Genomic DNA, 129,319 nt, shown 5'->3' on the forward strand with positions numbered 1-129,319 from the left:
CTTGTTGCTCCAGAATCCACTATCCAGTAGTGAGGAGAAGAAAAAACTTCACTCAGGGTCATAGAGAAGCAAGTACCTGTAGTAAAAGAAGCTGTAGTACTTAGTTGAAGATTTGTGTTGGCCTTGTTAGAAGAAGTCAAATGAGTAGAAAGCATGGTCATGAGCCGTTGATATTGAATAGGGCTCAAATTCAGGAAAAATTTGCTTGAAGAACTCTGATTAGGTTGTTGTTCATAACCAAGGATTTGATTGACAGAATTAGGAGCACCATGAGATGAGTTTGTGTCACAAGGTTTTGGTTTATATCCTGGAGAATAACCATAAATCTTAAAGCATCTACTAATAGTATGACCATAAATAAATTTTACTGTGAGTACAATAAGGTCTGTCTTTCTTTTGACTCTTATATCCATTTTCACCATTGGACTTCTTATTTGCATCAGAAAAATTGGCTTTAATAGCAAAAGCCATAGTATTAGAAGCATTTGAACTATTGTTAGCAGCAGAAACACTAACTTTTCTTTGATGCTCCTCTTGAGAGATCAAGGCAAACACACGATTAATGTAAGGTAAAGGATCCATCAACAAAAGTTGACCTCTAACTTGATAAAAAGAGTCATTCAATCCCATAAGAAATGGCAGTATATATTCCATCTAATAATGAGCAACTATGTCTCTAACTCCTCCGCATGTGCATTTACCACAAGTACAAATAGGTTTGTAATTACTTAATTCCTCCCAAATAGTTTTGAGTATAGTGAAATAAGTGCTCATAGAATCTGATTCATCCATTCTCTCCTTAGTTGAAAGATTCTTGGACCATTTTTCTATTGAAACCTATCTCCAAGATCAATCCAAATCTCATGTGCAAATTCAACAAAGATAATGCTAGCAGATATATCTTTTGAAACTGAGTTCAAAATCCAGGAAATAACCATGTTATTGTTCCTAGTCTAAGAATTAAGAAGATCAAGATCAGTACCTTCAGGTTTTGTGATCAATCCATTAATAAATCCTAGCTTGTCCTTTACAGATAATCCAATTAGCATTGCTCAATTCCAAGAGGCATAGTTATCTCCCGTGAGCAATTGCGAAATAAGAACAACTCTAGGATTATCAAAGTGGTGAAGAAAATAGGGACTAGAAGGATCATCAATCAACGAAGTCCTAAAACTAGATTTGGAATTCAACACAGAATCATCCGAAGTCGGCATCGTAGTCAATCTAAAGAAAATATCAAAAAGAAGGAAAGCACACCAAATAGCTTAAGAAAGTTTAATAATAGTGGATCGCAACACAAAGCACAATTTGCTCTCATACCATATTGAGGGGAAGAAGAATAGAGAAAGCTTGGAGAAGGCACAGCTTGAGAGAAAACTTCTCTCTCATGAATCGAAAAATTGAAATCCCCATTTGTTTACAGGACAACTTCCCTCTATATATATATAGAGTTAGTTGTAACTAATTAAGGAATGAACTAATAAGAAAGATACAAGTCAGTAACCGACTAACTAATTATATTCCCTAATAGAGTTTACTATATTCAACGTTGGAAAAATGTTCAAACGAGTTTTTCAAAGAAGTCACTATATCCAACGTGTTTGAATTTTTCAAAGAACTCACTATATCCAACGTGGGAAAGGCATTCGACTGGACTAGTTGAAGACTTCAAACGTTGGAAGACCGTTCGAGCGGAACCTGTGGAATATCATTGGCTGGAACTCAAATCGTTGGATGGTCCAGATGTCGTTCGAACGATTTTGTTAAGATGGCTCTTATTGCTTCTGGTTAAGGGTTTCTAGAGGCTATCTTTTTGAGCATATAAAATGAGATCTTGAAAAAGGTTAGGGCACCACTCTAGGCCAACTAAAGTGATACCAAAGAGAAGAGTGGTGAGCTCTTGGAGGTGATTGAAGTTTTGAAGGCATTAGGGTTATTCCATACCAACTTTATCCAAAATTAAAGAAGATGTTTGAGATAGCCTCAAGGGTCATCAAGGCTGAGTTATGACCTTAAGAGTCAACTAGGTTGTGAGGTAAGCACAAGAGGCGGTGTATTGTGGGGGAGTCAAACAAAATAGTACCGTGACAATTGCGGTAATTGCAATCAATTTGTAAGTGTTTTTATAACCGCTATATTTATAGTGCTTGATTTAAGCTCATAAAAGATGTACGTGATTCTTTTATCCTTGGTTGACAAGAGTTTTTTCTATGTTAAATTTGTTTTGTTTGTGAATGTTTAATTCTTGTCTTTCGCTCAGCAAGGTGTCATTAGTATTGATCCTTGTCTAGTAACGGTCAAGAATTTTCATAGATTATGTTGGCAGATGAATGGTGAGGATGATGTCGATGATGGCGTTGGCAATGGAGTGACATATGAAGAAGATCATGATGGAATGGGTGGATCTAAGGGTTAAAGGGGAAGAGGAGGGAGGAGTGGTCAATCCTAAGGGTCTAGAGAGGTACGTCAGTCGAATAAAGAAGGCAGATGACAAACTTAGATTGAGAGAATGAGAGGGAAGGAAGATCGTGAAAGATGAGATAGATAAGAGAAAATATAGATAGAGGCAAATCAATATTTTCTTCCATGATCTAAAATGGGCCGCCCTCAATATATTTGTTTGGAGGCTAATCCTATGACTCAAAATCAATTAAGCCCTAAACTAAATAAATAATTCAAATAACCCTAGCAGAACTAAAGTAGTGTCCAAGTGTTTGAAAATCATTGGCGAGGCATTTGAACACCTCAATGAAGTCTGCTCTTGAGTCGAGATGTTCGAACATCGTTGACCAGGCATTTAAACACCTTGACAAAGGGTGCTCTTAGGTTCAAGCGTTTGAATACCTTGTCGAAGGCTGCCCTTGGATTTGCGAACGCCATTGGTCAATGTCGAGGTGTTTGAACGCCATTGACATTCAACCACCTCGAGAGATGCTGCTTTCTAATTTAGGCGTTTGAATATTTCGTCGAAAGTTGCTCTCAGGTTTGAGCTCGAACGTCGTTGGCCGAAGTTTGGACATTTTAACACCATCAACCAAGCATTCAATCGCTCGAGCTCAAAACTAGAAATCCTCAAAAAATAGTAATGACTAAATCTGGATAAGAAGGTTCAACCTAGCAAATCCAACATTTCTCGTGAGATGACTTGATCCGGCTCGGATCACATCACAATTTTGTAAAATTATTATTTTCACTTCCTTTTATCTCTTTTATCGTTTTATTATTTTAGGAAGACCAGTAATTTGCAAGGAAAATCTAATACACACTTACTAACAAAATAAAAGTAAAGGATTGTTTTGTATCCATACACAGTCCCATTGAACTGCTGCTTTGTCTCTCAAAGAGAGAAAAGGCTATGAATTACGATAAAAAAAACTGCAAAACCATTTAGGTAACTGTGTATTATATTTAATAACTGCAAACTAAAATACAAAAATATACACAATCTCTCTTTGAATAGATCTAATTATTAATAGGAGCATTTTATGAGCTAATCCTTGACATTTCAATCTCATCACAACAATGAAAAAACTGTGAATTGGATGATAAAATTATAAAAGAGATAAATATAAGTGTGAATCTAAAAAACGAGTAACTACGTATTACAATACATCTAATAAGCTTAAAAAAAACCTATAAGAGTGAAACTAAAAAGAGTAAACAACGAATTACGTATAATAATTATAAACTATAAAAATAATAACAGTGAATTAGGTAGACTAACTAAAAGTACACTGTGACGGCTACTACCAGAATAAAGAAAGAGATTGCCTCGTATCCTACAAGTCCCATCAAACGAGTACAACCATTAATGTGGGCATTTAATGAGCGTCTTCCTGGAATTTCAAAACGAATAAATTTTTTTTAAAAAATATTGCAATGGATCTTGATTGCAAATTGCCTTAGGAAGACAAAGCAAAAATGTACATGTTTAAGCTATTTTTATTCCACTTTAATTGTGTGCTATTATATTTAGATCTTCCACACTATCATATTTTTCATATAAACATTTTGTTTCTAAATATTAATTGTCATATATAAGTCTCTTATTCAGTTACCCCATTTACTTGTAGAATAAAAATAGAATAAACATAAATATTTTAATTTTTAATATTGGAAGAAAAGAGTTAATACTGGTATAAAATATAATAATTATATTTAATGTGATATAAAGTTGACATTAAAATAAAGTAATTGTATTGAGAATTGGTAATATTTTAAACACAACGATGAAATACCCTTGACTATATATTAAAAATAGTAGTAAATAATATTTTTTTAAATAATATTAATTTTTATTAAAATTACAGACTTAAAATATTTCATATACTCACAGTATGAATAACTAACTACGAACTACGGGGTAATATAGAGTTATAAGACTGCACTGTAGAAATAATATTGCACTCTTTATAGAAAATAACTATGCACTGAATAAATAGGCATTGTGAGATTATAAGCCCGCACTAAAATAACAATGCATTAGAGAATATAAAGACGAACTACGAGATAATGCAAAGTTATAAGTTTGTGCTCTATATAAAATAATCATACACTAGAATAAATAAATAGACACTACAAATTAATACAACGTTATAAGTCCGCACTCGCAGTGTAATTCAGGGTTATAAGCTCGCACTGCAGATAAATTGCGCGGGCTTAATATTTTTTATTTTTGCAGAATTTACTAGTTCAAAAAAAATCTATAGCTGAGATGACTAATATTTAATAGAAGAGATAGTGAAGAGAGATAGAATCTCAATGGTAGCCGAGGTGATTTATAATTAAATATTATCTAATTTAGGGGCAAAATAATAATTATGGGTTATTATTATATTATTTTTTAAAAGTTGTATGGAATAAGATGAAAGAGAATAATAAATTACTATACTAAAATAAGATTAAATATTATTTAGTTATTATACTAGAATAAAGATGCTTATTCTAAAATAAATTAATTCTTATTCTACAAGTGATGGGGCTTATATCACACCTTTAGCCTTACATTTTGGAAAAAAAAATAAATATCACTGCAACTCCAAGTAGAGGAATTCAAAAACTAATTGATGATAGAATCTAATTACACTACCAGAGATCAAGTAAAAGAATATTAAGTAATAGAAATTAAAAATAAGACTGGCCACGAGGACTAACATAATTGTTAACAACATAGACATTGTGGAAAAGTCTTTCTCTCTTATTTTATTTTATTTATTTTTATTTTAATTCTAAATACCAACTTTTATCAAACTATCTGGATTTAGTTGGTTTAGTGGCTGTCACGCCATCTTTCTTTGTGGAAATTATATTAACATGTGAATGTGCAAAGCTTGATGCTTGCCCACTTATATAAACAACTATTACATAAACAATATATTCCATAATTAATTTTTACTAAAATATTTTATAAAGAGACTAGTAGACCATCTTAGTTAAAAATAAATTGTGAAAAGTAATTAGACCTTCTACTTTTAGGTGAGACTCTTATTATTTATGGTATCTCACCTAGTATGTGAGTAATTTCTCAATAGAAAACTGGTTATAGGGAACTTAATTAGATCTCGTATTATTTTTATCACTTGTGATGTGCTAATATGACCACAGTGGTTAGTACACAATGCATCAAATGGGCTCATAGTTATTGCCTTTATTTAAGTTTTTTTTTTTTTTGACCTACTACTTCTTTTTTTAAACATAATTATCAATAAAATATTTTAGAATATTATAATTACTATTACATTTTTTAAGTCTAGTTCACTTTAGGAATACATTTTTCTTATCACAATATAACTCTTTATTCTAGGATAATAGTTAAATATCATAATAATTCAATTCTAAAATATAAATACTATTCATCATAATTATATTTTATACCACGTACCAACTCAATTACTATTTTACCTTTAAAATCTATCTCATGAATTTATTTTATATCAAATCAAACACTATTCATAATATTTCATAAAATAAATTATATTTTTCTATCTTTTTATTCACTTTATACGATATTAAAAGTAATAATTACACAATTATTCTAGACTACAAATAAATATAAAAATAGCTATTATTAGAATAAACATTTTATTTTAAAAATAACACAAATAAATACCTATTCTAAAATTGGTCTCTTTAGTTAAAATTTTAGCACTAACATTGAAACATATTCAGAATGACTGACTATGATATTATTTCTTGATATTTAGAGCGTAAAAGATGTTTCATCATATTTTTTACACAGTAATTTAGATAGCCTTCAAAATATTTTAAGCATTTTATACAATGCCATGCCTTTTTCTTTTTATCTAATTAAGTTCAATCTCCATTAGCTTGGTTTTTACTAACAAACAATATCTAAAGGGGCTCAATAATTTTAATGCCAATTATGATATTGAAATAATATTATAGATATTTTGAATTGCAAGGATGAGTGCCCCTAGGGATTCCAAACTTAATCGAGATTTATATACATAAGCAAATTTACCATGAGAAAAAAAAAAAACTTTTATGGGGTCCATGGTGAATTAGACCTCATTTAGTAATAAGTTTGAGACTTTGAGGGATCGTTTGATGCGAACTAGGTTAGATCACATCAAAGAGAGATTGGGCTCAATAGATTGAGTCTAATTATCTTATTTAGTTATTTAGTTTAGTTAGAATCTATTAGGATTTTATTTAATTAGTTAATAATTTTGGAAAAATATTCTTAAAATATTCTAGAGATATCTGAATAATATCAAACCAGTTGGATAAGATCTCCAACCTCCAGATCTACAACAAGGGTATTTACAACTTCTCCAGATTCGAAATCTATCTACTAAGAAATGAAAGATTAATCCGAGAAGATAAACGGTTAAATGAAAGGTTATTCCGAGAAAATAAGGAAGATTAGTTTAGTTGGTTTATTAGGGTTTTAACTTAGTTGTTTGGGTCTCTAGGGTGAGCCTCTATAAATCTGTGGAGGAGACCCTAACTAGAGTTTAAGAATCTGATAATTGAAATTAGTTTGGCTTTTATCTTATTCTCAACTTATCTCTAACCATTGTCGTCCTCTCCTACCTCCTTTCTTCCACTACCCGATCTTTTTCAGCTTCTAACCACCATCTTCTACAACAACTTCTCCCCCTTCACACCAAGGAGTAAATTTAATATCTATCTAGCTATAGGAGGGCTATTAAGCTAGGATCTAATTGACCTTCGACCACTATTTAATCAATATCTTAATATTTAACAGTCCAAATTCTGTGATCTTGGATTCATTAGAAAGCTCTCTCCAAGAGCAGCAACATATCCAAAATTTAGAAAGATCCGTTAGTTAGATTGTTCATAAATCCCTTAAAAAATTATGAGCTTCATCAAGTCTAGAATCATTGTGGATCGAATTAGGCCGGTTGGTAATATAGTTCATTTCAATAAAAAAAAAATTTGGAACAAGAATAGTTTGGTCAAAAACTCCACATGTACTGCCAACAAAATAAGGTATTAGATTAGATGGCTAATCACAGAGAGAATACCCAGACAATCTAGCTTTGTTGGGAAAACTTGAAATTACTCATGATTTGTTAGAGCTGCTTCACTTTGATACTTTTAATTCCAGAGCTTATGCTTCTAATTCTTCAGCTCCTTTTTAAATGAATAAATGGGAAGTTATGATATTTTAAAAACTTTAATTATAATTATGTTAAAAAAAAGTTTCTATAGCTTTTGAGCCAGTGGGCTATTTTTAGACAAAAATAAAATGGAGAGGGTATATAAAGTAAGTCACATGATAACTTATACACCAAATCTTATCACTAGTAAAATGATTTAATAAAATTATGTATATTTTTTAAGAATTTTTTTTTGTTATAATTAATATACTTATTATAGTTTAATAACCAAACATAAAAAATTGTATAAACTTATTTAAAAACATTATTATATTTTACAACCAAAAAATAAATTATGATTAAAGTTATAAATATGCCTAATTTATATTTAAGAGATATGTATACAATTATTATTAAAAAATTTATGCACAAGCCATGCGAGGTCTATGCAAATGTAGCCTACTGTTTGGATAAACAATGAAATAATGTCATATATTATCCTTTCTAACGAAAACTAGTAACATTAATTATTATCTTAAACTGATGTGGATTATCTCAAATTTAAATTTTGTGGTTGAAATGTACTATCTATATTTTCAAAATATAAAGTAAAAAGGTAATATGAAATATTTGTTTTTCGATTATCAAAATCAAACACATTAAGTTCAAACTAATTAGAATCAAAACTAAAACTAATTGCAATAATAAAATAAGTTAATATTAAAATGTAAATGCATAATAACAAAATCTAATTAAATAAATTAATGACCACAAACGAAAATGGTAAGTTGATTGTAGCACCTAAAGATAGTATAATTTATCTCATCAAATCTTTCCCAACCATCCAACTGCATGTAATAAACGAACGACGTGGTGAACGTTGGTTCCGTCTAACAAATATTTTCTTAAAAGAAGTGACTATAATAAGGTTCCCCGGACCCTGATATGTGATCTGATCCCATGAATGCCTAACTGCAGTAATTTGCTACATTCACGAGCTTGCAGCTCCTTTTGTCGGCGCCAGGTACCTGAGTGCAGCAAATCTATACATTTGGATCCAGCGAGGCGCACGATTACCACAGCCACACATCGGATCACGATAGCATTTACCATTTAGTTTTCACTACCTTCCTCCCCTCTCCTATTTTCAATATCTCGTCAATTAGAACTATTTATACGATGTCGTCGGAGCCATGGAGGAGAGTGGGGGAGAATAAATAAAAGAAAGCCGACTCCTTTCTTATAAATAAATACTTCCCTCTCTTCGTCTTCTCATCGATCCTCTCGCTTTTTATAATATCTGGTAAAATCTAGTACGTATTTGCAAAATTTTACTCTCATATTTCTTTTCTATTCCGTCTTCTCCTCTTCCCTTTTCCGTCGGGATCTGAAACCTCCTCTCCTCGCGACGAGGCGCAAATCCGTCCTATCAAAGCGGGCTCGATCGATCTCACGGCGACCGAGGTTTTTTTTTTAAAACCTTTTTTTCTTTTTCTCTATATTAATCTACTTCTCTATTTTTTTTAATCTTTCTTCTCTCTTTTAGCGTAAAAAGAAAAAAGAAATTGAGGAGCGGAAGCGTTCGAGAGATCTTGAGCTGAGATCTTTAGAACGGTTTCCTTTTCTCCGGAAGAATAGCTTACCTTTGTTTGTAATTTTTCGCTATTGAAGGGTCCGATCTGGGAAAAGGCGAGGCGAAGCTGTTGAGATCTGATCCGGATCTCTTCTTCTTTGTGCATAAGAGGAGGTGGAGAGGCTTCTTGCACCATCGCTAGGTACGTGATGAGATCTTGAAGAAGTTTCCAGGAAAAAAGAAACCCTAACCCTAACGTAGAAAGCAACCCTATTGTCTGCGATCAAATTAATTATCGTCGTTTGGGCCCGAATTGGCTCGGAAATGATTTCTTTGCCATTCTAGGAAAGTTCAGTGGGTAGTCGGTCGGGGATGTCGTCGACCTCGCCGTGCGCGGCATGCAAGTTTTTGCGGCGGAAGTGCACGCAAGGGTGCGTCTTCTCTCCCTACTTCCCACCGGACCAGCCGACGAAGTTCGCCAACGTGCACCGGGTGTTCGGCGCGAGCAACGTGGCGAAGCTCCTGAACGAGCTCAACCCGGCGCAGCGCGAGGACGCCGTTAACTCCTTGGCGTACGAAGCGGAGGCCCGCCTCCGCGACCCCGTCTACGGCTGCGTCTCGTACATCTCCTTCCTCCAGAGCAAGGTCAAGCAGATCCAGCATGACTTATGCAATGCTAAGAAGGAGCTCGCCACTTATATCGGCCCTGCCGCCTTCGGCAACATGGTTTCCCATCAGATGTTCGCGTCTCAGGCCCACCAATTTCAAGGCGGGAGCGCCAACTCGTCGGTCTCGCCGTCGTCGTACGGCGTGCCTGGGATCGGAATCGGGATCGGGGTCGGAGTTGGTGTTGCGCCGCAGTCACATGCACAGATGTTGGCGCGAGAACAACAACAGCAACAGCAGGTTATGGAATTTATGGCGAGGGAGCATGAGATTCTCAGGGGCTACGAGCAGCAGCAGCAACAGGAACTGGCTAGGTTGAACAGTGGGTATGATGGGCGAGGGTATAATGCTCAATTAGGAGGTGGGACAACTGTGGCGGTTGTTGCCGGGCAGCCGACCGGCGTGACGTTGGTTTCGCCACAGACTTATGAGAGTGGGTTTCCGGTGACTCACCACCAGCAACCGAAACCGCAACCGCCGTCGCAGCAGCAGAGAGCTGGGAGTGATGAGGGAAGGAGTAGTGGTCTTGGTCCTCCTCCTTCCTAACAAATACAATTCTTTCATCTCTCCTTTTGTGCAAGAGACTTTACACTATTATATCATCTTTGATTTCATTTCTTACCTCCCAGCTCAAAGAATAGAGATCTTCTTCCCAAATGGTAAGCGTTCTATTAATCTCCCTTCATGATTTTGTCTTTTATTTTGTGCTTCCACTTGCATAATTGTGTCCTCATTCCCCCCCACCCCCCAACCCAAAAAACAAGAATTACAAACAAAGAACCATGCGCACATCTTAGAAACACCAATAATTCCACCTTGGCTTTTGTAAACTAGAGGGGGAAAACAAAGCAATAACAGCTATAGTTGTGAACAAGCAAACGCGCTTTAATGGTTAGGTCAAGGTCTACTTGGGATGAAGCATGAGATAATGATCCTTACATTAGGAGTTTGGTGCAGAATGTAATATACTCTCTCTCTCTCTCTCTCTCTCTCTCTCTCTCTCTAAATCTTCTCATGAAGGCATTAGAATGCACTCTTTGACTCTATGGAAGGTCACAGCTGATTTGGTTAATTCCTGTCCATTTTAAATTCTCGTCACAGGTTTTGATCTACTTCCCAGAGGAAAGTCAAGATGGAGATTAAAAAAAAAAGGTATAGGAGGGCAAATGATTAAGATGTTTCAGCAGCAGTAGTTACAGTCATCATACCCATCACCACCAGCAGCTGCAGCAGCAGAAACGTCAGCAGAAATAAATCCCAAAAACTTCATCTTCTCTCTCCCTCCCTCCCTCTCTCTCTCTCTCTCTATCCATTTATCAATATACATATAATCTTGATCCTTTTTTCCTGCTATAGTTTTAAATATCTTTTCTGCATCCATTTTATTCACTTCTGTTCAAAAAAGCCATCATTTTCCTTATTTTTCTTCTCTTTGTCATTGAGATCTCTCCTTTCCTGGGTACAGTACTTTTTCCCTCGGGGATGGATCTCATGGTATGAAGTTGTCTTTCTTTTTTATTTATTTCTTTTTTTTTTTTGTTCTTTGTTTAATGCTGTGGCTGAACTGCCTGCTTAATTTGCAGGAAGCAACTTGTCAATGTGCAAAGAAAGCCTACCTGCAATAAATGCTATAGTATCATTATCCCTTCTATTCCTGATGCAGCTTTCAGTTTGTGATGCAAAAAGAGTGGGAAGTAAGATGGAAGGTAATTTTGTGGAACCATGATGACAAGGCTTGAGTAAATGAGAATGCCTATTGCCTAAGAAGTGGAAGCATTGCTCTCCTAAGCTTCACATGGACTTTCTCACCACAGGCAGCAAAGAAGTCAGTACTGGCATCGTCCTCTCCCTCTCACCAAACACTATTTTGAGCAGTGTACTCGGAAATGTATGTCCTAATGCATTGTCAGGTCACTAGTGAGTAAACAATCAACTTTGGAGAAAAAAAAACTCTACTTGTTTGATAGTTTAGAAATTTATAAAAACACCTCTCCCTTTAGATTTTGTTATTGTTCATACCGAATAGTAATCATTCCACCCATACATTTTATTTTTAATTCTTTAAAAGAATATCCTGAATAATTTCACCCTAACAACAATTAATATAATAGATATAATTCATAATTTTAGAATAAAAAACATAAAATATCCTCCTTTTGACTTTAAAAATATAGTTTTCTATTTAATTTTATCTTAAAAAACTTATTCAAAAGTATCAAGGTCATTTTGTATCTATAGTTATTTTAACTCATTTATATGAGTAATTAACTATAATAAAACTAACAGCAATGTGTTCTTGAGATATTTTAAGTAAAACTTAGTGGGTCGAATAATAAACATCTATCCCGTAAGGGTGTGAATGATAATAAAATCAAAATTTAGGGAGTTTCTTTTTTAATTTCTGAAGTCTCTTAATATTATTTTGGGCTTCTTTGCTGAAATTTATGCATTGCTAACAACTAGACTGAGCTCCTAACTCATCTGGCCATAGTTTCAAAGATGCATATTGCATAGTAATCATATATGTCTATATATATATAGTTTCTCAATGAGTTGTAGAAATCTATGCTAATTAGTATTGACTCTGATAGAGACATTAAACTAGAGAGAGAGAGAGAGAGAGAGAGAGAGAGAGAGAGAGAGAGAGAGAGAGAGAGAGAGTTCAATAGTTCATATGATGATCTGTTGCCAATGAGATAGAGCCCTATTCCAGCAGGATTGCATGAGTTATTGGGACTACTATTACTTTAATCTTTTGGGTACAGCTTCACCTCATGTTAGATATGAGGACCGAGGTTTCGGTGCACGTGCAATGGGATCCGTAACCCGAAGTTGGGTGGGGGGTGGTGGGGAACTGAGAATTAGAAGAATTTGTAGGGGCTTTTCTGGAACGAAGACAAAGTGTTAGGGTTTGGTTTGTCTTGCACGAAGACTAAGTTTATAGACTAATTTTAAAAGGGCCTTTTTTTTTTTTGAAGTCTCTGGCTTTGTGAGCACTTTACTTTACTTTGATTAGTCTTCTTGAAGGGTTCTCAGATTTGACTAGATTAATAAAACAATGGCAATTGGCAAGCTGTGAGAATGCCAGCTTAGGGTTTGGAATAGTTTTATTATCATGTGGGAGATCAGGCACAGAAATATATGCTTGGCAGTCAAGGAACAGGGGGTCAGATGGGAGTTTAGTTTGCTAACTTATAGTTGTTAAAAAAGAAAAAAAATAGGACTTCAATGTCATGTCTTTCTTATGTAATCCAGCATCCAAATAAATATTGTTGGTAAAATAAATTATGTGCAAGGTTCATATATCCCTAATTTTAGGGTTAATTATACTTCTATCTCTCAACTAAATTTTAGGGTCATCTCTTAAAATAGGACAAAGTGTTGAAGAAGAGGAAAAGAGTTAGGATTTAGAGTGGCAGGTACTGTGACTACTGCAGTGGTGGTAGTATTTATTATTATGGCTAGGGTTAGGGTGAAAGAGGAGGACGATGACATGAGGTTAAAGAAGGGTACTAAACTACTAATGTATGTATATATATATATATATATATTGAGCTATAATGAGGCTATCCGCCACTACAAGAAATATGACTTATAGTGGCATTTACTATTCCTGCAGTCGAATAAATGCCACTAATAATAAATTTTACTGTCATTTATTGTCGACTGTTGGCGTAAGTATTGTTAAAGCGGCATTTACAAAATGTCACTAATTAGAAATCAAATGCCGTAGTATCTCAGTTGTACTGGCATTTATAAATGTCAGTAAAAATAAGATATGCCCCATATAATTATCGGCGTTCCATAAATGGCAATAAAAATTTAAAATAACATAAATGAGTTCATATTGAGTGGACAATGGTGACATTTTATTAAATGCCACAAATTTTAGATGATATGCCATTGTATTATAGTTTTACCGGAATTATAAATGTTGGAATATCCTAGAATAATACCGACATTTAAGAAATGCCGGTAAAAAACTAATCCGTCAAAAAACAAAAACGCCCTAGGTGAGCGCGTGCTCACCAGCCTATCTTTTTCCCTCTCCCCTCTTCTTCTTTTCTTGTTCCACCCCTCAGCCGTCACCTTCCCCTTCATCTCTCTCTCAATGTCGACGATAGGTGGTGATCGCATGCTTGAGAGCTTCAACAAAAGAGTAGCGAAACCCTAACCCTATCGAACATACCTCCTCGTGACAAAGTACCCTAATGACAGATTAAATCTATTTGACAATTTTGAATATTTAAAAGGCCAAAGTTGTAGAGGAAAAAGGAAAGAAAGAAAGACAAGGGAGTAGAAGTGAAAATTATCTAGGTTTAATTATGTCTATGTTCGGAATGTCTTAAATCTTTTTTGACAATGTCCTTCCTAAAATTTTAAGAAATTTTAATATCACCCTTTTATTAGTATATCGTCAGAAAAATTAGACGAGTTAGTTTACATGTCAATCATATTAGACGTAATCAATCTCAAAATGATCTAAATACTCTCATTGTGTATTTCAATCAAATTATAGAGATTTAAATATAGCTTTATTTTAACCCTTTAATTAAATTAGGATAAAAAAGATGTAATTTAGTTTTTCTTATCATCTTTGATCCTCATTCCAACATTCTCTTCACTATCATCGGCTTATTCAAAAATTGATGGCATCGAGATTGCTACCATCGACATCTCCTACTTGTCGCCAAATTGCGATAGCTTACACCAGTCGGCTCAGGACCTTGGTCGTCCTCGCGCTTCTTAGCTGCTCTTGCCCTCACCGCCCATGCGTGTGACAGTACTCGGCCTTGTTCAATAGTTAAACTTTGTTGTTTGACTATGAGGGGGAGTTTTCCTTATATTTGGCCAATAGTTATTTAACCCTTATATTTATTTTGATATCTCACATGTTGTCCAATAATTTGGATAGGGGATTGGAGATACTCATCCCGACTTATTCCTTTGATTGATCAAACACCTAGAAATAACTCATTGTAAATAAGGAATAAAAAAGTTTCGACTTCTTTTCACCAAGTAAGTTGTTTAAAACAACTAAACAATGAAATGGATGAAAGTAACTCTCGTCCCTTCTCATTCACCTTTCGCAATTTGATCATTGTTGCACTCGTTAGATGTTTATATTAATCAGCTCATTAATTCAACTCATCCTGATTCAATCTGATTAAAACATCCAACAACCCCAGATTTGCTAGTCAAATTATTGGGCAAAGTGTCCCTTTCAATCTATTCATGTGATTGTTTTTTTTTCTAATAAAAAAATATAAATATGTGATTGTTATGCAAACAGCAAATTTCAACTCTACTTTGACCAATAGTTACTGTTTGACAATGAGGGGAAGACGCCATTCTTATAAATTTATTTATTTAAATGATTTATTCTTCAAATTTAATATTAAAATGGTCTATTTTGGATAAGTCAATCTATCATATCATAGTCCCAATAAAAAAACGTTTAACAAACATAAAACACTAATTTTATCAGTTCTGTGTTACTATAAAATATTAGTATATATAGTGAGAAGAGTATTTCTTAATATTTCTTTGTTAATTAGATTTATTAGGTTATAATCAGATAAATTAGAAAAAAAATATTAGATTCAGATTTAAATAAGATAAATATATATTAAATCTTCTCACCCTTCTTACTTTTATCACACATTCTCATATTAGTGTGCATATTTTGAAGCATTAATGTGATAAGTAAATAAAAGTTAGGATAAGATTACCATTTTACCTCTTATATAAAACACTAAAAAGTTAACATTGTTTTACTCAGCCTAATTGTTTACTACTTACGTGGTAAAAGTAAATTTGTTTGAATAATAAGTTTGGAAGGGAGACTATAAATAAGTTAATGAGAGGCTTAGTTTGGTCAAAAGTCCTCCAAGGGTATAAATAATTTGCCTAGAAAATCTCATCGAAACCAATTATCTATACTCGAGGTAGCTATAGTCATTAGTCTATTATGTTAGACTTCACATTCTAAGTTGAAAAAGTGGTCAGCTTCAAATAATAGCTACTAGCCTACTAACCACGCCTTGGAATTTTTAAAAAAAAAAAAAAAATGAGAATTTAATGATGCCCTAATTAAGTCGGTGCTACTTAGATTCAAACTTGCAATCTCTCGCACAATGAGCCCTTTTAACTATTTAAGCACTACCTCGTTTACAACTAAATAGTGCCATGACAACCAGATATCGTGTTATAAAAATATATCATAGCATAGTTATATAAAAAATATAAGGAAAGTTGATCATGAAAAATACTTTGCATTTTAATTTTATTATTGTTAACGCAGCTCTTGTATTTTAGGTTGAATGCCTTAAAAACATCGTAATCTTAGTTTTTTTTAACTAAAAGTAACCAACCATATATGTTAGTTAACTTAACTATAAGTGTGAAATAATCTAAGCGCCCTTGAATAAATTATCTTGTAGTATGGTCGATAGATTAGCCGAGCAGATAAATAAGAAGTAAGCATTTCAGACATGTTTGTTCTTAAGTGTAGGATAATTTTGCTATCACCAAAACTTAAAAAAAAAAGAGCTTTTTAGTGCAACTGCCGCCTTTTAATGAGATAGAAGATCGATCTGTATACTTTTATACAGGATTCCTGTAACATAAGAAGCTTCAATATGAAATAGCTAGGTATTCCATATTATACATCTCATGGCAGCCTTGCAATTTAGTCCTATTAGTGTATATTATAGGTCTGGATTTTCCAGTAGAGCACTGTATGACTATAATTTAGAAATGGAGTTTCTTGGAATCATTGACTTAATTGTTTAACTTATATATAGACGCTCGTGATCTATTAAAAAATATTTGTTTAACCATGTCTTTGACTTATATGGTTAAAGTTTCTTCGAGGCCCATAAAGATAGAAAAAAGGGGATATTTGAATCTTAAGGCCCAGTAATTAAACCAGCCCAAGGCCACTCACTAAGAAGCAAAAGCCATCTATTAGTCCCACATAAACCCCCTCCACTCCCAAAACCCACCGCGAAAAGCTATGACGTCTCGCGTCGGCGGCGGCGGGATGATAAGAAGGGCGGCGAATACGGCGAAGACTCCATGGATTCGGTCCTCTGCTGCCGGATACCATCGCACTATCCAAGCCGTGCCGCGTGAGCAAGCGGGTTGCCGGATCGCAGCCCGTTTGCGATCCGATGGCCGCATCCCGTCGGTGGTGATCAATCCCGGAGGCCTATCCGGATCAGAATCAATGAAGCAGCTCCTCACCACGGATGCGAAGCAGATCCGTGAGCTCTTGAAGCAGTCGCCCTTCTTCTGCTCCACCCCGATCCATCTCCAAGTCCGTGCCGGCCCTAGATCCGCCGTGGTTCTCCAATCCGGAACGGTTTTACCCATAAAGGTGTCTCCTTTAGGGGTTTTTTTTTTATCGATATTTTTTTTTTTTGGGTGGGTTATTCGGTATCTTAAGGAAAACAGGAGTTATTTGAGTTGGTGGGATTTGGGCAGGTTCATAGGGATAAGGAGTCGGGGCAGATACTTAATTTGGTGATGGCATGGGCGGAGAAGGGAGCGGAGTTGAAGGTGGACGTACCGGTGGTGTTCAAGGGGGAGGATGTTTGCCCTGGACTCAAGAAAGGTTTGTTTTGGTTAATACATTTTGATTGTATTTGTGAATTCGTAGTCTTTGGGTCATTTGGGTATTTTATCGGATAGTATGATTGATGAATATAAGTGAGAAGAGGATAGTGTGATGGTAAAAATGTGATTTTTATGGTCTCTAGATTGGGTAATATGCAATTTTAAAGTATTCGGGACTTATGAATGTGGAGATGGGTTGGGAGTGTTGACCATTGTTCCTGTTTGCTGTTTTAGAGGGCACTTCATTGGCAAACTTGATGTCAGTTTTTTCTGGCCATAGGTTCCTAGTCTCCTCTTTTGAATACTTTATCCTTTCCATGACCCTTTCCTTTTCATGGTCTTTCCTGATCATCCTAGCTTGATTAAAATTTAAAAAATTGACCCAAAAGCTTTAAGGGCCCATTTGGAATGAGTGTAGTACTTGAATTAGTGTACTCATTTCTTATTCTCATATTAGGTATCTTAAATTAATTAAAGGAAATTGGGTGTTTGGTTCTAAAATAGAATAGTGGTGTCCTTATTGCCTTTAATGTGACATAGAAAAGTGAAAAAGTGTTGGTTTTGAGAAAAAAGGAGGATATATCATATGAATGGACCAAAATGCTCTTTATAGTTGAAGGATGTTATCATTGAAAGATTATTAATAAATTTAACATCTAATAAAATTCAAATTACCTCAAAAAATTGCCCTTTGATGAGCTTTCATTTGCGCCCTGATAAGTCCGCAGTAGCTTATTAGTTATTAGCTTTTCACAATTACCTTTCATGTGATATGAAAAGGTGTAAAGCCTTTTTTTTAGAGGAAAATTGAGAATATGTAAGAGATGAGTAAAAATAAGGGTTCATTATTTCCTTTCATGTGACATGAAAAAAAGAAGTCTTTGTTTTAGAAAAAATTGAGAATATGTCATGTAAATGGACCAAAATGTCTTTTGTAGTTAAGGATGTAATACCGAATATTATTATTAATTAAATCTCCAATAAAAATTGTAATATTCTCAAAAAAAATATGTCATTTTATGAGCTATGGTGAGAGAGAGGGTATGGAACAAACAATTACAAGTCATTTCGGGGATAAATTTGTAATGCGAGGGCTCATTCAACTAATTCAAATTTATATCTATTGATCTTTTCTCTCCTTTATCACATTTTAAACTTAGTTAGGAATAAACTATCGTTTAGTTACTAAATCTAGTTAGTGTTTCATAACCAAGTTTGAAAAAATTCTCACTCAAATGTCATCTAAGCTTTTAGGAAATGAGCAACAATGTATCCAAAAGCTTAAGCATTTAAATAATGGACTAATAATGTATATTATGCTTTAACAAGGACCTTCACAGCTTCACGTGCCACCCATATGATAAAATTTACATATACTCATCCTCTATCTATATTCTATAGTTGCCGCCAAGGTTTAGTGTGTATGGATGTTTTTAAACTTGGAGAAGATATGGTACTGACTTCAGTCATGTTGTTCTTTCTTATTGGGCTGTTGATACTATTCTAGTGATTAGGGTTGGAGAACATATATGATGGTAGATTGATAATTCTATTGGTAGTTGATTTTTCAATGCCTTTGTACTTTCTTATTATTCAAAGCTATCAGTTTTATGTCAAGTTATCTCTTGTCAATTTTTTTGTCTATGGTCATCTTTATAAAGTCACATGGTAGTTGACGTTGGTGAGTTCAAAGTAATAGTACAATCAAGGGTTTCTATTCCCTAGTCATCTTTGAATGCATACTTAAGTTTCTTAGGTATTTCCAATGCATGCCCCTTTTCTGACTTGATATGCATATTGAGACATTACAAAATATAGGTCCACGCTTCTTTTTTCTCTCTATCCCATGTACTTTGATGAGTAAGTTCATGAGATTGACCAGGAAATATCAGGAAATATTGTGATACAGTTAAGGTTAGACATCTTATATCTTGATGATTATTTTGAGCCTATTATTACCCCAAACTCGGATGTAATTTGAATTTGCAGTGGCATGTGACCTGCATGAATGTCCCAATTCAGAACTTTTAACTTAAGCATAAAAGATTAGTTCTTTTTTAGTTTTTTGTGGAAGATATATGGTTGGCTTGCCTTTATCTGGGATATTAAGAGGTGGCTAGTGCATACTTCTTATCGAAGATGAATGACCAAGAACCATAAGAGGTGCCCTCTTGTGAGCGGGTGACCTAATTAAAGTAGGTTTTGAAGATTATCTTCTATAAGAATTCTACTTCAAGTAGAATATCTTCTAGGAGATGTTCTGTATAGGGGATAAAGAAATAAGAGGATAATAGGATATAAATAGCTCACTTGTGTCCTTAGACTTTCTTTAACATAGGGATTTCCAAATAAGACAAATTATTCAATACTAACTTCTAATTTCTCTCTCCTCATCCAACGGATGAAATTATGTAAGATTATATAAAATTAACTAGAAGTACCAGTTATTATTATTAGAAGTAGCAATCACCCTTTTACAATAAATTAGTCCTTTTATTTTCTTTAGTTATTATTATTAGAAGTAGCAGTCACCCTTTTACAATAAATTAGTCCTTTTATTTTCTTCTCTCTTACATTGTCTATAAATTAAAATAAACATTCAATTCTATAAGTAACATAGAGATTGAAAAATCTCTATGAGGTTTGAGTAGTTGAAATTTAATTCCAAATTTAAATTAAATTTTGATTGAGAAATTTTAGTTTAATTAGGAGAAGTAGTATGTCCCAAAATTCTGGAACTCGGTATTAGGATCGAGATCGATCGTTAGAAAAACGATACGTAATTGGCTGTATCGGTTGCTTGCATTGGATTGGACTATTTTTAATTACGTAAAATTTTAAATATTATTTAAAAATATAAAAAAATTTATAAAAAATTATAAAAATAAGAGAAAAAATAAAAAATAGAAATATATTTTACCTCATGTACTTTTGTTTAAAATCACTTTACTTTCCTGTATTTTAAAAAATCTCAAACTACTCCTTATACTTATGATTAAAGTGAGACCGTTAGTTTTTCTATTAAACTTAACTGACAGTGCCAAAATAACAATAACAAAAGTATCCCATCGTGTTTGTTAAACAAGACATGCAGATTTTTGAGATAATACAGTTAAATAACCAAAATAGCTATGGGTGCTCAGTTAAATTTGACAGAAAAATTAATGGTTCCATTTTAGTCCTAAGTATAAAATTTGATTCAAGACTTTTTGAAGTATAGGAAGGTAAAATAATTTTTGGCATAAATACAAGGTAGTAAAACGTATTTAACCTAAATAAAAAGTAGTCACATATGAAGCCTAAAAACTAAAAAAAACTCACCTAAAACTATTATGAATTTTAACTTGAACTGTGTAAAAATATAAAAATATGCTGATATCTCTTTTCATTGTTGTTCAGTAGCAATAAGAAAAGAATAGTTAAAAAATGGGCGAGAAAATTAGAGAAGAGAAATGAGAAAAAAAATGCTCACCTGAATTTATTATAGTGCGAAATAGCTGGAAGGGGCTCACCGGATTGGCCGTTAGATTAGCTCGGTGAAGTGTGGGAGTGATAGGAGAGCGTGCGTGTGAAATAGAGGATGAAAACTAAAAACTTGAAAAATGATATCTAATACATCAATTTCTATATCTCCTAGGTTAGATACATTTAAGAAAATTTAGTTTCAGTCAAATTTCAATCCATACGGTCGAGTTTTGACCTATCCAACCAATATTGGCTGATCCCATACCGAAACCAATCATTAGACTGGTTTCAGGTCAGGATTGGGATCGATTATGGCCAATCTAGATTCGAATTGGCTGATTTTAGAAACCATGGTCTATACTAATTAAATTAAGATAGACTATAATCTTGTTCATCAACTGCAAGGAGGAAAAAAATTACTAGAATATATTGTCCTACTTGAACTCAAATTCTTCACTCAAAATAATTTAATTTAAATTCTGAATCAGCTCTCAATTTCTCAATAAATACTAATTGTTGGTTTCCTATCTCTCTACACATCACTAATATCTTTAAGTGATATATAATAAAACCGCCCTTAAGTTTTGTGACTAAATTAATTTGTTAGGCAAGTTATGCATGTAAAATTATAATTTTATTCCTTGATAGATCTAGATAGAATCTCCTTTCAGCAATTCCATGGTTTTTACTGAATCATCACTCTCCTGATAAATCTTGTGTTTTTTTTATTGCTTTGCATCTCTTTTGTTGTTTGGTCCTATCACACAAAGTCTAGTTGAGTTCAACTATTGTCAGAGGCTCCGAGCTTTGGGTTGAGATTGGATCATCTATGTCGCTGGTGATGAGTTGAAGATAATGTTCGAAGAAGAGATGCTGAGCAAGAAGAAGCTCTTCTTATAAGTTCTAGAAGGAGATTGTTGGTTGGGTCATCCTCATGAGGAAGTGACCTAATATGACTTGGTTTCGAAAATTATCTATCCTATATGTTCTACTTAGAGAGGTACCTAGTCCGCATAGGAGTTGGACAAAATTTGAGGTTGTAAATTAATTTATCATGGGTTATTCATTGGCCCTTGGCATGGGGGATTGTGAAGGAGATGGGTGCTTAGAGGCTTGTTGCTCATGTGGAGAGGCTCGTGGAATTGCTAAGGGACATGTACTATAGGGTGATGGAAAATATATTTCTCCCATCTGTTGGAGAACAGTTTCTAGTGTAAAATTCTGCTTGGATTTTATGAGGGGATTTAAGACTGAGTGCATGAGAGATTGTAAAGTGGTATTTGGATTGGAAATGAATCTAAGTGATGATATGTGGTTCTCCCCTTAGAGACCTTGCCACGACCATGCGCTGAGGGTCTCTTTGTTACTTAGATATATTGTCTCTGAATCCTCTAGTTCTGGAAAATATCTAAGCATTTGTTTGGTATTTAAGTTGCTAATATTTTCTTAGTGACCCTTCTGGGCTAGGGTCAGCACCTAGCTTCTGTTCTCATCTATTAGACATGCCATACATCCTCTGCTAACAATGCATCTTCTGCAATACTGCAGATCAATTTTTTTGTTAGATCAGTTGATTAGAGATCAGTTGATAATATTTTGATGATTTTGTGTTGGAAATACTGTCTAAAAGGTGAAACCTCTGTTTTGCACTTCATAATCCAAGTTTTTGGGGGAATAATGTCCCTTGGACTTCTTGTTCCCCTTGATAATTATATATTGTTCAATGGTCATTGCCTTAAATTTTTTTTGGGGGGAATTTCATCTGCTTTTCCATCTTTTATTATAGCAGCTATTACTTCTAAATTTTTAGTTCTTTTTGAATATATACATGATTTGAATTTATCTTGAATTTAAAATCAACAGGTGGTTACCTGCACAAGATAAGGACCTATCTAAAATACCTCTGCCCAGCAGAACATATTCCACCAAAAATTGAGGTGGATCTGACAAATCTAGACATTGGAGATAGAATTTTTATGCATGACATTGAAGTCCACCAGTCACTGAAGCTATTGAGCAAAAACGACACCATGCCCATCTGTAAAATCTTGGTGACAAAGCCCGCGGGATTAGAATCTAAGCAAATCTGTGAAACCACAGAAACACCGAGCTCTACGGAGGCCTAGATGTGCATTGTTACCAGCAATATTTTCTCTAAATTAACAGGTGTTAGAACAATGAAATAGCTTCCAGATGTACTTTCTTCTATTCTATTGGAATGATAGTATCTCTATGCCTCTATCTTAAATACTGCATTGCAGATGAATGGACCAATGGCAAGATTCTCTGTTGTGACTTCTCTAGCTTGTGTTGAAGGTTACCTTAAAACTCTGCTGGCTATTTCCTTCTTTGATGCTTTTAGTAGTTATGACACAATTGTTTCGTTCCATTTAATGAGAGATCTTCCAAATTCCACTTTTTTATTCTTCTGTCGGTCAATGCTCATATTAGTTTATTTGAGAAATTCTTGCCCTATTTCTCTTTGAAAATATACTTGTGTGTGCCAGCACATTAATCAATGCATATTATACTGCCACCGGCTGAATTTTCTCTTACCAAGATTTTCTTTCTATATCTGGAAGTTCAAATCCAGAGAATTGGACTTGTTCTCCGGAGTCTCACACACTCTCGTCGTCCATCACAAGAAACTCAACAGCTGAAGGGTGAGCCGTTCAGCAACGTAGACGATTGCTTCCTTATTTGACTCGGCCCATACCCTTGCCTTACGCTCCGGGATATCTTCCAGTTCTTTTTTATTTGTGTGTTTCCCATCAGAATAATAGTTCTTTTTTTTTTACTTTTGGGAACTTTAAAAGTCAAAAGCGAAGTAGAAAGGAAACAAGTGCTTCCCCCGAACAGCTTCAATCGGCCAGATACTCCCAGTTATAGAGTCAGTCTGTTGTTACATCCCTCTAGTTTTCTAATATCAGCAGAAGAGATCTCTAAAAGATTAGTGTTTTATAAAGGGATTAAACTCGTTATTTTTGCTAAAGGTGGTTCTGCGAAGGAGCTTGTAATTCTATCATTTCTCTTTCCACCATTTTGGATGCATCTTATATTCAGACTTGAAATGAGTACTTTGACTTACTCATTTTGTTAAGTTGTATGTATACCATTCGTCGAAACTTCCACGGTTGACAATTGTGCGTGTCAAGTATGCTCGAGTCAATTGACTTTGGGGAGTTTTAAGTAACAACGTCATCTTATCTATCTACCAAATTCGACAAAGAGAAAGTATATTGTATTTCTTTAATTTGGATTATAAAGTCCTGCCTGCCAAAAGTGTTAGTTAATCCATTAAATTAGACTAAAAATAGATTATGTTAAATCTTTGAAACCTTTTAATACTACTAGCTCTATACTCGGCTTAGCATAAAAAAGTGTTCCTTATTTGCTAAGAATCTTTGGTTTATATTACATGTAACAAGGACATTAGTTCTCGTCGTGGATATTTGCAGGAATATCCTACAACCGTAAGGACGTGTTACTAGTCAATGTATCCGATGAAAGAGATTCATACATTTGGGCTGCATAAAATCCGCTACCTTGCCATGGTTTGGCGCAGAAATCTAGTTAGATTCTCAGGCACGCCAGCGCCGCCACGTCCGAAACCGTGTGGCTGCGGCCCATGTGAGCCATGTGGTAATAAATATCTCGCGATGTGCGAGGTCGGAAATACATGGGATTGTTTTCACTTCGACCCCTCGATATTTATTTCTTATGACAGTTTACACCCTACTCAAAACTCGGGGTGGTTGGTGCAAATATTAATAAACAAGTTTGAGGGGCGTCCTTGGGATTTAATGGAGAATGGAAGCGGGTGTTATCTATAATAAACATGTAATGCAGGGTGCGGAATGAGAACGTCTCCATAAAATAGACAAACGGACAAACCCATTTTCCCTCGTGGCGGTCTACGTTGACCCTTAACAAAGAAACAAGAACATAAAAAGAGAAAAGGGGGAGAAGCGGGGAGGGGGGGCGTCTCCTACCTCGATCCATCCATCCTGAATTCCAATCTTGGGTTTCTTTCCCCTTCCCCTTATTCTATTGTTGAGGTCAGGTCTGGGTAAAAATTCCCCTCTCTCGCTCTCCCTTCCAAAGCTAGGGAGTTTTAATACCATGCTCCTCCTCCACCCGCATCAAGATGCGTTGGTGGAAGAGCACCGATTCCTCCTCGTCCTCGCCCTCTTCCACATCCTCCTCTCCTCGCCATAACCCTAAGAACAAGCTCCTATGGAGCCGCCGCAACTCCGAGCCCCGCCTCACTCGCCAACGCAAGCTCCGCCACGGCGACGGCACCGACCTCGCCGCCTTGGCCATCGGCGCCGGCTCCAGCTCGGCGCCAGTTTCGAGATCCCCTAGCGAATTAGACTGCTGCGAGGCGACCAGGTCGTCGTCCTCGACGCCGTCGCCTGTACTTCTGCCTTGGCCGCTCCCCTTGCCGGACGACGCCGCGTCCTCGTCGCGTCGGGACTTGGGATCCGGTGTGTCGACCTCGAGCTCGGTCGGATTCCCCTTGCCTTCCCCGATAGGGGCTTCGAGTAGAGCGGAGGGCGAGGAGGATTCGTCGGTATCCTTATTTCGGAGGTAAGAGGTTTCCTCCTCCTTTTTTTTTTTTTCTTCCACGAGTTGATTAAATTGGAGATGTCATCTAATATTTGGTATTATTTAGAAATCTCTGTTTAAGGACACTGGGAACTTTGTTATAACATAAGCATGTTAACCTTTGACTGCGCTGTTTATTAAAATGGTGTATCCTGCCTTTCACTCTGACTCTCAGAATTCTTTATTAGAAGTGCAATAAAGAAAGCCTATTTAATTTTGTTTATTGCACTGCTTGGTTTTTTTATGCCACTAACGTGATAGCTCATAAATGTCTTGATGCATACATATGTCACTGCAGAAGGTCGGCCCGTCAGACTGTTCACAGAAGCTCGGAGCACAGAGATATATTTTCAAATGGATCTGCTTATACACATCATAGGAAAGTGTTACAGGATATGGATTCAGTTGAAAGTGCGACCTTTCGGTTGAATGTACCTGCTAAAAGTGCTCCATCCAGTGGGCTTTCAAGTCCTGTTCGTAGCCCTCGGAGATCGAGTAACGTAGACTTTTCCACATCTACCATGACAACTCAACGGCATCAAGTTTGGTCAGCGCCGGAGATCTCTTCGACAGATAGGATAACAGTTCTCTCCCTACAAACTTCACCTGAAAAGTTTATTGGTAGTCCTGACCTTTCACCCCGTTGTCGTCCAGGAGGAAAGAGTCCTTTGTTAGTATCAAACTATTCCAGCGCACCTCCGTCACCTCTGCATTCAAAGATGTTTCCAGAAAGATATTCTGGGCGGCATGATAGTAATGGGAATGTGAATGTTCATCCACTGCCTCTCCCTCCAGGGGCTTCTGCTCCTACAGTATCATGTTTTGTTCCTCAGACTGCAGCAAAACCTGAAGTATGCCCAATGTCAGGTCAATGGCAGAAAGGAAAACCTATTGGGAGTGGCACCTTTGGGAATGTCTTTGAAGCCACCAATAGGTGTGTATGTGTCCTGCTTACTGGATTCAATGTTGGGGCAATTTATGATTTTCTTTTGAACTAGATCACTTGGTCTTCTTGATTAGGCATACTGGAGCTTTATGTGCAATGAAAGAAGTCAATATCATCCCAGATGATCCCAAATCAGCTGAATGTATAAAGCAGTTAGAGCAGGTTAGTTCATGTATGATCTTCCTGACTGAAGTAATTGATAATCATGCCTTCATGCTAGTGAAAGGATATTAATGTTGGCTGAAGACAAGCTGCTGAATTGCTAATTTGGTAGATCCAAAATAGTGGTAACACAAACATTACAATACTTTGAAGAGTAAAGAGGTCTAGAAGTCATGTGAATTTGGAAAGATATTTCTAAAGGATCAAAAGAATATATTGATCTTTTTGACTGTTAATTACTTTGTATATGACATTCCTGATTTACTTTTTAAACCTTTTCTGTATCTGTAGTTTTCTTACCTTCATGCATCTTCCTTCCTGTATGAAGTGCTACAGATAGGACATCTAAGATTACTTTATCCTGGATCCAGTCAATATTTTTTCACAGCTTGCTTATCCCAGTGCCAATGTCAATATCTTTTGGTTCCTGATTTCCTTTCTCTTGCTTATAGATACCAGTTTACTTTTAGCTTGTCGTCTGAAAGTTATTTCTGCCGTCTGATGTTTTACACTCATCAATTGATTCTACTTATCATTTTTGCAGGAAATAAAATTTCTAAGCCAATTTAAGCATCAAAATATCGTGCAGTATTATGGGAGTGAAATTGTGAGCTTCTTTGTTGCATATATTCTCAAAAATCTGATGTTGGACAAATCCAATTTAATATTCATTATTCCATTATTGCAGATTGATGATCGCTTTTTCATATACCTAGAGTATGTTCATCCTGGTTCAATGAATAAATATGTTCGTCAGCATTGTGGAGCTATGACAGAATCAGTGGTTCGTAATTTCACCCGTCATATTCTTAATGGACTGGATTACTTGCACAGCAAGAAGATAATGCATAGGTATGTGCCTTTGTTTGGAATGAAAACCATCTGTATACATCTTTATTATATTTTAGTCTATGGGCTCATGATTGATAAGAAAAACATCTTTCTGATTTTTTCTTTGCTTTGCATGATGCATCCTAAGCTATTTGTGAGTGTCTTGATATTAATTAGGATATCAAACTGATAGGATTGATACCTCTATTTTGTTCATCTCATTTTACAGTTTTTACTGTTCTCCTAAGCTTCAATATCCATTCCTTGCTGTGATTGTTGTCATACTGTGGAGTGCCAATTGTGGTTATGTGTGCTAAAAATTATTTCCTCCAAGGAGCTTTCCTGTTCCAATGCTCAAGGTAGTAGATCAATTTTACGAACTTTTTATCATAGACATGTGCCTAAAAGCTATAATTAAATTAGAAAGCTTAGTGTAATCGTCATTTTGTCTTTGTCCCATATTAACCTGCAAGAGAATCTTATGCGGTGATTGTGATAATTTTGTACTCAGTTTGATAAGCATCTTTACTGGACTTCTGTAAACCTCTGTGTTGAAACTCCTTGTATAACAGGGGATAGTCACTTGGAGTGTCTATGTATATGTACTTACCAATCATAGAGGAGTTTCTATCATGGATATTGAGTTCAAGGTTTGATTTTTGTACCCTAAAAATAGTAAATGATTCTTGCAGGGATATTAAAGGAGCCAATTTGCTTGTTGATGTAAATGGCGTTGTTAAGCTGGCTGATTTTGGGATGGCAAAACATGTGGGTTTTGACTTGTCACTCTTCACTGGCTAACTATTCTTTTACATGAAGTACTTTCTTGTTATCCTTCTTTGGGTGGATGCTCATCTCCATGTATCATGTATATACAAACATACCATATATACAACTAAACATGTGTGCTATAATCTAAATTTAATATTTATACCTAACATAGAATTTATATCTCTTCATGCCCATACATGCATACATTTTTATGTATTATGTGCATATACTATTAATGTTTCAGAATTTATTATCTCAGACTTCTGAGCTTCATATTAAAGATTGATAATATGAATGTTGTCAAATCATTATAGTGTAAGCAAATATAGTTCTACATGCATGTAGACTTTCATATGTTAAAGGATTACTCTTGAATGTCAGTTAGACTGAATAGTTAAGGAGAAAGCTTTTGGGAGCCCAAATAAAATATATGTATTATGTTCCAGAATTTGCAGCTGAAATTCTTAGAAATTAAAAGCTGAGGTCAAGATTTTGTTAGGGTAAAATTTTAGGCTTTAGATGTGATTCAATATAAATAATGTGTAAACACTGTTCAAGCTACAGAAAAGCACCATAGTTCAATGTCCAGGTATCTTTTCTATATAAAGTTCCTGTGCTCACTTTCTGTGCACACTGAGGTCTATGTCTGAGTTAAGAGAATTGGTGAGAATAAACTTTAGATATAATTGACAATAGCAAAATAATTGTGATGACAAATGAACAATGTTTAAGGCACTGTGGAGGGCGACCAAATTTAGATGTCCTGCTACCTTTTTATGCACATTCTATGTTCTTCAAAACTAGAAGATAAGGAAAACCTCCTGCAATAATTAACAATTTAATATCTGTTCATGTTGAAGAATCATCTTTCTACCTTTAGAGGAAACAAGGTCTCAAAGTATGTTGATGCATGAACATAAAGGCCAATGGCATATTCTAGATTATAAAATTGATAAATGGTCTTTAGTTGTCATTATTGAGTCAAGTTTAGTTAGGATTCAATTTATTTTGATTAATTTTCCAATTTTCGTCATTTATTTGACCTATTCTTGTGTTTTTCGTAAATTTTGTATTTGGACCTGTTTTAGGCTCAATTGAGGAATTTTGGGTCAATAAGTTAGTATTTGGTTATGTTTATTAGTACCTGTATGGATAAGGTCTCTTTTGACTTAATCCAATTAGGAATTTGAGTCTGTTTGGGATTTCTCATAGTAATTTTTAAAAAGAGGTATGATACCAATTTTCTCTTCTATTCTTCTCTCTCTTTTCTAGTCAATTTTTTGTTTTTAATTGATCTTCTTTCTTGAATCTTTTGTCCTCCTATATTCATCCTACATCAATTTAGTAGCATAACTATTTTGTCCTATATCAAATGTTTGTTCCTCGCATATTCCTTCTTTCTCTCTTCTTTGTGATGACCTAATGACAGATTTTTAATGAATAACCAGTCCTTTTGATATTGATAATCCATTCAATAAACAAGACGTGAGGGTATCTATTCTGGTTAATGGTATATCCGAGATGATCCCAAAATGGGTTTTCAACATTCTTTATTTATCCCTGATGTCAGGTGTTACATTTTTTTGGTTTTTGTGCTGTCAGATCATCATATTAGAGGAGTAGCTAACTGATTTGTTTCCAAGATTATCTGAGACTGAAAATTATAAACATAAACTCAATCTCAAATTTTTTTCTCCACTGTTCAGACCAGTGATGACTAACATGTATATTATCTTCAGTTGAGTGCCGCAGCACCTGATCATTCACTGAAGGGAACATCATATTGGATGGCTCCCGAGGTACTTCACTACTTCTTACTCCTTATATCATAATATCATGTAATACTTACTATGTTTCCCGCATTCTTATTTTCTATAACTTCAAGGAGGAGGGAGGGTAAAGCTGTTTCTTTGAGCTATTAAAAATAGCCCAGTATTGTATCTTAAGGGAAAAGTAATGGAATCAAGGATGGTTGTGCCAAAGGCTCGTGTGCTGATACCAAGGTTCCCAGTATCGAGATCGGGATCGGTATCGGCCGTCCAGAAAAACGATACGTATCGGCCGTATCGGCCGTTCGTATCGGATCGGACTATTTTTTAATTATATAAAATTCTAAATATTATTTAAAAATGCAGAAAAATTTAGAAAAAATGACAAAAAATAAGAAAACAAAAATTACTCACATATGAAGTCTAAAAACTTAAAAAAATGTATTAACTTACTCAAAATTTAAAACTTTGTTGAATACCGAGCTGGTTCTCGTAAATTTCTATAGTCTTCATCATCATAATCACCATAAGTTTGTAAATATTGATGTCTGGGACCTGATGCTCCAAAAAGTGATTCCATCATACTAGTCATATTGTATGGATCTTGTTGTGTGACTTGCGTTTGAGGAGGATAATAACCAGCATTTGGATCTTGTGCCTGAGAATACTGAGGATACTGAGGATAATAACTAGCATATGGATCTTGTGATGGCTCCAAACAATAAATACTCGATGTACCATAATCATAGGAACCAAAATGCATCTCATGACGACGTCGCTGATATGTATATATATCCTTAGTTTCTCTGTCTTCACTCCTTATGCCTCCTTGACTTTCCTTAACAAATGTAGATGGAACGATCTCACCACCATATGTATCATCAGGACTATGACTAGTACTAGTAGGTATACTATCTCTCGCTGCTGAATTACTCGTACCAGCCTCTGCCCTCGTCGTGGTCTCTCCTAATAGTTCATCTAACCATGGGTTATCTCTGTTATCTAATAACCTGTCCTCTATTTCTCTGATCCATGGAGTCAAGGGGTCTTCTTCATCAAAAACATGGTTTAAATCAATCAGTTGTTCATTTTCTGCCTTTCTTCTTAAATTTCTCTCCCTCAATCTCATATTATAATGACAAAAAACTAACTTCTCCAATCTTTCCATTGTCAATCGGTTACGTGTTTTGTGTGGATTAAGGAAAAAGTAGTCCAATTTCTTTCACACTGTGATGAAGACACAGTTTGACTTAAAATCTTCTTTGCTATTGGCGTCAAATTTGGTGCCTCCTCCCATCCATAAATAGACCACCATTCAGCTGGAGTGTTATGAGATATAGCTGTAACAACTTTAGCAGTACTGAATTGCCCAGCTCTCAATCTATATCTCTCCATCTAAAATCAGAAATATATTATTAGCTTATTGATTATATTAAAAGTTAAAACTTGAAACAAATAATAATAAAATTATTTAATTGAATCATAACTCACTTCTTTATCGCACAGGATTTGTTTATGAATATCGGGCTCAAGCTTGCTGATTACCTTTCTAACCCCCAACAAAACTTCACTATCATTATTGACATTTTTAGAGAATTGAAATCTTGGATTAAGAAAATACCCTATAGAAATTTAAAATTTGTAAATTGTAAGCATTCAAATTTTTAAATATTCATAAATAAAAGTAAATTAAAACTTAAAACTTAAAAGCATGCTTACCAGCAGCGTGTATATCTCTATGTAGTTGTTTGTTCCATCTAGAATCAATCATCTTCCACTACTTCCTATAACTTTGGCCCACATTTTTTTTTATTAATTCTTTAGCTATGTCTATTGCCTCATATAAGAAACCCATCTCAGACTTGTCATCACTGTCTACAAGTCTTAATACTTTGACAAGAGGCTCAAATACTGCGGTAGCAATTGTAATATTATCCCAAAATGTATTTCCAAGAGCCATATTTTTCAAAGTTTCACCTAAAGATTTATCTTTAGGTTTCATATTCTTAATTTTCATAGACCACTCCTGTGATGTAAATATCCGCATAATATCATCCTTGTAGCGCATGATGCTCTCCAAGGCTAAAAAGTGAGTGGCAAATCTAGTGACTTAGGGCCCGATAATCTCCCTACCACCGCCATCATCCGCCCGAGTAAATTAAGAACCCAACCATGGTTATATATAAAATTTGTTAACCTCTCGACCTTCACATATGACCATGTCAATTTCGAGGCTCTTTTGCAATATCCTCTAACATCGATCAATACAATGTGCAGCACATGGCGTCCAATATAAATGAGGTCTTTTAATCATCAGTAAATTTCCAGCAGCTTTATAATTTGCCACATTATCAGTAACTACTTGGACTACTCTTTTTTCACCGATTTCTTGTACCACCTCATCCATCAACTGACAAATATAATCTGCATTTTTGAAATGAGCAGTAGCATCCACAGATTTCAAAAATATTGTCCCCATGCCAGAGTACACTAAGAAATTAATTATATTTCTTCTGTTTTGTGTACTCCACCCATCACACATCAGTGTACAACCAAATTCATTCCAATACCGTTTAAATGTCTCAATATAAGTATGAAGTTTATCTACCTCTGAGTCAAGATATTTAGTAGCAATATCATTTGAACTAGGAGAGGGAACACCAGGCCCTACTGATTGTATAGCATCCACCATAGTGTGATAGTAAGGGCTATCAACTACATTGAAAGGAATATGGTTGTAGAAGAAAAATTTAGATATAGCTTTACCAATGTGTTTCTTTGCATTTTTAATTCCTTTGAGAGCTGTCTTGATTGAAGTCTGTGTACGACCTCTTTTTTTTTGAAGATATGTATCCATTGGTCCAATATTTTCAGACTCTGCTGTAACACCAGAAGTCCTATGGGTAGAACTGCTGCCCCCATATTCTCTCTCTCATCGTATATTAACTGATCTAGATCTCTGAAAGTTACCACCAGTGCTTCTTCTCATCTCTTCCTCTTCCCTATGCATATTTCTGCTCTCTTTCATTGCCCTCCTCATCTGTCTATCCTCCTCATCCTCCTCACTTTGCTCACTACTATCATCATCAATGTGTACAGGATTATGCATCAATTCTTCACGAATCATTGACTCTCTTTGTTGTGCAGATTGTTTATCCTTCTTTTTGCCAATTAAATGAGCCAACATCTGCTTTTTAACTTCCAAAGACACTTGAGTGCAAGCTGCTACATTTCCTTGTCTTCTAGCTAAATGTTCTTTCAAACGGCTGACACCACCACTCATTTTCTTTCCACACCAGTTGCATTTAACACGTCTTTTATCTTGCCCAATAGTGCTGCAATGTTGCCACCTAATGTCGGTATCATATGACTTCCCTTTGGGAGCCATTGATATTTTAGCTCTGCAACTAAAAAACATAAATAAAAATTAAAATAAAATATAGTCTCTACTCTCTACTGCAGCAGCAGCAGCATGCTGCAGCAGCACCTGCACTAGCAGCAGCAGCATACTGCAGCAGCACCTGCTGCAGATGCAGGTGCAGCTGCTGCACAATGGAAAAAAAAAACTGAAAAAAAAACTTACCGAAGGTCGCCAGAGATCGAGGTCGTCGGATAACGTCGCCGAAGGTTGAGATCACCGGAGAGATGGAGATCTACTCACTATTCAGTCACCGGTGAGAAAGAGAGTAAGAGATCCGTGAGAAAGAGAGAAAGAAAGAAAAGAGAGAAAGAGAGGAAAGAGAGGAAAAGAGAGAAAGAGAGAGAGAGAAAAAGGAGAGAGGCAGGTGGGGGGGTGGGGACATCAATTATTGATGTCCCCCGGGTCGGATCCGACCCGTTCCCACCCGTTTCGGTCGGGATCGGCCGAAACGGCCGAAACCGCAGCCGAAACCAATCCCACTCGGGATCGGCCGAAACTGGAAACCTTGGCTGATACCAATTCGGCATGGGACGTGCTTGTTTGGCACATCCCTTCATGCTTGTGACCCACCTTTAATATATCTTTTAGGATTTTTATACATATTTTTAGTTATTTTTAGTTTGAATATACGTATTAAAGTGTACATTAGTCTTTTATCTTTAGATAATATTATAAATGACTTATTTTATTAAAGACATAGCAATGCCAAAGTCTATCTCCTTGCGTTAGTCCTAGCTCTACTAGGGCTCGATGGTGACTTGCCAAAGAAGGAGGCCGACGAAGGAGGCAGTGGCAGCTTGCCAATGCGGAAGAGGAGGTGACGACAACGCTTGTCAACGGAGAAGGAGGAAGACGATCAGTCACCACTAAGAGGAAGAACATTTTTTATTTTGTTCATAAACGGTTGGTTATTTAAAGAGTTAGTGGTGTTTGGGAAATGAGAATTAGTGAATTGACGAGTGAGAGAATGAGTAATGATGGCTAGGAAAAATAAAATGGAGGCTAGGTCAGTCATATCATAAGAAAAAAGAGGTATAAGCATTTAAGAGGATTTTGTACTCTTAGATGTGTCGAATGGAGATTTAAGAGGGTTTTGTCCTTTTAGCCATGTGTAAAATGGAGAGTAAAGGAGTATATTAAGATATTAATATATATTTTTATTTATATAATTTTGAGCCACAATCAAGCCGAGCTAGAGCCGAACATGAGCAGCTCGTTTATTTTGACAGAGAGGCTTCGCTCAGGCAATATCGCCTCGAGTGTGGCCGTCGGGTTCGGCCATGTAGTGGTTGTCGACGGCTGTGATGGCCACCATGGTCTTGCAGTCGGCCAGTGCGAGCCGACCATGGCCGTCGGTGGTCACTGGGACACCGGACTCGGGCCGCAGTTTTGCTGTAGTGAGGAGGGTCGTTGAAGATGCTCTTTCGGCCTTCTGCTGCAGCTTTCGTCAGCCTGGCTCGGGTGCGGGGGTCTTATGGAAGGTACTGAACGTGGCGGCAGGGGTCGAAAGCAGCTGGATAGCCATTGGTGTAAAGCTAGATTTTTGGCCCTAGTTTCCACCGTGGCTGAGGAAGATGTTGTCGGGATCACCGCTAGGGGCTTCTCCGACAAAAATGCTTTTGCCTATGCTGACGGCTCGTTATCTACAGTTGTTGGGGGTGGAGGGGGGCGCCGAAGAAACTCCCACAAGAACGGAGATGAGTTCCTGGACCTTTATGGTCGCTCCTTCCTCATTTATCTTGGATCGCGTGATAACCATTGTCTGAGGAACATTGGCTCTGATACCAATATTATGGACCAGATCTGGATCGATCTGGACATAAGAAAATTGTGAAAATTTATATGGAGGTAGCCTTAGAAATTAGGGTTCTAATGGATCTAGTTCATAAGAATTTGATATTTGGATGAAAAGATATTAATAAAATAGTGGAGCAAGGCTAAATAGAGCAGAACGGTGATTAACCGACATTGCGGCGGTCGTCGAAGGGTGGCGGACGGGACGGCCAAGGGTGGTGGTGGATGGCCGTAAGATAGGGTGGCTACTGGTGGAGGAAGATGGCTAGGGTTTAGAAGATTGGAATGCTTATACTGCTATGATATACTCCTACAAAGATAAAAACGATCTAACGGCTATGGTAAAAGATAAGAACGAGATAATAAAATAATTTAATTTAATCATTATTCCACGACTCTCTTAATCAACACATGACTACTTTTATTTATAAGATTAGAGTCCTAGCGGATCGGACTCACATGCAGATTATCCAATTTATTTGAAATTTAAAACAATAAGATAAAGCTAACTAACTAACTTGACTCGACTCGACATGACTCGATTTAACTCATGTGGTCGAATCGTAACAAATTCAAAGTCCCTCTCTCATGATGTTTGACCAATGATCTAGTCTGGTTTCCGCACCATATGATCACTTGAACACGTGTAGTTGTGTACCCATATTAGAGTATCCTGCAATGGGCGCTAAGGCGGTGAGCAAAAGAAGTGATGGTTGGATCCTGTTGAACTTTGTTCCTTGTGTTCGTCTTACTGTTGATATGCTTAGCTATCTTATCTCCTTTCCCTTCCCTCTACTATTGTACTTCACCTATTTGTTCTGTTCTTAAAATTTGTTATGAACTAGATCTGGACTAATTTGGATGTAAGAAAATTATCGGAGTTTTTGTGATGGTAGATTTAGGAGTTATGAATCTAATGAAAAAGATTTGGTTTTACGTAAATCCGAGATAGAGATGAAAAGTTAAAAATAAGAGAGTGAAGGAAGATAAGAACGGGGCAAATCGGTAAATTTTTGACGTTGCGGCGTTCGTCGGAGGATGGTGACGACCGTAAGATAGGTGGCTTGTGGATGAAGAGAGTGGCTAGGGTTTTGGTGCTTTAAATGAACCTAGGTTAAGATCTACTCCTACAAAAATAAAGACAATCTACAATTATAATCACTCCTATTTACAGGAGTAAGTCCTAGCTGATTGAATCCATATATAGATTATCCATTTAAATTTAATATTAAAATAATAAACAATTAGACCACTAGACTCGACTTGACTCGACTTGACTTGCCTCGTCTAAGTCGATCCTCCGTGGTTGGATCATAACATAATTGGACACTGTCCATGCATTTTGAGGTGCTAGTCCATATCCACAAACTTACATGGCCAATTATCAGTATATCTAAGTATACATCAGTTGTTTCAACTCCATTTGGTATAATTATAACGTTTATAAGCATTTTTTAACTTTCTAAGTGATCCTTGCACTTTCTTTAACTGCAGGTGTTGCAGTCCACAATGAATAAAGAAATCACTTATGATCTAGCTGTAGACATTTGGAGTTTGGGTTGCACCATCATCGAAATGTTTACTGGAAAGCATCCGTGGAATGGTCTTGAAGAGGTAATGAGTCATGATTTCCTTTTGAGTTGTCTGCAAGTACCTTTATATGCATCTGAGCATTGTTGTGCAAGTACGTAATTTTCTGATGAACACTCTATTATGAACCTTCACCAATTTCAAACAATATTAAAATGATTATCTTCTTAGTGGATGTAATCGTACTAATGAAAGACCAGAATGCTATACTGATGATTGCTTACTTATGAATAGGAATGAACCCATAAAGTCTTAAATGGTCCATAAAGAGAAACTATAATTACTCAACATAGTTATTTAAGTAGCATTCGTAATTAGAATCCTCTTTGTCAACATTAATTGCTGCTTTGGAGGGGTGGTGCCAGGGAGACCTTTGTCATTTGCTAATGAATACCTGAGCTATTAATTGTTTGCATCCTTAATAAACCATAAACCATGCTTAAACACCTTTCTGCATCAGTCCATTTTATTATAATTTGTTCATATAAAATATCCCGGACATATTATATTCTTTTGAATGTTGAACCTGCTGGTCAAATGCTAATTGAAATCTTATCCAAACTCTTTGATTTTCTTGATCTTGAAAGTATGAGGATCTCATCTTTTTTTTTTTTCTTTTTCACCTCTTTATTAGATGATAGTGTTTGGGAATTGGGATATATCTCTCTCTTTCTGAAATTGAAGCTTGAACTTTTCCTTTTGCAATTATCACAGTTTGATAGTTTAACTAAGGCTTGTTTGTTGTTGTTGTTGTTGTTGTTGTAATTGTCTCAGCCTGCTGCTCTTTTTAAGGTTTTGAATAAGGATCCACCAATACCTGAGACACTGTCCTCTGATGGTAAGGACTTTCTTCAGCGTTGCTTTCGTAGGAATCCCGCTGACAGACCAACAGCAAACAAGTTACTGGAGCATCAATTTATTCGAAACTCACATCACTACAGTCTTCATGGTTCCATACAGGCATTTGAAGGAATCAAGCTTGTAAGGACCATTTTTCTGTGAATTATTCAACCATCACAGTTCCATGTAAGTAAGAACTTACATTTCCTAATAATATCAACAGAGTGCTGCATACAGCCCAAGTGAGCGAATTAGATCTTCTAGGAGCGACTCTTACGTGAAAGGGAAGCAGTCAATGTACGGGTAAGTGTGGTCCTTCCCTGACTACTAGTGAGTCTGATATTGCATAATAAGATTTCCCAGGGATGAGCAAATGAATGTTATTCTGACAGCGAAACAAGCCGTTCATATCCTGAAACTACAGAATCAGCAACCTTGCGCCCGTCATCTCGCTGCAACCCTGAATTTTCTCCCAGTTTATCCCCTCGACATGCAAACCACATTATATCAAGTACATCAGGCTTTGGAACAGATATACCGAATGATAGGCATTTGGCTGATGGAAATTTCCACCCCTGTGCATTGCCAAAGACTCATGGGAAGGAAGGTTCAAACCTCTTGTGTTGATGGCATGTTGCGGTACCTTCAAGATGGGTTGGGAGATTTCATCTGTACTGCAAATCCAAGTAAGGTAAGATGAATTATTCTTGTTCTTGAGGGGATTGTACAGTTGACAACACTCTAACTTGATTCTGTATGTACTTTTCTCTTTAACCACATTTTCCTTCTTTTTTTTTTTTTTTTTTTTTTTTTTTTTTTTTTGCAGATAAGCTCAGGTAGGCATTAGTTTCTTCTAACTACAGAGAAAATTTAGAAATGAGGCCATCCTCACCTCAGACCAACGTAACCTATGTACATTCATGGCCAGGAGTAGGGTGCTCTATGTTGTATACTACTGTTTGTTGAATTAAAGGACTTCAGAAAGAGTCTGTAATTCTATGACCAGACACGGGTTGATGGCATTCTTTATGTACAATATATTTCTAGAATCAAAAGTCAGCTGTAAATTAGTAAGCTTTCTGATAATCATATTTTTGTTGTAAGCATTGTTGTATTTACTTTTTTCCACTAAATTTAATACAATAGAGACGGGCCCAGTTCAATTTGGCAGTTAGAACACCTTTTATTGTACCTTTCACATTTGCCTCAATAATGTGCAATTACTTTTTCTCACCATATGCTCTTCCTTTTAATATCGGTATATAAATTCAGTTCAGCTATTATGGTGCAAATAAATTGACAGATTAGTATCTTACTACGTTGGGACTTCACAATCTACCACAGTTCTCTGATTTCTTCTTTAACTATTACTACAGCTCAGTTAAAGATTACTGGATGAAAGGAGTTTGTGCTAGTTCTGAGATTACGAGCCCATTAATGTGGGTGTTGGGGATTATTTTCATGAATTTTTCGAGCGAGCATTATATGGGCATGATTTAGGCAAATGAGCATTCTGATTAGTCTAAGCCTCTGTTCGTATGTAGAATATAAGTAATTTTTTTTCTTCTAGAACGAGCCTTTTTATTCTACTAAATATCAATTTAGCTTTTTCTGATATATTAATCTATCATTCTTTCGTCTCTTATTTCATACAACTTTTAAATTTTAATTTAATAATAATATAAAATTATGATTTTTGATTTTAGGTTAGACAATACTTTATTACTACTACTATTTTACATCATCCAATCAATGTATTTGTCTGCCATTAATTTCTAATACAAATTTACTATTCTTCATTACTTTTATATTAACTTTCTGTCACATTAAATATATCATTATATTTTATACTAATATTTAACTAAATAATATAATAACTTATATTGGTATTTTAAAAAGTAAAATATTTTTTCTAAAAGTTATCTTATTCTATAATTGAATGGGGTATGATCTATCAAAATCGGACTTCAAATCTCATACCTAGCTGCAGTATGATTTGGCATCACTAAAATCTGATTATAAAAAATAGATATCCCATAATATATATAATCAATGGTTAGTACTCAGTTTTTAGATTCAAATTTCAAATCCCAGTGATATTGTATTTAGTGAGACATGATTAAGTTCTGGGAAAAAAATTATTGCATAGCGAATGCTAATGGGTTGGATGTGGATCACGAAGTTGAAATCCGAACCCGACATGTGATTAACCATGCCCAATCCTGCTGTGCCCATCTCCGCCGGAAAAGAATTCGCTCCGCTATTTTTCGCGGTCTTTCTCGGTTTCCCCATTTCCTCCTCTCAGATGTCGTCAAGGAGAAGGGAAATGGAAGGCGTTGACCGGCCATGGCAATCCTATCACACTGTCTACACCAACGCTAAAGCAGGTATTATTCTCTTCTGTTCTTTTTGTCTCCATCATTCTCACTAGGATCGCTACCTTTTGGTCATGTTCCTTCCAGATTGGCTTCTATTGGTAAGATTAGGGTTAGACTCTCTGTACTTTGTGACGGCCGTTGTTTAGGGTTTATGAGAGTTCTTGAGTCTCTGATCGTACGAGGCAGATGTTGGTCGGACCTTTTATCATCTGAAGCTTATTGATTCGATAAAAATCCATGTTATGGATTTGGTTTAGTATGTCAAATTTAGATCTTTCTTTTGTTTTCTTGCCAAAGTTGGTGATAAGTTTACTGTTTTGAGGAGAGGAGGAGCATCCAGGCAAAAATATACAGTACTGTTAGTGATATGATGCTTGTCGATCTTCTAGCTTTAAGTGCCATGCTTAATTTTTCTTTTGCGAATTGTACATTTGTAGAAAATTGTATGCTTCTTAAATTAAGTAAACTTTAATCAGTCATATGCTGCATATCTGAATTTGGCATGATAAATTGTGAAGATTTGAATATTGTGAATGATGGTGAAGAATTATTTCTGTATATTTAATGCTATTTGTGTTTCTTTCTGTATTGCTGTCAGTTATTCTAGACTATGGTGATTCCTGATTGATATGCCTCACTAGCACTGTTTATCTGTTAGATTTTAGTCCTTATATATGTGGTGTTTAATGGTTCCTAGGAATGGAAGGAGTTGACAAAGAGAAGGTGCAACGGATTATCTACGAGGCAAGCAAAGGATCAAAGTATTTTGAAAATGAGCAACGGAAGGAAGCATTTATTAAACAGAAAATAGAGAATTTGCAGGCACAGTGTGCAAAACTTACAGATAAAGATATATCTCATTTTCAGTCAGTACGTATGTTAAAGTTATATTGCTGTTAACTTGTTTTGCTTTGCAAAACTAAACATACAGTTGCCATTTTTACTAGATAAAATTGAATATTGAGGTTCCAGTTTGCTCAAAATTATAATATGTAAGTACTTGTTTTGCTTTTATCAAATTTGTTTCCATCTTATCCATGATGACCTCCTACCACGCTAGATGCAATAGTAAATTGATGTGAAATAATTAGATTGTTAGGATTCTAGGAATGATGATGATGAAAGAAAGAGAGAAAGAATAGAGTTTCACACCTCCATTCTCAACTAAGGCTTTACATTCAAAACTCACATTGGAAATTTAAAAAAAAATCATTTCTTTATTTACCTTGATTGAGTAAAAAGCTAGTCTATATATAGACCTTACAAATGACAATAAGCAAATAACACCTTAAACAATTGCAAAAAAGAAACTATAATCCTAAACATCATAAATAGCAAATGTATAATAAAAATAATTAACTTAAGACTAATTTTCTGAATAAGCAACTGCACTAATACAAATGCCTGTGTAATATGCCACTGATGTCCGCATCACAAATTACGCTCTATAGCTTTGGGATGCATGTGAAGTTTATTGTGAAGCCTTTGTTTTCTAAGGCACCCCTCCCTCTCTCTCCACTATTTTCAAATTTATCTAGTATTGCTTATAGGTCTTACATGATCTATGCTAATTTGGCATTCCTATGTGGAAATATGGTCGAATTGATATTGAGTTCTTATATGCATATCCATGTTCCTTTTCTTGCTTGATAGTTATCTTTTGTCTTGAGATAAGTCTCTGTATCTGGTAATCTTCTGGTACAATCACTTGAACAAGGAAGATGTGGAGGTTCTATATCTTTTACTTGTCTTTGAATTTTGTCTTGAAGGCTTGAAACTGTTATCCTGCATTTGATGCCTAGTATCTCTAGTAATTGTTTAAGTGAAAAACAAAACTTGATAACCAATCAATAGAAAAGATGAGCAGATGTTTGTTCTAATCATTCACAATAGAATATAAACCAGACAGTTTTTAGACATCTACATTTAAATATGATCGTACCATGCATGTTTACACTTTACACAGAAGTTGTAGTTTACATGTCTAAGGTTTATTATATTAGTTTATGGTCAATGGTCATTATTTTATCAATTATGTGAGAATATCCTCTTTTATCAACTTTTTATTTGTTGGTCATTCTTTTTGTTTCCCGCTATGTAGAAAAAGCTACTGGATCTCATTTTCCTCAGTTTTTCCTTGAATCGCATGTGAGAAATTAACCCATTTCAATTATACCAGGAAATAAAAAGATCAAATAGCTACTGAATCTCTTCCTTATTGTAGTTTTTCTAGATTTGAATGTATTATATTATGTGGCCATTTTTTTGACAACCTGATAAGCACGCAATCCAGGTTGCTGATCAAAAAATATTAGAGCTGGAAGCTTCACGCGATCTTACAAAACTATGGTTGCACTCTGATATGGATGCTTTTTATGCTGCTGTTGAGACATTGGATGATCCATCATTGAAGGGAAAACCACTGGCAGTTGGTAGCATGTCTATGATATGTACTGCAAATTATGAGGTTATTTTTTCTTGCTCATATTTGTTGAGATAAACTTTCCAATTTCAATAGACCAGTTTCAATGGGGAATCTGTCGATCTCGAGCCATGTCAGACCTGTTTTGGTTGGATTGGCTAAAACCACCTGATATGAGTTAGTGAAATGGAGAGTAGACATCCATATACCTTCTCTCTATGTGATACACACTGACAAAGTCCTTCAATGCAGATTCGTTGAATTAGATGTCTGACGAGCTCCTCCTTTGGCGGACTCTTCTGTAGCAACAGAGAGAGGAGGGGGAGGGGGGAAGAGAGGGAGAGTGCGAGGGGGGAGGATAAAAGACTGAGATTTCTTATTTTTTTGAGATAAGAGTGAGAGATGAAGTTAGAGATGGCGGAGAGATCGAGAGAAGGATAGTGGGGGATAGAGTTAGTGGAGAGAGTCCAAGTTGGAGGGAGAGTGAGGGGAAGGGCGGGAGAGAGGCAAAGAAGAAGATTTTTTATTTGTGTGAGAGAGAAGGAGAGTGAGTGGAAGAAGGGGAGAGAGAAAGATTGAGAAAGTAGTTTTTTTTTGTTTTTATACTTTATGTGAGTAATTTGTATTCTATATCTTTATATCATTATTTTTTAAAATTTTAAAAAAAATCTGTATTTTAAAATTTATGTAATTAAAAATAATCTGATACCAAAATGACTGATATGGATGGCCAATATGTTATCTTTTTCTTTTCGGAAGGCTGATCCCGATACTCAGAACCTTACTTGGGAATGGTTTAAGTCCTGAGACCAGGGATGACATGATCATTCTAATGGCATCCTCATGGTAGATGCCTCTCATTAGCTAAAACTTGGAGTTGATCAAGAGCTCACTCAAGCTAACCATGTGGGGCAAGCTCATATCTTGTCTCCTATAATGAGAAAGGTCTTGAATGGTGTATTGTCTTAGTTGCCTAGGACAATTATATCTTTGAGTGTGTTTTTATGATAAGTTTGACTTCAATTTTGTTTGATACAGGCAAGGAAATTTGGGGTTCGTGCAGCAATGCCTGGTTTTATTGGGCATAAATTATGTCCGAATTTGATTTTCGTGCCAACAAATTTCAAGAAGTATACGTACTTCAGTGAATTGACAAGAAATGGTATGAGACTCTACTTTCTGAATAGCTGGTAGCTAGGTTATCTGCACTACCTGATAATTATGTTATCATTTTCTTCTCTAAGTTTTTCGGAAGTATGATCCTGAGTTCATTGCGACAAGTCTGGATGAGGCATATCTCAATATTACTGAAACTTGCATTAAAAGAAGCATTACCAGTGAGGAAGTGAGTTTCAGCTTGATCAACCAGAAGATTAATCTTTTAAAGAGTTAATTTGCTTGTTTCACTGATTTTACTATTTTTATCAGTATGTTCTTGTTTCTGCGAAGGTTGCTGCGGAACTTAGGAATGCTATTTATCAGGAAACTGGTCTTACCTGTAGTATTGGAGTGGCTCCCAACCGCTTGCTTGCCAAGGTTGTCTTGTGTAACTTGTTGATTATTAGTTATTCCAGTTAGCACTCAAAAGAAGTTGCATGCAATTGTGAAACAACATTGTTGGTGCACATGCCATCATTATCAGATAATATGCTAATAAAGAACCCAGAAGGAAACAAATTTACTAAGAGTTTACAAATGTAGAATTCTGTTAAACTTCATTCCATTGTCTTCATAACCTGTGCTAGAATATCTGCTTGATTACTGAAGTGATATCCTGTTACAACTTAGAGGTCGCTAAGAAGTTGATGTTTCATGGTTGTTTCAGTTTTTTGGTTATGATACCAGGAGAATAATTCTTCTGACAATGTTAATCAAATTGGATAAATGATTTTACAAACATTATTTTTTTATTCTACATTATTTGATGTTACTTTAGCAGGGTCAGATATCAAGAATATTAAATATGCTGATTCATCATTATTCATGATTGTTTTCATGAAATATGTACTTTCTATTGTCTCTTGCTAGGTTTGCTCAGATATAAACAAGCCTAATGGACAGTTTATTTTACCAAATGATCGGGATGCCGTTATGACCTTCATATTGTCATTACCGATAAGAAAGGTACTCTGATGCTCTTTCATGAACTCTCAGCTTCATATAACATTTTCAGTTTCTGTATATATACATAGGCACATACATATATCTACATGTGTGCCTGTATGTGGTTACTCTTGGTTGCCATGTGTTGGTCCAAGCTATGAAAGTTTCTGTCATCTTTCTAGTTACAAGGTTTAATTTTTTTTTCTAATTTTAATTTTTTTGAGTTCCCATATTCCCAATGAGCTTTGAAATGCTTGATTTTCTTTGATCCACTGAAAATTGTAAACTCAACTCAGTTTTCAGTTCTATATATTTGATTAGAAATAATTTAGATGCCCATGAAGGCTGATATGTTGCTTAAAGATATTTGGATGCAGATAGGTGGTATTGGTAAGGTGACAGAACATATTTTAAGGGACGTATTTGGTATCAGTACGTGTGAAGAGATGCTGCAAAAGGGTGCTCTCCTATGTGCGCTATTTTCGGATTGTTCAACTGGTTGGTAGTTACCTGTTAATCTAATATTTTTAGACCTTTTGATTTGCACATTGTTGACTATATAATTAGCATGACATGCGGCAACTTATATTGGCATCCTTTGCCTCGTACAAATTATTGAGATCATCTTCTAAGCTTCTCCTAGGGTTATGTACTTATGGTTATATTGGATATGTTATCGAGGTATGCGGTGTAAATCCTTAATGGTAAATGGACATCCAAGTGCACGACGATCCTGCTGATAATCGGTTTAGTGAGGGCAAGATTTAGGCAGCCTTACCCCGTTATCTGAGAGTCTGTTCCTGTTAGTCACACCTGGACACCACCTGGGTGTGTTTGGCATGAAAAAACCATGTTAGACCTGATTTTTCTAGGTGAAATTTACCTATCAGGCTTCTAGTTACTTGTCTCGAGAGTCTAGATTTTGGGAGAATATAAAGATTAATATCTGTTGAATTCTCAGGATACAATGTTGCAGAAGTTCTACTTGTGGCAGTAATTGTACTTGGGTTAAATGTTTTAATGCTTTTTTCTCTTTTTTTTTTTTTAGGTTTTCTAAACTCTAGTATACACTTTAGAGGGTGTCACTTAGTTCAACAGTAAGGATTGATTCGATTGACACCATGCACCTATTATCGCAGATTCTGGTCAAGGAAATAATTACTCTATTAGTAAGGATAATTCTTTGTATGTCTTGTCCTACCAAGGTCCTGCGCTGGTGAGAGTTATTGAATTGAATTTCATTTTTAAATGGTGTTAACATTCTTGTTCTGAATTTATTGATACTCATGCATATTAACTTACAGTTTTTGTACTCATTGAATTTTCAACAATCGTATATCCCACTTAATTAGTTAATTCTCTTTATTACTTAGCAACTGAAATGCTCAGAAATACAAGTAAAATATTCCTATTCACGATTCTTCCAGCAGAGCAAGTCCTGTTTCCTAAAAAAAATGTTCTCTTATTCCTATTAATTGCATATTTTTAAATTTTCAGCTTTTTTTTCTATTATTTAGGCTTTTTATGAGATAATGTGGAAATTTTTTTTGTTGCAATCTCTGTTGTGAGTTTTCTTCTTGTTCATGACACCTTTTTTATATAACAGTGCCACGTAATAACATTTTCTCTTTTTCCCTTTTCTAGATTTCTTTCTTTCCGTGGGGCTTGGTCTAGGGAGAACAGATACTCCTGAACATAAGTTGCGCAAGAGTATCAGCTGCGAGAGAACTTTCACCCCTTGTGGTGATGCATCGTTGCTTTTCCAGCAGTTAGGTAAAAATGCTTAACATTTACCTGGATACAAGTTGCCCTGTTGCCTATCTTTTTATAAACATGTTTATAAGAGATTAAAAACTATTATTGATGCAAACTGTCTGCCCACAAAATTTGCAGTTGATCAAGTTGGTTGGCACCATTCTATTATTTCTTGAAATTGAAGATCATTTCCTTCTTACTATAGATTGGTATATTTTAATGCCTCAGAGGTTGTCCACATAGTGTTGAAGGACTAAGTGTACTTTTTGCTAGTTGCTACTATCCCATGAGAATCTATATAAAATTTTAAAATATTGCTATTAAGGCTAAAGGATGCATATGTTTTGAACTGTGTTATGTTAAAGAAATACATTTGAAAAAAAGTAGATATATTCTTTTCCCAGTTGAATAATTATGCTATATTTGACGAGGAAACATCATAAGAAGGTGCAAATTAAGGGTTAGTGGGACTTGACATTCATTATGACTAGGAGAGCCAGAGTTTTGATAATTATTGGGTTGAATTTGGTGATTTTTAAATTGTGCGATCAGACAAATAGGTGGTTTAAACAGAGTTAGAGGAAGCAGTCTCTTCTTTTCTTGGTGCATTACTAATATTTTTTTCATCTATTATGGAATGTCCTTTATTCATGTCTGTAAATGTTCATAACTGAATTTTCCCTGCACGTTGCACCTTTTGCCGTATCTGTTGATGTTCCTTTTGTTTCATTATCTTCTTTGAGAAGATATGTATCCTATTCTAATTGAACTGTCAGATTGAAACATCTCATAAATTATCTTCCACATTTGTTGATTTTAGAGCATGGTTTGTAGATATCTTGCACTACCTGCCAGCTAATTACAGAGTATTTTTTCCATTGCAGCTGATATTGCAGAAACATTATCATGTGACATGCAGAAGGAATGGTTGTGGGGACGAAACTTGACGCTAAAGTTGAAGACTGCATCTTTTGAGGTCTGTTGGATTTCTATTCATTTGCCTTTTCATGATCCCCTCTTTTGCTATGTATTGCTTCGCACAAGCTTCTGCAAATCTTTTTTTAAGCAAATTTACATCCTTTTAGATGCTAAGGCGCATGGACATCATTTTGTTGAATCTTGCAGATAATTGCACATCAGAGATACATTATATATGCTGAATTATGAATTAAAGTTTTATCCTGATCCAGGCCTGAAACTAGTATTTTACTGGTTTCGGGCAGAAATCGCTCATATCAGGCTGGAATAGGCAGGTTTCAGAACCATTTTGGCCAATACATCCAATACATCTCATTTCTCGGAGCATCCGATCCCAATCATAAAACAACACTTAGAACCTTGTGCTGAATTAATTATTTATAGGAAATAGTTTGGTATTGTGAATCCTCACCACCGATGCTCTATAATGTTTGTACTGATAAACCAGCTAATTCCAGGTTCGTACAAGAGCAGTATCTATGCAGAAATACATTAATTCAAAGGACGATATCCTCTTATATGCTTCCAAGTTGCTAAAGGCAGAACTTCCTCTTTCTTTGAGATTAATAGGTATGGGAGATGGAGATTGTGTAGCCTTCAAGCTTTCTTTGTATAAATTTATAATTTTCACTTCTTCACTATAAACAACGCATGTACTAAGTTTATTTGATGTTCAGTCTTTTAAAATGTACTTAAGCTTGTAGAGATATGAGAGCACTTGATGTGACAAAGGATCTGGCACTAGGTAGAGATGGATGGAGGAAAATGATTCATATAGCAGATTCCAATTGGTTGTTGTTGACTGTTGAGGTTCTTATGTGAGTAAATGTTCATAGTTTTTTTTTCCTCCTTGTGACATCTTTGTCAACCTCCTAGGTTAGCCTTTTCAGGAGAAACACTAATTTTGGTCTTTTGATTTTAACATGGGGTACACTTTTGAAGTCCTTTTCCATTTCTGATTGGTCTTTTGATTTTTTTTTCAACAAATGACATTGAAATTTATCTTGACAGGTCTGCGTATGTCTCAGTTTGGTGATGATAAACATAGTTCACTTGACCCCACACAGACAACCCTCACAAGATATGCTATCTCAGGAGATACCAATTCTAGAGGTAAGGAAACATGGAGTTTGAAGGTCAGTGAAGAGCATCTGTTGCATGATAGTGGAAGTAATGCCTCATTGCACCAGCAAAGCTCCTTGAGTGATGATAATTTGTTTCCTCATGATGACAAGGAAAACTTACTTGAATATGATGAGCCAGCCATCTTAAAGAAGTGCATATGCTCTGGTGACATAGATGATGTTGAAGATAGATGCCTTGCAAAGGTGCGTAGCTTTTCCCTGATATTTTCCATCTTAATTCATTTGTCAGTTAGAATGACTTCTCTGCTTCATAAGAATCCCTTTTATAAAGATTGATTTCACTATCTTTAGACTTTTCACACCAGATGGGAATGATAATAGTAAATTCTGTATTTATAGTGAGACCTGGGTTGCATCTTTTGTGTTATTGGTAAAGTACAGAGGGAAATTTATTTTGAACAAAACGGCTGAGTGGAGTTGCAAGGATTTTAATTCTATAACTACTCTTGATGTATTAAAAGTCTAAAATACATGCTACAACTAATGTAATTTTGGGATGCAGTTAGAGAAAAGAGTATCTTTTTATTGGTGGTTTCAAACTTTAACACCTATATTATGATCTGCTACACGAAGACTGCAAGACTTCCAGAGAACACATCAAGGATTCAAGGCTCTCTTGAGAAGAATGTCTGAATCCTCTGTATGATGGTGTCTGATGCATTTTATCAGATACATGCTCAAGAATGTTGTGACCTTGGTTGGAAATGAAATTGTTAATGAGAATTTATCTATCTGAGTTCTGTCAATTATCTAAGTTCCCTTTCTTGAAAACTCTTAGAGTTCTGTTTTCCGTGTTTGTGGAAGACCACTGTGAAAGGGCGCCAAAGAGATTTAAGGCTCTCGCCAAAGCATAATATGTGGAGGACAACATATATGTAGCCTTACCTCTATTGTTGAAAAGCATTCTTTCCATGAATCTGTGAGACAAGAGTACATGTGCCATCAGACTGACACCCTTCTAGTGTTATGGAAAACTACAATCACTTTGAAACATAGATTGCAAAATGTATGAAGTGAACAGGTAATTGGCGTTATTTTCCAAGCTACAACCACCAATATATTTAGCACAACATTCTGTTCTGTTGTATATTTTGTTGTAATTCTTAGGAAAACATGCTTTCTAGTTATCATTGTTTTTTTTATTTTCAGTTCTAGTTTTTTGTTTTGTTCTTCATGGTTCAGCAGAAGAGCAAGCAAAATTCTACAAAGCACCGAATGTGTTCACTGGAAATTTTTTTGTTACCGCTGATCTCAGCAGACAACATAGTTGGGCATATTTTGTGTTGGCCCTTCACTGGATGCTTGTTTATTGCATTGTGGTAACCAAAGGTGATATGAGAGCCAGTAGAATATTTACATCACTATCCAGCATTCTTGTTTGAGATTAATGTACTTCCTATGTTCTTTTGTTTTAATTGATGTATTAGGTTATGAGGTGTCCTTATCATTGTGTTCTATGCTGCACATATTGTATTCTTTCTGGTAATCCAACAATTATAACAATCATATCATTGCAGTTGGATCTCACGCGTTAATCTTGTATAGTTGTTTTACATCAAAGTTTAATTGGCATTCATTTGCTATATTTTCACTTAGTTAAGCTTGACTGTCAACCTACGTCAAACTCTTTTCTTGTTGGTGTCTTCATTTAGTGGGGCCAAGATCCATCTTCTCTGCAATGTGAGAGCAGTGAGGGAACAGGCAAGCTCAACAACATTGATGATCATCAAACACTCGCCTCGTCTGGTCAAATGGTTAAGCCTTCATGGATAGATGGCTACATTTGCTCTCTTTGTGGAATCGAGCTACCTCCGAGCTTTGAGGACGAGAGGCAAGAACATTTAGACTACCACCTAGCTGAGGCACTTCAAGAGGAAGAAGCAATGCAAAACTGGGGACACCTTAAAAAGGGGAGGTATATATTCTTATTCTTCATTGTTTCTCAACTCAAATTATGTAATAGTTCAGGCATTGGACTTTTTGGTTTGATGGAGATCAAGAATCTCTGATGGCAACTTTATAACAGCTTGTCTTCAAATCAAACAGTGTGATGTTTTGACCTAATTATATATCCCTGATGGCTTTTCTATCAGGTCCCTTCAGAAGGCGTCACATGCTACATCTAATGGCCGGAAGAAGCAGAAGGCTTCCTCTAAAGAGGGAAAACAAATACCTATTGATGCCTTCTTCTCCAAGGGCAAGAAAGGCACGTACCGTTAGCATTCTTTTAGGGAGGAAAATAAGTTTTGCCCCATTATAGCTTTTTAACCTGAATAAAGTTATAATGTAAGTCACTGGTCCATCAAGTGTGTAACAAAGTTTTAGTTGATATTGCTCTACCTTAAAGTTTATTTAAAAAATATAATATGTTGAACTGTTTCTGGTGAAAACATTAAAAAAAATTCATTTCTTTCGTTTGTATATTTCAGTTTAACAGCACAGAAGAATACCCAAGGACCTTGCGAAAGATTCATTCTCATGAAGTAGCAAGAAATCTTTAGGTATGTTTTCATTTTCAAATTTATTAAACAAATAGATGAGTTTCGAAACTATACGAAGAACTAGGCTGAATTGCTTTCGGTAGAAGTGACTATCTATGAAAGTGAGCAGTTTTTTAGTTATGTATTTTTTTTTTCAATGTTGTTATTTGCTGTTATCTTATTATATCTACGCATATAAAATCACTGATCTTGAAAGTGAATTGCTTTGAGAAAGTTAAAACTATTTCTTCAAATAGTTTATGAGTTTATCTATTTTTTAAATAAGTTTGAAAAATAATTTTCTGGGTAGAAAAGTTCTTGAAATCGACTACCATGAGCCTATCATTTCAATTGGCTTGTTAACATATATATTTTCTTAATAAGTTTGAGAAATAAACTAAGTTTGTCAAAAAAAATAAATCTTATCAAAAGGCCTAACTTAGTTTCTAAAGAATACTTTTAAAAAGAAAGTTTGTAAAGATAACTCTTTTAGCTGTAGATAAGTCTTACAAATTTATAATAGAGATTATGAGTTTCAATCTCTTGTAAATATTAAAGTTAATATTTAACAAATTTTTTTATTAGAACACTATATGTGATGAATTTTCTATAAAAAATTATAAAAAAATTATATTTCTGTAGTTTGGTAGCACTAGGGTAGATGCACTTTCCTTTCCTTGTAAATAAGAAAAGACTTAATTATATTTTGTCCATGTACTTTGACTAAGTATTATTTTGCCTTCATATACTATAAAAATATATAAATATCTTTTTAGATTTTAAAAAGCTATAACTAAACTCATTTGTTAGTTTAAAACTCATGCGACAAAGCACGTGAGTTATTTTCAAATAGACTAAATTACTCTAATGAAGAAAAAAAAAATTGAAATAATTTTGCTCTCATATCCTTCCTTAAGCAGAACTATAAAATTTTCTTTCTCAGTCTTCTAAGAAGAAAAGTTCTAATTATCTTGCACATAGGGGTGGCAAAACTTGACCCGACCCGATAACCCGACACGATAACCCGACTGTTAATCGGGTTTGGGTTTAGATTAATCGGGTTCGGGTCATAAACGGGTCAACCCGCCTAACCCGATTATTAATTGGGTCGTGTTCGGGTTTATGCCTCTGACCCGCTTGACCCGTTTAACCCGTTTAAGTAAACGGGTCGGGCGGGTCGGGTCGACCCGCGAACCCGCGAACTCGCGAACCCATCACACACATATATATTCTAAATTTCTAATTTTACCCAAATACCCTCCTACCCTAAAACTCAAGTCACCCAAATAGCCAAAGTCCCAACTCCCAACTCCTCAATCCCCACACCAGCCCGCCGTCGCCCCCTTCCCATCTACACCCAAGCTCCTTGCGTCGCGCCGCCGGACACCCGAGACCCTCGCACCGCCGGACACCCGAGAGGAGACAAGGTTCGATCTCTTCTCCTCTCTAGTTGCTATACCGGTAAGAGCATCTTCACCTCATCTCGGAGAGGGGGGATCTTAGCTTTGCCTCTGTGTAGTGATCTGACAATTTGTAAGGGGGGATCTTAGCTTTGCCTCTGTGTAGTGATCTGACAATTTGCTTCTTAAAAGCTTCATGTTCTCAGCCCGAGTATCTGGTATTGGTATGGACAGTACCATATAGCCCTTAAAGTCCAGCTCACAAGTGGGCACATCAGATCCTATCATATCCTCCATTTGGTGCTTGTCTGCATGCAGATTGAGGTGCTTCTCATGAAGCCTAAAGCCCATGCTACCTACTTGACCTTAGCACTAAATTGGCATGCCATTGTGTGGCTGCGAAAGTTCCTATCCTTGGAGCTTTCTCTTTTACCAGTAGAAGCTTGGAAAAGGAAATATTAGATGTCCATTGTGGAAAGGAATCTCCTTGAGAGCATTAGTAAAGGAAAAGTGAGATTTCCTTCTCAATTTCTTTGGCAGTTAATGATTTTCTCACAAATTTTGAGCCTTGCAAGTTCCATTAGCCTTTACATGACAATTCATGGGATTTTAGACAAAGTGGCACATTTAATGAACATGATCTTGGGGATCCAGGAGGTTCTGATACAGATAGGCCAAACAAATCAAATCCAAGCAATATATTCTGTGCTAACATAAACTAATACAATAATGAGAATATACAGATTACTCTAATCACAAATCAATTCATGAGCACAGTATATCATGTGAAATTTATCTAAAATACTATAGGAATGTTTGGTAGAAATATACTTGTTTTAAGAGAGACATATTTCTCTAGATATTGTATCTAGAAAAATAAATGACTTGTTTGATTAATTGTATTTCATAATGCTATATTTGTTAAACACATATTTTGTTAGCTATATTTCATAACAACATATTTAGTAAACAGGTGTTTAATTAGAAAAAGTCACTATTGCTGTCTATAGGCATTTTGAAATTATGCATTTTGTTATGTTTTTTTTTTAATTTGAGAAAAGTCTATAGGCAAAGATTTTATTTATTCAATGTATTCTTTTCATATCACTATTATAATAGTCTCAATTTTCAGAGATACTGAGGAAGAAAGTCTTTTGTGATCAATACTCTGATAGAAGTTCATCTTACCTAATTTTAGTTCAATTTAATTTAGTTTCATAGCTTTGGTTCCATGTTATGATATTTTTTTTATTGCTTTCATTTTAGTTATGGGTGATGATAGTACTAAAGATGGAGAAAATATTTCTGAGGAGGTTCCTCCTCCCATAGTTAGTGGAGAGAATTCTAGTAATAAAAGAAAAAGAAAACAAACCTCCAATGTTTGGGAAGTGTTTACAGAGCTACCAAAAGGAGAAGATGGGTTAAAGAGAGCCACATGTAAATTGTGTGGTGTTATATATATATCAGATAGTAAGTATGGGACTGGAAATATGAAACGTCATATACTTGTATGCCCAAAGTTGAAAACTAAAGATATAGGCCAATTATTTCTTGCCAAATCAGAAGGATCAATGTCTTTACATGCTTCTAAGTTTGATCAGGAGAAATATCGTGAATTGATGACAATGACAGTTGTTAAGCATGAATTGCCTTTTCAATTTGTTGATTATGAAGGAGTTAGAATATTGCACGATTACTTATGTGATGAGGTCAAACATATTAGTAGAAATACGGCTAAAGCGAGATGTTTTGAAAATGTACGAAGGGAGAAGAATAAACTCAAAGATTGGTTACATTCTATTCCGGAAGAATCGTTTAACATCGACTTGTGGACCTCCATAACCACCGATGGTTATCTGTCTCACGGCACACTTTGTTGATGAAAATTGGGTATTGCAAAAAAAAATTATAAATTTTTGTGCAATGCCAACCCCACACACTTGGAATAGCTTTGTCGATAAGATTTATACATTGTTGACTGAATGGGGTATAGAGAAAAAGTTATTTTCCATAACATTGGATAATGCATCTGCAAATGATTTGTTTGTTGAGTTGTTGAGGAGCCAACTTATGTTGAATGATGCTTTATTATGTGATGGTGATTTCTTTCATGTTCGTTGTTGTGCTCATATTCTTAACTTAATAGTGCAAGAAGGTCTGAAAGAAATAGATGATTCCGTATTCAAAATCAGAGAAAGTATCAAATATGTTAAGGGGTCACAAGTCAGAAAACAGAGATTTGCTGAGTGTGTTAAACAAGTTTCTTTAAATAGCAGTAAAGGATTAAGACAAGATGTTCCTACAAGATGGAATTCGACTTACTTAATGCTTGACAGTGCTATTATATACCGCCGTGCATTTCTTCATTTACAATTGAGTGATTCAAATTACAAGTATTGTCCATCACAAGAAGAATGGGGTAAAGCTGAAAAGATTTGCAAGTTTTTGAAGTTGTTTTATGATGTTACATCTCTATTTTCTGGATCTATATACCCTACAGCAAATTTGTATTTTTCTAAGGTGGTTTTGATCCAATTGAATATAATGGAAGGCATGCGAAACTCAGATAATTTTATCAGTCATATAGCCACACAAATGAATGTGAAGTTTGAAAAATATTGGAAACAATACAGTATTATTTTGGCGATAGCTATCATTCTAGATCCACGATTCAAAATACATTTTGTGGAATTCTCATACAACAAACTCTATGGCTCTTCTTATGAGATGATAAAGATCCGCGAGAAGTTGTTTGCACTTTTTGATTACTATGTTCAGAATACTTCTAAAGTTTCCAATGTGACATCTTCAGCTACTTTATGTAAAGTTTCAAATGATACTGAAGATAACAACTCTATGATGAAGGTAATTTAATACCATTCATATGTTCTTATCATTATATTTTTTTAATATTTTTTATATATTCAGAATAATAATTCTTTTTTTTTATGTAGGAGTTTGATTCATTTGAGAGTTTTGAGTTTGTGAGCAAATCACAAAAGTCACAATTGGAATTGTATCTTGAAGAGCCTCGAATTGATCGAAGTTCTAAATTGGATATTCTTAATTATTGGAAATCCAATCAATTTCGATATCCAGATCTTTCTCTCATGGCATGCGATATATTAAGTATTCCTATCTCCACAGTTGCTTCTGAATCTGCTTTTAGTGTTGGTGGTAGAGTACTTGATCAATATAGAAGTGCTTTAAAGCCTGAAACTGTAGAAGCTTTAATTTGTACTCGAGATTGGTTGTTTCATACTAGAGGTAAGTATATTATTGTTTTCTTATATAGATATTAAAAAAGTTTAGTCTACTAATTATTTTATCATATTATGATAGACAATTTGGTAGCATTGGAGGAGCTAACGGAAGATATTACAAATTTGGACTTAATAGCTAATGCAAGTGAAGTTGTAGAATCTGGTGAATGCTCAAATGCATAAATCTAAATCTGGTGAATGCTCATTAACTAATGTAAGTGAAGTTTTTATATATATCTTATATTTTAGATGTTTACTTTTTTTTTTTTTGGCGTGGTCGTGATATTTGGAGATGGAGAACTTAATGATAATGTTTACATATTTCAAACTATTTGTAATTTGTAATGGATTGTAAACTCTACATTTTGTTCTAATTATCATGGGATTGTATGGACTTTGTTGGAACTTTATTTTAAACTATATTGTACGGACTTTTGTTATGTTAAATTATTAGGATTATAATTTTGATATTATATAAGTTTTAAGTTGGAAATGTATTATTTGTTTGTACGAATGTATGATACATTCTTTGAGAGTTGGAAATTTGTTCTAAACTCTATTGAATGGGTTTTGTTATGATGAATTATTAGGATTGTAATTTTGATGTTGTATAAGTTTTGAGTTGGAAATGTATTATTTTGTTTGTATGAATGTATGATACACTTTTTTAAAATTGAAATTTGTTCTAAACTCAATTGGATGGGTTTTATTATGATGAATTATTAGGATTGTAATTTTGATATTATATGAATTTTGAGTTAAAAATAGGTTGGGTTTTATTATGATGAATTATTAGGATTGTAATTTTGATATTATATGAATTTTGAGTTAAAAATAGGTTATTTTATTTGTGTAATACACTATTTATATATAATAAATTAGTAAATATTAAATTTTATATAGAATTTATATTAAACGGGTTAGACGGGTCGTGTTAACGTGTCGGGTTAACACGACCCGTTTAAGTATACGGGTTAGACGGGTCGTGTTAACGTGTCGGGTTAACACGACCCGTTTATTAAACGGGTTAGGCGGGTCGTGTCGTGTTACCCGTTTATTAATCGGGTCGTGTTCGTGTTTACTAAATGCAACCCGTTTATTAATCGGGTCGTGTTCGTGTCAAGGTAATGTTGACCCGACCCGAATCTGACCCGACCCGAACCCGCTTAACCCGACTCGATTGCCACCCCTACTTGCACACTTCTCTTCATATCGGATAGAAATGAAAATATATAATAACCAGATGGCTCAGTGCAGTGGTTGTAGCTGTCAAATTTGGAGTTTTAGCTATTTTATTTGGCATAGAAAAGAAGCTTTGTGCATGAATTTCTGCTTGCAAGGAGACATCCGAGATGAATTGAAAGCAATACCTAATAATTGCTTTAGAAATTTCGAACCGTAACAAAGGGAACTACAACATCCATTTCCTTTATTTTGTAAATCTTCAATATTCAACACAAGTTAGCCGCCTAAGGAAGGAGATGAGGGCAGATTAGTCCCACTCCTTTCTTTGTAGATTAAAGAGGATGGAGAAGGAAAACAAAAGAAAAGAAGGGAAGAAGATGGACTAGAAGAGGGATAAAAAAAAAGGTGAAGCATTTTTCTTTCGTTCTCTCTTCTTTCAATAGGGCACAACTATGACGACACTAGACGAAGAGCAATTCAATAATAGATAATTTTAAATTATCAGCTAATAGAATTTAATATTTTTTTCCAATAATATAGGAATAAAAATATAATTAATTAATGACGTCTAAGAGTTTATAGCTTTTTTAAAATATAAGAAAATATTCATATACTTTTATAGTACCGAGACGAGAGTAAAGTAATATGGAATCAAAAATACGGAGAGTAAAAGCTAAACAAGAAGTGGCCGGTTAACGGGCCCAGAAATTTAAAGTATCCACCGACTAACCGTCCAATAATTTGATGACCAAGCAAGAAGACGACGACAACTTTTTATTCTATCAAACTAGTAGGCAGTACAGTAGCTGATGCCGAAGTCGTTCTTTCACCCTAACATTTTTCGTCACCTTCAGCCTTGCCCTGTTCTTTAACGTTGACTTCTCTCCTCTTCCCTTCCGTTTCGAGTCCATCTCCATTATTATTAGAAACAAACCCTTCCAAATCCACACCACCACTAACCCCACATCTCGTCGCTCTCTTCCTCCTCGCCCTCCACTCCCCCATTTAATTATAAATTTTATTTATCTCTGTCGCCCGCGAATTCCGCGTAGTAATACTTAATCCGAAGTCTTATAGGTAGGGGCTTGGAGGAAGGCGATTCATCTCTGCGATCTTTTAGGGTTTTTGGGAGGGGAGAAGATGGAGAGCTACTTGAACGAGAACTTCGGCGGGGTGAAGGCGAAGAACTCGTCGGAGGAGGCGCTCCGGCGATGGAGGAAGCTGTGCGGGGTCGTGAAGAACCCTAAGAGGAGGTTTCGTTTCACCGCCAACCTCTCCAAGCGATCCGAAGCCGAGGCCATGAAACGGACCAATCAGGTGAGGACTCTGTTCTTCTTCTTGTCCTGTTCCTGTAATTTGACGCGATTGGGTTTAGATTCATGTCAGTTTGATTGATACATGAGAAAGGATAGTTTACTTTCAGAGTGAGACGACGGTCTTAGGAGATGGACGAAATTTAGATCTCAAGGAAATGGAATGTTTGGGGTTCTTGTTTCTTGCAGCACTATGCCTTCTCTTAATTTGCAATAAATTGTTGCTTTCTTGTTGGTGTAGGTAATCAAAATTTGATCTTGGTTTGTATACACATCCAATGTAGAGTGCTTGTGTACTCTAAACTCCTTTAAAATTTTAAGTACACAAGTGCCTCTTCTTTCCACTTGTTTTCTTCTCAGATGTTATAAGTTGTGATGAATAGAACCGAAAAATCTTAAACTTGTCAATCTATTTTCTATGTTTCCACTGGATGGACTTCCAGATACCCAAATAAACCTCTTGTGTGTGATGACATAGAATGTTGCATATAATTAGTGATTTTTTGTGTCCTCATTGCATATTTCAGGAGAAATTGCGGGTTGCTGTTTTAGTTTCGAAAGCTGCACTTCAGTTCATACATGGTAAATTTCTGATTACTGATTGGTCCACCCTATAGCTTGTGAAATGTTTCTGCTATGGACATTATTATTATCTAAGTTTCTTCCACATTGTCTATAAAAACTGATTCCAGGTATCACATTGCGTAGTGAATATGTTGTACCTCAAGAAGTCAAGGCGGCAGGCTTTGAGATCTGTGCAGATGAGTTGGGATCAATTGTTGAAGGCCATGATTTGAAGAAATTGAAGATGCACGGCGGAGTAGATGGCATTGTCAGTAAGCTTTCAACGTCAACTACTGATGGACTATCTACAGCTGAGGATAGATTGAAGTTGAGGCAAGAGATATATGGATTAAATAAGTTCACTGAAACCAAAATGAGGAGCTTTTGGGAATTTGTATGGGATGCACTTCAAGATACGACACTTATAATTCTGGCTGTGTGTGCGTTTGTATCTCTGATTGTTGGCATTGTCATGGAAGGATGGCCAAAAGGTGCACATGATGGCCTTGGAATTGTTGCAAGCATCCTTTTAGTTGTGTCAGTTACTGCAACTAGTGACTACCGGCAGTCTCTACAATTTAAGGACTTGGATAAGGAGAAAAAGAAAATCTCTATACAAGTTACGAGGAATGGATTCAGACAAAAGATATCAATTTATGATCTTCTTCCAGGTGATATTGCCCATCTAGCTATTGGAGACCAGATACCTGCAGATGGGCTCTTTGTAACTGGATTTTCTCTACTGATTAATGAATCCAGTCTGACAGGGGAGAGTGAACCTGTCATTGTGAATGCAGAAAATCCATTCCTTTTATCTGGGACCAAGGTCCAAGATGGCACTTGCAAAATGTTGATTACAACCGTTGGAATGAGAACTCAATGGGGTAAGTTGATGTCTACTCTTAGCGAAGGAGGAGATGATGAAACTCCATTGCAGGTCAAACTAAACGGAGTTGCATCAATTATTGGGAGAATTGGTTTATTCTTTGCTGTCGTGACATTTGCAGTGCTTGCACAAGGCCTTATCAGCCGAAAATTTCATCAGGATTTTCTTTTGAACTGGTCTGGAGATGATGCGTTGGAGCTGTTAGAGTATTTTGCTATTGCAGTTACCATTGTTGTCGTAGCAGTTCCCGAAGGATTGCCCTTAGCAGTGACATTAAGCCTAGCATTTGCCATGAAGAAGATGATGAATGATAAGGCACTGGTCCGCCACCTTGCAGCTTGTGAGACTATGGGCTCAGCAACATCAATCTGCAGTGATAAGACAGGAACACTGACAACTAATCATATGACTGTTGTCAAAGCTTGCATTTGCAGAAATATTGAAGAAGTGAGCAGTCCAGAGAAAGCTATTAATTTTTGTTCCCAAACTCCCGATGTTGCAGTTAAAACTCTTCTGCAGTCGATATTTAATAACACAGGTGGTGAAGTTGTGATGAACCGAGACGGGAAGCTCGAAATTCTAGGAACGCCAACAGAGACTGCTCTATTGGAGTTTGGCCTATCACTTGGTGGAGAGTTTCAGGCAAAGCGCCAAGAAACTAAGATTGTCAAGGTGGAACCTTTTAATTCTGTTAAAAAGAGGATGGGCGTTGTTCTCCAACTTCCAGAAGGAGGATATCGTGCACACTCTAAAGGTGCTTCAGAAATAGTTTTGGCTGCCTGTGACAAGTTTATTGACTCTACAGGTACTGTTGTTAGTCTTGATGAGGCAGCCGTCAATCATCTTGCTTCGACAATTGAAAGTTTTGCTAGCGAAGCACTTCGGACCCTTTGCCTTGCCTACAAGGATATTGGAAATGAATTCTCTGTTGAGCAGAAAATGCCAGTTGAAGGTTATACGTGCATTGGTATTGTAGGTATTAAAGATCCTGTCCGTCCAGGTGTGAATGAGTCTGTGGCAATTTGTCGGTCTGCTGGTATTACTGTGAGAATGGTGACAGGAGACAACATTAATACAGCAAAAGCAATTGCCCGTGAATGTGGTATTCTTACAGATGGAGGTCTAGCTATTGAAGGTCCTGAGTTTAGAGAAAAGAGTCTGGAAGAACTGATTGAACTAATTCCGAGAATTCAGGTAAACATTTCTTGTATCCTACACAGTTTTAGTATGTGAACAATATCTGAAATTTGTCCCCTCATTGATTTCTAAATTTCCATTTCTAAGGTTATGGCGAGATCTTCGCCCTTGGATAAACATACCCTAGTAAAGCATTTGCGCACAACATTCAATGAAGTAGTTGCTGTGACCGGTGATGGCACAAATGATGCTCCTGCACTTCATGAGGCAGATATTGGACTTGCAATGGGTATCTCAGGGACTGAGGTAATTGCTACGAACTTGCTCAAGAAACTAAGCACTTATCATGTTTTAGAAGCAAATGAAATGAAATTATTTTTAATATATCAGAAACATAAATATACATCATTTAGTGATAATTATGACTTTATTGTCTATCTTATTTGGAAACTATTGTTCTTTGGTTGCTAAACCCCGACTCTTTATAGACTTTTAAGTGAGGTAAAACTGTGTTGTGGACTTAATCGAGAAAATTGTGCTAGTTTGAGGACAGATTGGAAGATTGAAGTTAATTTTAGCTATGTAATGTAGCAATTTTTATTTCAATGCATTTAAGTATGGATTCTTTTTCTCAGAATATCTGTATAAAGTTGATCTGCTGTTGGAATTAGAAATCACTTTTGCATGAAAATCATATCCAAGACAAAGTCAAATGAAAAGTAAGGAAAATTTGTCATCATATTGGTTTGATAGGTTGACAGCAATTACAGTTGACTCAGATCTGAAACATTTGAGTCATGCAATCAATGTGATCCCTTAAGAACAGAACAGGCAAGAAATAGCAAGTTGGTTAAAGTTGAAGAAATGCAGTTTATGATAGCAGTGACTGAACCTGTACGATCCTGGTCTACAGTATTGAATCGTTTGAAGAACCTTAGAGGCAATCTATCAAATTGGGTTCTTCGATTGTAGTAGAAAACAAATATTAGTGCTTTTGCAATTGGATTTTGTTGCAAACTTCTCATTGAGATAAGCAATCTTTGCTGGCTTCCAGCATCATGGATTGCCATTAATTTGTTTGGGTACAAATGATCCTTCACATTCTGAGCCCACTACATGATCTGGAAATAAGCCTTCACAGGGTTTCATATTGTTGATGGTTTAATTCAACACGCATACAAAAAGTTCATTTTACATATTCTTTTCTTCAGTAATTCTAATTCTCTTCATATTCTACTTTATAGAATTCCATGTTTATGATATCTAGAACTAACAGCAACCCAATTTTGTTTGTATCGATAGCTGATCTCCCTTTAAAGTTATTTCCTTGAGAAAGAACAAGATTTTCCTTTACATTTTCAATTTTCTTTATGTAGTTATATAGATGGAACCAACTGATTCCTTGCCATTAATTTATTATCATATGTATTACTTGTGTACAGGTGGCAAAAGAGAGTGCTGATGTCATAATTCTAGATGACAACTTCTCCACTATTGCTACTGTTGCAAAATGGGGACGTTCTGTATATATCAACATTCAAAAGTTTGTGCAGTTTCAGCTCACAGTCAATGTGGTGGCACTAGTAGTTAATTTCTCTTCAGCTTGCTTTAGAGGTAACACCTGACCAAAACTTTACAATTGTGTCGAACTATCTTTCTTGGCATTTACAATTGTGTCGAACTTATCTTTCTTGAAATTCCACATTATTTTTTTCTAGGAAATGCGCCACTAACTGCTGTTCAGTTACTTTGGGTCAACATGATTATGGATACCTTGGGGGCACTCGCATTAGCAACTGAACCACCTAACGATGACTTGATGAAAAGATCACCGGTCGGAAGAACAGGGAAATTCATAAGCAATACAATGTGGAGAAATATTTTGGGCCAATCGTTCTACCAATTTATAATAATCTGGTATCTCCAAACCCAAGGGAAAAGACTATTTGGGCTTGAGGACCCTGGTGCTGATCTTACTCTAAATACAATTATTTTCAACTCATTTGTCTTTTGTCAAGTAAGTGCTGAGCCATTATGATTTTTCTGTTAATCTTATTTCTTTTTCCCCCTATGTTAAGATTTTGCTTCTATTGGGCAGATATTGGCCGAGTAATTAGCGTAGCTATGCTTACTTGACAAGTCATTTGATTAAATTTAATATTGTATTTCTTTATCAACTGGGATCATGGTAAATAGTTGAGCAAATATTTATAGCCTCATCTTGTGAGATGAAGATAGTAATCTTTACACACACACACAGAAAAGATCCTGATAGCTGCTAATTGAGTAATTGCTTATTCTTACAAAGTGACAATGAATATTTTTTATATTTGTTTAGAGGTACAATCTAATAGAAATTTTGTACTTTTCTTCCAATCATATTCTTTTTGGGTGCTATAGAAAATGGAGCGCGCCCATAAACCATCAAGAATCTTTAATGCATGTTCTTTTCGTTGATTTCCTGTGTGTAATGCAGGTGTTCAATGAGATAAGCTCAAGGGAAATGGAGAAGATAGATGTGTTCACAGGCATCTTGAAGAACTATGTTTTTGTCGGTGTTCTTACTAGCACTGTCCTTTTCCAAGTCATCATTGTTCAGTTTCTTGGTGATTTTGCAAACACAACACCTCTTACCAGACTCGAGTGGTTTGCGAGTGTATTCATCGGGTTTCTTGGGATGCCCATCGCTGCAGCTATCAAGTTAATTCCTGTTGGAGCTACATGAAGATCAAGAAGACCAAGCATGACAACTTGACTCCTTATCTCCCACGCTTCTGTAGCAGGCAGGTCCATGTTGAAAATTGTTATAACGGAAGAAGACAAGAAAAGAAAACCACGGTACACGACTAGCCAGTTTTGCAGCTTCTATTTTAGATTGCAGAATCCAGGATTTTTTCTAGCAACTTCTTTCCTGGCCGTTCATTTGATTTATATTCCTTTTAAGATGGTAAAAGCTTATCAAGATACATACAAATATGCTCCACTCCTTGAATTTTTTTTTTATAACAGGGAGTGATCTTTATTTCATGTCATTTCCACGTAATCTTGTTGCAGATTTGCCCTACAGCGGTTTGTAAGGTCATTTGCATCAAAAAGCTCTGAAATTTTAGTAATAGTAAAATTAAACTTTTAGAATCTTCTAATTTTTTTTTATATTAGATACATATTATTTTTTATAATAGAGTATATATAATTTACATAGAAAGTGCACACAAGAGCTTAATCTTGCTGTTATTAAAACTTAAGATTATTTTTTTATGCAAATAGCCCCGGTTTGTGTGAAACCTACTCAAGGCTCCTGATAGAAACAATCTCCATAGTAGAGCTTGCTTTTAATGTTAAGTGTAGCTTTGTAGCATATAGCATTAGAAATACTGAGGAGGTGTACAATATATAATGTTACTAGTTCTTCTCTCTCTCGAAAAAAAAATAAAAAATGAAATAAAAGTAAAGATAATGTTGGTAATTCATGTGCCAAGAGAAACCGAGACATAGTCCAAACCTCTATATAAATATGAATCAAATCTATCAACAGAGAGCTTTATTAGGTGTGTCAAATGCACTTTCATGGAACCAACTTATTCTACCCTTCCAAGTCTCTTCATTGGTTAAGAGGTTAAGAATTCGACTCATATGCACTACTAACCAACGAAATGGACCCCAACAATTAACTACACTTGTGCACGAATAAGCCACCTTTAATTATCCGGTATCAGTGTATTTTCTTTATCCGACATCCAAAGCTCTTAACAGTTAAACACAAGCCTGGGCTAATTTCAAGGCCTCTTTCCAGCTCTCAGAGAAATCCGCAGGTGGCTCAGTTGTTGAATACTGTGCCTGGCGACCAATTCGTAAACAGTGAACAGCTTTCACTCCCTCCTGGTTTTCTTATGTGAAAGAAGCTTGAAGGCTCACAGAACTCTAAGTACGACTGCCTCAATCTCGAGGTTGACCACTCGGTGGATGGCTAAAATTAAGCACGGGCTAATAACACTCAAAGCATGCACACATTATATCTATCTATCTATCTATATATATATATATATATATATATATATATATATATATATATATATATATATATATATAGATGAGTTAACTGACTTAACTGATTACTTAATCTGACAGAATGAACCCTATTGAAAGTCACTTGTTCACTTGAGAGACATAGCAAATATTGTTAGTCCATTACAAAAAAAAATTAAATAGTTATCTAAGGAATAACACCAATAATCTTCATCAGATATTAGGGGATAAAGTGTCTCTCAAGTAATCTTTTTAACAAAATTATTAACTATTTGTAAAATTATTAACTCATTAACTACTCCAAAAGATTATATTATTAAAGAATGATGGTTTTTATAATTTTATGTTCTAATACTTCTCAATTTTAAAGAATTGATTAGGTCGTCGAAGCAGAATTAACTTAAATAGTTAGAGTACTTTTTTCCTCAATTGATAAGAAGCATAGGTGAGATTTGAATCGAGGATATTTTGCGCTAATGCCTGTTAACTCATTAATTACTTTAAAAACTTATGTTGTTAGAGAAATTTTGTTTTATCATTCTATACTCTAAGAGAAATAAAATGAATCAAATAGTTCAACATTTAATTATGCATACTTCAACAACTAGTGAGCATCAATTAACAAGATTAAATTGCTGTTGCAACATTAGTACTCAACATAGTAACAAAGACTTGAGGGGGAATTACCTAGGTTGGAAATTTAATCTTTTTTTTGTTTTTTTGTTTTTGGGAGCTAAAGAGAATCTATAACACAACATCCTAGGTAATAGGTATTATATCTGAATATGGTGAATAACAGTGATTGCCAAGAAATTCCATTGCTAGTCTCTAGCAAGACATTTGGTCTGGGTATTAATACTTTTCTCCTTTTGGTGTTCTACCCAAAGAGTACTATCCAATCCAACCAAACACTGCACAGAACTTGCCTTCATGAACTACTAAAAGACAGATCATCATTCACCACAACTAATAAAAAAGAATCCCATCTTTGACCAGGTCATGCTTGGATATCTAATGCTTTTAATTTTCCTTGGCTTTAGCAGTCTTCATGGGAAGAGATCCTTAGCCTGCAGTTAAGGGGTGGCCACCAAATGAAGCAATCTTTTGTTTAGCCCAACATACCCTTGTATGAATTCCAACTGCCAACCCTTTGCTTTAGTTTTTAATCCTCTCTCATGCTGCTTTGGTGCAGCCAACAAGAAGATACTACTAATTAACTTCTAGGTGCTTCTTCTTTAAACCAACAAATATTTACCAAAGCTCTTGTCTTCAAGTGTGTTTTTGACCAACAAATTTGGAGTATTTGATCAAACTAGATCTCTCACAAACTTATTTACTTAAATAGTTCTATCTTCCAAACTTATTATATAAAAGATAGCTATTACATGGGCCCGCTAGAAAAACACTATAAATTCAGAGTTTACATAAGATGTAAAATGCTGATCCAGTGGAGCTGATTCCATCAACATTTTGTATGGAAACTTATGTTCAATTATATAAATATATGAAGATACAGAAGGATGATAAGATTTGATTTGTATTTATTGTATCTAAAATCTGAATTTAATATTTTTCTCTAGTATATCTATTTATAATACAATAAACCTCTATAATTTATCTAACATAGATAAATACGAATCAAGATATATTTTTCTCATTTCATTCTTATCCTCTCAGTAAGAATAAAACTCCGATGAAATTGACATTTTATAATTAGAATAAAACACTAAATTCTACGACTCATGCAAAGAAGTCGATGAGTTCAGTATTTTTTTTTTTTTCAGCTAAGACTATGAGGTAGATAGTCAACGTGTCTAAAATGATTTCTTTTTCTAATCTTAAGTTTGAGAAATGAATTACTTGGGTAAATAAGTTTACAAACAAATATGGTAGCTGGATATTATATGAGATCTTTTTGGGGCTGTGAAGGGTCCTCAGCATCACACTATCACATTGGATACTTCCTCTGTTCGACATGAAAAGGAAAAATAACAGCACACGCTCCAATAGGCAGAGGCTGCTTATAGGAAGACGAGTCGCAGCAGAGATGGCGGTGCTCAGTGGCCAGAAACTATAGTACAAGCTGTGAGGGGAGGGGGGGCGGGGGATCCACTATTGTGCTAGTTATTACAGAAATTTTTTCAGAGTACCCGGACTTTAAGTTATATGTAATAAGATCCTCTGTCTTTTTTGCTCTTTTTTTCTCTACAATATTCGTATCTCACTGCTCTAAGAAAGTTTAGTTTGGTATGAGGTTACATTATGGTCTAAAGTTAAGTGAAAATTAAAGGGGGAAAAATATCAAATTACAAAGAGCTTAACAAACAAAGAGACTATGGGTTCAGCTGGCCCATCAGACTTTTGCTAAAGTTGTCTTTCTTTTCAATAGTCAATGAACAAATTTGGGTTAGTGGGCAATTAGCCAATTAGTGCAAAAGAGAAAAAAAAAACCCACTCCTTGTTCTTTATAAATAGTTCCTAATTCCCATGTGTCTTGGATTTTGATTTGTTCACATACGAGTTTGAGGTGAATATGACACGGAAATGAGTAGAAACAAGTACTGGGTTGACATGCACAGAAAGTTTGATTCTGATGGTACAAAGTAGGCCAAGATTTGACGACACCTTGAAAAGTAGACACAAATGCAATCCAATTCCATTTCCAAAAATCGAATGAATCCAGAGACATCAATCAACCTCTACAGAACACCAACCAATACAAGCAACACAAGTACACTGCATCACACCACTACAACACTACTCACTGCTTTATTGCAATCTTTTTCAATGCCTCAGAGAGGAAGCTCCACCAAAATGGACTCCAATTAAAGCCACATCAAAGAAACTCATGCAGAACCAGTACAAAGAAATGGCAATTAACTAGCTTCCAACACTGTTTGCAAACGGTCCTTGGAGGCATCTTTGGCTCACCTCCCCCTAAGCTTTTGTTTTGCAGTCAGCCTTTTTCACTATTGAGTAAAAGTTCCACTCTTTAACCTTTCCACTTTTCACTTCTTTTTACACTATCTACCACAAAGCACCCAACACAATAAGACCCAAATCAGCAATTTGGCAGGAAAGAAAAATCAAACCAAGCTCCATAGACATTAACAAAAAAAAAAAAAAACAAAAACAAAAAACATGTCAAGAGTGAGTGCTTCTCAATGGAAATTTGGCAACTGTAATCTCCTCCTCTTATTGCCATTAGCAGTGAATGAGGTGGAATCCATAACCTCAATGGCATCATTAACACTTGGGCAATCTGCTGATAAGTCTGAAGAAGCTAATCTCTGATTCATTGCATTATAGCAGGCATACACATGCTCCTGAAAAGAAGAACACCAACAATAAAAACTTAATATCTTAGTAATTCCACAGTCAAAAAGATAACTTTGATAAAACTATTTCACCTTCTCCAGGGACCCACATAGTGAAAGAGTGCTAATCTTTGATTCTACTAATTCTTCTGTTAATCCTTCATTATATGCAGCTAATACAGCAGCTAATGCTACAGTAGATGGTCGTTGATCCATTACATTGATCGCTGCAATCAATAGAAATAGTTTCTATCATCAATAACATAAAAAAGTCTTAACATTCTTAATTAATGCTTATGACCAACCTTCACTAGTTGCAAAAATGTTTCTGAGAGATTTGTGCATCAGATCCTTTGATCCATCCTTGCACTTAAACTTAGACGTGAAGTAGTTTAGATACTCGAATGGCGTAATCGAGCTCATGCGCCATTCCAAAGTAGTCAGAACAAGAAGCTCCATTCTTTGTATTGCGTTGCAACTAAACTCATACTCCTCTACTTGGAACTCCGATAGCGACGGCGGTCTGCACTCTTCCATCTTCGCCGCCAACGATAAGCAAGCGATCGACAACAACCGAAATGCCCATAATTTCTCCTTCTGATCAATAACAAATAAAGTCGTTAGACAAAGAATAAGAGCACATAGAAGTTAGAACTTGGAAGAAGAACAACTTCTATTTACATCAATGCTTCGCCGCAGACAGAAGCGATCGAAGTAGGTGACGGCTAGATAAGCAGTTCGGCAACTGAACCGGAAGTAGATTTTGTTCTGGTGATCAATCACAAAGCAAAAGTCAATACTTTGAGGAGAACTATTGGCACTGGGGAATAAAAAGGAGGCAAAATTATATGACTCACTTTGAGAATCCATTGAATGGCATCAGAACGAGAACATTTAAACCAGTCTTCTGATGTTATAGAAGAGTTATCGCAATAAGTAGAAGAAGAGCAACTGCTCTCTCTGGAGACCAACTTCTCTATGTATTCCTCTTCAATTTCCAAAAAGTTTGCATCTTTATGTATTAGAAAAAGTTCACGATCTCCATTATAGCCATCTTTGGCATCCAAATCGGCGCAATCTTCGTGGCAGACGAGACTGGAGATGGAAATAGAGGAATCGGAGTCTTCCATTAGCCCTTGTTGGCGATGGTGTTGTTGTGATGTTGTTGGCGTTTTACTTGGTCTACTTGTGAGATGTAGAAGAAGAGGAGGAGACCTCCATGATACGTGGGAGGAAATCTTTGCCGGTGGCGGATGTTTTTGTGGCGCGCTTGGCTGCGGAGGCCAAATATAGCGGAGAAGGGGCGAGTTTTCTGGCGGAGTTTGGCGTCTGCGGTTACAGAGAGAGAGAGAGGGCAGAGACAAGGCCAGAAGGGTCTTAACTCTTAAAGGTGCTCTCTAATAAATTAAATGTTACAGTTTAATATTTTTTCTCTTTTTCACTCTTTGGCAAATACTAAACTCAAAGCCCCAGAAGTACACTCTGATGACGAGTAAGATTTTTTACGCCAACCACAGATGCATTACAACGCCAACCTGTTGCACAGTAACTAGATATCTATACCTCCAACTAAAAAAATTATAGAATCAACTCTAATTGGTTAGCTCAGATGATGACTTGATAATATGATTAGTTTTAATTCGACAGTGTGACAAGTTAAAATAATATCTTAACGGCATTTAGTTTGAAGAAATATACTATTCAAATTTTTTTATATATTGGCCAACAATTGATGAGAATCTTTGTATTTAAAGAGAGTTTTTTGTCCGTCTAAAAAATGGTTGAATTTTTTTTAGAAAAAATAAAGATGCATTACAACTTGCGGACTGCAAGAATACTGATGGTTTCAATGAGTCTAAAATGTATTATTAAGATACCGTAGAATTTTAGCGAGCTTGATCAAAATTGGCTAGTACTGACGTGCTCGTACTGAGACATTAATGCGCATCCGAATAATGTGCTCGGACTAATATGCATGAGTTCTTGGCTCATACCAAATTCTAACTTTTTCTACTTATTGGCTCGAAAATAAGACTTAAACTTAGTTCAAACTTGAGTCTGAACTCGAGCTGAATAAATTGTATTCATTGTTTCAACATTCACCGTTTAGTCTTAGCTTTCTTCCTCTCGGGTTGTGGACCTCAAAATGCTATCAATACTCGGATTTGTTTACTTGTCTCTCGGAACATATCAAAAGTCTTAGTCACGAACAATATTTCGAAGAAAGATACGAGTTAACTAAAACGTTATTCTTCATCTTATCTGTTTACTCGTAGTAGCGCGCCCAACCAAAATCCTAACACTATTTAGTGGGTTTATATCCAGCACATTGGATTCCAGCATCCACATGCAATTTACTTCTTCTTGACGGCACTAGACCCACATATCCACAACCATATTAATTAGGTACTTTATCATCAGATATGACTCCATTTGATACTGTGCAATGATATGCATAGTAACAAAAGTCTAAGACCTCTCATCTCATCCCCAGGAGCAAGTAGTGGAAGTCACCATCTTAACTTGAAGCCATTTCAATGGTGGGGGCTTTGGAAAACCAAGCAGGAGCAAGAGAGAGAGAGAGAGAGAGAGAGAGAGAGAGAGAGAGCCCACCACAGCTATGACCATGGGTTGGAAGGGGGGGTGGACTGTGAACAGAGGTCTACTTGATTTGGGGAGCATGCTCTCTAATACCCAGCACAACCACTCCCATACGTTTCAAATCCGATACAAAACAAAGGCATTGAAATAGTGACAAACTATATGAAGACATGCATGTGTTTTTTTTGGTTTTTTTATTAATGTGGAGTTGGGTCTGATCTTACAAGAGCCAATAATGATGGGCTCCATCCCTGGCTGCTTTTCATGGTGTTCTGCCAAGGGAAATAAAGCTGAGGGGCCAAATAAATGCAAAGGTTGCTATCATATATGTCATATATACCAGGATCTCTGTTTAGCTATCAAACTTCTATAGTTTTGACAGACTCCCATATAAGAAGAGATTCAAACCCTAGAGAAATTCTCATTTGGTTTTTATTCATAGATTTGCATTAGAATTCTTCCACGGCATTGAAGATTTTAAGTGCAACAAAATGTATAAATACAATTAATAGCTGATATCGGCATCACTCTGTGATCAGGACCTCCAAGTTAGAGGGTAGTACCCACTTGAGGTTCTTTTCATGTAACCCTCTCACTCCTCCTCATTCTCTCTCATTAGTCATTATGAACTAAAGTGGGCCAAGATGTTTAGAGATATTAAGTTTACTTGTGACAAGAGATTATACCAGAAACTAATTGTTACACCAGAAGAAAAATAAAAGTCAGACCTGACGAACGTCATAGCTTCGAAAGGAGGGAAAGGGACACAAACCCAACCGAGCCCTTCGCCCAAGTTTGCAAATATTTCCACAAGAAACAGTCTTGTAAAAGAAAGCAAGACAATCTTATGTCCTTCGCCTAACCGTGTGGAAAATGTCATACCAAAAGCCCACAATCCCATTGAGTCTTCTCAGCACATTAGTAAGGTGGAAACTAGTTTTTAGTAATGTCAAAGTGGCCCTTCTTGTCGAATAGAAGCGAGAGAGTAGGCTTAGAGGCGATCGTTTGGTGGGACGGGTCGGGTTTAGACAGGACTAATATTTCAATTCGTTATCATCCATTATCATTAGCCCCTGATTTTTATTTTCATTTTAATTTTTTTTTTAAAAAGATTCTGTAGACTGGGGATTCATTCGATATCAAACAGAAGGATCATATTAGCAGGTGAAACAGTCCATTTGGGCGAAACATATCAGACCAGAATTTTGAGTTCCAGTAAAATTTGAAACGAAATATCGTAGTTATGACGGCGTGCCCTATCTATTTGAAGTGAAAGAATTCGACAGGTGCATATACCCATGTGTGGCTTAGATGAACTCGTCCGTTCGAAGCCTTGCTTCACTACTCTCCTACTCCAACTCTCAGAATTCTCCACTAAATCTTGGCTTCGATTCCAGCTTTTTTGAAACATTGCTTATCCCATGCTTTGAGCACAAGTTCTGGCGACTGGGAGCTTTCTTCACTACATCAAGATCACCAACCCAAGCTTCAATTCCTATCATTGCCTCCTCTACGACTTCATCTCTTCCAGCAACTTCTGCTCTGGTGACCTCTCCAAAGTCTCCCTTCTACTTCACCACCCTCTAGAACCCAGTGCATCACTATGGAACCGACTCATACGTTTCTCGGACGAATGCAATCCAAGCCTAGAGTTTTTATGCTTTCTACTGCGCCATGCTTCTCCAAGGAATTTACCCGGGCAAAGAAACATTTCATTTGGTTCTCTATTTTGGCATCGCGCTCTTCGTGAATCTTTCGGTATCCCTAGGATGGAGCTAGACATGATCATTATGTCTGACCTACTTAAACTTGATTCGAACTTGCCCAATTTTAATTGGACTAAGCCAGGCGGGACCCGAGCTTTTGCCCTCCCTGCCCCGCTTGAAAGCTCGATCCACTATTCTTATCTATTGTCCGACTCATAATGCATCTATATTCCTATAAATTTTTTGATCCCATATTAAATATTTAGTAAATTATATATCAATATATAAATATGTTTTCACGAAAGATAACTAAAATATCTTCATATAAGCTCATTAAACTCAGCCCAATAAGATATAATATAATTTATATTTAACATATTATGTTAGACCTATTATATCTAACCTAAGCCCAACATCTAATGGGCTAGTGGGTAGTAATGACTAGAATATTCTAGCTCGGTCCTAACCCGGCTCGACCTGAGTAATTGGATGAGTCGGGCCGTGAACAAATATTTAAGCCTAGTTGGCTCAAAAAACCTAGCCCAAACTTGGCCCGGCCCGGTTGATGATCACGTCTAGATATGACCATCATTGCCGACTAATAGAGTAGGGCTTTGCTTCTGATATGCTTTTGTTATTGGTTTATTGAACTTTTTACTCAAAATATGACTACTTGAGTGATGCTGAGCAGTTGTTCGATGAAATGTATAAGGGGGATGTGATTGCCCACATGGGTCAAGCTGTAGGTTGAAATTTTGAGCTAGGCTAGGTCAACAAAGGTTTGGCTCATATCGCCTTTTATTGGCTGGGTTCAACCAAGCAAGGGTGCAAACCAGGCTTAAGCCATGCTTTAGCCAATTCATTTTGGGCGGGTTTGGGCTGAGCTTGATCAGGTTCGGTCAATTAATCACCTCTGAGGATAGTATAGAAGATAGCCAAGCTTTTATATCAACTCAAGAGTTCTAAAACTTAACTATCAAGTATTTCCATTGTTAAAAGCTGGGAAATATATATTTTAGGGTTAATTACACTTTACCCTCGTGTAGCTTTGCCCAATTCTATAAATTTTTGTACTTACAATAAAACACTTAACCTCAGTCTTGACTGAAGTCCAATTATTATATTATTTATCATATTTGATCAAACATAGGTCACATTTGAAAATTCACATTAAGGACAAAGTTATAAAAGATTTGATTAGTTTTGTAATATATTTAAAATAATATCAATCAAATTTTAGATGATAAAAATATCACAAAAAAAAAATATTTAATATATTCGTCATATATTTATCATTTTAAACCCAATTGGTATTATATTAGATGCATTAGAAAGATAACTAAATCATCTACAAGTTTGTCTCTAATAAAGATCTACAAATTCAACTTCTAATTTAGTCGGATATAATAAAAAATATAGGGATCGTACATTATTCAAGACATATGGGTGGGTTAAGTGATTAAAATTTAAAATGTCTTTCTATTTGTCACCCTTGTAGCATTTATGCAATTATTATATGCAACTACTTAAAAATCTCAATATAGAAAAACTAAGATGCCATTTTAAGTTAAGAAAACAAATATTAGATACTAAATGCCGCGCATAGAATAAATTTTAAAAATCAATTCTAATTTTAATCTAACTGTAACGATTATAAATTTATAGGGTTAAATATAATGTATCCCCATATAGTTATGCATAAAATCACTTTACTCCTATGTATTTTAGAAAGTCTCCAACCAGTGTCTATGCTTATGACTAAAGTAAGACAATTAGTTTTTCTAATAGTTTTGCTGTATTATATCAAAATCTGTATGTCTTCTCTAATCAATACGATAGAGTCATTTTGATCATTTTGACATTATTTAGTTAAGTTTAATGAAAAAAATTAACGATTTTACTTTAGTCATAAGTATAGAAATTAGTTTGAGACTTTTTTAAAATACATAGGGGTAAAATAATTTTGGGCATAGATACATATATTAAAATGTATTTAAGTCAAATTTATATCTTTTGCCTTGAAAAGATTTAAGTGGAGTAATTACTAGGAGGAGGAGTTCATTTCGTTGGGAGACGAAGTGGCCCGCCTTTTACCGGGCAAAGTGGAAACAAGCAAGCCCAATGTTTAGTTATGGATTGGTAGACATGATCAAATGGCCCAGCCCGCCCATGCTCAGCCCGACCCGGCCCGGTTTGGACCGAGCTAAGCCCAGCCCGGACCTGGTTTAGGCCCGGCCCGAGCTCGAACTACCCATGGGCGGCACGGGCCAGCTCTTTGCCCACCCGACCCGGCCCGAAAGCCTGCCCGTTTGGCCCGCAACTAAGCTCGCCCGTCTGTTACAGTACTTTGCCCTTCTGCTACAGTAATTTACCGCTTCTACAGTAAAAATATTTTGGCATTATACCGTTTTGCATTATTTTAAGCACACATTTAAAAAAATTTAATTTTTTTTAATTTTTTTAAAATGGAGGAATATAAATATATATTTTAAAATAAGCTAATAGTTAAAAAAAATCTAAAAATAGCTAAAATATGGGTTGGGCCGAGTGATTGGTGGGTCGAGCCGGCCTGGCTCGACTGGTTAGCCCGATCTCTCACGGGCCAACGGGCAGTAACGGGCTAGACTATTCTAGCCCGGCCTGAACCCGGTCCGGCCCGAGTGATTGGTGGGTCGGGCCATGGACAAATACTTAATCCTGGTTGGCCCGAAAAGCCTGGCCCGAACTCGGCCCGGCCCGCCCGATGATCACTCCGAGTCCAAGCAACACGAGCCAAGAGCGAGCCGCACATGGCCCACTCTTTTCGATCCGGTGTGTGCCCGTCGTTCCCTTTCGCCTCGTGAGTGCATCTCTCTCTCTCTCTCTCTCTCTCTCTCTCTCTCCTTTCCCTTGCTTTTGAATAGCCTTGCTTTTGAATAGCCTTGCTTTCAAGCAAGCTTTTGCATGCATTCCAATGGCAGAGAGCAGAATCTTCTTTACGAGAGAAGGAGATGATCGAAACTGTTATGATTTGATTTTTTATTTTTCTTTGAAACTATTATGATCCAAACTTTTATGGCTAGAGCCCATAGGCCTAGGCCCACACACGTAGCAGAGCGGTCAGGTTTGAACTCTCTTAGGTAGGCGTTAGAGTTGATATTTGAATTCACTGGGCTTTAGGATGGTCCAACCCAAAGCATATATATATATAGGGGTGAAAACGGGTCGGATTAAGTCCGACCCAACCCACTATCCGATTCGGATCGGATCGGATACGGATAGGAAAATCCTATCCGATCCGGATTCGAATACGGATACGGATAGCTATTTCAAAAAATATCCGGATCCGGATACGGATAGCCTTTTAGAACAAAATTCGGATCCGGATACAGATATGGGTTTAGTTGATTTTGTCGGATACGGATTTGGATAACGGATATCCGTTTACCCGCTTAATAAATACCCAACTAAAGTTACTAAACCATACCTCTATCTCTCATCTACTCACCATCTCCCCCAAATCTCCATCGCCCTCACGGCCTCACCGGCTCACCCGTTTTCACCGCCTCCCTCCTCCAGCCCTCCCTCGTCGACCTCGGCTCTCCTCCACCGGCCTCACTCCACGGGTCCTCGATCCATCGCCATCACCGCCCTTACCGCCCGCCGCCTCCATCTAAAATCAGCCCACCACCCTCACCGCCATCACCGCCTCCATCTACTCACCATCTCCCCCAAATCTCCATCGCCCTCACAGCCTCACTGCTAGCTACGATGCCACCTCTATCTAAGGACTAAAATCCACATCGCCCTCACCCATTTTCACCGCCTCCCTCCTCCGGCCCTCCCTCGTCGAACTCGGCTCTCCTCCACCGGCCCTCCCTTGTCGACCTCAGCTCTCCTCCACCGGCCTCCCTCTACGGGTCCTCCTCCACCGCCACCGACCCTCCCTCCACGGGTCCTCCCTCCTCCACCGCCTCCGGCCCTCCCTCCACTCCACTGGTCAGGTACTATATATCATTCATAGCCATTTTTTACATTAACTAATTATAATAAAGTTAATGTTAAGTGTATTTGTGAGGCATTTTAAGCAAAATGTATATTATCTTTTTATCTAAAAACTATCTGTCAGTGACATCCACTATTAGTCTATTACTAGTTTTATCAAGCTGAAGCTGAGAGAGAGTCTACCTATGATTGAGATTGAAATTGAGTAGGAAATAAGAGAATGTTTCTCAATTCTATGAATATCCCATTGTAGATCTGGAATTATAGAAGCATCACTATAGATTTGGCCTATATATATCTCAAAAAAACTCTATTATATTACAATTGCAAAAGTCCCCCAAATGAAATAAGAAACTTTCAGTGCTTCCATTGCTCCAACACTTGCAACTATCAACAGAGAAGCCTTGCCATCAGAACCCATCTCTTTTCTTGCTCCTCTAATGGTGAAGTAGATTTCTGTGGCTTTTTTGAGTTAATTTGATGAGAAGAACTCAGAAGCTAAGCATGTATATATAGAGAAAGAGAGAGAGAGGTTTGGAGAAGAGGTGTTGTTAGTTTATTTTGGAAATAAATAAATTGCCTCTGTTTTGTTAGTTTATTTTGGAAGTCCTTGTCTATTTTATATTGTTCCTTGTTGTCACCTTATTACAGATAGAAGCCACGTTTTCATGACTCTTTGACTAAATTGTCTTTGTTTGCATATTTTCCAGCTAGCTTTTTTTCTCTTATCTCCTATCTGATATTTTTGCAATTTGGAAGAATAATTAGTTTTCAAAAATTATTAGACTGGTAAGAATATTTTTGTATTTAATGTATTCTATCTTGTATGCTTTGACCTTTAATGTTTTAGCTGTAATTAGTTTTAATATCCATGTTTAGGAGTCAATGGCATCTACAAGTGCATCAGTTCAAGGTGACACCTCAAGAAGTGTTTTTAATGATGATAGAACAAAGAAGAAGAAGTTGACATCAGATGTCTGAAATAATTTTGAGAAAATTAAAGAGACAGAAGTAATTGATAGAAAAATAATTCGCAAGTACAAGGCAATATGTAAATATTGTTGAAAACAATTTAGTGGGGAAAATTCTATGGGAACATCACACTTGAGGAATCACTATAAGAACAATCATAATAGAGATAGAGGGCAAATGGTACTCAATCTCACAAAAGTTGGAGAAGATGGAATGTTAGAATCATACAAATATAATGAAAAAACAAGTCAAAGAAAACTTATCATGGCAATAGTAATGCATGAATATCCTTTCTCTGTTGTAGAACATAAGTATTTTATTGATTTTATAAAATCTCTACGGCCTGCTTTTCCAACAAAGTCACGGATTACTATCAAAAAAGAGATCTTGGAACTATATGTTGAGCAAAAAAAGATTTTATATGATATGTTTGCTTCACTTTCATGCCGTATGAGTGCTACCATAGATCTTTGGACTTCTAGACAAAATAAAGGATATTTGTGTGTTACAATACATTTCATTGATGATGAATGGAGTATTCAGAAAAGAATCATAAATTTTATGCATTTAGAAGGAAGACATACAGGGTTGAATCTCTGTCAAGCATTTCTAAAGAATATGATTGATTGAAATATTGACATGAAGCTCTTTTCATTAACTTTAGATAATGATTGGACTAATGATATTTGTGTTAGAGATGTGGTTACTCGGCTGAATGGACAACAAGCTCTTGTTTGTGATGGCATATTTTTTCATGTTAGATGTGCCACACATATTATTAATTTAGTTGTGCAAAATGGTTTGAAGAAAATAAAAGATGTAGTGGAGAATATTCGTCATATAATTATAATTCTAAAAAATTCACCTTTGCAATGGGAGGAGTTTCTCAAAAAAGTAAGAGAATGCAATTTAGATACCAATAAGTCTCTTTCATTGATGTATCTATAAGATGGAATTCTACATATTTGATGCTTAAATATGCTATATATTATAGCAATGCATTTAAGCGACTTTATTATGCTGATCCAATTAAATTTGCTGCATGTCCAACAAATGAGCAATAGGAGAAAGCATCAATGTTATGCAAATATTTGAAAACATTCCATACGATTACTGAATTGCTTTCAGGAACTTCATATCCGACAGCTAACTTGTTTTTCAAAGAATTTTGTGCTATTCAGTTGCAAATTAAAGAATGGTGCAAAAGTTTTGATGAACTTGTTCTTTCCATGGCAACATCAATGCAAGACAAATTTGATAAATATTGGAAGCAATGCAATCTTATACTAGCAGTGGCTTCATTTTTGGATCCTCGGTACAAGATGAAACTTATGGTGTATTACTTTCCTAAAATTTATCCTCTTGGTGGTGTTAAGGAATTTGAGGAAGTTCGTGAAGTCATAAGGAATTTGTATAATGAATATGCGTCCAAATTTTCTTCTCCGCCTGATTCGGATGTGAATATAAATAATAGCCAAATGTTGAATAGTGGTAGAGTTGATCTTGATGTTGATGAAGATTTAGAGCAATTTTTAAGTGAGGAATGTCAACAACAATCTATTAAGACAGATTTGAATCAATATATTGAGGATGCCTCACCTTTATGGCAACGTAATGACAGTAAATTTGATTTATTATTTTGGTGGAAGACAGAAGGTAGTGGAAAGTATCATATATTATCACGAGTTGCCCGTGATGTATTAGCAATTTCAGTCGCCATAGTTGCATCTGAATCTGCATTTAGTATAGGTGGCCGAGTAGTTGATGCTTATCGTAGCAAGTTAGATCCCGAATCAGTGGAAGTTTTAGTATGCACTCAAGATTGGATAAGATCTACAAGAAAAGATAATGATTATAATATTCGATAGTATTTTATAAAATAGTATTGTTTACTAATGTTCATATACTTTTTTCTTTTTAGGACAAATAGCATCAATTATTCAGGATGTTGAACAATCTGAAGATGTTGATTTAAATGGGGGAGTAATCATATTGTAAGTATTTTTAACTTTATATTTTAAGTTGATTAATCTAGTTTTTTTATATTACTTTTAAGTTGGTTAATTTAGTTTCATTTATTTTGTAGATGCACTTGAAGAGGACGATTGTTTGAATGGCCGGATGTTTAGATGTTTTGTTTCTCTAACTTTGGGATGTTAATACTTTTTAAACTTGGTTAATTTTATTTGTTGAAGTTTATGTAAACTTGTGTCAACTCTAAACTTTATTTTTATGGATATTTTAATTGCTTTTGTGGTTGATAATGTGAACTTGTGTTAGGATAATTTATTTACTTTTATGGTTGACAATGTGAACTTGTACCATGATATTATATTTGCTTTTATGGTTGACAATGTGAACTTGTGTAACGATGTTATATTTGCTTTTATGGTTGATAATATGAACTTGTGCAAAAATATTTTATTTGCTTTTATGGTTGACAAAGTTAGAATCTTATTATTGTTGTTGTTGTAATTTTTGGATTAAGGTTTAGATCATTAGTTTATGCACATTATGTTTGTTTAAAATCTATAATTTTTTTTTATTTTTTCTTTTTGCACCGTTACTATCTTTTTGCCAATGAATCAGTTCTCAAATATTGTAAGTTTTGTTCAGATTATATTTGAATAATTTTAGACTTGATTGATATTCGTAGTAAGTTCATATTAATTGTTTAAAATTTGATACGTATCTGTTTAAGATCCGAAAATTTATTCGATCAGTATCCGAAAACTATTCGATCCGTATCCGAAAACTATCCGATCCGTATCCATTTTCTTAGGATATAATTTTAATTTTTGCTATCCGTCAAATATCCTTATCCGAATCCGTATCTGGATAAAAAATATAGATTCGGATATGGGTTGAGCAGTATCCGATCCGTTTTCATCCCTATATATATATTTATATATATATAACAAAGTACATAACCAACATCAACGCATAACATTCAAGTTTAAAACTACCACTTACTCTTCGAGCTCGAAAGCAGACAGGTTGAAGCTATCAGAAAGCCCAGCGCCAGTCTTAAAGGTGATCTCCCCTAAGGTGGAGTTTTCAATGAATACCTCTACCACTGTGAGCCACAAACATCATTTCTCTAGTCTTCACCCCAGTGATCTTCTCTAGCTTTCCCTTCTCGACAAAGGCAGTTACTTCGGAGGCGTACGGCACCACCTGTTTGTTTTTTTTGAATGTGTGATCCTTCTTCTTCTTTTGGACAAACCATATGAATCCGGTCGTACGATTGTAGCCAAACTCTTCGATGTCCTCAAGAGGGAGGAGGCCTTTGGTAAGGCTGAGCACTTCGAGCATTTTGATGGATTTGTTCTCGCAGAGGATGTCTCCTTGGAAGATCTCGGCACCCTCACGGTGGTTGACAATAGCTTGGGATGCCATTGATATCTATCTAAGAAGAAGAGATTGAAGTTATTGTTAAGTAAAAAAGAATGACTTGAAACTTGAAAGATCGATTGGGAGGTAGGAGGTGTTAACAAAATAACAAAACTTAGAACAGGCCTAAAGGTTCTGATGATGAAAGATTAGTAGTTATAGAGGGACTATATAAAGAGGGTGTTAGAGATTATTAAATATTTTAAAGGAGTAGAATGTGATGACAAATTACACTAGGAGATATGTTGTTCTTCTGTGAGAACTTGGTAAGTCATTATCTGCTGCGATATGTCCAAGTAAGATGGGTTTGAAACTTGGCTTATAATTAAAGAAGTCTTGTAAAAGCCAGTGACGGTGTATATATTAAAGAGGTCTTAGAAGAAGACTACATATATAACAACTGATGAGAAGAACTGGATGGACCTTGGAATCATTTGCATGGAAAGTTAGTTATAGCCGGAGAGTTTGACCGAGACCACTAAACTTCTTGCATCGAAGTATTGGTTACGGATATTGAACATGACTTTGTTGATATCTCTGACCAAATCAGCTAGCAATCCAACACTAGCATTCGTTTGTGGACCCAAGACCAACTTCTCCATGAACTAGCAATTGATGAAACATTACAAATTATGGAGCACAAAACTTTGACCTGATGATAAAAAAAAAAAACTAACTCCTTTTTTATTTGTTGGACTAGCTCAAGCAATTATATGCCTGGTCTCTACGATTGCACACAAAGTCATCTACCTTTTGCACCATCCATCTATAAATACTCTCCTTCCTCCCAAGTGTTTCACATAGCTTACCACTAACTAACAGTTATCTCACCTGCATTTCTCTTAGTTCTACCACTTCCTCTCCTAATCTGTTTCTACAAAACATTTGAAAGAATTAATGGCATCCCAAACTATTGCAAACTACCGTGAGGGTGCTGAGATCTTCAAAGGAGACACGCTTTGCAAGAAAAACTCCATCGAATTGCTTGGAGAGGTCGGACTTCCTAAGGGTTTACTCCCTCTCGAGGATATCGAGGAGTTCGGCTACAACCGTGAGGCCGGGTTCATATGGCTCATCCAAAAGAAGAAGAAGGATCACACATTTAAAAAGATCAAGCAGGTTGTGTCGTATGCCCCTGAAGTCACGGCATTCATCGAGAAGGGAAAACTGAAGAAGATCACCGGGGTGAAGACCAGGGAGATGATGCTGTGGCTCACCGTCGTGGAAGTTTACATTGAGGACCCTTCTTTGGGGAAGATCACTTTCAAAACAGGAACTGGGCTCTCGGATAGCTTCGTAATCTCTGCTTTCCAGTTGGACGAGTAGTTATCGTAATCTCTGCTTTCGAGTTGGACGAGTAGTTAGACTTCACTGGAGAATTGAAAGATGAGATCAGGAAGTGTGTCAGGATTACCTTGTTTTTTATTTGAACAAATAAACCTGTGTTATTCAAGCTAGGGTCTAGTTTTTAAGTTTAGAAAGATTAAAAATTGTTATTGTAATAATCTCTTGTAGTGTTTTTTATTTAATATATGTGATGTCCGGCCTTCAGGAAGTATGCTTAGACTTGCATTACTTCATGGTTTCCGTAAAATTTATCCTTTGACTAACTATTAGCTGCAAAATGGTGTGCCAACTTATTAAGGAATAGGCAATTGACCGAAAGCTATTTGTTGTGTCCTTTACCTTTTGTTTTTAAGGATTTTTACGTAATTGCCATTAAAAAAGTTTCAAATTGTCATAAATATTACTATATTATTCAAAATATGATAACTAATGACCAGCGAAATAATTGAGTTCTTTCAAAAATAACATTCTATTAGTTAAATTTAATTATTCATGATTAAAACCAGATTTAGATTTTGAAAATAACTATCTTGGCGTTGTATAAATTGTTTTAAATGATCCAAAAGCTCTCCAATATACCCAATATCATAGAATAAGAAAAAATAGCTTCCTATATACAAGCCAAAGTTAATAAATATTTAAACTTTAAGAAAAAAATGGTATTTTAGTGATTTGCATATGTTTGTAATTTTAAAATAGTCTAAAGATTTTAATGGTAATTATAATATTGCAAATATACAGTTATGAAAGTGTTTAGCCATAGTTATTTGAAAAATCTTTCATTTTAAGAAAGTCAAATGACTCAATAAGAATTATTAAATGATACCAAATAAAATTAATCGAAAGTACCGGTCATATCAATCGGAAGTACCGGTCACTCTTCTAAATTGTAAGGGTAAATTAGTCATATTTTATTTCTCTCTTAGCTATCCATTTTTTTATAAAAAATAAAAATAATAATAAATTGGTATAAGTTGATACTCCTATTATTAAGGAAATAGTTATAAATAAGTAATAAAAAATATTTAAATTCTAATTTTTTTATCGATTAATCTAGTCACATATGTGAAATATCTTATATACTCTTTAATTATTAAAGGATGAAAATTATTTTCAATAACTAATTGATTAGTATGGAATCATTGCTAAGAAAGAAATTGGTTTGCTAATAGCGTTGTAGCTTGTAGGGCCGCTCACGGTCGGGATAGGTTGAGTTCGGGTGAATTTATTAGGCTAACATCAGGTCTAGTCCTAGCCCACACCAAAGACACGGCCCTTACGGTCGACTTGTGTTTGGGAAAAATTAAGTGTTAATTATGTTGACACCCTCTAAACTATACTCAATTTTTACGAAGACCCTCTAAATATTTATAGGTTATAAAGTCACCCATAAATTTTAGGGCAAAGTGAAATATGGGTAACGGCTACGACGGAAAACACATAATTACTAACTATATCTCTAATTAATATATCACAATATTATTAATCTTTAAATAAAAATAAATTTTAAATTTAAATAGTAAATAACTTATTTTCTTCCCTCTCCGTCTCCACTCATCTTCTACCTTCGTATGCATCAGGCAGGGCGACCACAGTGAGCTTGAAGTGTCATTGATGTTTTGAATTTTGTGTCTGATTTGATCTTGTCAAATATAAAAGATATAAAAAATAGCAATACTAAGCAAGACAAAAAGATTTACAAAGAAGACCTTCTTAACAAAGAAAAACCAACCTTAGGACAATAGAGAAAAATTTATTAGGCAAATATTAGAGTAACCCAGTACAAGAATTTCACTACAATAAATAATAGGAACAACACTTGTATAATTCAGTACAAGAATTTCAACACAATAAATCAATAGGAACACCACTTGTGCAAAGTTGTGGCCAATTTATAGATAAATGATGCCATTGCAATAACCACATGCAATTTACTTTTCAAGCTCAAAAGCGGACAAGTTGAAGCTATCAGAGAGCCCAGTGCCGGTCTTAAAGGTGATCTTCCCCAAGGTGGGGTTTTCAATAAATACTTCCACCACTGTGAGCCACAACATCATCTCCCTAGTCTTCACCCCAGTGATCTTCTTCAGCTTTCCCTTTTCGACAAAGGCAGTCACCTCGGGGGCGTACGACACCACCTGTTTAATTTTCTTGAATGTGTGATCTTTTTTCTTCTTTTGGACAAACCATATGAACCCAACTGTACGATTATAGCCAAACTCTTCGATGTCCTCAAGAGGGAGGAGACCCTTGGGAAGGCTGAGCTCTTCGAGCATTTCAATGGACTTATTCTTGCAGAGTATGTCTCCTCGGAAGACCTCGGCACCCTCACGGTGGTCAACAATAGCTTGGGATGCCATTGATCTCTACCTAAGAAGAAGAGAAGATAAATAAGAAAGAAAGGCTTGAAAGATCGATTGGAAACAGGGGTGTTGAGATATAATATAACTTAGACAAGCCTAAAGGTTGTGATGAGAGATTAGTGGTTATGGGAGGGACTATATAACGAGGGTGGTGAAGATTAATAAATATTTTAAATGAATAGCAATGTGATGACTTAGTATGTGTTTAGACTCATTAGCTCATTTAATTGGACCAAACTTAGTCAGCCCTGACAAATTAGACTAGGAGATATGGTGTTCTTCTGTGACTGTGAGTAACTTGGTAAGTCATTATCTGCTGCGATATATCCAAGCAAGACGCGTTTGAACTTAGCCCATAATTAAAGAGGTCTTAAAAAGGCAGCACAGCCGGAGTGTTTGACCGAGACCACTAAGACCTTGCCATCGAAGTATTGAGTACAGATGTTGAGCACGGCTTTGTTGATATCTCTGACCAAAGCCAGCTAACAGTCTTAACACTAGCACTCGTTTGTAGACTTCTCCATGAACTACCAATTGATGAAATAAACTACAAATTATGAAGCACAAAACTTTGATGTGATGAGGGGAAAATGTGGGGGGAAAAAAACTGACTCCTTTGTCCTTGGCTTGACTAGTTCAAGCAATTATATGCCTGGTCTCTACGGCAGCACACAAAGTCATATACCTTCTGCATCCTCCATCTATAAATACTCTCCTTCCTCCCAAGTTTTATACATAGCTTACCTCCAACAAACAGTTATCTCACTTGCATTTCTCTTAGTTCTACCACTTCCTCTCTTAATCTGTTTCTGCAAGACATTTGAAAGAATTAATGGCATCCCAAACTATTGCAAATTACCGTGAGGGTGCTGAGATCTTCAAAGGAGACACGCTTTGCAAGAAAAACTCCATCCAAATGCTTGAAGAGGTCGGCCTTCCTAGGGGTTTACTCCCTCTCGAGGATATCGAGGAGTTCGGCTACAACCGTGCGGCTGGGTTCATATGGCTCATCCAAAAGAAGAAGAAGGACCACACGTTTAAAAAGATCAAGCAGATCGTGTCGTATGCCCCTGAAGTCACGGCATTCGTCGAGAAGGGAAAACTGAAGAAGATAACCGGGGTGAAGACCAGGGAGATGATGCTGTGGCTCACCGTCGTGGAAGTTTACATTGAGGACCCTTCTTTGGGGAAGATCACTTTCAAAACAGGCACCGGGCTCTCGGATAGCTTCGTCATCTCTGCTTTCGAGCTGGAAGAGTAGTTAGACGTCGCTGGAAAATTGAATGACGAGCTCAGTGAGAGTGCCTAGGCTTACCTTGTTATTGTTTGAATAAATAAACGTGTGTTATTCAAGCTAGGGTCTAGTTTTAAGTTTAGAAAGAGAGAAGATATCTACTTTAGGAGCTTACTGGTCTAATAAGCAGTGTAATTGTCTCTTTTATTAGTGTTTTAATTTGTATATGTGATATCTTCCCTTCAAGTTATACTTTGTTTTAGACTGTTATAAATCTGCACATTCCTCATCTGCTCAGACTTCTAATCCTGGATGGTTTCGATAAAATTTATCTTACCACCATCAGTAACATGAGCCAAGTGCAAATTCTCATTCAAATACAAATTCAGGCCTCATCTACTAATATCAAAACTGTCCTTTTCGTGTGTTTGACCTAACTGTTAACTACTACTTGATGTGCTAATTATAAAATGGCTCTTTTGGGATGAATACCCCTCAAAAGCTCCTTATTTGCTTGTATACTGCTCAGAATTTCGTATTTCATGAATACCCTTCAAGATCTATTAATTTTGGATGTATTACTTTCTAGTTACTTTCTAATAAATATATGTTAAAATTTGTAGTATTTAATAAATGAAATAACCAAGATACTCTTATTTAAGAGCAATGTATGCAAAAAGGAAAAGGTATTTAATTTTCCCTTCTACTACTGAAGGGATCAAAATTTAACTGATTAACTTATATAGATATTCTATTTCTCATAATCAAGGAGTTCATGTGATCAACTCTAATCTGAAATAATTATTATAAAACTTTAAACTCTTGAATGATTAAAAGATAAAAAAAAACTTATATAGGTATCTATGCAAAAATAATTTGTTAGGTTGATATTAGGCCTGAGGCAATCCACACCAAAGGTAGTCTACCGGCCCTTCGGGCTGTCACAATAAGGAGTGGGGAAGATTGAAGGCAGCATGAGAGAAGAGGAGGGAAGAGAGGAGCACACTGAGAAGATTAGGGAGGTGGAAAGAGTTGAGGGATGAAAGGACAAAAAAGATCAATCGTGTTTGAGTATAAAACTGTTCACTGAGTATTAAAAATAAATCATACGAATATTAAAAATGAATAGAAAGTCAATCACTAATAGATTGATTAAATAAGCCTACGAGCACTTGGACTACCCGAAGCATCAGCCCAAAGGATACAGAAAAGCTTAAGAGGGAGAGAAGAAGGCTGCCGCTTAAGTCCTAAAGATGTCTAATACTACTAAAATGGGCAGCCCAGTTGGTTGCCCGATTACATTCTCTATAGGAGCGGACAAAACTACAAGAAGAGAAAGAGGCTCACAAGGAAGAACATTCATGAATTATGTCCGAATGCGTCATAGATTGACTTATGCACCGCTGATTACAGTTACAGACTTTAGATGAATCTCCTTCTATAATGATTCTCTCAAACTAGTAGACAAGTTATTAATAGCTTGATAATATTCTCTTTCGCGACACACATTTTTATGCTTTATTGAAGCTATCAGACAATCTAGTATCTATCTTAAATGTGATCTTTCCTAAGGAGTTGCCTTCAATGTACATTTCCACTACAGCAAGCCATAACATCACATCATCTCGACATCACTTGCTTTATTTTTTTGAACGCGTGGTCCTTTTTCTTCTTCTTCTTATTCTTCTTCTTTTGAACAAGATACATAAATTCGTTCTGCACGATTGTAACCAAACTCCTAGATGCCCTGAGAAAGGGAGAATGCCCTTAGGGTGAACAAGGTTTTAGAGTACACATTTGGATAGACTTCTTCTTATAAAAAGCATTACCTTGGAAGATATCCGCACCCTCTTGGTAGTTAATTATTAATCTCTTTGTGGTGAGGAAAGAGACATTTGGATAAAAAAAGAAGGGCTTAGAAGGAATTAAAGGTGTTGAAATTTTGAGGTAGTACAAACACTTTGCTAAAGCAAGTTTTTGTTGGCATTTCTATACATCGCCACAAATTGTGTAAGTGTCCACAAAAACTTTTTCTAGCATTAACATAAATGTCCTCTAAACCCTAGCCCGTAAAGATTGTTGCCAAAGTTTTCTCATAGAAGTGGAGATACATACCTTTACCGACACATGTAAACACCTGCCAAGCTACTTCGCTTGGCAGTTTATCTATCGAAAGAAAGGTTTAGCAAGTGTAAGTAGTCATCAGTACAAATATATATTTTAGCTGTTAATTGTACATGTCGATCAAAACATTCACTGTCTGTTTATTGAATCAGTTTAAGTTGCCTGGCCAGCATTTATAAATGCTTGAAAAAAAAAACTTTTTGCCGATAGTTCATTTACGTCAGGATCTGACCATTGATCGGCATATCAACATGACAGACATATTGGCATGCCAGCATATAATGTTGATCGATTTATCCGAGCGTTTTTATACAAACACCACTATATGCTATGATTTCTCACAGCGTTTTATATAAATATCACTATATTCCCAGCATTTTTCATAAACGTCACTGTACACCTTAAGTTATCGTAATATTTTCTTACAAACACGAGAAGCCCGAGATAGTATCTATTTTTTTACTAACATTTTATTAAACACCACCATACATGTTAGGAAAAATAATGGGCATTACGACTTAATTATTTATATAGACGTGTAATTTTAAGAGCCAGTAAAAATTAGTATACACTGTCGTTTTCTCCGTATGCCGGTAAATAAAGGCAGAAAAAAAATTGCTTTCCCACACTGAATTAAGTGGTAAGTCTGGAGGTTGCTGTAAGAGAAGGGAAAGCGGAAAAATGTATTATATGTATACAGAGAGTGGTGGTCAAGATGGTCTCAACGAATAGTATAAGAGATCGAAAGATATAGACTTGGTCCGTTATGGGCTAAGTTGTCTCGGTCGTACAAAAAGAATTAATTTTTGTATCATGTACTCTTTGAGAGAAAATGAGTAACCCACAAGCATGCACTGTTATCAAATGACTGCTTTCTTTGAGCAAGTCAGTTGGAAGACTAGCACTCATTTGTGGACCCAAGATCATCCCCTCCTCGTCCTTGTAAGAACCCCACAGTTATGACCTGATGAAAGAAATTTAACAAAGTCCTTTGCCCTTACCTTGGACTAGTTCAAGCAACCATGCCTGGTCGATCCCTAAAATAAAATTTGCACACAAAGTCATGGAATTCTAGCTGCACCCCCTCCCCATCTATAAATACTCTCCTTCCTCCCAAGTGGTTTCGCACAACACACCACTAAGACTAAATTCACCTCTTTTCTCTCTTTTATTTGTTTCTATATCACTCTTCCTACAATTTAAACATTTGAAAGAATGGCATCCCAAATCATTGAGAACTACCGCGAGGGCGCTGAGACCTTCCAAGGAGACGCCATCTGCAAGAAGAAGTCCATCCAGATGCTCGAAGAGCAGGGCCTCCCCAAGGGTCTTCTCCCTCTCGTGGATGTCGAGGAGTTTGGCTACAACCGTGCGGCCGGGTTTATATGGCTCGTCCAGAAGAAGAAGAAGGATCATACGTTCAAGAAGATCAAGCAGGTGGTGTCATATGCCCCTGAGGTGACTGCCTTTGTCGAAAAGGGAAAGCTAAAGAAGATCACCGGAGTGAAAACTAGGGAGATGATGCTGTGGCTCACAGTGGTAGAGGTGTACATTGAAGATCCATCCTTGGAGAAGATCACTTTCAAAACAGGCACTGGGCTCTCGGATAGCTTCGCCGTCTCCGCTTTCAATCTTGAAGAGTAGTTGGATGGCACTGATAGTGCTTTGGATATATTCCTTTTGTTCTTCTTTAAATAGATAAATTAATGTACCTTCAAGAGTCTAGTCTTTTAAGTTTAGAAAGAGATCATAAGGATGTTTGTTTTGTTTTCCTACGTTACTGTCTGAATAAGAAGTGCAAAGGGTAGTGATTTAGAGAATATATGTGTAACTTTATTCCTCGCCTTCAAGTTATAATTTTATTATACATATAAATCGGTTTGGACTTCTATCCCTCTATGATAATGGTAAAATTTATATTACTAGCAATACTAACATGCGACAAGTCCACAATTTCAATCAAGCTCCAGTAAGCCACTTTCGAACTACTAATCTCAAAACTATATCCATTTATTATTGAGTACCATTGGCCTAACTGCTAATTGGTATACTAATTTACATATGTTGAGAAAAGTCCACTAGAATAGCAATGGGATAATAACACTACTAAACCATGAAATTGCACAATTAAGATGCTATAGTAGAGAAAAGCCGATCTTGCAATACACAATGAATAAGAACACAAACTCAAAAGCAAACCATAAAGAAAGAGAGGGGGAGACCAGACTTATATAGTTTGACAATGTGCCTACAACTACAGTATGAGCAATACAAAACTTCTAATCCACTAATGAGAATATATATAAGTTTACAAGCTCCAATCTCATCCTAATAGACAAGAGATGTGCTCTCTCAAAAGTGAATCACCTTACAACTTGGAATCATGTCGACATTAGAATTTAGTGAACACGACTTGGGGAAACTGCATGTTTGTTTGAACACTGTAAGATTTTTATGCAGTTGAGAATATATTTAAAATATTATTTTTATTTAAAGGTGTCTAGATTATTTGTATGAATATACACACAAGGGTATAATAATCTATGGAGAACTTTAGGAGAAAGAAAATCTTTTGGACGTCCTTGTAACCATTTTAAAAATGGTTCAAACCAAAAGGTCTAGAACTTTGGTGTACATTTATTAGAGGATCTTATATTGGGAATCTAGAAAAAAAAATCTTTTCTGATTCAGAAGAAAAGAGGAGAAAAGAGGGCAAGCTTTGGCCCTTGGTATAGCAAGCACACTTACTTTTAGGGCTGTCAAAATAAATGAGAGGCTCGGATTTGGCTTGGTTAAAGCTTGAGTTCGACTCAGGTCGATTAGAGATGAGCCAAATTTAAGCCGTCGAAATTGGCTCGAAATTAATATCTAGCTAAACTTGAGCTAGAGCCAGCTCACCCCTTTTATACTAAGAGACCTGTCTGCTTTTTTTTTTAACCATTTTAAAAAGGAAGCTAAAATAGGTTGCGGCTCGGCTTGTGCTCGATTTGGCTCGGTCCAGCTCGAGCCGACTCATTTTAGGCTCAAGCTTGTCTCGGGCTCGGCTCGAGTTGAGCTGAGCCGAGCTTGAGCAGACTTTTAAGGCTCGAAAGTTAATTTCAAGTCGAACTTGAACTAGAGCCCACTTGCTCAGGTTCGGCTCATTTACTCACTTTTGTTCAAACACAGATGGATTTGCAATTTTCTACTTCTCTTGAGGACACTATTTGAAGGTCAACTTAGACTTTATTGAGAAGAAGTATTTAAGGGTGTTCATCTAGGACATTTTTTGGCATATTGATTAGAGAGACTTTGAAGATTGATCTACTTGCAGCTTTAAAGAGACTCTTCAATAGAATGTGCTTAATAACCTTCTACGTACACAAATCATCTTCAAAATCTTAAAGGACTATACCTAGAGGGTTACTGAGGTACTTGTAACAATCTCAGGGGTCATTGAAATTGAAAACAATTGAGGAAAGCCATTAGAGAGAGTCCTAGGCATCAACATGTGGTTTGTAAGTCATTCTTGTAAATTGTTACAGTTTCAAATGATTAATTTATTCCAAGTTTGGATTAGTATTTTTTTTTTATGCAGGTTTGAGATTTTCACATAAAATCATCTATCTTTTAGTTTTCTTATTAATTTCTTCACTTATATTCCAATATTTCATATTAATAAGCAATTGGAGATTGTATCTAAGGTTTATATAGTTTTTCAATCGGTGTTAAAAAAAACTCTTACTCTAGAGAAAGATCTTTTAAGCGAATTGTTCCTACTAGAAGCTAGAATATGTGCATATTTAATATGAAATAAGTTTGATTATTTAAAGTGAGCAGTTGGAATCCCCTACTTAAGAAGTTGATAAAGTTGTAGATAAGCCGGTTGATAAAAGGGATAAGATCAATTATAAGAAAATTGATTTGAATAACCAGAGATGCATAGAATACCCTTGATAGTATTTGTCAAGATACAATCTATGTCTAAGCTACAAAGTCTTATGACAAGCTTTGAAACCCTCTGCATAGAGGAGAGTGAGTCATTTAACGAGCTTTATACAAAACTTAGTGATATTATAAACTCAAGTTTCATTTTAAAAGAAGTTTTTGAAAAATGTATTATTAGAAAAATAAATGATTTCAAGTTAAAGTCACTAGTATTGAAGAAAGCAAGAACATAGACTCCATGAGACTATAACAACTAGTCCGCAACTTCGAAGTATTTGTTTTTATCGACCTCAAAACACTAAAGGCATGGCCTTAAAAGAGATGAAGAACATAAATGAGTCTGACAAGGAATGTGAGTAAGAGCCTTAGAGGATGGTTCTTTTTCATAAAGAAAGTTAAATCTTTTTTCAAGAAAACCAAGATTTGAAAAGAAGAAAAATATTACAAGTCCGAGTTCTCTGTAGGCACGAAAGTGTAAAACTCAAAAGCTAAGAATCAAGAAAATAGGATGCAATGCTATGAATGTAGACTCTAACAAACTAGAATAATTTGTGGGCAACTGATATCATGTTATTCTAAAGGTTTTGTATCTTTGAGAATCATCTTGCATCTAACATACATCTTAATAGACACATTGTTTATACCCACAACTCTAGAGGCATCTCATTGCTCATTCTTAGCATAGTATAAGGCACCGATCTCAACGAGCTATTATGTTTTCAGGCTATGGTCTTCAAGTAACTCTTCTCATAAGCCAAAAAGATAAAAAGGTTACCACGTGTCGCTATGACAACTTTATCATAACCTGAATTTGTAGTTTCAGTCTTCTTCCCTCTTCCGACATATCTTTAGATGTGTCTTAACTTACCACAATGCCAAAGGACATTTTTAGTTTTTAATTTTCGCCCTTCCTCTATATATCTCCCTCTAATGGTTTTCTAACTTTACTTCACCCTTCCTCTATATATTTCAAGCGGACTCAAGAATTCTTGTCAAATCTCCTCATTCAACAAACTGCTTATGACCTAACTCATAATCACCATAGTATTAGGAGCGAGCTACTCAAAGACATCGTTAGCATCTTTTGACAATTGTGTAATGAATTTAGTAGAGTTGGTAGGTACATTGCTCATGACCAAGGAGGTCATGAGTTCAACTCCAACCCCAAATAATATTGTGGAGAAATTATTTGGTAGTTGGTGGTTTGGTTCGATTCGGTTGATGGCTTAGCTTGGAAGAACAGCTTAGCAATACAATGGCTTGGAGCAGGTCTCGGCAGCGTTTGGTTCGAAGCAATTGTTCGACGACGCATATGGCTTGAAGCCTAAACTAGACAGCTAAAAAAGCTCGGTGAGGCCTAAAGTGCCTCTATTTCTAAGAATGGTTGGCCCTTTATTCAGCTTATCCAGCCCATATCTGACCTTCGGGCTCATAAACGATAAAAAAAACCTTAGTAATTGTAGCAAATGCCTGCAACTTACCATTCAACACCATCTTTATAGAGGACAACTAATTCACAATACTATGCATCTCATTCAAGTGTCTAGCAACCGAAGTACTCTCTTGAAATTTCAAATTTACAAGCTTCCAGCCAAGAATGCTTTATTAGTGACTATCGTCCTCTCACTCCTTATCTTTAGCTATTTTTTGGTTTAGCCTCTTCACATAAAATAGGGACAAGTAGATCTTTTTAGTACAAAAGGTTTTCCATCCACGCCTTCTAGATCAACTGGTTGTCTCCGTTCAAACTAATCATCCTCCTTTTATTGAACTCCATGATTCACACACCGCCTCCTACTTTATCTAAAATACTAAAAACAAGATGAACTAGTATTTCAGGACAGACTAGTACTCCTCAAGAGGAGACCTATTCCAACCACTTCTATTATAACTTCTCCTAATCTCAAAACCCTAAACCAATATATATTTTTTTATTTCTTTAAAACCCACTTCACCCTATAAAAGGAAAAAATATATTCGGATAACTTCCTTTGAATATATGAAGTTAGTTAGAAAGTGAAACACGCGTTATTCGTGAGCAACGAACTCGATACTAAAATTCAAAAGTGAAACAAGTACATGCTCACAATAAACATGCTTGCTTTCGTCAAACATTTCGGCTGCGCTAATTATTAAGCACTTGAATGCATACAAAAAAGTCCTACTTCAACTGTTATTTGCTTTAACTTAACAAAAGTCTTCTACCTGGCTGCTTTTGGAAGACCAAGTTCTTAAGGCGTTAACCTCGAGAAGCAACAAAATATACATCTTCGAGTTGTGAAAAGACGACCAACTTTGGCCTAACCAATCGAATTAATTAATCCACATAAGTCAAAATCCCCAACTATATTTGACAATTAATTCAACCATCCTAGCCCCTATATATATATATATATATATATATTCCTCCACCCTCACCTCTGTGTCACAACAACCTTTAACCTTCTAAATCGTAATATCCCAAAAAGAGATTAGATCAATGGCATCCCAAACTATTGCAAACTACCGTGAGGGTGCTGAGATCTTCCAAGGAGACGCCGTCTGCAAGAAGAACTCCATACAAACGCTGGAAGAGCTCGGCCTTCCCAAGGGCCTTCTTCCTCTTGAGGATATCGAGGAGTTCGGTTATAATCGTGCTGCTGGGTTCATATGGCTTATTCAAAAGAAGAAGAAGGATCACACGTTCAAGAAGATCAAGCAGGTCGTGTCATATGCCACCGAAGTGACTGGTTTCGTGGAGAAGGGAAAGCTAAAGAAGATCACCGGAGTGAAGACTAGGGAGATGATGCTATGGCTCACGGTGGTGGAAGTTTATATCCAAGATCCCTCCTCAGGGAAGATCACATTTAAGACGGGCACTGGGCTCTCTGATAGCTTCGATGTGTCTGCTTTTGAGCTCGAAGCTTAAAAATTGAGCAGAATTAAAGCTACGGTGATCAGATCTAGACTATGGATGAAGGACTTATTTTTTAGTAACTCATCATCTGTTTCTATTCTGTCATCCAGTTGTATTGTCAAGTTAATGAAATAATCTTTGATAATCATATACCAAGTAACGATATCTACCACAACACTTCTGCCTTCTCTTGTCATTATCATTCATATATGCCAATATAGTTTAGTAGCGTGTACATTTTAACTTCTCAATGCCCATGCGTTTAATGTGAGCTACCTTTTCTTGTTGTGTTAAATCTATATCAATGTTGCATTTTATAACTCTAAACCAGCTGAGCCGACTTAGATCTCAGACTGAGTCCGAAATTAACTTTGAGTCTAAATTTTAGTTTAGGAGCACTTATTCTCAAGTCTAGTCTTGATATTTTTGAGGCATTTCGATCAAAGATCACATAATTATAAATTTATTCTATAATAAATAATAATGTTTTGAGCCTTGCTCGAAATTAATTTCGAACTGGCCTAATTAATTTTGATACAACTAATCTGGCCTAACAAGTATTCTGGTTGCAAAATTAAATGTACACCTAACCCATTAATTACCTAGCATGGGTAAATTCTGTATCAACGTCAACATGACGTGTTAGTTTCATTAATCTGGTTATGTTTAGTCTTGGTATCAACTATTAAATATATGGTATAATTCGATACCAAATAAATAGGACGATTACACTATTTACCAAATAATTAGAGCAGTTAAAATAATCAAGCTGCTGGAATTCAACTTGGGCTCCAATCAAAATTAAATTATCCTAGCCTAGATGAAAAAAATAAAGATTCAAAATTAAATTTTAAACAAAATTTGATTATAAGCCGGCTCAGCGAGCTCAGTTCTATAGGGCAAGAATAATATATATCTAGTATTGATTAGGGGTGGCAGATCTTGACCCGACCCGACCCGATGACCCGACACGATAACTCAGCTTTTAATCGGGTTTAGGTTTAGTATAATCGGGTTCGGGTCATAAACGGGTCAACCCGCCTAACCCGTTTAATAATCGGGTCGTGTTCGGGTTTATATAACTGACCCGCTTTGACCCGTTTGACCCATTTAAGTATACGGGTTGGGTCGGGTCGGGTTAACCCGCCAACCCGTCAACCCATATATATATATAAGCTAACTAAACTCTAAAACCTAAATCATTCACCCACTCTCTCCACTCTCCATCATAGCCGTAGCCCACAGCCGCCTCATCTCACCACAAAAAGATTTCGCCGCGCCTCCTCTCTCTCTCCAATCTCTCCGGCCGCCGTCTACCGCCTGCCGCGGTGCCTCCCCCTTAGTCTCCACCTGCCATCAGCCTCAAGAGTTCGCCGGCGTCCATCCGCAGTGCCTCCGCACCTCCTCTGTCTCCGAATCTCTCCAACTGCCTCCATCCGCGGTGCCTTCCGACTCCCACCTCTGTCTCCGCCTCCGTCCGGGTGCCTCTCACCTCCTCTCTCTCCAAATCTCTTGAAACCCCTCACCCTCGTCGGATCTCTTCCCCATTTGCCCTAACCTTTACCGCCGCTACCTGCCGCCTTCACCCCCGCTACTATCCTTCACCGTAACCAGCAACCGAACCTAATCGTCGTCGGTGGCACTTGCTACGTCGGCTGTCTAGTTGAGATGTGTTGCTTCGTGTTTTCCAGATGTGTCTCATCTTTTGTGCTTAACAATTTGGCATTTTGGCTTGAGATTACTGCAGTGAGGTAGCAGCATTGGGCTGCCATATTGCTTTAACATGTATTTACGATTTGTTCATTGTTATTACTTTGCTATTGTATTACCTATGCAGGCTATGCAGCTTGTACAATAACATCTGGTTCTAACATTTTTATATTCTGCTTTCTAAATCTCATCATTTTATTTTCGGTAGGGAGACATCCTTGATCAAGGTTGACAATATCTCCTCTGTTGAAGCAATCAATACATTACCAGCTGGAAGCAGAAACTTTGCATTTCGATACAATAGAAAGAACTCAAAGCGATCCTTGGAACATACATCGAACTCCATATTAGCTGGAACCTTTAGCGCTTCTAGTTCACCAAAGCCTATTGCACCTTTAATTACCGAAGAAATTGTTATTGTGGAAGAAAGAAGGAAATGATTGTTGAACATCGATTCCTTTAATTACTTCAGCTTTATGTTTGAATGAGCTTTGAAATGATAATAGGTTAATTTGTTTGTTTGTTTGTTTAACACATTATTAATATAGAATAAATTAATAAATTTTAAATTTTATATGGGGTAATCGGGTTAGACAGGTCGTGTTATCGAGTCGTGTTAAGACAACCCGTTTATTAAACGGGTTAGACGGGTCGTGTCGTGTACTCGTGTTACCCGTTTAATAATCGGGTCGTGTTCGTGTCTAATAAATACAACCCGTTTATTAATCGGGTCGTGTTCGTGTTAGGGTAAAGTTGACTCGACCCGAATCTGATCCGACTCGAACCCGCTTAACCCGACCCGATTGCCACCCCTAGTATTGATTTATACTATAAACGATTTAATGGTTTGTATCCATTACTAACTTAGATCTAACATTTTCTTTAATCAAATCATATTTAATTTAAAAAATATATTTATATTTGTATATCCCATAGAATTTTTTTTATTTATATGTATATATTTCTAAATTTCACATTTTTTACATATTTCGCTGGAAATTCATGATTTATTTTTTACATAGATATGCTTCATGCAATTTTCCGACAATTATAATGAAAATCTGAACCATTTGATATTCAATAAGTTAAAAGTATCCATTGCTATGATGAAAATATGCCGAAAATAGAGAAGGCATACTTTTTTTGTTATCATTAAAGGGATCAAATTTTGATCTTTGATTAGTTTTACGGAGCATAAATATGAACTTTAGAAGGATATCTGATCAAATAAGAGCTTAAAAATGTACTACATGCAAAAAAGAAAACCTTTTTGCTTCCCATGATCAACATGAAAAGAAAATTACTTATTTAGGCCTCTGTATGCATATTTCCTAATTAATTTAGTTACTGCAAAACACATAGATATTAGAAAAAAAATAATTTATATTCTGACGAAAATTGAGATGGTTTTCTTAAGTTTTATTTGAATCACTTAACTCATCTATAGTTATGACCTACATGCAACTAATTGATAGACATTACTTTTAACTTAAAAAAGATTAAAATAGTGTATTGATTTATAAGAATAAATTGGATAATATAATCCTTGGGTCTCAATTTCTTTCAGTAATTTGGACATTGGAACTCCCCAGAAAAGAGAACTTAAAAAGATATATCCAAGATCATTGGGACGAAGACTAGGGAGAGGATGGTGTGGCTCACTATAATCGTAAAATCTATATCCAAGATCGTTCCATGGTAAAGATCAAATTCAAGATGGGCACTGGGCTCTCTGATAGCTTCGATGTGTCTGCTTTTGATCTCAGAGCCTAAGAACTAGCTAAAGGTAAAGGACTTATCTTTAGTAGTTTATCCAGCTATTTGTAAACTCATCAAGCTTTTAATTGCTTCTATTTTGTGATCTGTGTCTGTTATCAAATTAATGAAATAATCTTTGCTAAAATATTATTCATTTTCCTTTCTGCGGGTAGTCTATTAGCAGTGAGAATCAGCATTTGCGTCCATATTTTTATAGTTTGCAAGGACATACCATTTTTCTCTTTCTCTCATGCCCTTTACAAAGAAAATTTTGGATATGAGTTTATTAATTCTTCTTGTGACCCACACTGTGATTTGGAACAAGTATAAATAATACAGCGTAACCACGTTCAAAACTGAATTAATAAATCTAATTCTGCCTTTCAAAGACAGTATTTTTTTCTTTCCAACTTGCAATTTTTCTCAATTTTTTCAATGACTAGATACCAATTAAGCATTCTCAATTTACCATCATGTAATGGGAGCCCAAGGTACTTTACAATTAGGCATTTAACCCGGTTATCCTCCTTTTCAGTAATCTTTCCCAGATAAACCAAGGAACTAATTGATCATGTGATAGTAAAAAAGATTGTATGGATAATTAAACAGAACGAGCAATCAGAAGATTTTATATGATCAAGAGAGTTAATATGCCATAAAAATTAAATAAATCTATATAAAAATGAAACACTCAGGCTATCCAACTTCCACTGTCCCACCTCATCTCTAGTTCGTGAGTATATTAAATTTGAAGTCTTCTACTCGCTGCCTTCGCAAGACCAAGTAGTGCGAGCCATCTTACTTTTACTCAGTCGAATGTCCATTAACTTCGACGTACAACAAAATATACACCTTCAAGTTGTCATGGATGACTAAGATTGGTCCTACCCAACGAAATTAATTAGCCCACAAAAAATTCCAAGTCAAAATTCTCTAAACTCGTTTATAATATTACTTCGACCACCTCATGGCTTTTCCCCTTTATAAATGCACCTCCTCGTCCTTCTCATCACAACCTTCAAGCTTGTTTGTTTTAATATATCAACTCTCATCTCCACTCCTCCCAACCCTTCTATTTTTGTGAAAAGAAACATCTTAATTCTTCCAACTCTCCTCCCAACCCCCAAACAAAACAAAAAAGAAACGTTTAGAATGGCATCACAAACTATTGCAAACCACCGTGAGGGAGCTGAGATCTTCCACGGAGACGACATTTGCAAGAAGAAGACCATCCAAATGCTCGAAGAGCTCGGCCTTCCTAAGGGTCTTCTCCCTCTCGAAAATATTGAGGAGTTCGGCTACAATCGGGCGGCTGGGTTCATATGGCTTGTTCAAAGGAAGAAGAAGGACCATACGTTTAAGAAGATCAAGCAGGTGGTATCTTATGGCCCCGAAGTGACTGCCTTCGTCGAGAAAGGAAAGTTGAAGAAGATCACCGGGGTCAAGACTAGGGAGATGATGCTATGGCTCACGGTGGTGGAAGTATACATTGAAGACCCCTCTTTGAGAAAGATCACTTTCAAAACTGGCACTGGACTCTCGGATAGCTTCGCCTGCTCTGCTTTCGAGCTTGGGGAGTAAGAATGAGCACCATGGCAGCTGAGGATTACGGCTCTGGAAGCTTTATTTATACCTGTAATGCTGCCAAGTTTCTTGTTTCCTTCTTTCTTCACTTGCTTGTGTTGTAATGTTCTTCTCTGGGGTTACCTGTTGTTTTTCTTTTTTGGCTTTCAACGAATCAATCCATGAGTAGTTCAACAATTATGCCCAGCAAACTACACCATTCCAAATTGCAAATGTACTTGTTGGTAGGACCTTCCTCTAATAGAGTATACCTTATTTGTACCCAAATTGCAAACAACACGTCTTAAGAGATGCATGCATGTCATACCAAATTGGATACACATCATTTAACTCCACGGTACAAATTTTTTGCTCACAAGAATCAAAGCTGGCCACTTTAAAATAAGCAACACTATTTTAAATTCTGTATGTATACAAATAATCAGACGTGCTTGTCACATAAGATTTAACATTTTTGAGGCATCAAGTGATGCACTAGTTTGTTTCAAGTGAGATGATTGCAAGATGCAATAACGCTGAGGAAAGACTTTAGGTAGGAAGGGCCATCCATAAATGCGAGCAATCAGATTCACCCTGTAAATATGAGAACAGCTGACATGCAATTTATCACTCAAAATTAAACATCCATGTCGCAGTAGGAAACCCAGCTTACATGATACATTGTCCGACTAATGCTGCAACAATCTCTTTAGGCTTTGCCAAGAGACTGAAAAGAGAAAAAGGAATATGTCAGCAAGTAAAATCGTAGGGAGTTACCTGTGTATAGTGACCAGAAAGTTTCTTAAGTTTTGAAAGAAAAAGGGCCTCTGAACCAACTTACCATGCAAATGAGTTCAGATTTCATCATCATTGTTGTCAAGCAGGTAATCTTTTATTTCCTCTCTAAAAACGAAAAGCATAAACAGATCAATGACTGGCAGCAGGTCAAACATATTTCATAAGACTAATACATAACACTTCTATAATAAAAAGTGTCCAATCACTTCAGTCACAAACAGGTCAAATCAAACATGGCCAAGTTCCAAATAGTCAGCCATATTATTCTCTCTATAACTGGTGAATGCTTAGCCATTTTGAGTTGTCTTATGTCTTGAGTCCATGCAGAATCAGGTTAAAAATCAAAAAGAAGAACATTAGTTAAAGGATCCACCTTAACCGACTATGGTTGCTAGACATGCTGTCCTTTACTCTCTCTGTCATTAACTGTGGAAGTAATGAGAAGAAATGTTCATAAGGTTTCACCCCATTCGGCAGAATCTGGAAACAACAGCTTTGACAACAATGGGCAACAAAAATGTCAGCTCTTGTTTGTGTGTTTCCCTGAGTACGTTTCAAATTCTGAAGTTCTAATACATTGAGTGGACTTCCACATACTGGGCAGAAAACCTCGGAGAAAGCATATTCATCATCATCTACATTCTGAAACTTTGGCCGTAATCGTGATGGTAGGAAATCATGATAACCATTTCCAGAGAACTTATTGAAACAAAAAGGCTTCAGCTTTTCTGCTGTTCTGACTATAGTGCGCTCTCTAGAAGGATTCTCTTCCTGTTCAAAAGAATAAATAAATAACAACATCTTCTCAATAAAACTATTCATGGAATCACAAAGAGAGGACCAGCATTTATCTTACCCGCAAACGGGCAACAAAAGATGATATTAATCCATTGATGCCAGAACAAGGCCGATCAAGCAGCTGCTGAGTCTTCAAACTAAGAGAACAGTCAGAATGAGTGGTCAAAACGTTAAACAGTTAATAATAAGGACATCTTACCTGTCAAGGTTACAGAGCAGGTTGAGCTCTTTTGCAAGACAGTCACGAAGAGGAAGCAACACTGGGACTTTCCACCTTGTATCAACATATTGCACATCAGCAGATAAAGAATAACCTTGACCCTGAAAACATTCACTTTCTGTTATTGATTTTACATAAAATATGAGAAACTGAATATAAGATTTTCATTATGCAGCATGAAACTAATGTATCATTTACGAACCTTCACCGTTGCTGATATTACATGGCATGCTATTGTCGAAGTGCATGATCCTAATAATAGTTTGTTATATCCATTTTCTGACGCAATCTGGAGGACATTGATGGTTTGTCAAAATGAAGACAACAAATAGAAAAAGAAAAGAAAAAAATCATTGTGGATGGAAAGGAACTGAGAGATAAAAGGACCTTTTGTAAAGAGAGCATGCGCAAATGGTGCAGAAAATCTTCCCTCCCAGTTGGATCATTAATCATGTCTACCAACTGGTTCATTCTGCCCCTACCAGCCTCTGAATCCATAGAATAGATATCCTCAATGGGTCTAATATGAATCTCCTTATGTGCAGGCAACACACTTGATGCAATTGACCTAATATCTTCAACTGCCATGTCAACTTCGTGTGATGGTTTGAGAGACAAAACACCCTCATCAATAAAAGCAACCCCAACACCAAAAACTGGTAAAGCTTGTGAATTACTAGCATCCCAGCTCTTCAGTGCTTTGGACTGCATCTCGTGAATAAATTGTAGGGCTACTCTGAAACAGAAATTTAGTAAGGAATGGGAAGAATTTTGAGGAGACCACAATTAAATTAATTTATATTCAAAAATCTGGAAGCAAAATAAGAAAAGGGAATGTTTAGACAGTTCCACACTTAAGATGCAAGTCATTTATTCAATACCTCTTGAGAGATTAGATAGGTTGACATAGCACATTCTTAATATTCATTGCAAGAATTAAAACCTTGTTTGGTTTGAGGCTAAGCCTTAACACATTCTTAGTCTTAATTTTTACAGAGTAAACTTGATTAAATATGAAAAAGATAAAAATATGTTTAGTTACTAAATCAGTTTAGGAGTCCCTGAACTAGTTCAGGGGGGTCCCTAAACTCAAAGCAAACAAGGCTTAACAAAAAGCAGATCCTAACAGAACGTTTTAAAACAAATAGCACCAATAGCACAACACAAGAAAATGGTCTTACGAAGGAAACAACAACTAATCAACCATTAAATAACAATTAGTCAGCAAATAACTGTAAAAATGAATGTCATTCTCTGTGGAGAGGATAAACTATATGGTCATCTAACTTAATAAGGTGATTATCAGCCTCTATTTCATCTACCACTGCCAATAGGAGAGGGAATCACTAAGCAAGACCGTTGGGGAAATGGATTTTCAGAGAGTTGCAAAAAAATAAAAAGAAATAAGTTAAGAAATTGGCCAAAATATGTCTGAGTGTCTTCTTCTATGTTTTCTTCAGAACTCTGAAACAAAGGTATGAAGATAGAAATGGCATGCACATCATGTCAATATCCTAAGTTTTTAAAACAAAATAAGGGATGTAGAAACAACACCAATGACAATTCTTCAATCGAAAAACAAAAGAAAAGGCCATAGATTTCTTGCTTTCTTGCCAATATTTTGCTTGGATGGCAAGTTCTCTGATTCAATCTATGAGCTAAAGTTTAAAATTATCTTTTAATATTAACTCGTTCGTACATAAAGTTTTTCAAGGATAACTTATGCACACCTCTTAAATGTAAATTACATACATCTAAAATTGTATTCGTATTTTATTGTTTGGTTATAAAACGTAAAAATTATTTTGAATAAGTTTCTGTAAAAATTTTAAGTTTGGTTACTAACCCTGAGTAATTATGTTAATTGTAATAAAAAATTTATTTAAAAAATATGCATAATTTTATCACGTCTCTCTCCACCTGTGATAAGATTTTATACATAAATAAAATTTGACCAAAATATACGTAAATGAGTGTTTGGTTACAATCATATCTAAGGGAGTCTAATTCAGAAAAAAGTACCCCAAACCAAACGCCACCTAAAGTAATAGCAACGATAATAGCAAGTAGGTTTCCGGATAACGGGTAGAAATCGCAGGAATATACACGAATTACGAGGAAATAAAGGGTTAACCTGGAGGCAGGGCCGCCGGAGAAGGCGACTAGGACGTTATCGGTGGGGGCAATCATGGCGTTGGAGGTGACGGCGAGCTTAAACTTACCGAAGAGGTAAGAGCGGAAGCAGGAGGCGCAAAGTCCATTGCAATCCTTTCTCCCGTCTCCCTCTCCGCACTTGGAACAAAGCGGCATGTTCATGGAGGAGGAGGAGGAAGAGGAATTCGAGAGGGAGAGGCGGTCGAATCTCTCTTGGGTTTTCTCCTCGTCGCCATCTTCCTCCAATTTGGGCCTCGAGCCGCAGTGGGAATCGCATGCTCCTCCACACGACGCCATTGGCCTCTCTCGCTTCTCAGCTCCGCCAATGGAGGGAGGAGAAGAGGGACGACGGAGGACTAAGGATCTAGGGTTTTAGTCCAGGGCCGTTTGCTTCGATATTAACTTCGGATCCTTGTTCGCCATCCGAATTTTGCGGATTGGACTTTTATTTAGCAAATCCGTTATGAAACCGGATCTGTAATCATAGGAAAGTTTTACCCGAACTTATAATTTAGGTCTAGGGAACCAGTTCGGTCGTAACGAGTTAAATATATATGATTCTATCACTAATCACATAATCCAAATTAAAATGGAATAGGATTTTTACTTAAGAGAAGGGACGCCTGACGAGTTGATAGATTCCCTGAGGTTATCATACATTTTGAATATTTACATTGAAAATCATTTCAATATAAAAAAATAAAAGGGCAACAGAGAAAAAAAAAAAAATCATAGATCAACTTATATTCGAGGAGCACCACTTGTACAATCCACTACAAAAATTTCACCACGACAAACTGTAGAAGAATTTTTAGAAAAGGTATCAAAGAAGATAAGACATGATTAAGAGAATCCACTTTGTTGTAGAGTCTCGACTGTGAAAACCTATGTAGGAGTTCTTTTTCTATTTTTTTCTCTCCTCTCTCTTATCTATCTTTTCTCTTTTTCTCTCCATTCACTCAATTTTTGTCATACTCCATTTAATCTGTATTAACGTTTTTATATAGGTACTTAAAATATTTGTCGTTCTCTTAAATAAATTAGAATACACTCTTAATCTCATTAGGAGACCTTTTTTATATAAACCTCATAATTTAAGTAAAAAAAAGTTTTACTCTCCTACTTCATCTAGGAGATGAAAGATAAGATGGACTAATATTCTTAGTTAGACTAGGACTCCTCATGAAGAGACTTAATCCAACAATCTCCCATTTTGACCTATGAAGAGAACTCTCTTTTGCTTAGCAATTTCTCTCTCAATCAGTCAGCATTCACCTAGTGTTGTCGGCTACAAACTCTATTCCTTTAGTAGGAGTTTTATTATCACATGGCGCATAATTATCGCTTGATAAATATGCAAACTTTACCCTATGTCTTTTGTTAGTCAAGTTATTTTTACCTTAATTGTAAATCTAATCAAAGCTTTCTCCTAATATCTATCATCCTTTTTGATAAAAATGTGAACTTCCCTATAATGTGCAACACAATTTTCCTCTTTTAAATAAGAGCAATTTTAGTAATTTTGCAATGCCTCTACTAAATTCTTTTCATATCCTTATTTATCTAACTTACTAACTAATACTGGATTATACTGAAGGTCTAGTGCATGTCTAGCATCTTTGTGACTATCTTGCGTTTAACATTCATCTCTACACACATATGACTTACACACATAACTCTTAATGTGTCTTCATTGCTCATTTTTTGTTTGTGTGATATAAACATGTCTCCACTCTGTAATGTATGCAACGAGTACTTATATGAATAACTCAAATTGTTTTAGCTTATTTATTTTTAGGCAAGTTTCTGTACAAGCTGAAAGACTAAGCAAGTCACCATCTATTGTTATGGCGACTTCATCGTTTGGAAACCCAAATTTGCATTTTTTTTATCTTATCTCTCTTTTCTTCCATCATCCAACGGCATTTTCTATTGTGCCCTCGTTACCATAGTGTCAATGCACTATTTTAATTTTATTTTTTTTACCTTCTTTTGACATCTCTATTCAGTATGATTTTCTATTCTTAATTCTCTCCTCAATCTCCTATAAACAATACTTATGTCTCAGATGGATTTAAGAATTTTTGTCTAATCTCCTCATTCAATAAATTATCTATAACTTAACTTATAGTCACCATGCCATGAGGTGCAAATTTACTCAGAGACAATCGCCAACATCTCCCAATTATTAGATAGCAAACTCAATAACAACAATGCTTGCAACTCATCATTTAGCATTATCTTCATGGAGGATAGTTGATTTATAATACTCTACATCTCATCCAACTGTCCAACAATTGAATCACTCTTCTGAAATTTCAGATTTATAAGCTTTCATATGCTGAAGTCTCAATTGACACATAATAAAATACACTATCATGTAATTATTGTTGAATGTCTAATAACTTTTTAATATTTCATCTTTCACTCATCATATATCATCTCTTTGGTTTAGCCTCTTTACCTAAAATAGGGGCAAATAGATCTTTGTAGTTCATAAGGTCATATATTCGTATCTTATAAATTAGTCAATTATTTTTATTTAGACTATCCATTCTCTCTATGTAGAACTTCATGATCACACACGATCTGAATCTCAAACCTAATCCCTGATACCCCTTGTTATACATAGTCTAACACTAATTATATTTCTATACTACATAGATCATCTCGCTAAATAAAAAAGAAATACAAAATATTAGTGATAAAGCAAGACATAAATATTTATGTGCAAAACCCTCTCAATAGAGAAAATCACGGGACAACATAGACAAATCTATTAAGCAAGAAAATAGTGTACACCAACTCAAAAATCTCAAATAGATTAATTTGTATTTGAAGAATATGATTTGTATAACCTAGTATGAGAATCTCAATAGAGAAAAACCACAAGACAATAGAGGCAAATCTACTAAGCAAGAAAATATACTACACCTTTTCAAAAATGTTGGATAAATTATTTTGTATCCGAGGAATATTATTTGTATAACTTAATACTAGAATTTCACTATAACAAACCGCAGGAGAATCTCTTAGGAAAATATCAGAGAAGATAATATCTAATCGAGAAGATTTCCTTCATCATATAGTCCTAACTATGAAAGGCAATGCAGATGTTAAATATCAACTAGAAACCCAAAGGGAAGCCATTCATCTACTTCTCTTCTCTATTTCTTCTTTTGCTCTGTTTACTCATTTTTGTTGTATTCACCTAACCTTAATGTATTCATCTAACCTCTGTACGTCAGTGTCTAAAGCTAATATCCTTTTTCTAGTCAAACTACAACACACTCCTAATTTCATTTAAAGACTTTTTATAAATTTCCTAATTTAACTAAACGAGGTCTCACCATTTCTTATTTAATTAGGAGACTAAAGATAAATAAATTAGTATTTCTAGGCAAACTAAGACTCCTCATGAGGAGGCCTAATCCAACAACAATCCCTCTAATCATATTGCTCATTGACTTATTTTTTTACACCGAACAAGAACTAATTTGGTGAATCCCTGATGTGAAAGAGACATACCACAGTTGTTATTTGATACGATTTGGACTTCACCGATGACGTCTCGAGCATGGATACACTTTAGGGGTGTCTTTTATTCTTGTTTTAGTATTTATTTTATAGAAAAATAAGTTTTCTGTATGTCTCGTTTGAACGTAGATGGAGTGCATTCAAACGCGCTTGTGAATGCCTGCATTAGGTACGCAAAAGCAGAGAACGTGAAATGTGCGTTCGAACACGATCGGGCGCGTTCGAATGCGGATGGAGTGCGTTCGAACGCGCTTGTGAACACCTACATCAGGTTCACAAATATAGAGAACGTAAAATGTGCGTTCAAACGCGATCGACGAAAATCTACTGTTTTAGGGTTAATAATTGCCATTTTTGAATTGTTTGGTTAGCTTTTAAAGATGTGGATGACAACCATAGAATCATTATTGAATGAATTGAGTTTTGCCTTGTCTCCTTCCTCTTCTTCTCTCCCATTCTCTCGATTCCCGACGTCGCCACTTCTAACCTCCCTCGACCAGCCAATCACCCTAGTCCCTTAGGGGGCGGCCCACTCCTCTCTCTTCTTCCAATCTATCCATCACTTTGCCCTAACCCTTCCATCACCCATAACCCTTCCACCATCACTTATTCACCGATGCCATCCCGCTAACGCCGGTCTACCGCCCTCCACCATCACCAATGATTTCGTGCCTCCATCCACGGATCCTAAGACAAACTCCCCGTTGTTCGTCCACTAATCGGATGATATCTCGAGATCCCAACATTCGATTTGCTTGAAACTATATTTGTTGAAAAACTCTTTTTCGGGGCTACAACTTATCAAAATCTCACAATGATTTCGGGATCTATTTCCAAAGTTCTGTGTTAGATCCTGTCCAGATCTGAACCTTAGCCTAAGGTGAAATTGTATCATTATTAATTTTAATGCCGTGGTGCAGGCTAAGTTAGATATCTATTATGCCACCTTGATGTGTTAGTTTTTAAAAATAATAGGGAGTTACTCTTTGCCATGACTTAGACAAGACTACGCTACATTGCAAAAGGCTTCAGCGCATTACAGTTGCTGTTCTCAATTTGAACATTGTCCACAGTTAAAAATATATATAAAGATTATGCAACAAGAAGTCATTTGGAGAAGAAACTTTTATTTGAGGATAATTTTTTGATAAAAGATTAGAAACTTTAGTGTTACAATTTCTGAATAAAAGAGGATCATAAACTATTTTCCTTTTTCTCTTATGCTATTTGCCTGAAGTCTTGGCTTCAGCCGTTTCCCATATACAATCTGGACAACCAGGCTTGGCATAGGCCAATTCCTTTCAGCTGCTTCTTTCTACTTACATGGAAAAGATTTCTAAAGAACATGAAATTGATTGATTTACTCAAAGGATTACTACCCAGAATGGCTTATTAATTGTAAACCCATTACATGATAGTAATTAATCCTTAGGGAGTTAGGGTAAATGATAAGAGGATTTATTAACAACTCCTTTCACTCCTTATTTTTGCTGACGTGGAGAGGTCTTTAGATCAAATCCAATGTTCATCCCATTGTAAGCAATCGGAGCGTACATCCATAGTTCATCCGAACTCAAGAGCTACAAAGGAAAAACCACCAAAATATGTTACATTAATCATATGCCACAAAGTAAAATCTAAATCTTTGTATCTTAATCTAAGGAAATAATGCTTACCTTAATTTGGACCTGCAAGAACTTCACATACTGAACTGCTTCTTCAAGCATTGTGCTAATATCTACCTGTAAAATGACACCGATATGAATCCTTAGCTATCATGATCCCTTCATTGGATGAAGAAGTATCTATCCATTGCTATCTGAAACTTACTTTGGTTCCATTTGGCACAAGATTCTGCAGTACTTTAAGCCTCTCATTGATCCTTTCCCTCCTTTTCTGTATTCAAGTAGTAACATCATCAGAATCTAATTCAGCAATGCAAAAAAAAAAAAAAAAATTATATTCATGCAGAAGAATTCAGATTATAAAGATTGTACCCTTGCGTAGAGGCTTTGCGGGTCGGTTGCCGATCCCCGACCAGCTCTAGTTTTCCCATTCAGATTGAGAGCAGCAGAGCTTTTGGAGCTGGAACTTGTGCTGCCTCCTCCATTCATATCTTGTGAACCATTCGAATCATTATCAGAGCTATAGCAGCTAGAGCTCTGGCCATTCAATGTCGCATTGCTCTCCTCATCTCCACTTCTGATGCTCTTTTGGGTTCTCTTGGTCTGCGCCCTTTTTGCGCACTTTTGGACCTGCACTTCGGTCATAACTATCAGGATCAAAATAGAACTACTGATGTAAAAAGTACTTGAAAAGCATGATACAAGACATCTACACATACCTGCGCAGAAGAACGGGCCTTCTTCTTAGAGCTTTGAGCAGGGGTATCAAGCTTATCATGTTCCACGACATTCTCTTCCTTGCTAACGTTGGACTTTCTCTTGGGTGGTGCGCATTCAGAGAGGTTCAGGCAGGAATCTTCGCGATCATCGCTGCTCGTTTCGTCATTCACGCAGTTCAGGTCTCCAAATGATGGATTGGGAACTACGCTAATGGACGGATCTTTGCGTTGGTCGTTCATCAAGCTGAATTCTAGTGGTGCAGAGTAAGTATTGATCCCGAAGGGTGGGTTCGCGTCATTTAGGTAGTAGCAGCTTTCATAAGGAGGAGGAGGAACAATGAAGCTATCGGTAGTAGTACTGCTGCTAATACTAATACCACTACTACTACCATCCCCTTGAGACCAATTGTATACATTAGAGTTGGCATTATCAGAATAGTAGTACGAGTTGGCAGCTTGATCAGACCAGAAGAATGATGGAGTTGCAAGGCCCAAGTCTTGATGATCTTGCTCACTCTGAAATGGGTATGTACCAAGAAAATGCACCATGATATCAGGCTCCTCAGATGGCATGGATGAAATGTAAGAGCTCCAACTCTCCCCTGAGACCACCCCCGCAGACTCCATTTGATACTGAGACATTAAAGGGATGGAAGAAGGGGGGGTTTGGTCTCTGACGAGTGTCCTGAAGTGTAGCTTGGTGAGACATTGCCATGCTCTCTATAGCTATTTATACGGATGCTGCAAACATAGAAGATTATGACTTTGCTCATTACACCGCCCAGTTGCAAATTATTAATTTATCATCATCATTAAAGATTGCAGTTCCACGGTGACACAACTCAAATGACCTTTAGATATTAGCAATGAAAGGTAAGTAATTCAAGATCTCAGTTGACATGCCATCAGGATATTTAAATGTTGGTTGAATGACTGGAATAGGATCTGACTCGCGCTCAGCGTGGCTTTTACAATAATTATTAAGAAGGATGGGAGGATATTAACAGTGAGAAGTCCATGATCTGGCAGTGGGAAGAACGTGGGTATATTAGAAAAGAATTGGTAGAGAATATTGCTGGTGGTAATAAACAAACAATGCAGGGAGAGTGGTCAGCATGATCGTGGTGAGGGGTTCGGACATTTTTAATTACTCTAGAAGGATTAGACAGTGTCTCCGCGGCTTGCGGTGTTTGTCATTCTCCAAGGGTTCACCTACCCATAGTTCCATTCCTTCTGCTCACAGCCTCATTATGGGGTCATTGTTTTCAGATGAACATTTTCTAACTGGCAAAACTGAGACTTGCATACAGCAAAGATTGTGGGTGTCTTAAAAACTATCACAACAAAATGATATTGATGATTATTAACAATTCTTACTTCTTATATTACTCATTGCAATCAATCAAGAATGTTATAAAGAAATCAGAATGCTCATGTTCTTGTCAACGAACTGTGCATCTCTCGCAACTAGCATCTGAGAACAGAAAATATACTAAACCAAATCATGAAACTAAGAGTGTCAGAGACAAAGGAATAAAATCCTCGCCAGTATCAGGTATTCATTGCTGTGTTTACTTTGTGTAAACTTTATATTACTTTGTATAATGATATGCGCTACGGTATATACTACTATTATAAAAGCAGATACTTTGTGCAATGATATGCGCTATGGTATATATTACTATCATAAAGAGCTAATTGCTTTAATTGTTTTCAGATTCCAAGGCATTGAAATGCAGGGCAGGGGAGGCTGTTGTAAAATGTAAAGTATTTCTCAGTTTTTGAGATAGATGGGCTGCACAATCAAAGACTCATTTAAGGGTGTCAGATTGGTTTTCTATTTGTTAAACTATCAAGTGTATATCTGATAATGAATGCTATTAAGGTTAGATCTGGGTCCCTCCATAATCTGATTTTGATGACCTCATTGGTAACAAGTAACCGAAAAAAAAAATTGAATAAATAAAGAGTTCCAAGCCAATGAACTCCAACAGACCATGATTGACAATAGACAATCATAATTCAGGAGAAGGCATCAATTCTGCTTTCTTTCAGGAATACAACAGAAGATGCCTCATTATTCCAGTTATAGCTAGAGGCTAATAAACAAAGAAGATAGCTAAGTTGCCAACATGAAATATCAATGAACTAGATAAATACCACTTGCTTCTAATTCTTACTTTTCTCTTTCCAAGAGAGAGACCCAGGGAAGTGCTGGACGTTTTGCCGGCAATTGCACGTTGGTTTTTAGAATAGCCATACGAAGTGATCAGATATCATTAACAAATATTGAAGGGAAGAATTGATCCAGGTTTATTCCCTTTCTGTGCACTTCATATTTATTTGGCTCTGAAATGAAGGTTGATTCTGAAACAGAGGCTGGTTTTGAGAGCTATCACCCTGTTGGAGCTGTTTAAACTTTAACCAATAAAGCCAGAGAAGAACCTTCTGGGGTATAAGATAATTCAAGTCCTTCATAACTCAAAATAATAAATTGGTCGTCGGCCTACGCTAATATACTACATTACAGGGCATCAAGTTCTGAAAACAATAATATGTTGTCAATTTTTTCAAAGGACACATGGGGGTGCTTGATTCAGTCTTGGTTTTTTTAATCATAGAGATTATAAACATGCTAAGATACAGTGCTGAGATATTTGCAACTGACTTTGACTTCTATATATGAGGAATGTGGACTTCTGCCTTCCTTATTACCTCTACTTTGCTCTTAAGATCATCAAATTTGCATCAACTGAAATCATGACCCGATACATTTGATGTAATTGATTCTTTTTGAAGCAAATAATACCTTAACAACAATCATAATGCAATGCAATACACGAACTTTGTATGTTGTAATTTAAGACAAATGACAATAGCTTGGTTGTGCTTGCACATATATTTCTGCACTGGTGCTTTACAAACACACACACACGAAACAACAAACAAATTAAGAAACTGGAGAATAATCATAGTAATGGTATTGAAATGGAGTTTGAACCTGATCGCGCGACCTGGTAATTGAACAGCTTCACATGGCATTTCATTTTCATACAAGTTAATGTACAATTCAATCCTCAATGTAAAGAACATATAGGAAACAATTAATATGAGTGTGTTTTTTTCCTTCTTTTATATGTTGAGGAAAAGCCCGTAGGCACTTTTATTGATTGCTTGAGATACAGTTCAAAGATTTTGGCGGATTTGTCCAAAATAGCAGACTTACATTCTTGAATGGACTAGATTGGCTAGAGAGTTGGCGACGACTTTATCACACCTCTTCACGTAAAATACCCTCAGGTTGGGATGTGAAGAGATCCACCATTTGCATTCCTAGCTATTAGATCAATAGCTCAGTTTAAGCCAGAAGAAACATCATTTAATGTCTTGGCAAGAGCAAGACAATGATTTTTTTAAACCCAGGTAAAAAAAGTAACTGACTTCTCCCATAGTGGTGTCCAAAATGAAGTGATCTGATAGCCAGACTGCATCAACCTAGCAGAACGGAGTCACCCTCTTTGCAAAGCCTATATGGTTCGTCCTAGCCAAAAGAATGCATGGTTGGCTAAGATCAGCAATTCACATTAGATGAGTTGTATACCTTCAAATCAAGCAACAAAATAATGAAACTAGAAACCTTCATCAACCCACAAAAACTGCATCCCTCAGTTGAAAATAATAGGAAAGGAACTTTCTCAATTCTAAATATAAATGTAAATAGCATTCAAGTACAACTAGCACCAACTATAAAGAATGAGAGAACAAAAGCTAATAATATATTATCCATGAACAATGCCCAAGTCTTCCTCTTGCAAAGTCGTTAGGCCGACTGAACTTTATGAAGTTTGAAGATATTTTACTTAATTCGGTCCCGTTAATTATGATCATAATTATGCAAATGTCAAAGAACTCCTTCTGTACTTCAGGTCAAGTGCAAAATAAATGATCAACTTGGACACCAATAAGATCCAACTTAGTATAAAGTACAGAATTGAAACCTAAATATATATCATTAATGTTTGATTAGGCCGGCCATCAAAGAATATATAAAATAAATCTTGCACCTAGAACTAAACTTTCCTCGAGAGGCAAAAGAAATCCAACATGCAGTTATATAAAAATCAGCACCAGTAACAGTAAACAGCGAGGTCTTCAAATAAATATCCCTTGATGCCACTCCAACCTTGAGCTTCTACACGCATTTATCAGCATCAAACCACAAGCATCTCTATATGTATAAAGGATGCATTAATAGCTATTCGAATGTTATGTACAATAAACTATAGAGGATTCGCTTGCTTGAAGTGTATCGGATCTAATATAAGCTTTATCATTTATCAAGCTCTACTTTATCTATCATCAATAATGAATTTTCTCTTTTTTTGCCTCCTCTATCTTTCTCTTATTTTGTTGTTGTGAAAAGAGCAGCTATAGGAACTAATTTTTGGACCTCCAAAAATTTTAAACCCTATGGAAATATATCTCCTATGCACGCACTATTATAAGATCAAAACGCGCAAAAATAAGTGCAAAGCATAATCACATGACATAAATTTTTTATGTAGAAAACCTATATCAACCAAGGGACTTCTATCAACCAAGGGTAAAATCTAGAAATCCTCCATGTATCAAAACTAATGTATTATAGTTATAGATACCGGATACTTACAACCAATTTCACTACTCAAAACCCATAGCTATGGGTTGAAAATTTTCTTACTCACTAAACCCCGCAATGAGCTATTCCATATGCAACAGTTTCCAAATTCTGTTAGAACCCATGGAGTTAGTTGAAACACTTCCCAATACTCCCTTGAGATGTTGATGTAGATGAATAGATGTTGTACCTCGAAGATCTTCATGATCTAGCTCCAATAATGAAGTAGATGTTAGACAAGCAATCTCCCCCCTTTCTCAATGAAGTTACTAGGGTTTATGTCGAAGAGATATTCAAAAACTTCTCATGACTTTCATTTTGATCTTTAGATCTCTTAATTAATCTTATCCGAAAGATGACCTAGGGTTAGATCAAAAATCTATTAGATACCTCTGCAAAAATATATCAAAAACTAAACTTAAAATTTCTCAAAATGGCATCATAAAAAGTAGCCACATGTTCGTACGTCGCTTAATGTGTTCAAATGCCTTACACAAAATGAGTCTTTTCGTGGAGGCATTTTCAAGTAGTTATGTACCATTTTTAAAACACCCGTCTTCAAATACATATGCCTCTCATGTGGATAAAAAAAATACGTGGTTTCTATATAACCTATTTGTCAATTTTTCTACACAATATATAAAATCAAAGCTCAATTTTTTTCATAAATAATACTAGCAAAAGAAGCTCAAAGTACCACATTTTATAACAAGCCTCAAATACATATTCATATACCACACAGAATAAATGCTTATGCAGAGGGCTACAATCTAGCTAACTTACTTTACAATAACAAAGTAAATAAAAAATACTATATATAAGACATCGCTAGATCCTCCATGGACTTGGGGTCATCTACTGATCTAAAAATATTTTCATCAAAATATGAGGAGCATAAAACCAAGCAAGTATCCACTTTTATAGTATAAAAGTAGTGTAAATAAAAATGCAACAATATGATAAATATGAATATGCAATCGTGATGACGCATTAGCACCACATACTCATTATGTTCATATCTAATGCGTACATGTATTAAAAATCTATAACATTACATGCATTAATTTAGACTATCATGTCCTCAAACTCAAGCTCATATAGAGCTCCGCCCATATGTCATGTCAACATTGTACAATATAATATGTCTCATTTCAGGCTAGTAAGTCTTTAACTTAGGCTCACATAGAGTTACACGCTCATACGTCATATTAACACTCACACTCAATCACACAAACACCCCTAAGATAGGGTAGACCATAGCGATAGAATTGGTTGCCCCTCACCCAACAAACAGTATAACTAATTATTCATCACTACAGATCAATGACCTCAGTCATAAGCTCATCTCATGAGTTAGTATCATACATCGATTATACTATTTAAGCCCTTAGCTCCACATCATCGCACCGTCGTGCGAAAAATTATGTCGTCGCTCAAGGATGCCCTCACTTTACGTCATCAAACATCGCTAGGTCTATATCATCTTACCTTTCGCTCTCTAATTTAAATACACTAAAAAGTTTGATCTCGACCGATAGTAAATCACCCATTACCTAGTGAAACGACAACCTGAATTATTTAGAATTAATAGATTGAGACCTCAAGTATGGGCCCTACTATATAATAATAATATATTTCTTATCTCTTACCTTGACTAGAGAGGTGTCGGATAATATCAAGATGCAGAAGTTACTCCCTTTATGATAGTGTATATATGCTAGTGGTATAATATTATACAACACAAATATGCATAATGAAACATATATCATTAATCATATATTACATGCTTTTATACATAAGCATGCTCATATATATGCATAGTAATCATGATAAGTATAATTATGTGCACAGCAAGTAAAGTTAACATGTATTACTTGCATAAATAATTATAAATAAATTTCTATATATACATGATATGAATGCAATGATGTCATAAAGTAAGACATTTTATTACCTACATTACTTCTAGACTACTAAAGTTTCATTTGCCTAATATTGCTTCTTAGACAACTGATTACAATTATGTCACAAGATCATTCTCCCATAGTATGAAGTCCACATCGATAATGAAGTAATAAAAATATAAGCACAATATTCCTATCACTAATTAATTAAATAATTCTACTAACATTCATTATAAACTTGAGTAGGTCTATTTAAGAATTCTTATATTTATTAATCAGATGGAGCTATCATAGTTTTACCAAGACCTGATACATTATTAAAAGTAATTAAAAATAATTTATCTCAAATTATCGCTCCATTAATTACTGTTGATTTAAAGCAAACAAAATAAATAACATTTAATTAACATACTTTACTAAATAAGAAATATGCTTAATACGATCTCCCTACACTGATCTGTGTTAATTATTCAATAAAAGCAATTAACACAAATATACACCACCTACTTATTTATTAAAATTGATTTAACTATTATTATAACTAACAAAGGTATCATCTAAAGATGATTAATATTTAAGGTTTAGGTTGACATGGACAATTATATGAAAAGATTAAAGCATACTAAAATAAAATAAAGAGCAATTAATCTATTTGGGCCAACTCAAGGCCCAAAGCAATAGGCCCAGCTACAACTAACCCAAAAACCACAAATCAACTAACCAAGCTTGGGCCTAAAATCTCAACCTAATTAAGCTAAACTAGTCATTTAGGCTAAGCCACAGCCCAACCCACAACCAACATTGGCTAGGTCGTAGCCCAACCCACAACTAACATGAGCTGGGTCGCAGTCTAACCAACTACACCATGGGCTGAGCCACAATCAGCCCAAACCAACTTGGGCTAAGCTGACAGTAGCCCAACCCACCAAACGATGGGTTGCGCTCCACCCAGCCCAAGCACAAGATAGATTGGGCCGCACTCAGCCCAGCACAACCACACCCCTCCCCTCCCTCAACTAGAGACATCTGAGGGAGTAGTGATTGTTGGCGAACGCCATTTGGAGAACCAATTTCTAATAGGCTTTGTTCTTCTTCAATCTACATCTCTTCCAACTTCACACTTAAAAAAGGATCGTTCTTCCTTGCTCTGCTCAACCATGATTTATTGTTTACAATCTATTACCAACCATCACAACCACTCTTATGGTCCATATGTAATTAGATCTCGCCAAATAGAAAACATAATATAAAATAGTAGTAGTAAAGTAAGAGACAAATTTACATAAAAAATCTCTTAATATGGAAAAACCATGGAGCAATAAAAAAAATCCACTAAAAAAGAATATAGAGTACACCAATTCAAACAACTCGAATAGACCAATCTATATTTGAAAAACATCACTTCTACAACCCAGCACAAGAATTTTACTATGACAAGTATAGGAATCTCTCGGAAAAGTATTAGAGAAATTAATACTCAATTGAGAGGATCCACTATGTCCAGAGTCCTAACTATGAAAACAGATATAGACGTCAAAGGTTAACTACAAGTCCAAGTAGAAGGCCTTCTTTTACTTTCCTTTTTTTCTCTCTATTCTCTCTATTCTCTCTCTTTTTTTTATCATAGTACTCCATCTATCCTATATTCTCTTCTTTATATAGGTATACAAAATTCATGTCATTCTACTAGATAAACACATATAAATATATAAAATACCCTTTTTTAAATTTAATGTGTAAAATTTTTATCAATAATTTTTGTAACACATAAGATAAGATATACTTTGTTGTAATATGATATCGTGCATAATACTAGATTAGCTTTTCTACTATTTTTAATAACTTATGCAACGGCAAAATAAACTCTCTAATGATATTTTTAAAAGAGCACAAATAATTTCTGTGGCAATTCTAGTATTCTAAAAAATATAGTGATGATTCTAATATTTTAAAAGATTATAAGTAACAATTATCTTAGAATTCCTAAATAATATCAGAGTTAAGAGTGCCATAAATTTCCACAATATCTCCAAAAAGAGCTCCAATTGAAATCTGAATCTAGAAGCAAGAGTTTGGCAGATGATCTGCCCCTTCGTCTTGCTGTCAACAGGTTAGTAGCAACATCATGTGTAAAAGTATTGTAAATACAAGTTGTTAGGCGGCAAATAGTAGAAATAATCATCCAGTCCTTTCATATCATATCTGAACGTTCAATTAATAAAAATAAAGAATAGAAGCATAATTAAAGCACAATTAATATGTTCAAAATTAATGCCCTAATAACTCACTATTATCTGTTTCAGTCCAAACTGTTAGGTGACAGAACAACAACAATATATCGTAAACTTAACAGGTTGTATCATAGTATATTGGAGGAAAGCACATATACAGCATGGATTCGAATTCTCCCACTACCTCACCTTATCCTAAGATCAAGACTAATTTCCATTTGATATATACTTCTGGCCATTAATTGTTGGACAATCGGAGCAAGAAAATTGACAGCATACAACAAACCACGCGCCAACTAGCATACAAAATAAAAGTCTATTCCTAATTCATATAAAACAAATGAAATAAAAGTCTATTGATGCCGTTCTTTCCGGCTGTGTACTACCACTTATACCCGCTTCTGCTCGTACAGCAAAAAAAAAAAAGTACACTGCAATAAACTCGAATAGCTACAAAACATACATCACCCTCCCTATCTCACTTTCTCATACTCGCATTTTAATAATCGAATCCCAAAGAAGTGCAACTCTCCTCTCTCTCTCTCTCTCTCTCTCTCTCTCTCTCTCTCTCTCTCTCTCTCTCGTAGATAGCAAAAATCCCACATCGATGGATCATTCAGGGATGAACATGGGTAACACGACCAACATGGCTACTCCCAAGAAGCGATACACCGCCATGACCTTCTACTGGGGCAAGAACTCGGAGATCCTCTTCACGGGATGGCCCGGCACGCGTGGCGGCATGTACGCGCTCGCCCTCATCGTCGTCTTCGTCCTCGCCGTCCTCATCGAGATGCTCAGTAACTGCCGCCTGACCAAGCCGGGGGCGAACCGCGTCGCTGCCGGGCTGACGCAGACGGCCGTCCACGCGATCCGCGTCGGCCTCGCCTATGTCATGATGCTCGCGGTCATGTCCTTCAACGGCGGCGTGCTTATCGTCGCCGTTTTCGGGCACGCAGTCGGGTTCTTGATCTTTAGGAGCTTGGCGTCTGGGAAGAACAAGTGTGAGGGTCCGAACAAGGGTGACCTTCCTGAGATGCCGTGCTGTTGATTTCTTCTGATTGAATCCATGGTTTTCGGAGGCTTGCTGCTGTTGTGTTGTGTGAAAATAAAGAACGTTTGGTTTGAAAATTGAGTTCGAAGGATGTGATTGTATATGACTTTTATGCTGTATGATGGTTTGTGCAAGTTTGTTCTACTCTTTACTGAAATTTTAATTTTGTGAAATTGTGTTGGTATTGAAATAAAATGATGTGTAACATACGTCTTTGATTGCCAAAATGTAAACTTCAGTTCTTGTTATTATAATTGAGTAATGGGAATTCATTTTTACAAAATATGTGTATGGTTTGACGTTATCGTGTTGATCGTAATTCAGGCTGCGAAAATTGTGGTGCGCCGGGAAGAAGCCGACCGAGATCGTGCCGGCTGGGGAGATGGACGAAAGTTCTTCCTCTTAGGGCCTGCTGATTTCTTCTCAAGTGAGGTTGGATTTGTTTGTTTCTACGATTTTGAATTATAAACTTAACGTCGACTGTTCATTTGGAGATAGATAAGCAACTCAAGTTTTTAATAAAGACAATCCTAACTATTTTTCTTTTCATTTTAGATTGTTTTCAAGTACCCATCTTACACCTTTATAGCTTATGATAATTTGTACGTCTTATACACATCGACGCAGAATCAGTGTACCTAACTGGGATTCACATTGACATCGAATTTGGTGAAAGGAAATTTATGACAGTGAATCCTCCCAGTCGAATATTATCGTCTAAATGGGTTTCGAGTTTTGTACTACGTTTCTTTTTTTCTTTTTCTTTTTTAGAGTTGTATACGATGTTTCTTGCTTAATGGATTTTTCTATTATCTGATAGTTTATCTACATCGTAGAGTTTTCAATGTAAATCTCTGTGCCTAAGTTTTCAGTGATTATTTGGTTTGGCCTCCTAACGTGGAATCTAAGCCTAACTAGGATTACTCCATCTATGCATTTAATCTCTAGATAGATTAGGAGACACCGAAAACTCTTCTCATTCAATTAAAAGATTATGAATAAATTTTCTTATAAAATTACTAGACCTAATTTTACTATGAGAAAGAGCTGCATTTGCATACAGAAAGATAGAGTGATAAATTTTCAGTAGGCAAATAGAACTCCATGCTAGGCACACTAAGTGCCTACAGGAATGTGTGGAAGGCACACAGAGGATGACCGTTGTGTACAAACAGCCACAGCGTAGACGCTGAGAGGGAGAGAGAGCAGAGTTTAACAAAGTGAGCAGTGTTTGATAACTAGTTGATCTAAAAATTTAAGTTGCTTGGTAATAAAGAAATAATGTATATCATATCTTTAATGCATCTCTTAAGTATGCACCGTACCAATAATGCATATCATATATTTGCCTTTTAAGTATAACTTCTATATAGCACATATGGATAGTAAAAAATAAAAATTAAATGGAGCTAAACGATATTTGAACTCTAGTCTTCTAAGAAGACTAGCACTAGTACTGTTTTAAAGAACTAGATGACTCAAAATTTTAAGTTGTTAGATAAACTAACAATACATATAAAATCTTTAACAAGTGAGAGATAGGAGTGGTGCAGGATTAGAGTGAGAGCATTGTAGATTAGTTGTCCGGCTACTCTATAAAAAGGCACGGGGAGTCTGTCATTTAGAATTAGTGTACTAGGTTGTGCGAGTGAGATCTTCGGATAATGATTAATCTTATCCACATGCTTTAAGTCTTTGTACTTTGTACTTTCATGGTGAATATGCTGATGCCCATTAATCGGTTTTTTTACCTCTTGAAGAGTCTCCCATGCATGCCTTGTTTACTGCGTTTTTTTGTTGTTGTTGTTTGTTAAGATTGGATCAACACGGAATGCGTGCACACTAATTCTGATAATAATAACTTTAATCACAAGAAAGAATAAGTACAATTTGCAGACCTTACTAGAATTGCAGTTTGTTTCATTATATACTCAGTTTTGCTTAAGAAGCTTTATATGTATAGCCAACATTAACAAGAATCAATCTTCTTCAGCACAAGTGGTGCTTGTTTGCTTTCTATTAGTTTTTATCAAAACAGACATTTTCAGATTATGGAGGGATATAATGCTCTTGAATGGAAGGAAACTAGTGTTCTTGGTTGCTTTACTGGTCTTTTTTTTTAGAACTTGAAATCATCTTTATTATTAATTTTTGTTTTAGCACAAGTACTATATGTGGTATAAGATAGAGTCAGTAATGAGTTAGGGCAAGGAAATATACTTGATCTAGTAATAGATTTAAACAATGGAATGTTACCAAATAAAGATTCTGGTCCACTTGGACATTTTAATATATTTCCTAGATTTACGTTCCATCATCTGCCAGAATGATGGACTTATAATTTCTTTTTACGAGAGAGTGAAGGATCTATGATAATGTAATGATTTGGATTAACTATTATACCTTCTGGATTAGCTACATCGATCCAAGAAGCTTTATCAGGAGACAGATTTAACTTTCAATTGTTAATATAAAATCGATGACTTGTATTTAATTAATATTTCTAGCCTTAGAGCTTATGGCTATTGAAATTCAATGCTCCCATCAGCAGTATTTGGATAACTTTTATTAAGTTTGTCTTGCGATAAATAGAATTTCTTTTGCAGAAAACGTGGTTGTCAGCTATAGTCCATAAGAATAGCAGTTGAAACTTAAAAAATAAAAATGATACAACTGTTCAGAACTTTCTAGAATTAAACGTACACCCATGAAGCCATAACCCATTACAAGTAGCTAGGCTGCGTACACTCCTAAGCAATCATACAGCAATAACACATAAAATATATACAAAAAATGTTTGCATTAATTGCAACTTGCCAAAATCCATTGAATTGTGAGAGGCTTTGTACTTTTAGTGCAGTACATGATTTTGACGGGCCCAAACCAAATAAATTAAGGTTGGTCAACTTCTATTATCCAATCTCAAACAGCCCACAGAAAAAAATATTTCAATAAAAATCTTCTAACTTCCTGAGCTGACACAGATGTGTAGTACAAAACAAAAGTACGAACTGCACTAATCTTCTGAACTTCTTATATAACAAAACATCACAAGCAAGATCATATAGATGAACCCGTAAACGTAGCAGGTTAGTGAAGATTACACCATGGATATGAACTCCACAAAGAAGCATTACTACCATATGACCTTGTTCTGGGGGAAGAACTCGGAGATCCTCTTCGATGGATGGCCAGGCACAAGGGGTGGTATGTACGCCCTAGCGTTGGTCACCGTATTCGCGTTCGCCTTCCTCGTCGAATGGCTCAATAATAGCCGACTGATCGGGCCTCGCTGGAATAGAGGCATCGCCGAGCTCACCCGGACTTTGATGCACACCATAAGAGTTGGCCTCTACTTCTTGATCATGCTTGCTCTCATGTCCTTCAACGTCGGCGTAGTGCTGGTGGCAATCGCTGGTCACGTCGTTGCCTTCTTTCTCTTCGGCAGCTCGGTCTTTAAGCATGAGGCCGAAGGGAAAACGTACGCTACTACTCCGATGGCTTCCTGATTGATTACTTCTTCTGGATGTATTAATTCTACTGCGTGTGTTTGATTTCATTTTGTGGAATAATTAAAGGTTTGCTTTTCCAAGTGTGGTTCATTTGAAAATTATCTGTATGTGTTTGTTGTTAAATTTCACAATTGTGGTTGATTTCTCGTGTGAAATATGGAATCAGATTGGTGAATACTGCATATTTTGACTACTATATATGGTTCGATCAATGATTCTGCGTCTCTAGGATTCACGAATTGAACATGTAATTATCTCGATCGAAGGTTACTAAAAGTTTAATTTGGTTATATACTTTAAATAACACTAAGATACTGGATATCAGAAAATATTATCTTCTGTTATCCCAAACTTTTACCATGTAATCAGAGGACCTATCACTGCTATCAGCTATTGTGATGGATAAACTCAAAATTACAATATGAAAAAGAAATCTAACAGAAAATAACAGTCTTTTACACTATTGCTGATTTTAATCTTCAATTAGCTCCTCTCAAAGCTAGGCGACCACAAAGATGATTATTTCTGCCATCACTAGGAAAACTGAAATCACCAAATAGAACCAGAACATGATCTCATAATATATATCTAACTACTGCCTTGTGTTGTTCCTTGATGCGTCCCGAGTATACCGCTTATCAGTAGTGGGTTCGTGCATTCCTGGCTGTATATTGCTTTGATGATTGGCAAACAACTTTTAACTCTCCACTGATCAGCTAATCTTCCTCTCGCCATTCCTATACTTTGGGCACTTATCCTCCATTCCTCAAAACTCATCCTAAGTACAAATATTATGCTTCCGCAAATAGCCCCAATAATATCCACTCCTATCCGTGGCGTTGGTAGATGACCAGTGACTAGAGAATGTCACATAAGCTGGCAAGTAATGAGAAAACACCAAACCGCATGCCAAAGCAATTCGGGTTAGGGGTGTCCTCCCTATCCGGACTGATGCAAATGTTGTGAACGCTATGCTCAAACTACCCAATGCGATACATACAAAGTATTCGGCAAGGATGAAATTCTCTCAGGCGGTGGCGATGTGGACGAGCAAAACGGTGGCGAATATGGAAGAAACTACTGAAATGGTGAGGATGATCATGAACATCTGGGACTGGAGGAATCACTGCCCGTCGGCGTTGTACTTGGCGAGCACGTTGAACACCGCGGAGAAGGCGATGGTCCAGAGTAGTACTGCGATGATGGCAAGGTTCTTGGAGGTCTTTACAGGCCATATCTCGGCGCCTGGATCCTGGGTGGTGGTCTTTGGTAGATGGCCATGGCCAGTTGGAGTAGCAGGAGATGCACCCATTTCCGTCTCGCCGTCCCAAAGTTTTAGAGAATTGGGATCCAACTTGTGTCAATGCTAATAGGATTGTTGCCTGCAGGAGATATAATTAAAACCATTGCAAATTATGTAGGTATTTATATAGCTAAATGTTTCAAAAATAGAGATTAGAAGAACAGAAACTAAGCATAGTTTACACATTACATTTTGCTTTTATTATCACATCCTAGCATATAGGTGCTTATCATTCGTATTTTTGCTTTTTCTTTTATTGCCTCAAAAATACTTACATTTAACGTCACACTAGCTAACAAAATAGAGAATATTCTGTTAATTATGAAAATAAAAAGCAGAAGTACCTAAAATTATCTTTGACAAAGTTATTGATACAGAGGACAAGATACTGTAGTAGAGTAAGTGAAATCGGGTTAACTTACGCTGGTATATTATAGTAATTACACATGTATAATTAATTTTGATTCATCTATATAGTACCTATCAGTTAAGAATGCTAATCTAGTAATGTTAGAATATTTTTGAGGCAATAAAAGCAAAACATAAGTATCCTATGATGAATACCCATAGGATGGGGGGTATGTTAATAATAACAAGAGAAAAAGGTTAATTTGATTTTACAATCTTCATAAGAATGAACTAACCATGGGGTGGAAGCTGCTTAATCTTACAATAATATCAAGCGCTGTATAAACCATCGTTGTTCATAATGTTAGTTTGTGCTCCTCTGCCCTTCGAGAGTTGATGAACGATTTCCTTGGATTCTTATTGATGACTGCCAAATGAAGTGATGTATCCTTGACAGAGTTGCTGGTTTGCAAGCTTTTCTATTAATCGTGGATCCTCATGGTCATAGTGAACAACTTCTGACCTTTTCCCTGCAATCGCAGCATGAAGAAAGTATCTGCCCTTGTTGTTGAGAAGCTTTATGCGATCGGGGCAAAGTTTCTATTAGCAAATGGATTATTTTGGCATAGCCTTATGTGCTGCAACGTGTATAGCTGATAGGCCATCTTCGTCTCAAAGGTAAACTGTCGATGGAGCAAAGTCTAATATCGTCTTCGCCTTTAAGGTCACCCCCGAGATGCAGCATAATGCAATGGAGTATTTTTGGAGGCATCACCAACTTTTGCCGCATCGGCTTCTTCTTGAGTGCCTGGTGTAATTTTTTAACGATCGATAAAAAAGAGTTTCAAAATGTATACAAGACTCAGAAGAACATTCGATTCAAAATTTACATGATAATGCTATAGCTTTTCAAATACACCCTTTATTCATATATTCATAGTATGATCTACAATATTGCATCTACATACGTACTTTGCAAATGCTACTTAATGGCAAGTGTCTATCACCGAATACATGCCAATGCGAGGATAATTTGCAAATATTGTAATATAAGGATATCAAGCGGTATGATCATACTAGGGGTGGGCAATCAAGTTTGAGTCGGAGCAAGTTAATTTAAGCCAATATGAACATGAACATGAATTATTTATTAAACAAGTTAGATGGATGAACCTAGGAACATGTTTAATAAATATAAACAATTCATTTAAAATATAAAATAAATTATTTGGATCATAAATTTGAATATACTAAGACTTCGTTTGTTTCCCGTAAAGTTTTCTAAAGAAAACTTTTAGAAAACTTTATACATGTCCCTTAATATAAATTAAGTATATTTATAAATAAAATTTAATCAGAAGTACTAGTCATATGAATCAAAAGTACTATTCACTTTTTTTAATTGTATGCGTAAATTAGTCATATTTTATTTCTCTTTTTAGCTATCCATTTTTTATAAAAATAAAAATAATAATAAATAGGTAGAAGTTGACACTTATTATTAAGGAAGAATCAATAATAAGAAAATACTTAAATCGATTAATCTAATTATATATGTAAAGTATCTTATATACTCTTTATAATTTTACTTATATTTTATTATTTGATTGTAAAATATAATAATTAACTTAACTAAGTTTATATAAGAATTTATGTTTAGTTGCTAACTATAAATAAATATGATAATTATATTAAAAACCTTATTTAGAAAGCATGTATAACTTTATCGCACCATTTATCTGTGATAAGATTTTGTGCATAACTTGTCACATAACTTGCCTTATATAAAAAGGTTTGACCAAAATATGCATAAGTGAATACTTAATTACAAAATATTTAAGAGAGGCTCAATTCATAAATAAGTATCTCTTGTGCAGAAATTAAACGCCACTTAATTTAAATCTATTCAAAATCTTAGAATTTGTCGGGTGGATAAAAAAATTGTCATCCTTAATTAATCATACCATTGGTATTTGCAATTAACTGAACCCAAGAACAGATTAAATAACCCTTAATTACTTTGGCTTTGAAGAACAGCTGCATATAAAGCTGTTTGCCCTTTTGGTCCTGAGAATGATACATGCGTACATTTCACCAAAGCTCGGACAACTCCCACCGATCTTCGCACCACGGCCAGATACATCGGAGACGTATTAAATTCGCTCACTTCCGCGACAACTTTTGAGAAGCTGACACAAATACTCGCGCCACTAATTCATGGCCGTTTCTTGCAGCCTCATGCAAAGCAGCGTCTCCTGCCCTGTTCTTCTTCTCCATCATCTCGTCCTCTCGCATGTCGTCGCACTCCCGAGTTAAACGGATAAACAGTGAGACCATGCGGCGTGTCGGACCTCGAGTTCTCGGATACCAACAGCGGCGGCGTTCTGTGGGCGACGAATTCCGCGAGGCCTTCGTGCGCTAGGTCGGCGGCGATGTGGAGCACGGTGTTCCCCTCAGCGGTGACGGCGAGAAGGCTAGAAAACTCCAGTACGCCACGGATCCTAAAGCGGCGGCCCTATATAGTTCAGGGCTCATTAGTCCACGTTGGTCATCAATGTTCTCTCTTTGACTGGCAGTACAACTACCGATGAAGTTCTGTTCGATTGTTGTAGACATGATCAACTGGCCAAGCCCGCCCATGCCCCCGGCCCGACCCGGCCTGGTTTGGACCGGGCTAAGCCCGGCCCGGCCCGAGCCCGAACTACCCATGGGCGGCACGGGCCAGCCCTTTGCCCGCCCGACCCGGTCCGAAAGCCCGCCCGTTTAGCCCGCAACTAAGACCGCGTCTGCTACAGTGCTTTGCCCGTTTTGCTACAGTAATTTACCATTGCTACAGTAAAAAATTTTAGTATTATACCATTTTACATTATTTTAAGCAGACTTTTAAAAAATTTTAATTTTTTTTAAATTTTTTTTAAATAGAGGAATATAAATATTTTAAAAAAAAACTAATAGTTAAAAAAATTCTAAAAATAGCTTAAATATAGGTTGGGCCGATTGATTGGTGGGTTGGGCTGGCCCGGCCCGATCTCTCACGGGCCAATGGGCGGTAACGGGCTAGACTATTCTAGCTCGGCCCGAACTCGGCCCGGCCCGAGTGATTAATGGGTCGGGCCGTGAACAAAGACTTAAGCCCGCTTGGCCCGAAAAGTCCGGCCCGAATCCGGCCCGGCCCACCCGGTTATCATGTCTAGATTGTTGTAGCAACTTTGATGCTTCATACTGTATGGCTAATCGGGCACTGTGTTTGCCAATCCACCCACAAGTGAGTTGAGTCAGACCGGACTAGAATAGTCTAGTCCGTTTTGGTCCATCTGTCCATGAGAGAGCAGGCCAGGCTTAATGAAATTTTCAGAATATTTCTCCACGATGAACCTTCAACCTACACGACCCTAATAACACAAAAAAATTGCTGACAAAAATCTTCAAAGAAGATTCATTTAGACAACAAATAGATCCAATTATAAGATGTTTGCCATGGAATCTAACAAAACATTACAAGCCACAGGATGCGAAGTTGACCAAAAAAGAAAGAAGGGAAAAAAATCTTTCCTTCTTCCCAAAACTGCATTTTGTATGAGAAAAATATATGGAAAGGAAATTAGACCTCAAAAATCCAAAGAAAAGCGAACTAATCCCAAAGATCCAAGCTTGGTGAAGGAACTCCTACAAGAGAGATACGCAAATGGGTGTCACCAAGATAGTAAAATGGTCTTTAGATTTTGCCGGCTTAAACTGCTATCGTGTGTACTCCGACTTCAGAGAGCAAGCAATGGGGCATGGTTAGAGATGATCATTAGGCTCGATTCGTTTAAACACGGCCCAAACTCACTCGATTTTAATTAAGCTAAGCCTAGCCTAGTCTAAGCCCGAGATAGTAGTGGGCGATATAGGCTAAGCCTTTGCCCACCCGGTCCGGCCCGAAAGCTCGACCCATTACTCTCGTCTATAGCTCGATCCATAATGTATGCATATTCCTATAATTTTTTTAGTCCCACATTAATATCTAGTAAACTATATATCAATATATAAATATTTTCCCATAAAAATTTGCTAAAATATCTTCATATAAGTCCATTAAACTCGACCTAATAAGATATATTATTTCCTATATTTAACCTATTATTTATACTTATTATACACAATCTAAATCTAATATCTAATGGGCTAATAGACAATAATAGATTAAAATATTCTAACCCGGCCTAGCCCACCCGATAATAACCTCTAGGCAGAGGTAATCTCAGACGACCTGCAGCGGTAGGAGTAGAAGAAATTCTTCAAAAATATAGTAGACAAGATCACAAAAAAGATGCACTTTTTTAAGAATCTTTTTTACCCTTATGTGTTTTTTTTATAATATTTCTGGGCCGGGCATGGCTAATTGGGCCGTATGATCATCTCCTACTGTGGACGGAGTCATCAGCACGTTCTATAACCTTCATAGAGTCAACCATCGTTGTAGTTGACTTTTTTGTTTTTCAAGCTTATCCTTTGTTATTATGTTGTAGACTTGTAGTTGTTAAGAGTACTTTTAGTAATAACTTGTCAGTGTGAACATTAACTATTATGACCTTTTAACATATAAATTCTTTAGTAATATTTTTGCTAATAATTGTCTAGTCTTTTAATCTCACAACCATCTCAATCAATGTAGGATGATTCTATTATCTATTGATAGAAAAGTAGTAGGATCCACCGTCATTGAGACCAAGCATAGAATATAATAATTCCTCCCACAACATGTCGACTACTATTATTCATGATTTAGTAGTGGAAAATGATATTTAGAGTGTAAAAGTTACTGTCTACAGAGAAATTTTTTTTCAAAATGACAAAAATAGTTTCATATGATTTAATGGAGCGAGAGTCTAAAAGATAAGAATA

General features: G+C 36.1%; 15 protein-coding genes and 1 pseudogene across 20 annotated transcripts; 11 read left to right on the forward strand and 5 right to left on the reverse strand.

Moving 5' to 3' along the window:
- Positions 1–8,743: 8,743 nt before the first annotated feature.
- LOC140783250 (uncharacterized) lies at positions 8,744–11,824 on the forward strand. Of its 2 annotated transcripts, XR_012108122.1 has the most exons (4): positions 8,744–9,050; positions 9,258–9,361; positions 9,515–11,319; positions 11,409–11,824. XR_012108122.1 is itself a non-coding variant. In XM_073130061.1 (3 exons), the coding sequence occupies exon 3, from the start codon at positions 9,532–9,534 to the stop codon at positions 10,369–10,371; it is 840 nt and encodes a 279-aa protein (XP_072986162.1). In that variant the 5' UTR covers positions 8,781–9,050; positions 9,258–9,361; positions 9,505–9,531; the 3' UTR covers positions 10,372–10,482. The 2 variants fall into 2 exon arrangements, 1 of the variants encoding a protein (XP_072986162.1); XM_073130061.1 differs by lacking the exon at positions 11,409–11,824 and having other exon boundaries at positions 8,781–9,050; positions 9,505–10,482.
- Positions 11,825–16,738: 4,914 nt separating this feature from the next.
- LOC140785154 (uncharacterized) lies at positions 16,739–23,207 on the forward strand. Its single transcript, XM_073132913.1, has 3 exons — positions 16,739–17,206; positions 17,314–17,443; positions 22,774–23,207. The coding sequence occupies exons 1-3, from the start codon at positions 16,844–16,846 to the stop codon at positions 23,034–23,036; spliced, it is 756 nt and encodes a 251-aa protein (XP_072989014.1). The 5' UTR covers positions 16,739–16,843; the 3' UTR covers positions 23,037–23,207.
- A 1,609-nt stretch (positions 23,208–24,816) lies between these two features.
- On the forward strand, positions 24,817–38,821 carry LOC140784792 (mitogen-activated protein kinase kinase kinase 5-like). Of its 2 annotated transcripts, XM_073132345.1 has the most exons (12): positions 24,817–25,500; positions 25,817–26,452; positions 26,539–26,626; positions 27,171–27,233; positions 27,315–27,478; positions 28,150–28,225; positions 29,968–30,027; positions 36,707–36,826; positions 37,577–37,783; positions 37,866–37,945; positions 38,035–38,333; positions 38,469–38,821. In XM_073132345.1, the coding sequence occupies exons 1-11, from the start codon at positions 25,058–25,060 to the stop codon at positions 38,267–38,269; spliced, it is 2,172 nt and encodes a 723-aa protein (XP_072988446.1). In that variant the 5' UTR covers positions 24,817–25,057; the 3' UTR covers positions 38,270–38,333; positions 38,469–38,821. The 2 variants fall into 2 exon arrangements, with proteins under 2 accessions (XP_072988446.1, XP_072988447.1); XM_073132346.1 differs by lacking the exon at positions 29,968–30,027 and having other exon boundaries at positions 24,819–25,500.
- A 1,070-nt stretch (positions 38,822–39,891) lies between these two features.
- Positions 39,892–63,786, forward strand: LOC140783541 (calcium-transporting ATPase 10, plasma membrane-type-like). Its single transcript, XM_073130446.1, has 24 exons — positions 39,892–40,029; positions 40,718–40,890; positions 42,314–42,487; positions 43,481–43,604; positions 43,687–43,787; positions 43,892–43,978; positions 44,471–44,566; positions 44,923–45,043; positions 46,190–46,318; positions 47,185–47,276; positions 47,737–47,848; positions 48,290–48,606; positions 50,076–50,338; positions 50,517–50,629; positions 52,496–52,527; positions 52,622–52,738; positions 52,844–52,960; positions 57,829–58,068; positions 58,592–58,646; positions 58,757–60,708; positions 60,799–60,957; positions 62,094–62,265; positions 62,370–62,668; positions 63,128–63,786. Exons 1-24 carry the CDS (start codon positions 39,948–39,950, stop codon positions 63,374–63,376), a joined length of 5,376 nt encoding a protein of 1,791 aa, XP_072986547.1. The 5' UTR covers positions 39,892–39,947; the 3' UTR covers positions 63,377–63,786.
- Positions 63,787–67,321: 3,535 nt separating this feature from the next.
- On the reverse strand, positions 67,322–69,401 carry LOC140784795 (cyclin-D5-1-like). The gene is made up of 5 exons (XM_073132349.1): positions 68,852–69,401; positions 68,676–68,762; positions 68,300–68,591; positions 68,088–68,221; positions 67,322–68,003 (listed from the first exon to the last, which is right to left on the reverse strand). The coding sequence occupies exons 1-5, from the start codon at positions 69,122–69,124 to the stop codon at positions 67,839–67,841; spliced, it is 951 nt and encodes a 316-aa protein (XP_072988450.1). The 5' UTR covers positions 69,125–69,401; the 3' UTR covers positions 67,322–67,838.
- Positions 69,402–80,201: 10,800 nt separating this feature from the next.
- Positions 80,202–80,759, reverse strand: LOC140784923 (uncharacterized; annotated as a pseudogene).
- Positions 80,760–81,428: 669 nt separating this feature from the next.
- On the forward strand, positions 81,429–82,244 carry LOC140784612 (uncharacterized). Its single transcript, XM_073132102.1, has one exon. It carries the CDS (start codon positions 81,548–81,550, stop codon positions 81,974–81,976), a length of 429 nt encoding a protein of 142 aa, XP_072988203.1. The 5' UTR covers positions 81,429–81,547; the 3' UTR covers positions 81,977–82,244.
- Positions 82,245–83,739: 1,495 nt separating this feature from the next.
- On the reverse strand, positions 83,740–84,694 carry LOC140784747 (uncharacterized). The gene has a single exon (XM_073132280.1). It carries the CDS (start codon positions 84,355–84,357, stop codon positions 83,929–83,931), a length of 429 nt encoding a protein of 142 aa, XP_072988381.1. The 5' UTR covers positions 84,358–84,694; the 3' UTR covers positions 83,740–83,928.
- Positions 84,695–84,947: 253 nt separating this feature from the next.
- LOC140784796 (uncharacterized) lies at positions 84,948–85,821 on the forward strand. Its single transcript, XM_073132351.1, has one exon. It carries the CDS (start codon positions 85,193–85,195, stop codon positions 85,619–85,621), a length of 429 nt encoding a protein of 142 aa, XP_072988452.1. The 5' UTR covers positions 84,948–85,192; the 3' UTR covers positions 85,622–85,821.
- Positions 85,822–88,933: 3,112 nt separating this feature from the next.
- LOC140784981 (uncharacterized) lies at positions 88,934–89,362 on the forward strand. The gene has a single exon (XM_073132648.1). The coding sequence runs from the start codon at positions 88,934–88,936 to the stop codon at positions 89,360–89,362; it is 429 nt and encodes a 142-aa protein (XP_072988749.1).
- Positions 89,363–94,068: 4,706 nt separating this feature from the next.
- Positions 94,069–94,716, forward strand: LOC140784652 (uncharacterized). The gene has a single exon (XM_073132165.1). It carries the CDS (start codon positions 94,125–94,127, stop codon positions 94,551–94,553), a length of 429 nt encoding a protein of 142 aa, XP_072988266.1. The 5' UTR covers positions 94,069–94,124; the 3' UTR covers positions 94,554–94,716.
- A 4,277-nt stretch (positions 94,717–98,993) lies between these two features.
- Positions 98,994–99,714, forward strand: LOC140784797 (uncharacterized). The gene has a single exon (XM_073132352.1). It carries the CDS (start codon positions 98,997–98,999, stop codon positions 99,588–99,590), a length of 594 nt encoding a protein of 197 aa, XP_072988453.1. The 5' UTR covers positions 98,994–98,996; the 3' UTR covers positions 99,591–99,714.
- Positions 99,715–99,876: 162 nt separating this feature from the next.
- LOC140784794 (cytoplasmic tRNA 2-thiolation protein 2) lies at positions 99,877–103,939 on the reverse strand. Of its 4 annotated transcripts, XR_012108314.1 has the most exons (9): positions 103,523–103,935; positions 101,776–102,124; positions 101,591–101,677; positions 101,368–101,489; positions 101,227–101,305; positions 100,744–101,141; positions 100,414–100,475; positions 100,246–100,299; positions 99,877–100,166 (listed from the first exon to the last, which is right to left on the reverse strand). XR_012108314.1 is itself a non-coding variant. In XM_073132347.1 (8 exons), exons 1-7 carry the CDS (start codon positions 103,837–103,839, stop codon positions 100,427–100,429), a joined length of 1,401 nt encoding a protein of 466 aa, XP_072988448.1. In that variant the 5' UTR covers positions 103,840–103,935; the 3' UTR covers positions 99,877–100,299; positions 100,414–100,426. The 4 variants fall into 4 exon arrangements, 2 of the variants coding, with proteins under 2 accessions (XP_072988448.1, XP_072988449.1); XM_073132347.1 differs by having other exon boundaries at positions 99,877–100,299; XR_012108315.1 differs by lacking the exons at positions 99,877–100,166; positions 100,246–100,299 and having other exon boundaries at positions 100,443–100,475; positions 100,744–100,863; positions 100,968–101,141; positions 103,523–103,939.
- Positions 103,940–108,560: 4,621 nt separating this feature from the next.
- LOC140784441 (uncharacterized) lies at positions 108,561–110,050 on the reverse strand. Its single transcript, XM_073131858.1, has 5 exons — positions 109,424–110,050; positions 109,077–109,334; positions 108,910–108,975; positions 108,756–108,821; positions 108,561–108,659 (listed from the first exon to the last, which is right to left on the reverse strand). The coding sequence occupies exons 1-5, from the start codon at positions 110,048–110,050 to the stop codon at positions 108,561–108,563; spliced, it is 1,116 nt and encodes a 371-aa protein (XP_072987959.1).
- An 8,772-nt stretch (positions 110,051–118,822) lies between these two features.
- Positions 118,823–119,266, forward strand: LOC140783542 (copper transporter 3-like). Its single transcript, XM_073130447.1, has one exon. It carries the CDS (start codon positions 118,823–118,825, stop codon positions 119,264–119,266), a length of 444 nt encoding a protein of 147 aa, XP_072986548.1.
- Positions 119,267–122,376: 3,110 nt separating this feature from the next.
- LOC140783543 (copper transporter 1-like) lies at positions 122,377–122,778 on the forward strand. Its single transcript, XM_073130448.1, has one exon. It carries the CDS (start codon positions 122,377–122,379, stop codon positions 122,776–122,778), a length of 402 nt encoding a protein of 133 aa, XP_072986549.1.
- Positions 122,779–129,319: the final 6,541 nt, after the last annotated feature.

This window comes from Typha latifolia, chromosome 3 (genome assembly GCF_019914945.1).
Source record: "Typha latifolia isolate L0001 chromosome 3, TyphaL0001v2, whole genome shotgun sequence".
Classification (NCBI taxonomy): Eukaryota; Viridiplantae; Streptophyta; class Magnoliopsida; order Poales; family Typhaceae; genus Typha; species Typha latifolia.

Excerpts from the sequence above, each read along its gene's own strand:
- LOC140783250 (XM_073130061.1), top strand. The coding sequence starts at position 9,532 with ATGTCGTCGACCTCGCCGTGCGCGGCATGCAAGTTTTTGCGGCGGAAG.
- LOC140785154 (XM_073132913.1), top strand. The coding sequence starts at position 16,844 with ATGACGTCTCGCGTCGGCGGCGGCGGGATGATAAGAAGGGCGGCGAAT. Across the intron at positions 17,207-17,313 it reads GAACGGTTTTACCCATAAAG|GTTCATAGGGATAAGGAGTC; the intron begins GTGTCTCCTTTA and ends GGATTTGGGCAG. Across the intron at positions 17,444-22,773 it reads TTGCCCTGGACTCAAGAAAG|GTGGTTACCTGCACAAGATA; the intron begins GTTTGTTTTGGT and ends TAAAATCAACAG.
- LOC140784792 (XM_073132345.1), top strand. The coding sequence starts at position 25,058 with ATGCGTTGGTGGAAGAGCACCGATTCCTCCTCGTCCTCGCCCTCTTCC. Across the intron at positions 26,627-27,170 it reads GTATAAAGCAGTTAGAGCAG|GAAATAAAATTTCTAAGCCA; the intron begins GTTAGTTCATGT and ends TCATTTTTGCAG. Across the intron at positions 37,784-37,865 it reads CATTTGAAGGAATCAAGCTT|AGTGCTGCATACAGCCCAAG; the intron begins GTAAGGACCATT and ends TAATATCAACAG.
- LOC140783541 (XM_073130446.1), top strand. The coding sequence starts at position 39,948 with ATGTCGTCAAGGAGAAGGGAAATGGAAGGCGTTGACCGGCCATGGCAA. Across the intron at positions 47,277-47,736 it reads TGAAGACTGCATCTTTTGAG|GTTCGTACAAGAGCAGTATC; the intron begins GTCTGTTGGATT and ends AGCTAATTCCAG. Across the intron at positions 50,339-50,516 it reads GGACACCTTAAAAAGGGGAG|GTCCCTTCAGAAGGCGTCAC; the intron begins GTATATATTCTT and ends CTTTTCTATCAG.
- LOC140784795 (XM_073132349.1), bottom strand. The coding sequence starts at position 69,124 with ATGGAAGACTCCGATTCCTCTATTTCCATCTCCAGTCTCGTCTGCCAC. Across the intron at positions 68,222-68,299 it reads CATTTTTGCAACTAGTGAAG|CGATCAATGTAATGGATCAA; the intron begins GTTGGTCATAAG and ends TATTGATTGCAG. Across the intron at positions 68,004-68,087 it reads TATGTGGGTCCCTGGAGAAG|GAGCATGTGTATGCCTGCTA; the intron begins GTGAAATAGTTT and ends TCTTCTTTTCAG.
- LOC140784612 (XM_073132102.1), top strand. The coding sequence starts at position 81,548 with ATGGCATCCCAAACTATTGCAAACTACCGTGAGGGTGCTGAGATCTTC.
- LOC140784747 (XM_073132280.1), bottom strand. The coding sequence starts at position 84,357 with ATGGCATCCCAAGCTATTGTTGACCACCGTGAGGGTGCCGAGGTCTTC.
- LOC140784796 (XM_073132351.1), top strand. The coding sequence starts at position 85,193 with ATGGCATCCCAAACTATTGCAAATTACCGTGAGGGTGCTGAGATCTTC.
- LOC140784981 (XM_073132648.1), top strand. The coding sequence starts at position 88,934 with ATGGCATCCCAAATCATTGAGAACTACCGCGAGGGCGCTGAGACCTTC.
- LOC140784652 (XM_073132165.1), top strand. The coding sequence starts at position 94,125 with ATGGCATCCCAAACTATTGCAAACTACCGTGAGGGTGCTGAGATCTTC.
- LOC140784797 (XM_073132352.1), top strand. The coding sequence starts at position 98,997 with ATGCACCTCCTCGTCCTTCTCATCACAACCTTCAAGCTTGTTTGTTTT.
- LOC140784794 (XM_073132347.1), bottom strand. The coding sequence starts at position 103,839 with ATGGCGTCGTGTGGAGGAGCATGCGATTCCCACTGCGGCTCGAGGCCC. Across the intron at positions 101,678-101,775 it reads GCATGCTCTCTTTACAAAAG|ATTGCGTCAGAAAATGGATA; the intron begins GTCCTTTTATCT and ends AATGTCCTCCAG. Across the intron at positions 101,490-101,590 it reads TAATATCAGCAACGGTGAAG|GGTCAAGGTTATTCTTTATC; the intron begins GTTCGTAAATGA and ends GAATGTTTTCAG.
- LOC140784441 (XM_073131858.1), bottom strand. The coding sequence starts at position 110,050 with ATGGAGTCTGCGGGGGTGGTCTCAGGGGAGAGTTGGAGCTCTTACATT. Across the intron at positions 108,822-108,909 it reads TTGTGCCAAATGGAACCAAA|GTAGATATTAGCACAATGCT; the intron begins GTAAGTTTCAGA and ends GTCATTTTACAG. Across the intron at positions 108,660-108,755 it reads TCTTGCAGGTCCAAATTAAG|CTCTTGAGTTCGGATGAACT; the intron begins GTAAGCATTATT and ends TTTCCTTTGTAG.
- LOC140783542 (XM_073130447.1), top strand. The coding sequence starts at position 118,823 with ATGGATCATTCAGGGATGAACATGGGTAACACGACCAACATGGCTACT.
- LOC140783543 (XM_073130448.1), top strand. The coding sequence starts at position 122,377 with ATGGATATGAACTCCACAAAGAAGCATTACTACCATATGACCTTGTTC.